This window comes from Bos mutus, chromosome 24 (assembly GCF_027580195.1).
Source record: "Bos mutus isolate GX-2022 chromosome 24, NWIPB_WYAK_1.1, whole genome shotgun sequence".
NCBI lineage: Eukaryota > Metazoa > Chordata > Mammalia > Artiodactyla > Bovidae > Bos > Bos mutus.
This window is the reverse complement of record NC_091640.1, coordinates 4322962-4467140: the sequence shown is the minus strand read 5'-3', so window position 1 is coordinate 4467140 and position 144179 is coordinate 4322962. Positions and strand designations below refer to the sequence as shown.

The 144179-nt window shown below is 46.4% G+C and overlaps 2 protein-coding genes across 6 annotated transcripts; one reads left to right on the top strand and one right to left on the bottom strand.

The window, feature by feature from the left end:
• Positions 1-77996: 77996 nt before the first annotated feature.
• On the bottom strand, positions 77997-115359 carry FBXO15 (F-box protein 15). 5 transcript variants are annotated; one of them, XM_070361959.1, is made up of 11 exons: positions 114603-114715; positions 114431-114477; positions 107877-107987; positions 105969-106073; positions 101856-102098; positions 101223-101432; positions 97592-97718; positions 96459-96541; positions 95381-95523; positions 79527-79651; positions 77997-78375 (listed from the first exon to the last, which is right to left on the bottom strand). In XM_070361959.1, the coding sequence occupies exons 1-11, from the start codon at positions 114693-114695 to the stop codon at positions 78106-78108; spliced, it is 1557 nt and encodes a 518-aa protein (XP_070218060.1). In that variant the 5' UTR covers positions 114696-114715; the 3' UTR covers positions 77997-78105. The 5 variants fall into 5 exon arrangements, with proteins under 5 accessions (XP_070218060.1, XP_070218061.1, XP_070218063.1 ...); XM_070361960.1 differs by lacking the exon at positions 114431-114477 and having other exon boundaries at positions 114603-115359; XM_070361962.1 differs by lacking the exons at positions 114431-114477; positions 114603-114715 and adding an exon at positions 114070-114236.
• Positions 115360-115413: 54 nt separating this feature from the next.
• On the top strand, positions 115414-121128 carry TIMM21 (translocase of inner mitochondrial membrane 21). The gene is made up of 6 exons (XM_005904310.3): positions 115414-116005; positions 117839-117901; positions 118000-118097; positions 120342-120415; positions 120503-120608; positions 120711-121128. Exons 1-6 carry the CDS (start codon positions 115705-115707, stop codon positions 120801-120803), a joined length of 735 nt encoding a protein of 244 aa, XP_005904372.1. The 5' UTR covers positions 115414-115704; the 3' UTR covers positions 120804-121128.
• Positions 121129-144179: the final 23051 nt, after the last annotated feature.

The following is a 144179-nucleotide window of genomic DNA, read 5'->3' as shown; positions in this document are numbered from 1 at the left end:
TGAGCACCAAAGAATTGATGCTTGTGAACTGTGGTGCTGGGGAATACTCTTGAGAGTCCCTTGGACTGCAAGGAGATCCAACCAGACCATCCTAAAGGAAATCAGTCCTGAATATTCATTGGAAGGACTGATGCTGAAACTGAAGCTCCAATAATTTTGCCACCTGATGGGAAGAACTGACTCATTTGAAAAGACTGAAGGCAGGAGGAGAAGGGGGTGACAGAGGATGAGATGGTTGGATGGCATCACCAACTCAATGGACACGAGTTTGAGTAAATTCTGGGAGATGGTGAAAGACAGGGAAGTCTGACATGTTGCAGTCCATGGGGTTGGAAAGAGTCAGACACAACTTAAGTGACTGAATCACAAGGGATAAACAGTGATGTCTGGAGATATTTCTGGCTATCACATCAGGGCAGGTGAACACTAGTGGTTTCTAGTGGACAGAGGCCAAGAAGGTTCCTGGACACCCAGAAACCCACAAGGACCATCTCCCAAAACCAAGAATCATCTGGCCCTGAATGGCAGTGGTGCCAAGATTGAGAAGTATCGCTTTCAAGTGTTTTTTCACAGTAAATGAGGAGTGATTGTTAAACCCCTCTCTCCCCAGATGCTCCTACAGGTTGGGTTTCAGAACAAAGACAGAATTCATCCCTGAGGCCACATTATTCAGTCATTTTAATTCAAGAGGAACACTGAACCTCTGGTGCATGCTCCATGAAGTGGGCAAACCAGAGGTGGATAAGACATGGTGCCTGACCTCCGGAGAGGCATAACCCAGAGGCGGGGAAGGGGGGAGAGCAGCAGGACAGGGGTGTACATCATTATCTGATTCAAAGAGGATGAAGGAGACAAGGTCATAGATCATAAACAGTTTTTCCTATCTCCAGGATTCACTGTCTCCTCTGTTTCCAACCCCTAGACGCTCAGCAGTAGATCAGTCAACATCTGTTGAGTGAATAAATGGAACCGAGCTCCTATATAAGGGTTGGGATTTGAGAAAATGCCTACAGCGGCTTCTTGTTGGAAAGGGCAAGGGCCCTTGCTGCCACCTCATCCAGGGTGGTTTCCAAGGTGCCCCATGACCTGTCTTGGTGTCCCCTAAAGGCAAAAGCAAAACTGTTTAGGGCCTGGCAGATAAAAGAGGTACAAAGGAGAGCTTGGGTTCTCAAGGGGATGCTGGGACAGAGGTCGGGGACCCCTGCTATAAGGTCCCCCCATTTCCTTGGACTGTGGTCTGTGTGATTCTTGGTTATTTCTCCACAGTGGTGAGCTGTTCAACTCTCATAAAAGGGCAGCTAGGAAGGGAGGAGGAACAGAAGGAAGATTGGAGGGGAAGAAGACAGAGACCAGGGCTCCAGGAGAGCATCCACAGTGGGCTCCCCACGTTGGATAGAAGCGGCCTCAGATCAGAAGGGAGGGGACTTCCCTGGCAGCCCAGTGGTTAAGGATCCGCCTTGCAATTCAGAGGACGCGGGTTGGATGCCCGGGCAGGATCCCACATGCCACAGAGCAACTAAGCCCACCCACCACCGCCAGAGACCCTGTGTGCGCAAGGAAAGGTCCCACAGGACTCAATGAAGACCTCATGTGCCACAACTATAACCAGACATAGCCAAGTAAAGACATAATCGTCAGTGATCCTCTGAAGATGGTGGAGGAATAGGACGGGGAGAACACTTTCTCCCCCACAAATTCATCAAAAGAACATTTAAACGCCGAGTAAATTCCACAAAACAACTTCTGAATGCCAGCAGAGGACATCAGGCACCCAGAAAAACAACCCATTGTCTTCGAAAGGAGGTAGGAAAAATATAAAAGACAAAAAAAGAGACAAAAGAGGGAGGGACGGAGCTCTGTTCCGGGAAGGGAGTCTGAAAAAGAGAGAAGTTTCCAAACAGCAGGAAACATTCTCACTGCCGAATCTGTGCCAAGCCTTGGAAGCACAGAGGGCAACATAACAGGGAGGAAAAATAAATAAACAATTAAAACCCGCAGATTACAAGCCCTACAGTAACTCCCCCAGTGGAGAAGCAGCGCAGACGCCTACACACACCACTAGCAAGCGGGGGCTGGGCAGGGAGGCGCAGCGTCGGCTGCATCGCTTAGAGTAAGGATCTGGCCTGAATACCCCGAGCGCTATCTGAGCGAAATAATTTGGGCTAGCAAACCAGACTGTGGGATATCTACCACGCGAAAAGCCAGCCCTAACCTAAGACACCGCCAGGCCCGAGCACGGAACAAAGGACTGAACAGAGATAGCCGGCTGCAGACCATCCCCCTCCGGTGACAAGCAGCCAGAGCCGGAAGGGGACAATCGCAGCCCCAGATCGAATCAGATCAGATCAGTCGCTCAGTCGTGTCCGACTCTTTGCGACCCCATGAATCGCAGCACGCCAGGCCTCCCTGTCCATCACCAACTCCTGGAGTTCATTCAGACTCAGAGAGAAATTATCCACAAAACTTTAAGCAGGCTTCTTTGCTAACTAAAACTTCTTGGGGGTCTGGACGGTCAACATCTGCCTGAGAAGGTGCACTGGTTGTACACCTAGACAACTGAGCGGCAGGGAGGCGATAAGTCGCAGCAACCGCGCTCGCCAAACACCTCATCACCTGAGCTGCTTGGACCAGGGAAGGGCACAAAACTCAGGCCTAACCGAGTCTGCGCCTCTGAGGACTACCCGAGTGCCTGAACCTGAGCAGCTTGGACCGGGGAGGTGCAAGCAGCCCAGGGCCGGCCACGGATGGTTCCTGGTGGAGCAACCTACAGCCTGAGCAGTGTGGGCAGGGAGGCTACACTCGCAGTGAGCAGGGGCAGGCCCAGTTGGCTGAGGCACTGCAAGCACATGCCAGTGTTATTTGTTTGCAGCGTCCCTCCCTCCCCACAGCGCGACTGAACAAGTGAGCCTAAAAAAAAAAAAAAAAAGTGACCACCACCGCCCTCTTTGTGTCAGGGCGGAAATCAGACACTGAAGAGACCAGCAAACAGAAGAAGCTATGACAGAGGGAACGGCCTTGGAAGCTACAGGCAATAGATTAAAACCCTTTGGTTAGTACCGACTACATAGGAAGGGGCCTATAGATCTTGAGAAATATAAGCCGGACCAAGGAACTAGCCGAAAATAAATTGACCCCACAATACCCACACCACCACCAAAGAAAGTCCTAGATATATTTTTACTATCATTCTTTCTTTCTTTTTTTTAATTTTTTTTTAATTTTAAGTCCTCTATTACTCCTTTAATTTTCACTTTTATAACCTACTATTACTTTGCAAAAAAAAAAAAGACCTATTTTTTTAAAAGGCAAACTTCATATATATATATTTTTTATAATTTTGTGACCTTGTTTTTTTTTTCTTTTTCTTTAACATTGTATTTTTGAAATTCCAAACTCTACTCTAGATTTTTAACTTTTGCTTTTTGGTATTTGTTATCAATTTTGTACCTAATTTTCTTTATAATTTTTGACTTTTTTTTTCTTTTTCTCTGTTTCTTTTCCATCTTCTTTTCTTTAACATTGTATTTTTGAAATTCCAAACTCTACTCTAGATTTTTAATTTTTGCTTTTATGCATTTGTTACCAATTTTGTACCTTTAAGAACCCAATCTTCAGGACCCATTTTTTACTAAGGAGTGAGCTTACTGGCTTGACTGCTCTCTCCCCCTTTGGACTCTCCTTTTTCTCCACCAGGTCGCCTGTGTCTCCTCCCTAACCCCTCTCTACTCTACCCAACTCTGTGAATTTCTGTGTGTTCTAGACAGTGGAGAACACTTAGGGAACTGATTACTGGCTGGATCTCTCTCCTTTTCATTCCCCCCTTTTATCCTCCTGGCCACCTCTGTCTCCTTCCTCCTTCTTCTCTTCTCTGTATAACTCCATGAACATCTCTGAGTGGTCCAGTTGTGGAGTGCACATAAGGAAGTGATTACTGGCTAGCCCACTCTCTCCTCTATTGATTCCACCTCATCTCATTCGGGTCACCTCTAACTCCCTCCTCCCTCTTCTCTTCTCTATGTAACGCTGTGAACCTCTCTGGGTGACCCTCATGGTGGAGAAACTTTTCATCTTTAACCTAGATGTTTTATCAATGGTGCTGTATAGAAGGAGAAGTTTTGAAACTACTCTAAAAATAAGACCAATAAAAAAATAAAATAAAAATAAGACCGATAACTGGAAGCAGGAGGCTTAAGTCCAAACCCTGACTCCAGGGAACATTAATTGACAGGAGCTCATCAAACGCCTCCATACCTACACTGACACCAAGCACCACACAAGGGCCAACAAGTTCCAGGGCAAAACATACCAAGCAAATTCTCCAGCAACACAGGAACACAGCCCTGAGCTTCAATATACAGGCTGCCCAAAGTCACCCCAATACCATAAACATCTCATAACTCATTACTGGACACTTCATTGCACTCCAGAGAGAAGAAATACAGCTCCACCCACCAGAACACCGACACAAGATTCCCTAACCAAGAAACCTTGACAAGCCACCTGTACAACCCCACCCACAGCGAGGAAATGCCACAATAAAGAGAACTCCACAAACTGCCAGAATACAGAAAGGACACCCCAAACTCAGCAATTTAAACAAGATGAAGAGACAGAGGAATACCCAGCAGATAAAGGAACAGGACAAATGCCCACCAAACCAAACAAGAGGAAGAGATAGGGAATCCACCTGATAAAGAATTCCGAATAATGGTAGTGAAGTTGATCCAAAATCTTGAAATCAAAATGGAATCACAGATAAATAGCCTGGAGACAAGGATTGAGAAGATGCAAGAAAGGTTTAACAAGGACCTAGAAGAAATAAAAAAGAGTCAATATATAATGGATAATGCAATAAATGAGATCAAAAACACTCTGGAGGCAACAAATAGTAGAATAACAGAGGCAGAAGATAGGATTAGTGAATTAGAAGATAGAATGGTAGAAATAAATGAAACAGAGAGGAAAAAAGAAAAACGAATTAAAAGAAATGAGGACAATCTCAGAGGCCTCCAGGACAATATTAAACACTACAACATTTGAATCATAGGGGTCCCAGAAGAAGACGACGAAAAGAAAGGCCATGAGAAAATACTTGAGGAGATAATAGTTGAAAACTTCCCTAAAATGGGGAAGGAAATAATCACTCAAGTCCAAGAAACCCAGAGAGTCCCAAACAGGATAAACCCAAGGGGAAACACCCCAAGACACATATTAATCAAATTAACAAAGATCAAACACAAAGAACAAATATTAAAAGCAGCAAGGGAAAAACAACCAATAACACACAAGGGAATTCCCATAGGGATAACAGCTGATCTTTCAATAGAAACTCTTCAAGCCAGGAGGGAATGGCAAGACATACTTAAAGTGATAAAAGAAAATAACCTACAGCCCAGATTACTGTACCCAAAAAGGATCTCATTCAAATATGAAGGAGAAATCAAAAGCTTCTCAGACAAGCAAAAGCTGAGAGAATTCAGCACCACCAAACCAGCTCTCCAACAAATGCTAAAGGGTATTCTCTAAACAGGAAACACAAAAAGGGTGTATAAATTCAAACCCAAAACAATAAAGTAAATGGCAACGGGATCATACTTATCAATAATTACCTTAAACGTAAATGGGTTGAATGCCCCAACCAAAAGACAAAGACTGGCTGAATGGATACAAAAACAAGACCCCTACATATGTTGTCTACAAGAGACCCACCTCAAAACAGGGGACACATACAGACTGAAAGTGAAGGGCTGGAAAAAGATTTTCCATGCAAATAGGGACCAAAAGAAAGCAGGAGTAGCAATACTCATATCAGATAAAATAGACTTTAAAACAAAGGCTGTGAAAAGAGACAAAGATGATCACTACATAATGATCAAAGGATCAATCCAAGAAGAAGATATAACAATTATAAATATATATGCACCCAACATGGGAGCGCCGCAATATGTAAGACAAATGCTAACAAGTGTGAAAGGAGAAATTAACAATAACACAATAATAGTGGGAGACTTTAATACCCCACTCACACCTATGGATAGATCAACTAAACAGAAAATTAACAAGGAAACACAAACTTTAAACGATACAATAGACCAGTTAGACCTAATTGATATCTATAGGACATTTCATCCCAAAACAATGAATTTCACCTTTTTCTCAAGCGCACACGGAACCTTCTCCAGGATAGATCACATCCTGGGCCATAAATCTAGCCTTGGTAAATTCAAAAAAATTGAAATCATTCCAAGCATCTTTTCTGACCACAATGCAGTAAGATTAGATCTCAATTGCAGGAGAAAAACTATTAAAAATTCCAACATATGGAGGCTGAACAACACGCTGCTGAATAACCAACAAATCACAGAAGAAATCAAAAAAGAAATCAAAATTTGCATAGAAATGAATGAAAACGAAAACACAACAACCCAAAACCTATGGGACATGGTAAAAGCAGTCCTAAGGGGAAAGTTTATAGCAATACAGGCATACCTCAAGAAACAAGAAAAAAGTCAAATAAATAACCTAACTCTACACCTAAAGCAACCAGAAGAGGAAGAAATGAAGAACCCCAGGGTTAGTAGAAGGAAAGAAATCTTAAAAATTAGGGCAGAAATAAATGCAAAAGAAACAAAAGAGACCATAGCAAAAATCAACAAAGCCAAAAGCTGGTTCTTTGAAAGGATAAATAAAATTGACAAACCATTAGCCAGACTCATCAAAAAACAAAGGGAGAAAAATCAAATCAATAAAATTAGAAAAGAAAATGGAGAGATCACAACAGACAACACAGAAATACAGAGGATCATAAGAGACTACTGTTAGCAACTATATGCCAATAAAATGGACAACGAGGAAGAAATGGACAAATTCTTAGAAAAGTACAACTTTCCAAAACTGGACCAGGAAGAAATAGAAAATCTTAACAGACCCATCACAAGCATGGAAATTGAAACTGTAATCAGAAATCTTCCAGCAAACAAAAGCCCAGGACCAGACAGCTTCACAGCTGAATTCTACCAAAAATTTGGAGAAGAGTTAACACCTATTCTACTCAAACTCTTCCAGAAAATTGCAGAGGAAGGTAAACTTCCAAACTCATTCTATGAGGCCACCATCACCCTAATACCAAAACCTGACAAAGATCCCACAAAAAAAGAAAACTACAGGCCAATATCACTGATGAACATAGATGCAAAAATCCTTAACAAAATTCTAGCAATCAGAATCCAACAACACATTAAAAAGATCATACACCATGACCAAGTGGGCTTTATCCCAGGGATGCAAGGATTCTTCAATATCCGCAAATCAATCAATGTAATACACCACATTAACAAATTGAAAAATAAAAACCATGTGATCATCTCAATAGATGCAGAGAAAGCCTTTGACAAAATTCAATATCCATTTATGATAAAAACTCTCCAGAAAGCAGGAATAGAAGGAACATACCTCAACATAATAAAAGCTATATATGACAAACCCACAGCAAACATTATCCTCAATGGTGAAAAATTGAAAGCATTCCCTCTAAAGTCAGGAACAAGACAAGGGTGCCCACTTTCACCATTACTATTCAACATAGTTTTGGAAGTTTTGGCCACAGCAATCAGAGCAGAAAAAGAAATAAAAGGAATCCAAATTGGAAAAGAAGTAAAACTCTCACTGTTTGCAGATGACATGATCCTCTACATAGAAAACCCTAAAGACTCACCAGAAAATTACTAGAACTAATCAATGAATATAGTAAAGTTGCAGGATATAAAATCAACACACAGAAATCCCTTGCATTCCTATACACTAATAATGAGAAAACAGAAAGAGAAATTAAGGAAACAATTCCATTCACCATTGCAACGAAAAGAATAAAATACTTAGGAATATATCTACCTAAAGAAACTAAAGACCTATATATAGAAAACTATGAAACACTGGTTAAAGAAATCAAAGAGGACACTAATAGATGGAGAAATATACCATGTTCATGGATTGGAAGAATCAATATAGTGAAAATGAGTATACTACCCAAAGCAATTTATAGATTCAATGCAATCCCTATCAAGCTACCAACAGTATTCTTCACAGAGCTAAAACAAATAATTTCACAATTTGTATGGAAATACAAAAAAACTCAAATAGCCAAAGCTATCTTGAGAAAGAAGAATGGAACTGGAGGAATCAACCTACCTGACTTCAGGCTCTATTACAAAGCCACAGTCATCAAGACAGTATGGTACTGGCACCAAGACAGAAATATAGATCAATGGAACAAAATAGAAAGCTCAGAGATAAATCCACGCACATATGGACACCTTATCTTTGACAAAGGAGGCAAGAATATACAATGGATTAAAGACAATCTCTTTAACAAGTGGTGCTGGGAAAACTGGCCAACCACTTGTAAAAGAATGAAACTAGAGCACTTTCTAACACCATACACAAAAATAAACTCAAAATGGATTAAAGATCTAAACGTAAGACCAGAAACTATAAAACTCCTAGAGGAGAACATAGGCAAAACACTCTCTGACATACATCACAGCAGGATCCTCTATGACCCACCTCCTAGAATATTGGAAATAAAAGCAAAAATAAACAAATGGGACCTAATTAAACTTAAAAGCTTCTGCACAACAAAGGAAATTATAAGCAAGGTGAAGACAGCCTTCAGAATGGGAGAAAATAATAGCAAATGAAGCAACTGACAAACAACTAATCTCAAAAATATACAAACAACTCCTACAGCTCAACTCCAGAAAAATAAATGACCCAATCAAAAAATGGGCCAAAGAACCAAATAGAATTTCTCCAAAGAAGACATACAGATGGCTAACAAACACATGAAAAGATGCTCAACATCACTCATTATCAGAGAAATGCAAATCAAAACCACTATGAGGTACCATTTCACGCCAGTCAGAATGGCTGCAATCCAAAAGTCTACAAGCAATAAATGCTGGAGAGGGTGTGGAGAAAAGGGAATGCTCTTACACTGTTGGTGGGAATGCAAACTAGTACAGCCACTATGGAGAACAGTGTGGAGATTCCTTAAAAAACTGGAAATAGAACTGCCTTATGACCCAGCAATCCCACTGCTTGGCATACACACTGAGGAAACCAGAATTGAAAGAGACACGTGTACCCCAATGTTTATCGCAGCACTGTTTATAACAGCCAGGACATGGAAGCAACCTAGATGTCCATCAGCAGATGAATGGATAAGAAAGCAGTGGTACATATACACAATGGAGTATTACTCAGCAATTAAAAAGAACACATTTCAATCAGTTCTAATGAGGTGGATGAAACTGGAGCCTATTATACAGAGTGAAGTAAGCCAGAAAGAAAAACACCAATACAGTATACTAACATATATATATGGAATTTAGAAAGATGGTAACAATAACCGTGTATACGAGACAGCAAAAGAGACACAGATGTATAGAACAGTCTTACGGACTCTGTCGGAGAGGGAGAGGGTGGGATGATTTTGGAGAATGGCATTGAAATATGTATATCATATATGAAACAAGTCACCAGTCCAGGTTCAATGCACGATACTGGATGCTTGGGGCTGGTGCACTGGGATGACCCAGAGGGATGGTATGGGGAGGGAGGAGGGAGGAGGGTTCAGGATGGGGAACACATGTATACCTGTGGTGGATTCATTTCGATATATGGCAAAACCAATACAATATTGTAAAGTTAAAAAATTAAATTAAAAAAAAAAAGACATAATTGTCTTAAGTGCCCAGCACACTAAAAATAAAAATCAGAAGGGAGGCTGAGATGCTGAGGCCTCAAACAAGGTGCCTCAAAAGCCCAGCTTAAGCCGTTTGCTCTTGAGGGAGGACCAGCATCTTTCATCTGGCTTGGAGCAGATGCCACATGCCTGCTGCTGGGTGAATGGTTGACTCAGGGCAGGAAGCAGGGACCGATTTTTCAGTAAACAGGAAAGGACTGATTTTCCAATGAACCAGGAACCAGTATGGGGAAACTTTAATTCTTTTTTCTTAGGTTGGTTAAAATTTTCATCATAAAACATAAAACCATACAATTCCTAGGAGAAAATATAGGTAAGTATTCTGATAAGTATGTAGACAAGTGCATTTTAATTCTGACACAAAAGCTAGAGCCTATAAAGAAAAAGACCGAAAGCTTAAATACCTAAAACATATTTTCAAAAAAGTTAAAGTATAACCCCTTTGCATAAAATCCATATAGTCGAAATTCAAAATGCAAACTGGAAAAAGTTTACAGAAGATATTCTATACAAATGATCGATATGCTTAATGTATTTTTTAGATTAGAAATAAATAATATAGATGGCATCCTAAAAAATCATAGGTAAAGGAAAGAATAAACTAATTGTAAAAGAATTTCCAATGAATATATGAAAAAACATTCCTCACTAGTAAAAAGTACACACCAAAACCAATAAAATGCTATAATTATCTATCAAGTTAGCAAAAAAATATACAGAATACAAATTGTTAGATTTTTTTAAAGCAGTTTAGCAAAGGCATTAATCATATACAACAATTTTGGCCCTAAAATTCCACTTCTAAAAATTCATCCTAGGCAAATTATTGCATAATAAACAAAGAACATAGACAGGGGATATTTATCATGCTGTTTATAGAAAGACAATGCATAAGCAACCTAAACGTCCAACAATTAGCAATTAGTTGAGTAAATTATGAAAAACAGAAGGCATGGATTGCTATTTTTATTCATAATGATCACATTAATGTACAGCCACTGATAGGAAGAGATGTCTATGATCTATTAACTAAGAAGGGCAGAATACAGAAAAGTATTTATAACATGATCCAGTTTTGTTTCTGAATTGATGGTCAGAAAGAGAACTATAAAGCCTGGAATGTCTAGAAACAGGGGTTTTCTCTGATTGGTGGATGGGATACTGAATGAATATTTTTGATTTATCTGAATTTTCTCCAATGAACATTAGTTGTGTAATTTAAGTGCCTAACAGAAAAAAAAAATCTCGATTATAGTGTAAGAGTCCAGCAGATGCAATTAAAGATCCTAAGCACAGATGGAAAGCATCCGGCAGATAAAAACATGTGAACATGTGACTATTACTGGGGTTTCCTATGTAGGAAAGGAAAAAACCTTTTCTCTTCTCCCAGGTTCTTAGCTGGGATCCTTGTGACAATAGACAAATGAACAAGAGAAAATAAGCTGGCATTTATTAGCATCTATCTTTCACATAAACATGGGAGAAACTCTGGGAAGAATAACTCAAATAGGTGGCTAGAACTTGAACTTCTTGACCATCTCAGCTAAATCAAAGAAAGGATGTGAGGGAGGGTGGCCAGGAAACTATGGGAAATGAGGGGGAGGTTTGCTATGCAAGTTAAGGCAGTGTCTCCAGCATGGACCAGAGTCTCTCAGGATTGAGAGACACCCTTCTCTTTCCCGGTGGGCTAGAGTCCATGGGGTCACAAAAAGTCAGATGTAACTGAGCAACAAACACTTCTGTTTCTAGTACAGAGTAGGAGACATCTTTACAAATGGAGATTTCCCTTATAAATACAAATCTTCTCTGTTATTGTTGTTCAGTCACTAAATCAGGTCCTATTCTTTTCAACCCCTTGGACTGCAGCAGGCCAGGCTGCCCTGTCCTTCACTATCTCCTGGAGTTTGCTCAGACTCATGTCATTTGAGCTGATGATGCCATCCAAGCATCTCATCCTCTGCTGCCCCCTTCTCTTCCCTTCAATCAAGAGTAGGGTGTGCACAGGGTCTTTGGTGGTTGGGTCTCCTAAACTTGATGAGCTTCCCTGGCCCCCTTAATCTTGCCTCAGGTGGTTTCCTGGATGCTCCTTCTTTGATTAGTAACTATTCAGATATGCAGATGACACCACCCTTATGGCACAAAGTGAAGAAGAACTAAAGAGCCTCTTGATGAAAGTGAAAGAGGAGAGTGAAAAAGTTGGCTTACAGCTCAACATTCAGAAAACTAAGATCATGGCATCTGGTCCCATCACTTCATGGCAAATAGATAGAGAAACAGTGGAAACAGTGGCTGACTTTATTTTTCTGGGCTCCAAAATCACTGCAGATGGTGACTGCAGCTATGAAATTAAAAGACACTTACTCCTTGGAAGGAAAGTTATGACCAACCTAGACAGCATATTAAAAAGCAGAGACGTTACTTTGCCAACGAAGGTCTGTCTAGTCAAGGTTTTCCAGTGGTCATGTATGGATGTGAGAGTTGGACTATAAAGAAAGCTGAGAGCCGAAGAATTGATGCTTTTGAACTGTGGTGTTGGAGAAGACTCTTGAGAGTCCCTTGGACTGCAAGGAGATCCAACCAGTCCATCCTAAAGGAGATCAGTCCTGGGTGTTCCTTGGAAGGACTGATGTTGAAGCTGAAACTCCAATACTTTGGCCACCTGATGCGAAGAGCTGACTCATTTGAAAAGACCCTGATGCTGGGAAAGATTGAAGGGAGGAGGAGAAGGGAATGACAGAGGATGAGATGGTTGGATGGCATCACCGATTCAATGGACATGGTTTGGGTGGACTCTGGGAGTTGGTGATAGACAGAGAGGCTTGTCATGCTGTGGTTCATGGGGTCAGAAAGAGCCGGACACGACTGAGTGACTGAACTGAACTGATTCTGCCCTTTGGAACTCAGAAAAGGTCATGGAGGCTGGAGTCTCACATACGAAAAATGGGGAACAAAGAGGCCCCTGTGCCCAGGAGCACCCCCAGGGCCCTGTTTGGCATCAGAAGGGAGATCGGGAAACAGGAAAGCTCTTGCACAGGCTCCAAGGAGCCTCCCCTAGAGCTGTATCTCTTTTTCTCTTTTACGTCTATTCAGTTAGAAAACCTGGAGAAGGCAATGGCACCCCACTCCAGTACTCTTGCCTGAAAAATCCCATGGATGGAGGAGCCTGGTGGGCTGCAGTCCATGGGGTCGCAAAGAGTCGGACATGACTGAGCGACTTCACTCTCACTTTTCACTTTCATGCATTGGAGAAGGAAATGGCAACCCACTCCAGTGTTCTTGCCTGGAGAATCCCAGGGACAGGGGAGCCTGGTGGGCTGTCGTCTATGGGGTCGCACAGAGTCGGACACAACTAAAGCGACTTAGCAACAGCAGCAGCAGTCAGAAAACCAGGGGAAAGCAATTTCCATTTCCGAGGATTAACCTGATAACCGGTCAACAGCAGGAACTGAGAACACTGAGCTCTGTGTAGTCTGTTTTCATATTAAATGAGCAAACTGAATTAAAAGTGCAATTTCACATTTAAAGGAGGCTTAAGCCCCTGGCATGATGCTAGTGAGGTGAGGCAGAGCAGGCAGGCCCCTCTTCAGTCCCTACCCTCCCATAGAACTAGAAAAATAAAGCCAGATGCCCTCTCAAAGGAGATGTTTTAACTCAAAGCCATGCCTAATAATAGGCCATGTTTTACTTTTTAAATATCATTGACCTGTGATCTTACGGGTACCAGGGATGCCAACCCCACTTAAAAGCATCAAACATTATAATGATGGGCCCAAGGAACTAAGGAAAATGAATATTAAAAAAAAAAAAAAAAAGCTGACTTCCTGCAACCTGAAATGAAAATATATCTATTAAGCTCCTTGTGGATCAAAACAGTCAATCCTAAAAGAAATCAACCCTGAATATTCACTGAAAGGACTAATGCTGAAGCTCCAATAATTTGGACACCTGATACAAAGAGCTGACTCCTTGGAAAAGACCCTGATGCTGGGAAAGATTGAAGGCAGGAGGAGAAGAAACTGACAGAGGATAAGATGATTGCATGGCATCACCGACTCATTGGACGGGAGATGGTGAAGGACAGGGAAGTCTGCTGTGCTGCAGTCCATGTGGTCACAAAAAGTCGGACATGACTTAGCAACTGAACAACAACAAAAGCACTCGTTTAAGGCATAGTTCCTGCCTTCAAGGAGCTTGCAGTTTTGTCAAACTTATGTAGTTTCAACAGGGAAAGTTGGAGAGATGAGGGAGGTGGGGAGAGAGAAATATCTAAAATCTATACCAGGTATCTGCACCTCCATTACCTCTCCAGTTCTCCAGATCTACCGAAGAACAAACAAACAAAAAGATTAAAAATTCCAACCCTCGTGGACTTCCCTGGTGATACAGTGGTTAAGAATCAGCCTGCCGATTCAGAGGACACAGGTTCGATCCCTGGTCCAGGAAGATTCCGCACGCCGGGGGGGCAACGAAGCCCATGTGCCGCATCTATTGAGCCCATGTTCTGCAACTACTGAACTTGCCGCCTAGAGTCCATGAGCCATAACAAGAGAAGCCGCTGCGAAGAGAAGCCTGTGCATGGCAACTATAGAGTAGCCCCTGCTCCACCGCAAGCAGAGAAAGCGCACTCACAGCAACAAAGACTCAGCCCAGCCAAATACATAAATAAAATATGTTTTAAAGTTCTAACCTTCTAAACTGAAGAACTGCCTTCCTGTGTATTTTATCTTTTCCTGTAAGGAACAACCTTCTACTAATATATTTTGCCCAACCAGGCAGGACAGTGAGTGTATTCAAAATGCACACACACACACACACACACACACACACACATTCTCTAGGCAATATACAAAACTCCAAAAGAGAAATAAGCTATCTGGGCTTAATTTATGTTTTCTTAAATATTTTATTGATGTCCTGTGACTTGTTAAATGCAAATATATGAAGGTGCTCATAGAGGAGGAAATGTTTAGTCCCTAACAACTACGATTTCAGTCTATCATTTACTGCATTTGAATAAACAGAAAAGCCATCTAAACCTTTTGAATTTAATACATTTTAATGGCCCTTTTATATTCTTCCAAAGTGCCTTCATACGTACATAATATAATGAACTACCCACCTGATTCAAATGCTCTCACTGCCTAGTTAGATGTGGAATTTGAGGCAGCATGCCAGCTGGAGAAGAGTAATAGCAGCTGTTGTAAATCCAAATGAATTTTTATAGGAAATGATATGAACTTCACATTGGATAGTTAATTACACTGTTTACTGCACACCTGCAGACTGAGTTTCATGATCTGCCACCTTGATCAGAAATGGAATAAGACATACATGAATCAATCTGGGTGATAGAGGTGTGTCATCTGTATCTAGTTATTGGAAAATTAGTTCAATCGAAACATGGGGCTTCCTGGGTGCCTCAGTGGTTAAGAATCATCCTGCAAAGCAGGAGACACAGGTTTGATCCCTGAGTTGGGAAGATCCCCCTGGAGAAGGAAACTGCAACCCACTTCAGTACTCTTGCCTGGAAAATCACATAGACAGAGGAGCCTGGTGGGCTACAGTCCATGGGGTCATAAGAGTTGGACACGACTTAGTGACTAAACCAGCACCACCAAATAATAAGCTAAAAGGTGGGCTGAAATGGAGACATTCCTTAATCAAGCAGAAGCAACTCCCCAGCAAGAGTGGCTGAAAGCCTCTGAATTCCCCATGCTACCTGGGAGGCTCGGAGAAGGCAATGGCACCCCACTCCAGTACTCTTGCCTGGGAAATCCCATGGATGGAGGAGCCTGGTGGGCTGCAGTCCATGGGGTCGCTGAGAGTCGGACACGACTGAGCAACTTCACTTTCACTTTTCATTTTCATGCATTGGAGAAGGAAATGGCAACCCACTCCAGTGATCTTGCCTGGAGAATCCCAGGGACGGGGGAGCCTGGTGGGCTGCCATCTGTGGGGTCGCACAGAGTCGGACACGACTGACTCAACTTAGCAGCAGCAGAAGCAACAGAATATTGGAGAATGTCTAAAAGGGACCACAGCAACATTTCCTGAAAATGCACCTGACACTTCAGAGATAATTTTAAGAATGTGCTAAAATGTCACAGCCACCTCTCCAGTGGTTCAAGGACATCCTGAAAGAGGCCACGATCCAGGTTAAGGTCCACGTGAAAGCAGACGGTCACTTCTGAGGCTTGAGAATTCCCTCCACCATCATTCTGAGCGTGTACAGTGCAGAAACTCAAGAAAAATAGTGCTGATGGTCCAGAAAGGCATATTTTTGTATCTTCTGAATAATCCTCACAATAACCATGCAATGAGTGTTATTAAGCCCAGTTCAAAATTGTGGAAGCTGAGGCTGGGAGAGAGAGGATGCAACTTTGTCCAGGATGCACATCAGAAAATGCAGAAGACAGTCTTGACCCCAGAACCTGGGCTCAGGTGTCACCCTCCTCTCTCTGGCTCCCGTGATGAAGGAGCCAGATTTCAATGATGTGAGAGCAGCTGCTTTGTCCCTCTCCTGTTTGCCTATTTCTGTCCCCTCTACCCCTGTGCTCAGTTGCTGAGTCGTAGCCAACTCTTTGCGACCCCATGGACCGTAGCCTGCCAGGCTCCTCTGTCCATGGATTTCCCAGGCAAGAATACTGGAGTGGGTTGCCATTTCTGTCTGCAGGGGATCTTCCAGACCCAGGGCTGGAACCTGCGTCTCTTGCATTAGTAGGCAGATTCTTTTCCACTTTGCCATCTGGGAAGCCCCCATACTACTTGATCTTAGCCAAAATGCCTCTAACCTTTAAAAAAAACCTAACTCTAGGCATGTGATCTCTAGACAATTGAAACTGCTAAATTACACTCTCCTGAATCCACACCATGCATGGTCTAAACTGTTGATTCTTTTCCTGGATAAAAAGAAAGCCAGGTCTCCACCTCCATAAGCAATCCTGCAGGCAGATCACTCAGGCAAGATCTCTCTCTGAAGAGACAGCTGGCCAGTCTGGAGCAGTGGAGAAGGAGGCAGAACCTACTCCCCTGCCTCCATGATTCACTGGGGTTCTTTTCCCTCCAGTTTTCCCTTTAAAATTTATCCTGGCTGAGCAGAATCTTTGGAGTTGGTCTCTGGACATGAGTCCACCATCCTCCCAGATTGCTGGCTTTGCTGATTAAAAGAACTTATTTTCTACTGACACTTTTTCTCTCAGTATTGGTATATGAGCAGTGAACAGCCAGCCAAACCTGGATTGGGTTACAAATCCAGATGATAAAATACTGGACCAGAGCATATGGGGACCTTAGATCTTTGAGCCCACTGAGGCTGAGACCATCTGTATCATAAGCCAGAGTCTCAGAACACCAGGGCCTTCCTGGTGGCTCAGACGGTAAAGAACCTGCCTGCAATGCAGGAGACGTGGGTTCGATCCCTGGGTCAGGAAGAACCTCTGCAGAAGGAAATGGCAAACCACTGTTGTATTCTCACAAAGGAAATCCCATGGACAGAGGAGCCTGGCAGGCTACAGTCCATGGGGTCACAGTGAGCACAACTGACCTCAAAGCACAGGGTTCCAGGGGCCTGCCCAGCCAGCAGGATTGCAGTGATGGGCATGGAATCTCATCCCCAGTGAAGTCTTCACAGAATCTCTTAATATCTGCCATCATTTAATACCACTGTTTAATCTCTGATCCATACATTTAAAAGGGAGCGGGAAGGAAGATACAGTTTCCTTTTTTTAATATTAGTAAGTTTGATATTAACAAGTTTTGGAGTGATTTTAGGTTCACAGCAAAATTGAGGAAAAAGCACAGAGAGGTCCCACGTACCACCTGGACCAATGTACATGCACACAGCCCTGCCACCAGCATCCTGCCCAGGGTGGCACACTTGTCACAGTGGATGAGCCACGACCGACACAATACTATCACCCAAGTCTGTAGTTAGCATTAGGGCTCATTCTTTGTGTCAGTGTTCTTTGGGTTTTAACAATATATAATGACAGATAAGGGCTTCCCTCATAGCTTGGTTGGTAAATCACCTGCCTGCAATGCAGGAGACCCGGGTTCTATCTCTGCATCGGGAAGATCCCCTGGAGAAGGAAATGACTACCCACTCCAGCATTCTTGCCTGGAGAATCCCATGGACAGAGGAGCCTAGCGGACTATAGTCCACGGGGTTGTAAAGAGTCGGACACGACTTGTGACTAAACCACCACCAATGGCAGATAAACACTGAGTGTTTGGGAGCAAACAAAGACTGGATTACCAGTTATTTTGAACAAATAACCGACTCCATTATCCACATTTTATTTACACCTCCCCATCTCAGTCCAGAGATAACTGAAAGCAACTGTCCAGATTTTCTAATTCAACTTTTGTGAGTTCTGCTTTTACTTCCCAGTTTGGCACCCTCTGCAGCCTAAGTTTTCAGCGTGATTTTGACGCTTGCTCTTTCAGTGTGTGTCATGCAGGCCTACAACCTGATGATGAAACAAGCACACGAGTAATTTACAGGAGCCAGTTGCCAAGAGGCTGCATGAGTCAGGGCTGAGGTGTTGAAGGGCAGGGCTGGCTGATCACAGCCTGGTGATCCGGCAAGTTCAGAGGTGAAAGGGCGTGTGCATGTGCATGTGAGCATGTGCCTGAGTGTGCCGGGGCTGTGCATGGTTTGATTAGACTCCCTCCATCTGTAGGGACAAGAGACTCAAGTCTGCACTGGGATAGGATTTAGTAGAAAATATGCAGAGCAGTAAGGACCCACAGGTGGACAAGGAGGCCCCTGGGGGAAATGGATTCCGAATGCATCACCCGCCCTCGGCTTGTTTCCAGGTTACTGTGTGGTGTCTCCACTTCTAGGCTCATCTACCCACCTCCCTTTGACCAGATCGATCACCACCCATCCAGGGGCTCCTCAGCCTCAGGCTGGCCTGTGTCCTGCTGCACCAGGGAAGGGGAGATCACCATTCAAATGGGGATGATCCTGGAATGAAGAACCATCCCTTGGGGGCCCATCAGCCTCCTCTGAGAGGCAAAGGATGTCATCTGAACTCTGGGACCCCAACTGAGAGCCACTAAGGATCAAGGTAAGCCTGTCTCTCAGCACCTCTGTGGTCTCCGTCTGCAATGTCCTGCCTGGTTAAAGGTCTTCATCATCTCTGGCCTGAAGTCCAAAGGAGCCAGTGTCGTGGCTTATATTGGGCAGCCACCCCCTCACCAAGCCACTCCAGGAATTGCGAGGCACCAACTGGATCAGGACCTGGGTAGGCAGTGCCATCAGCAGGCCCTGCCTTGGCCCATGTGGTTGGGACCACCCTCCCCATGAAGCCTCTCCTCTGGAGGCTCCAGGCTGAAGGAACCAAGGAAAGAGCAGCAGATCCAAACACTAACCTCATGATCAGCAAATGCCCCAGAATCTGCACCCCTGGGCAGGGACCCCAGAGAACTGCCACAGGGACTCTGCTCCCTGTATCCCAACGATTGTCTCAGAATGAGTCGCAGCAGCCAAACAGTGGAGACAACCCAAGTGTCCATCACACACTAATGGGTAAACAACACACTCTGTCCACACAACAGAAAGTTCTGCAGTCACAAAAAAGAAGGAAGAACTGAAAAATGCAACAAGATGGATGAGCCTTGAAACAATACACCAAGTGACTCAAGCCAGGCATGAGGGTCACTCAGTGCAGGATTCTCAGTTCAGTTCAGTCGCTCCAACTTCAGTTCAGTCGTGTCCAACTCTTTGTGACCCTATGGACTGCAGCACGCCAGGCCTCCCTGTCCATCACCAACTCCGGGAGTTCACTCAGACTCATGTCTATTGAATCAGTGATGCTATTCAACCATCTCATCCTCTGTCATCCCCTTCTTTTCCCTCTTTCAATCTGTCTCAGCATCAGGGTCTTTTCAAATGAGTCAGTTCTTCACATCAGGTGGTCAAAGTATTGGAGTTTCAGCTTCAGCATCAGTCCTTCCAATGAATATTCAGGACTGATTTCCTTTAGGAAGGACTGGTTGGATCTCCTTACAGTCCAAGGGACTCTCAAGATTCTTCTCCAATACCACAGTTCAAAAGCATCAATTCTTTGGTGCTCAGATTTCTTTATGGTCCAACTCTCACATCCATATATGACTACTGGGGAAACCATAGCCTTGACTAGATGGACCTTTGTGGGCAAAGTAATGTCTCTGCTTTTCAATATGCTGTCTAGGTTGGTCATAGCTTTTCTTCCAAGGAGCAAATATCTTTTAATGTGTACGATTCTACTTGTCGAAAAAACTAGAATTGGCAAATTCATGGAGACAGATGTGGACTCGAGGTTACTGTGAAGGCAGCAGGGTGGAGTTGGGGGGCGGGAGTCACTGCTTCCTGGTTAGTGGCTTTCTTTGCAGTGCTAAAAAAAGAGAGTTTTGGAAACAGAGGTACTGGTTGCACAGCAGCGGTGTGAATATAACTGATGCCCCTGTATTATCAATTTAAAATGTTTACAGTGGTGAAATGTCTGCTTTATCATTTTATCACAATAGCAAAGAGAGAGGATGGAAGAACTTGTATGGAGGAGGGGGAAGGAGGCGTCGAGTGGGGCCCAAACACAGACGTTGCAGAGATGCTCTGCAGCCCCAGAGGGTGCCCGGTCTCCCTCCAGCCATAGGTCCGGCTGGACTTCCTGCCCAAGGGCCCTGCTCACAGCGCAGGTCTGAGCAATCGCTTGGTGGAGGCCCTCAGATGCCCAGAGCACCTCAGGGACTCACAAGAGTTTCTGCAAACGCCACATGTAGGCTCCAGCCCCGCACGCCCTGACACTTTCCCACCTGCTCTGACTGATCCCAGCGCAGCGGCACAAACACAGGATGGGTGGTGAGGTTTTTCTGACCCTTTCAGACCCACCCCTCACCCCCCAACCTCTCCATCTGGGGAGAATCCTGTGCCCACACCTCATCCCTTATTCCCAGAACATTGCGGGGCTCCTGGCTTGTAGATGGACCCCACCCAGGGTCCCAGGGAGGGCTGCCCACTGTAAAGAACGACCCGCCTCTTCCTCCCTGACCAGGGCGGGCAGCCGATGCCAGCACCGTGGCCACTGTCCGGGGAGCCCGGCACAGCTCACAATGTGCTTTCCATGCGCACCTCACCTCCACGACCATCAGGGATGCGCGATTCATGGGAGAAGAGGAAACAGGGACTCAGAGAAGTCAGGAGGCCTCCGTCGGAAGAAAACTGAGCTGGGGGAGACCGGGCCTGCCTCCCTCTCCCTGGGGTGTCTGCTCTCTTCCCCGGGCTCTGAGCTCAGCAGTGCCCCCTGCCTGGGTGACTGGGCGAGGGTCCCAGCCGACAATGCCGGCTCATTCCCCACGGATTCGCACACCCTGGCTCCTGGGCATCCCAAAGGCACATGACCCCCGGGAATCCTGCGAAGCTGAGTTTTGTCTCACAAGCAATGATTATGGAGTTCATTAGTGCTACCCTATCCGTCTTCCGCTGTTGGTGTTGATTTTCGGATTCACCCATCACAGAGCATCTGGGCACACATCCAAGACAGATGTGTGCTTAATTACATCCCAAGCCTCCCCACTCTGCATTCACAGGCATGTGTCCCCGAAGCATTAATCAGGCAAACGTCAGGGTGGTCCCGGGGCCCTGGAATCGCAGACAGTGAAAGTGGCTAAACTCCCACAGGTCCCTCCAACTTGGAGAGGTCAGTGTCGGTCAGATACATTCCTCTAAGGCACCTTCAGCGCTGGGAAAACAGCCTGACTCACCGAGACCCTGGGGCACAGAATATACCAAGGTCCACACTACAGTGAGGCTCGCTGGGGCGTTCACCCCAGTCCTGGGGCCTCCTGAGGACACAGTCCCAGTGTAAATCCCCACCTAAGGCTCCGCACCACGCTCCCTGCACCACGCTCCGCTTGTCCCCCGAGGGCAGCAGCAGGAAAGCCCGTCCAGTATCTGTCCACACGCGGGGACAGACTCCTGCCCTCCCCCAGGACCAGGGGCAGGGCACCACCCCACCGCTCCCAAGGGATGACTCCCTCCTGGCAAAAACTCTGGACTCGAATCGTGTCCTAAACAGGGCCACTTTGCCCGCAGCCGGGGGATGTTCGTCAGTGACTGGAGACGTCTGAGGATGTCACAAATGGATGGGCAGCCACGTTGTACGAAGAGTGTGACTTTAGCCCTTGAAACTGACCACTGGCACCAGCGGGGACCACCTCTGCGGGCCTCTGGTCTGAGGACGCAGGCCTGAGCCTGACACTTGGAGCGGGCACAGCCTGGGCCTCCTCCTGCTCCAGATGCCTCTCTCCCACCAAGGCTCTGCCTGGTCTCCTTATCTGACTCCTCCTGCGCCTGACTGCTCCCACGTGCCTGGTCCCATGCCCCACCTCCTCTCCCCGGGAAGGCCTCCAGTTCCGGTCAGTCACTCAGTCCTGTCCGACTCTTTGCAACCCCACGGACTGCAGCACGCCAGGCTTCCCTGTCTATCACCAGCTCCCCCAAGGCCCATCTGGTGGGCGCCCCCACCCCCGCCTGCTGCCAGTGAGCTGTGCGTCCCTTCCTCAGGGCTGTGCGTCCCTTCCTCCGGGCTGTGCCTCCCTTCCTCGGGGTTGCACGTCCCTTCCTCGAGTTGTGCGTCCCTTCCTTGGGCCTGTGGGTCCCTTCCTTGAGCTGCACCTCCCTTCCTCGGGGCTGTGCCTCCCTTCCTCGAGGCTGCGAGTCCCTTCCTTGAGCTGTGCGTCCCTTCCTTGAGCTGTGCGTCCCTTCCTTGGGCCTGTGGGTCCCTTCCTTGAGCTGCGCCTCCCTTCCTCGGGGCTGCGCGTCCCTTCCTTGAGCTGTGCGTCCCTTCCTCGGGGCTGCGTGTCCCTTCCTCGGGGCTGGGCGTCCCTTCCTTGAGCTGTGCGTCCCTTCCTCAGGGCGTGCATCCCTTCCTTGAGCTGTACGTCCCTTTCTCAGGGCTTCGAGTCCCTTCCTCGGGCCTGTGGGTCCCTTCCTTGAGCTGTGCGTCCCTTCCTCGGGGCTGTGCGTCCCTTCCTTGAGCTGTGCGTCCCTTCCTTGGGCCTGTGGGTCCCTTCCTTGAGCTGTGCGTCCCTTCCTCGGGGCTCCCTCAGGCGATGCTCACAAATTTGTTGTCACCTTTACACAGTTTTGCAGCTTCTGCATGGGGTTGTCTGTATTTACAAAAGTCCCCGACCTATTTAATGCTTCTTTGAATCCTCAGGATGAGAGAAGCCAAGGGTTAGGCTCCCATTCAGAATCTGGGCTGCAGGATGCAGCACCTGGCACCTGTCCTGAACCCATGCCGGCCTGGGCATCACCCACAGAGACTCTGGCCACCTGGCACCCGTCCTGAGCCCATGCTGGCCTGGACATTACCCAGAGAGGCTCGGGTACAGCTGGTGGATGAGGGCTCCACCAGGCAAAGAGCTCAGAGCTCTCCTGGCGAGGATGAGCAGCTCAAGCTGGGGACCAGGTGAGTAACAAGAAAGGCAGACTCTGGGCAGAGCTCTTGTCACTAGAGAGGGAAAGTGCCAGTGAGCAGAGGGGAGCCGCGGGGAGAAACCCCAGCGGAGGCGCCAGACCAAGGCTGCTTCACGGCCCACGTGACTTGGCAGTGAGCCAGCTGGAGATCCAGGGAGGTGTCTGGGGGGCGGGACTCTGCCTGGCGGCGCTCCAACCAGACGGAGACACTGCAGGTGAGAAGAGTCCCTGTCGGTGGGGGAGGACAGGCGCTTGCCCAGCTGCCCTCCTTACACTCCTCCCCCTCTTCCTCCTCCTTGCGCTGAACCCTCCTCCCAGGATCCACAGGCAGAAAGGGGTATGTGTGTGTAAGTCACTCAGTCGTGTCCCCATGTCCTCTTTGCATGTCCTTTGCGACCCCGTTCACTGTAGCCCCCCAGGCTCCTCCGTCTATGGGATTTCCGCCGCAAGAATACTGGAGAGGTTTGCCATTTCCTCCTCCAGGGGATCTTCCCAACTCAGGGATCAAGCCTGCGGCTCAGGCATTGGCAGGCAGGTTCTTTACCCCTGAGCCATGCAGGAAGGTACAGTTTGCGCTCATCACACCTCACACCTAAAATTGAAGAGGCAGCAGCCCCCGCCCTCTGACCCCGGTCTTCAAAGTGGAATCTCGAGTATGTCCGGGCAAGACCATCATGACAGTGACGGAAGAGCCCGCAGAACCAGTCACGTCCGAGGGCTCCTGCAGCTGGTGGAACCACCCACTCACTGTACCAGGGGCCCTTATTTTGTCTTCCTGTCCTTGGAATTTATGGCTTCCCAAGTGGTGCTAGAGGTAAAGAACCTGCCTACCAATGCAGGTAGATATAAGAAACGGGTTCGATCCCTGGGTCAGGAAGATCCCCTGGAGAAGGATATGGCAACCCACTCCAGTATTCTTGCCTGGAAAATCCCATGGACAGAGGAGTCTGGCGGGCTACAGTCCATGGGGTCACAAAGAGTTTGGACACAACTGACTTAGCAGGCACACCTTGGAATTTATTCCCACTGATTCTCTCTGCCTCTGCTTCCCAAAGAGCAAATGGGTCTGTGTGTGGACAAACAGTGATTTCTGCACTCCTGGGATGGGATCAGCTCAGGGCCCCAGCTCAGCCTCTGCACAGAGGACCTTCCGCTCTGCAGGTCCTTGCACAGCCCCGCCGTCCACAGAGCGACCAGCCGCAGAGACGTCTGAGAGCCTCGCCCATGGAAAACGTGCATGTGAGCAGAGGATGACATTTGGGAGAGAACAAAATAGCACAACATGTAGGAAGTGGTGAGGGAAGGATTATTTAATCCTTTTCCCCAGTGCTGGCCAGGCTCCAAGAGCAGTAGGCAGAAGACCAGTTTAGAAAAGTGAAAACTCATCTGAATAATGATGAGAGCGAGTGCTGGTGTCAGGAACCAGCCCAGCAAACTCATTTATAGCCTCATAAGTGAGGGAATAATTGAATCTCCCTGTGAAAATGAACATGCTGCATAAAAAGAGATCAAATTGGATTTCTCTCCCCAGGTCATGGAGCAGCAGCTCATATTTATGCTGGATACAGCGGATAAACAATTATGTAATCAAAGGAAAAGATCTCCTAACTTTAAAGCCTTATACAAGCCATTTAATCGCACTCTGTACCTCAGATTCCATTGTAACTCATTCCAGGTTGTGTGGCCTGCCCCTAGTTTTTTCTTAAGTCCTGAAATAATGCTACACCTGAGGCCAGATTCCAAAAGATATATGTTTTTATTAAAAGCAGAAGTGTGGATGGGAGAGGGGTTTGGGGGAGAATGGATACATGTATATGTAAGGCTGGGTCCCTTCACTGTTCACCTAAAACTATCATAAGATTGTTAATTGGCTATACCCCAATACAAAATGTCTTTGGTGTAAAAAAAATAAAATAAAAATTAAATTTAAAAAAAGCAGAAGTAATAAGTTGCCTTCCTTGGGTTTGGCTCTGGGTAGTGAGACCCTGCATTCATTCTTGAAGGAAGACACCCAGGTTTTGTTCCAGGAACAGTCACCTCTGGCAGGAGCATGACCTGGCCACTTGGAAGCACAACCGCAGGGAACACAGTAACTCAAGTCTCCCCCTTTCCAGGGAGACACTCCTGAAGTGCCTTTCCTGAGAGAAATAGGAACGCAGGTGGCTTTGAACTTGGAAGGCACCCAAGGCTGGACAGACAAGGGATCCCCAAGGGTGGCAGGCCAGCATGAGCCTGCAGGGTCAGACTGGTCTCACCATCAGAGTCAGTCTTGCCTTCTCCATGGCTTAGAACAAAAATACTGTTATAGAACTAAGAAAAGCTCACTTGTCTCAGCACACCAGAATCAACTGATAGGTGCTATGTAAATAAAATATGCAGAAATTATCTGCAACAAGGGAAAAAAAGACTCAAGCATCATCATACCGGAAGCAAGAAGATCACAGGGCAAGGGTTTTCTAGGTCTGGCCGCTGGTCCACAAGTCGATCTGTGAAGCCAGACTTTGCTCCCAGGGCAGTATCACGGCAGTGCTGACGCCGCGCTCACTGGGTGGCAGGCAGCAGTGCAAGGACCGACCTGGGCAGCTCCCTCACCCTCGAGCCCCACGCTGGGCGGGGGTCTTCCTCCCTATACCTGGGGGGCAGCCAAGACCCAGAGAGGTTACCTGTCTCAGTCAGCGTCACACAGCTTGTCTGCCAGGGAACCAGGGGCCCAGAGCACATGTCCCTACCACCACTCAGTGAGGACGTCAGTCGCGACTAAGCCAGAAACTGCGAGGCATTTCTCTACCGGCTTCAAAGGCAGGTACTTCTCAATCCCAGTTTACTGATGAGGAGAGTGAGGGTCAGCGGGGTTAGGGGACCACTGACTCCAAGGCCAGGGCATCGGTCACATGTGAGGACTGGGTGGGGGGCACTGAAGCGGACCATTTGCTGTGGTGGAGCTCTGCAGGGGTTTGCACACCTCAGGGTCTGCAGCGAGGGGGCCACTGGGATGCACATGACTCTCTGGGGCTTCCTCAGCCTTAACTGGGCAGTTGTCCCCAGTACAGGCTCCTGCCCCCTGCAGCTTTCTCAGACTTCCAAAATCCTAATCTGCATGAAAACTCGGCCCATTGACACATTCTCTGGGACATCAGTTGTGTGTGCACACATGTGGGTACACATGTGATACATGCATATGCACACACATGTGCATACACCTGGATGCACACACATAGAGCACAAACCCATAGGAGCCCCATTTCAACATTCTTCTCTACTTATCTTTCTGCCAAATTCATGGTTATCCTTCCAGATCCAGAGGTTAGCTCCTCCGTAAGCTTTGCCCTCCTGCACTTTTCCAATCATTTAATAACCTCAGTCTTCTGGATGGCCATAATAATTGGTTAAAACTTCCGTCATGCTTCCTACTACTGATCTGAATGCGTGTGTGTATTCAGATGCTAAACAGATCGATGATAGAGACAGACAGAGAGATAGATATTAACTGGTCTACATTGATAAAATACGTATTTAGATTGGTATAGAGATAAGTATAGAGACGTTAATATTTATATATAAATTTATACATTTATGTATAAATATGTCTACACAGGAACTACTGTTTCTCAGCTCCAGCGCTAACCATGGCACCTTCTATTAGTATTACCTAGTACACCTAGTATTAGTAATACCTAGTATTAATAAACCATGTATTAGGTTTTGAAAATGTTTAGAGAGAGGATGGAAGGACAGATGGAAAGAAAAGAGACAGGGATGGTCCATGGGTGGATAGATGGATGGAGGGAGGGATGGAGCTCAGTCTTAAAAGCACAACTAAGTGTGGCTGCAGTCCTGTGAAAAGAGGGCATAAAATCAAGGAGGAAGGTCTGGGAGGGAGTTTCTTGTCTTGAATTGCACCACAGTCAGAAAGTCAGGGGAGTCAACCTGTGGAGACAGACTGAGCGGGCTTCACCACTGATATCCGTCCACATTTACTGACTACTTACCTTCTGCACGCTTCAGTGTCCTCGTCTGAACCAAGTGGGTTGTAACAGCGCCTCCCTCCTAGGTATTCACTGAGCTGACATGCCCCAGGCCATGAGTACCTCTCTACACCACCCTCCTCGCCAGCTCACGATGGGCACTCCAGCCCAGGCAATGCTGTCTAACACCAGAGTAAATCTTGGGAGAGGTAAAGATGGTCCCCTGACTTTGCAGGGTTTGGTCTGGTGAGGCAGATGCATGTTGACAAGAGTACATAATTGCATGGAAAACCGCAAAGAATAGCACTGAAATACACCCATTACCACATGTGAAATAGATGACCAGTGCGTGTTCGATGCACCGTGCAGGGCACCCAAATCCAGTGCTCTGGGACAAGCCGGAGGAGTGAGGTGGGGAGGGAGGCGGTGGGGGCGCTCAGGATGGACAGGACGCATGTATATTTATGGTCGATTCATGTTGGTGTATGGCAAAAGCCCTCACAATATTGTAAATTATCCTTCAATTAAAATACATAAATAAAATAAAATAAAATACACAAATAATTTTTTTAAAAACGAAAGACTCAGAGCATGCGAGAGTCCACAGCGGTTGACCCACCCTCAGCTGAGAGTCAGAGATTTTCCCAAGGAGGCTGCACACAAGCAGAAACTTGACAACTGTGAAAGCAATCACCAGGGTGAGGAGGGGGTCAGAACTAACAGAGGTGCTGAGAGCTAGGGAGCACCGAGGATGACACCTGGGGACCTGGGGTAACCACCACCACAGCAGGCGAAGCAGGCACAGGGCAGGCACACCTGTGGGGGACTTTTTCCATCAGTGGGAACAGGAAACACCTCAGAAGTTTTATGAAAGGTGCGACTATTTCTCTGCACAGAAGAAGAGATGGAGAAAAAAAATTACCTATGTGGCCTGGATGGGCTTCTCTGGTGGTTCAGCTGGTAAAGAATCCACCTGCAATGTGGGAGACCTGGGTTCAATCCCTGGGTTGGGAAGATCCCCTGGAGAAGAGAAAGCTACCCACTCCAGTATTCTTGGGCTTCCCTTGTGATTTAGCTGGTAAAGAATCTGCCTGCAATGCTGGAGACCTGGGTTCGATCCCTGGGTTGGGAAGATCCCCTGGAGAAGGGAAAGCTACCCACTCCAGTATTCTGGCCTGGAGAAATCCATGGACTGTATAGTCCACGGGGTTGCAGAGTCGGACATGACTAAGCGACTTTCACTTTCACTTTTCACTTTCCTGGTGGTGAAATAAGACTAAATTGGAAATAGATCTAGAGAATCGTTGCCAAAAACCGAAGGATTTTTAAAATGGAGCTTATATTTCATTTAAAACTCCCTAACGAAGAGAAAAATATTAAGGGCTCCCTGTCCCATTCATCAGTCTCTTTGGTGCTTCAAGCCTGGCTCTCGTGTCCATCTGAAGGTCAACGTAACGGACAAGGCCTGCCAATCACCGCACTTCCACCCATCACCTTAACAAGCTGCATCGCGTCCAATTTAGTTTAACTGCTCCAAGGGATCATTTTTCTTTTAGGAACGTCTTGTTTTCATTATTTCAGTCAAATACATCACCTCTTGCTTACTTTGGAGTGATCGTATCTACCAGAATGTCATCAGTTACTGCTTTCAGGATTTTTATGAATATTAGTAAATCCTCGCCATGCTCATTTCTTAACTCAAACACACTTCATTAACCAGGTGTCATCAGCATTTGCCCCATCTCCTGGCTCTACTGTAGGTGAAAGTCAACTATTTATTTGGTTTCTCAGTTAGCCACCTGGGAGCAGGCTGAGGAGGGGATGCCTGGAAACACCTTCCACACCATGACGGTTTCCATTGTCCTGCTGTGTCCTCAACCTCCCTTCATTCCTCACTTTTCCTGCCTTTGAGAATGCCCATGTTTGCTGACTCCAGCAGAGAGAGAACTTCGTAAACTTTAATCCTCTTTCCTAGTTCTTCCTCCCCACACTCCCCTGAAATCACTCCCCACACTGATTCCCCATCAAGCAGCCTCCTCCACAAACATTTTCAGAACAAATGAACACACACAGCAATTTTTTTTTTTTTTTTTTTTTGCCTAGACAGAGCACAGATCCCTAAATAGAAGTAAGAAAATATACTCACTGAAGAACATCAAAACCAAGATACATGACTTATCATGTCAGGCTGGCCACAAAATTGAGAGAAGTAATTTGGCCATAAACAGAAATGATGAATATCTTTTCCAAATGGAAAGGCCCTGACAGCGAGGCTATAAAAATCACATTACTATTGTTACATATTCATGTGATGAGAAATTCATCAGCAAACAGAAGCGTGAGAGGCCATAGATTCTGTACATATGGAGACCATATGCCTCAGGTTTTCTGGGAAAGAAATATTATGTCCTGTGTACCCATACATACAGTCACCCTGGCAGGGCCATGTGTCCCCAATTTCAGCTTAGAAAATACGGCCCCTGGAGCTTATATTACCGCAGACCCCAGGCTGTGTAAAGAGGGTGTGTGCAGTGAGGGAGACACTGGCCATGACCCTGGCTGGTAGGAGAGAGTCCGTCTAGTTATCAGCAGATAATATCTGCTGTAGAGAATCAGCAGAGTGCATATATATGAAGATAGCACTTCTATTTTTTAAATTGTAAAACTATACTTATTTATTTATCTGGGCTGTGCTGGGTCTTCACCACTGCACTCAGGCTTCTCTGTGCACGGCAAGTGTTGCGCACTCACATTGCGATGTGCAGATTTCTCACTGTGGTGACTTCTCTGCGTGCAGAGCATGGGTGCTAAGACTCTCAAGGCTCAGTGGTGGTGGCCCACGGGCTTAACTTCTCCTTGGCATGTGGAGTCTTCCCGGACCAAGGATCGAACCCATGTCCCCTGCTTTGGCAGGCAGATTCTTTTCTTTTTAAATTATTTCTTATAATTGGAGGCTAATTACTTTACAATATCATGGAGAGTCCCTTGGACTGCAAGGAGATCCAACCAGTCCATCCTAAAGGAAATCAATCTTGAATATTCATTCAAAGGACTTATGCTGAAGCTGAAACTCCAATACTTTGGCCACCTGATGCAAAGAACTGACTTCTTGGAAAAGACCCTGATGCTGGGAAAGATTGAAGGCAGGAGGAGAAGGGGACGACAGAGGATGAGATGGTTGGATGGCATCACCAGCTTGATGGGCATGAATTTGAGTAGACTCTGGGAGTTGGTGATGGACAGGGAGGCCTAGAATGCTGCAGTCCATGGCATTGCGAAGAGTCAGACACAACTGAGCCACTGAACTGAACTGATCGTGGTGGCTTTTGTCATACGTTGACATGAATCAGCCCTGGGTGCACACGTGTCCCTCCGTCCCAAAGCCCCCTCTCATCTCTATCCCTATTCCATCCCTCGGGTTGTCCCAGTGCACCAGCTTTGACTGCCCTGTTTCATGCATAGAACTTGGACTGGTCTGGCAGGCAGATTCTTATCCACTGTACCACCAGGGAAATCCAATAGTACATATTTTTAAAAAATTTTTCAACTACAGCAATTCAGGGAAGAAACAATTAGAAGCAATCATAGGCATTCCTCAGGAAAATGTTTTGTAACTTCTCCAAATACCTTTGCACTGAAGGGAAGTCTCGCCCTCCAACTGTGGCATTAGCCATTAAAGGAACAGAAATAGCTAGAGAGTTAGAAACAAAGTTAAGGAACAGCTTCAAGGCTGAATGCTGAGCAATTGCAGGCATGGGCTGTGAGAAGTCACAGGCTGCAATTCTGATGATCCAGGCCAATGTCCAGGAGTGACCTTCTAGCAGGAGGGGAGGAGGAGACTTGAGGCTTTCTGCACGCTGACTTTATCATCAGGACTTCTGATCCCAGCCCCTCCTTGGCTCCCACAGTCTTAGGCATAAAACTACCAGAGTCTTTTGTTGGGGCTCCCTCTACAACAGGAGGACCCCCACATCTGTGCTGATCCACCTGAACTATGACCAGTGCAATGTTTCATGGAGGAAAATAGAACAGGGGCTGTGCTTTCTCTGGGTTAGTCTCTTGCTGGTACCACGGCAGTGAGAGATTAATGTCTCAGCCATAACTTTCATTTGGTTCATGGTCTCCATCGGCTACTCCAACACCAGGCTAAGTCAGGCAACTCAGCTGAGTCAGGCAATGCATTTTAGAGCAGGAGAGGCCCTAGGAAATATATGACAAACTTCTTTGATCCTGGGGCACTTGTGTTACAGGACACCTACCAATAATACTCTTCGTGAAATATGGAATTTCAATATAAACTCTGAGATAAGAAAATGTGACATAACTTGCTGCAGGCCAGCATAAGCCACGTAGAGACACTGGGAGCAATGAAAAAAAAACACACACCAGAGACTCGACGCTCCCAAAACAGCCGTGGCTGTGTAGCTTATGTGACTGGATTCCAAAGGATGCGTTTGCCACCAGGACCACATTAAAGTTAACTGTCCTTGTAGATTACTCTAATCGGCTTCTTTCTGGGGTGCACTGTGAAAGAACTACACAGTTAGTGATGAAGTGTGGCTTCATACTACCTGAAGACACTTGAGTGGTCTGTCCAAAGACCTGATGCCAAGAACTCAGATTCGGGAGTAGACCCAACTTGTTCTAAAGTAGAGTAACTTGTGCCGTGGTAGTCAGTCAGACTGGATCAACCAGTGGCCCCTTTGCAGGATGCGGAGTCGGGGAATCCTCTTTGGGGGATGTGCTGTCTCCTTTAACCACACAGCAGGGCCTTCCCTGGTGGTCCAGTGGTTAGGTATGTGCCTGCCAATGCAAAGAACATGGGTTCGATCCCTGGTCCAGGAAGACTCCACATGCAACAAAGCTCATGTGCCATAACTACTGAAGCTTGCGTGCCTCGAGCCTGTACTCCGAAACAAGAGAAGCCACTGCGATGAGAAGCCCACGCACCACAGTGAAGAGTAGCCCCCTTAGCCCCGACTAGAGAAAGCCTGTTCGCAGCAACAAAGACTCAGTGCAGCCAAAAATAGATAAATAAAATTTTAAAACATCACACAGTGAAACAGCCACAGCGGGGGTGCTGAAGCTCAGTCCGATGTCTGTGGACTGAATCCTCAGCACCCATTACAGTACCAGGATTGGAAGCATCTTAAGTGTAAGTTGCAGGCCCTCCTGACAAAGAATGTGAAGTCTTTGTGAGGACGCACAGCTTTCCAACTAAGCTGTCAGAATACACGGACGGGAAGCAAACTGCAAAGTGCCCGGTGAACAGTGGCATAGGTGTCAGTTTAGGTTTCATCAGGAGCTGAAGCATGTTTCTAAGATAGAGGTTTGTGCCCTCAGGTGTGTGGAGAACAGGAGCCCAAGACACAGGGCAGGAAGGACATGTGAAGTTTTGCCCAGAGACTCTCTCTAAAAGGACATTCCAGTACTATGTCATCGCAGGGGGCGGAGGAGAATCACCAGCTTTCAGGAAAGATCCAAACAGAGTCTCCACACCACAGTGGGGAGTAATTAGAAAAGATGTAAAAGCAACTGAAAAGGTGTCTCTGGTGACAACAGAAGAGAGTCAGGAGCAACCACATAAAAGGCAAGATAAAGTTTATTGAGAGTGCTAAATTCATGGCGAGAAGAGGCGAGGAGCTGCAATGAGCACTTTTAACCAGGCAGCTGCAGGGGGCGTCTGCACTCACCCGCTGAGATGGGAGGAAGGAACGGTTACAAAGCTCCTTTTTTTTTTTATTAAGTGCCTAGTATGTGTCAAGATTTTAATATGCATTAGCTGTTGCTATCATTATTATTATCAGTAGTAATACTGTAAAGAATCTCAGTTGAGCTTATGTTTATCACTTATTTATTCATTTAATAGTGAAGAACTGACTCATTGGAAAAGACCCAATGTTGGGAAAGATTGAAGGCAGGAGGAGAAGGGGACAACAGAGGATGAGATGGTTGTATGGCATCACCGACTTGATGGACATGAGTTGAGCAAGCTCTGGAAGTTGGTGATGGACAGGAAAGCTTGGTGTGCCGCAGTCCATGGCATCACAAAGAGTCAGACATGACTGAGCAACTCAACTGACTGACTAAACAATGTCTATTGTATATAGGGTCCTGTTTTGGGTGCTATGGGGCAGTGGTCCCCAACCATTTTGGCACAGGGACCAGTTTCATGGAAGATGTTTTTTCCACAGAGCAGGGGGAGAGAGGGATGGTCTTGGGATGATTCGAGTGCATTAATTTATTGTGCATCTTATTTCTACTCTTAAAAAAAAAAAAAAAAAAAAAGCTCCTTTTTCCAGACTGCAGGACAAAGAGACCAGCGACTCCTAAAGAGTCACACGGCGAACTGAGGCACCTCGGCCTTAAAGCAGTGTGCTCAGTCGTGTCCGACTCTTTGAGACCCCAGGGACTGTAGCCCGCCAGGCTCCTCTGTCCGTGGGATTCTCCAGGCAAGAATACTGGAGTGGGTCGCCATGCCCTTAAGGAGATCTCCCCAACCAAGAGATCCAACCCAAGTCTCCTGTATCCCCTGCTTTGCAGGCAGATTCTTTACCTGGTGAGCCATCGGGGAAGCTCCCTTAAGTCAATGGATTGAGCTAAATTTTCAGATGGGCTTGAACTTTGGTCTCATGGACCAGCTGAGGGCCTGCTGTGGACAAGCTGAGTGGCTGGTGTTGGCGCAGAAGATGGGAAGCATGCAGTACCATGTCCTTTAAAAACACTCCTGCCATCATTTCAGTAGAATTGGTCATTCCTCTGAGTTCATAAAATTCCTCCAGGCCCAATGTTCCCGGTGATCAGAGACCCAAGAGGGTTCTCTGAAGGGTCCTCCACAACTGGGTCATGGTCCAAATGCAGACACGCCAGGGGAATGAGAAGATAAAACGGGCTCAGCCCGTGGGCTCAGAGTCATGCTCAGCCTTGGCTTTCGGTCCTCAATGCTGAGGGAAGGGGGCACTTTGCTTCCCCGGCTCCTTTCTAGCATGCTCACTGCCTTACCCTCCTCTTTCCCAGGAACCTGAGGGCTACGACTGTAAAGACAAAGGGCTTGAGGTTCTCAAAGGAATTTCACAGAGTCAGGGACAACATGGAACACTCCTCTTCCTCCTCGCTGTCCTCCATCTTCACAGTCAGCCTCTGCAGGTAGCATCCTTCTCACCAGGTATCAGCCCGGCCTCCTCTTCTGCCCCCTTTTATGCTTGTCAGAACCCTGGTAATTACACTGCCAATGCCCCCCCCCCAATAATCTAGGATAATCTCCTCATCTCCAAATCCTTAAACTAATCATATCAGCAAAATGCCTTCTGCTGTGCAAAGTACCAACTGCAGGTCCGGGGCACTTGAAGGGACTTCATTCTCCCTGCAGCACTACATCTCCCGGACCTTCACGTTCACGGGCAAACCTGCCACCCGAGGTTGCCGGGCTGATGGGGAGCAGCCGATGTTCCTCTAACTGGACACCACGGGAGCAGGTTTGGAGCAGAAGAAAGGAGGCAATTCGCTTGCTCTTTAGAACAGAAGAGAGAGCGGAGCTGCTGGTTTTACTGTTACCTCTCGTTTCTGGTGGGAAGAGACCATGGCAGAAGCAAACCCAAGCCCTGCATCATTACTCTGCCCCGAGGTGATTACTCAGCAACAACTTCACAACACACAGGAATTTAACCTCAGGATTCTAATTAATGTTCCTGAGCGAACCTCGCATGGTTAATTCGTCACATAAAATGTTTACTCCCCGAGGCTCTCCTGTTACTTTAACTGTCATGTATAAATTACTTTATTGCAGATTGATCGGTAACTAATTCATGGTCTATGGATTGAGCCAAGGTGATTACCATCAACGTACTTTGTGGCCCTGAAGTTAAGCCCAAGAGCAGTTTTCTGTACAACATTCAGCTTTTACAATCGTGTCAGCCCTGCTGTCTTGTATTTCACAGTCAACAAGCGATGTTTGCCCAGATTGCAAATAATCACCATTTGGCCCCAAAAGTCAGTTTGTAGGACTAACAAATCATAAACAAAGTCTACGTTGTGAATGAAACTCTGAAATCAGGGAGAAAACAATGTCCAGATGACCTTAGCTAAGGCAAAAACCTCCACTGGGTCAGAAAGCCTACATGCCTCCTTAACCCATCAAAGCTGCCACACTGAACCAGTCACACCCCAACCCCACAAATAAGCCAATTTCCAAGGGTGTGGAAGCCACACTCAGAAGTCAGAAGGGCCTAAACTGGAAAGCTGCACACCCATGGGGGCCCACGTCATCTCCATGTTTGCCACCTCCTGCTTGTCACAAAGAAGTTGGCTCCACGTTCCCCATGCATGGAATGGAAGTACAGGCAGGTGACTCGAGAAGGCCTCTGCAGGACTCACTCTGGACCCAATTATCCTAACAGGTCAGTGAGCAGATACACTTCTAGGCTTGGTCTTTACTCAGTGGAGCCCACAACTCGAGTGTCTGATGAACATCTAACGAGGAGATTTTGAGTAGGACTTGGCCCCATACATCCCTGGATACACCGAGCCACTTGGATCTGGAGGGACTCACTGTGCTGTTTGCATCTGGCTCTCCTCCCTCTCTCCCCAAGGGTCCAGGTCCCTGTTCCTGGAATCTCCATGGACCCCATTCATCCTCCTCGGCCCAACTAAGTGACTGGTCTCTGAATCAGTAGGTTTCAGTTCTTTCTCTTTCTCATATAAGAAGCATTCCAGGCATAGTTCAGTGCAGTTCAGTCGCTCAGGTATATCCGACTCTTTGTGACGCCATGGACTGTAGCACGCCAGGCTTCCCTGTCCATCATCAACTCCTGGAGCTTACTCAAACTCATGTCCATCTAGTGATGCCATCCAACCATCTCATCCTCTGTTGTCCCCTTCTCCTCCTGCCTTCAATCTTTCCCAGCATCAGGGTCTTTTCCAAGGAGTCAGTTCTTTGCATCAGGTGGCCAAAGTATTGAAGTTTCAGCTTCAGCATCGGTCCTTCCAATGAATATTCAGGATTGATTTCATTTAGGATGGACTGGTTGGATCTCCTTGCAGTCCAAGGGATTTTCAAAAGAATCTTCTCCAACACCACAGTTCAAAAGCATCAATTCTTCAGCGCTCAGCTTTCTTTATGGTCCAACTCTCACATCTATACAGGACTACTGGAAAAACCATAGCTTTGACTAGATGGACCTTTGTGGGCAAAGTAATGTCTCTGTTTTTTTATATGCTGTCTAGCTTAGTCATATCTTTTCTTCCAAGGAGCAAGCGTCTTTTAATTTCATGGCTGCAGTCACCATCTGCAGTGATTTCACAGCCCAAGAAAATAAAGTCACTCACTGTTTCCATTGTTTCCCCTTCTATTTGCCATGAAGTGATGAGATCAGATGCCATGATCTTAGTGTTCTTGAATATTGCATTTTAAGTCAACTTTTTTACTCTCCTCTTTCGCTTTCATCAAGAGGCTCTTTAGTTCTTCAATTTCTGCCATAAGGATGGTGTCATCCGCATATCTGAGGTTATTGATATTTCTCCCTGAAATCTTGATTCCACCTTGTGTCTCCTCACCCAGCCCAACATTACGCATGATATACTCTGCATATAAGTTAAATAAGCAGGGTGACAATATACAGCCTTGACGTACTCCTTTCCCAATTTGGAACCAGTCTGTTGTTTCATGTCCAGTTCTAACTGTTGCTTCTTGACCTGACCTGCATACAGATTTCTCAGGAGACAGGAAAGATGGTCTAGTATTCCCATCTCTTGAAGAATTTTCCACAGTTTATTGTGATCCACACAGTCAAAGGCTTTGGCATAGTCAACAAAGCAGAAGTAGATGTTTTTCTGGAGCTCTCTTGCTTTTTCAATGATCCAACAGATGTTGGCAATTTGATCTCTGGTTCCTCTGCATGTTCTAAATCCAGCTTGAAAATCTGAAAGTTCATGCTTCATGTACTGTTGAAGCCTGGCTTGGGGAATTTGGAGCATTACTTTGCTAGTGTGTGAGATGAGTTCAATTGTACAGTAGTTCGAACATTTTTTGGCATTGCCTTTCTTTGGGATTGAAATGAAAACTGACCTTTTCCAGTCCTGTGGCCACTACTGAGTTTTCCAAATTTGCTGGCATATTGACTGCAGCACTTTCACAGCATCATCTTTTTGGATTTGAAATAGCTCAACTGGAATTCCATCACCTCCACTAGCTTTGTTCATAATGATGCTTCCTAAGGCCCACTTGACTTCATTTCAGAATGTCTGGCTCTGATCACACCATCGTGGTTATCTGGGTCATTAAGATCTCTTTTGTATAGTATTCTTGCCACCTCTTCTTGGTATCTTAATTAAAAGGTTAATCCTTTCCTGTTTATCCAAGTCCATTCTTTTTTCATTTACAAAAGACTGTTTCTGGGCCATCTCCTCTTCCTAGAATGACTTCCCAGCATCTTCTGATGATATGTTACCAAGAGCAGAGTCCGTGTCTATCTTGCTACCAGCAAGGAGTACAACAGCATTCATCTAGGTGTCATCTGGGAAAACATTGTGAACAGCTTCCAGAAGTAGTTAGAATAGACTCTGCATTGGGTACATAGCCCAGATCTCAGTAATTCAACAGGAGTTTATTTCTCACCCACACAATGCTGAGCAGCCCCAGACATCCCTCCACAAGGCTACTCAGGGACACAAGCTGAATTTCTCTCAACAAGCAGATATTTGCATAGCTACAACAGGGAAAAGAAAGAACCTAGAAAACCCAGACAAGCTCTTGAGTGTCTTTAATGGGGAGACCCCAGTGTCCCGTCTCCTGTGATTCATTGGCCAGAACCAATCATGGGCTGAGAAGTGGAGTCTTCTCTGGACCATAAAGAAGGCTGAGCATTGAAGAATGGACTCTTTTGAACTGTGGTATTACAGAAGACTCTTGAGAGTCCCTCAAACAGCAAGGACATCAAACCACTCAATCCTATTCATTAAATCAACCTGAATATTCTTTGGAAGGACTGCTGCTGAAACCGAAGCTCCAATACTTTGGCCACCTGATGCAAAGAACTGACTCACGGGAAAAGACCCTGATGCTGGGAAATACTGAGAGCAGGAGAAGAGGGGGACCACAGAGGATGAGATGGTTGGATGACATCACTGAGTCAATGGACATGAGTTTGAGAAAACTCTGGGATATAGTGAAGGACTGGTGTCCTTCTCCAATAGGGAAGCCAGGCCTGCTGCAGTCCACGGGGTCGCAAAGAGCTGGATGTGACTGAGTGACTGAACGACAACAGAGAAAGCAGGGCCTCAGTGAGCACTGGCCATCTGCCGCCTTCTAGTAAAAAGGAAAAGAGGTGGTGACCCCAAAGGGAGGGAACCCTGACTCGCCCATGTGTGACCCAAGCTGCTTCTGTGCATGAGTGTGGTGGTCTGAGGTGCCACGAGCAGAGGACACGGAGGGACAGGGAGCCCTCGGTGACAGATGGGCTGAGAGCAGAGCTGGAAGTGAGACAGGAGCCCCCGGGCCAGGCGGATAAAAGGGCCCAGGGTGGAGGAGGGTCCAAGAGCCAGGAAAGCAAGACCTTAACCTTAACTAAAGTCATTTCACTAGGGGCGTTAGAGGTGGGGGTGTTCAGCCCCCAAATACCATCTGCTGACTTAACACTCTTGATTCTGATTAGTTTAACTTCTTAATGTGCTAAATTGCTTCAGTAACGTCCAACTCTTTGTACCCTATAGACTGTAGTCTGCCAGGCTCCTCTGTCTATGGGATTCTCCAGACAAGAATACTGGAGTGGGTTGCCATGCCCTCCTCCAGAGGATCTTCCTAATCCAAGGATTGAACCTGCATCTCTTACATCTCTTGCTTTAGCAGGCAGGTTCTTTACCACTAGCGCCCTTTGGTTATAACTTGCTAATGAAGTGAAGTGAAGGTTGCTCAGTTGTGTCCGATTTTTTGCGACCCCATGCACTTAGTCCATGGCATTCTCCAGGCCAGAATACTGGAGTGGGTAGCCTTTCCCTTCTCCAGGGGGTCTTCCCAACCCAGGGATCGAACCCAACCTTGTCTACTATCACCAGGACTGCAGGCACCTGCCTGTCTGCTGCATATTCCCTGAGGTGCTGGAAGGGGAAGGGCCGCACAGGTGACACTCTCAGAAAGCAGAGTCCAGACCTTTGCTAATAGAGCCATTCCCAGGGGAGCAGGTAGGGGCCCCAGGCCGAGGACTCCACTGAGAATTACAGGAAGGGGGCGCTGCATTTGCCAGCACTTAAAGGGGCGGGGCTGAGTCCCCCTTGCAGCCAACAGGGTGACCTCTCAGCTCACCATGCAGCTGTGCAGAGCGCACCTCCACTCTCCGCACCTCCTGCCCCCAGGGGTCGAGGACAAACAGGAGGGTCCTTGGACAGCCTCCAGGTCCCCAGGGAACAGAACCAGGCCATGGGGGAGGGCAGCCCAGCGAACACAGCACCACGTGGTCCTCCTTCCAACTCATTAGCACCAGGAGTGTCAAAAGCTAGCCGCCCTCTACCTGCTCACGGGTGCGCAGTAAAGCGGGAGTCTCCCTGTCAGCCTGAGGGACTCCTGCTTCCTGGCAGGAACCCTGAAGACTGAGGCAGCTGTGCTGAATCTGAAACTCTAGGCGGGGTGTCAGGAGCCACAACAAGGTTGCCGGGTGCCCTGAGACCAGCCCACGGATGGCGCCTTCTGGCCCAGGTGGCCACCCCGAGTCCATCAGCTCTGCCCAGTGGAGCAGGGGGGTTTGCCCATTTAACAGAGCAGTGACTGTTAATACAAAAATAGCATAAAAAAAATTAAGAACCAGCTGCTACTAAAAAGGCATCTTGTGTGTGTATTGTGGGTTCTGAAGCTGGATGCTCTTGACCTCGGTTCCCCAGCAGACTGAGGTTCCAGAATGTAACGTGCTAGATGAGCCGGAAGGAAATTAACCGCCACACCAAGAGCATGGCCCCTGCCCTCAGGGGGCTCTGCACCCTCCATTCCACCCACAGAATGAGCTTCTATTTATAGATGAGATGAGATGGCTATAAATTCACATTCGTCCACATTCCTAACCAGTAAATGTACCAACAGCTTGCTTATTAAAATCATCTGTCTCTATTTGTGTCAGGATGCATTAGAAGTATAATTAATCTCCCCAGTATTATTTCTCAGGATTTGTCCTAAGAAAGGACGTATCATCATTTCTACCAAGACACAATTTCTTGCACCTTAAATACCTCTCCCTATTCTTCTATGAAGACCATTCTCCAAGCCCAGATCAAATTCCACCTCTTCTCTGAAGCCTTCTCAGACTAGCCCAAGATGGTCTTTTCTCTAAACTGATAACGTGACTTCTCGGGTAATTGAGAATCACCTTCTCATGTGGTTGTATCTGACCATGTCTATAGGAGTATAAAATTCTTCATGCCAAAAGGCATCAAATACATCCATCCATAGTATCCAGATTAATATCACATCATGAGTGGTTGCTATGGATAAAGAACACTTGCAAATCTTTAAGATAAATACAACAAACCCATTAGAATATAATGAGTAGGGTATGTGAAAAAGAAAAGAAACAAATTGCTAATAGATACACTGCTACGCTCACATTCTAATAACATGAAAATGGAAATCAAAACAGTGAAATAGCGCTGGATGCTAATCAGAATGACAAATATTTTTTAATCAAATGCTAAAGAAGATGTGAATAACTGAAATTATAATAAAACTACTTTAGAGATATTAAGTATTTGACCTAACATCTCTCCCTCCCTGCATGTGTATATCTATGTGTGTGTTTCAATAACACTCTTGCATCTTAAGCTGTAAAAAAAAAAAAAAGGAAGGTGCTGTTTTGACCTGAATGGTTGTGTTCCCCCAAAATCCATATTTTGAAACCCTAACCACTAATGTGATGGTATGGTGTGTGTGTTCAGCCACTCAGTCTTGTCCAACTCTTTGTGACCCCATGGGCTGTAGCACAACAGGCTCCTCTGTCCATGGGATTCTCCAGGCAAGAATACTGGAGTAGGTTGCCTTTCCCTTCTCCAGGGGATCTTCTTGACCCAGGGATCAAACCCAAGTCTCTTGGGTCTCCTGCGTTGGCAGGCAGAGTCTTTACTGCTTGAGCCATTGGGAAAGCCCGTGATGGTATTAGGAGAGACAATTAGGTTTAGACTAGGTCATAAGAGTAGCGTCCACCTCCTACTACAACCTCACCCCGGTGCCTTATGAGAACCCAGCAAGAAGGCCAGGAAGAGGGATCTCTGGCCAGAAACCAGCCATGCTGGCACCTCAATCAACTTCAAACCCCTCAAACAGTGAGGAATAAATTCCTGCTGTTTAACCACAGTCCACAGTATTTTGTTACAGCAGCCTGAGCAGACCAGGGCAATAGTGTTGGAAAAAATCATTGCTAAACTCATTCGGAGGACTCTAGGGTCACTGGCAGTTATACGATATTATTAGCAATGACAGGATGGAGCTAGAAAGACTGTCCTAAAGTCTTAGCTTCCAGTTTACCAGCAGTGTGACCTTGAGCAGTTGAGCCCCTTTATTTTACATCTACAGAAAGGAAAGGATTATGGCTATTAAAGGGTAGTTCTTGAAGTTACATAAACATTAGCATTTTTGAAGATGCTAAGGGCAAATTACTCAGTACTTAGTCTCTGTTTTCTTACAGGAAAAACCCTACTTTTATTCAATGTAACTAGACGCTCAGAATACTTCACACACTCAGTTCTAGCCAACAGGCAGAGGTGTGCTGCATGTTCCTGATTGATTTTTCTCCTGAAATAGACACTCCTCGTTTCCTCTTATTCCATCTCTCCTTTCCTCTTCCTCCTTCTCTTTGTCTTTTTCATCTTCTTTCCCTGTCTGGGATGTGGATGTGACAGCAGAGAAAGTGCAGCTATTTCATAACCATGAGGGGTGTGGGGGTCCAGGGCAGATCGCTCCCAAATGTGCATCAGTGGCATACTGATTATTTCAAATTAAAGTGAAAGTGAAGGTCACTCAGTCATGCCCAACTCTTTGTGACCTCATGGACTATAGCCCACCGGGCTCCTCTGTCCATGGGATTCTCCAGGCGAGAACACTGGAATGGGTTGCCATGCCCTCCCCCAGGGGATCTTCACAACCCAGGGATTGAACCCAGATCTCCTGCATTGCAGGTGGCTTCTTTACTGTCTGAGCCACCAGGGAATCCCAAGAATACTGGAGTGGATAGCCTATCCCTTCTCCAGTGGATCTTCCCAACCCAAAGTTAACTTGAAATGCAGTCAGTACAAGAGAGGCAGTTTGACCCTCCTCTGTCCCCTTGAGACCAGGAAATAAATCTTCCTGTGAAGGTGCCTCCCTGCACCAGGAGGCTAAGAAGAAGACCCCTGCCACCAGAGTTTGGGACTTCAGGACCGAGAAGCTTGTACAAACAAACCTTGTTTATACCCCGAGTGGCTCAGCAGTAAAAAGTCCAACAGCAGTGTCAGGAGATGCAGAAGACTCGGGTTTGATCCCCGGGTCAGGAAGATGCCCTGGAAAAGGAAATGGCAACCTGCTCCAGTGTTCTTGCCTGGGAAATCCCTTGGAGAGAGGAGCCTGGCGGGCTCCAATCCATGGAGTCACAAAGAGTCGGACACAACTGAGCACAGAAGCAGAGAGCTAACCAATCACTCTCTTGTGAAAGCTGGCAGAAGAAAAAAGACCCCCCAGGCCAGACAAAGGACTTCATCGCTCACAACAGCCGGAGCTTCACGTTCTCCTTGTCTCCATGTCCCCACAGGTCACCGAGAGACACGGCCAGCCTGAGACAAATGCCTGCATGTAGTGTTTGCATTACAGGAAAGAAACCCAGGGCCCCTCATGTTCTGAACAAGGAGTAAACGCTACAACAGGCAGCAAGCAAGCCAGCCCCCACCCTCGGGGAGCAAGTGGTGGCATGGGGGTGATGCGGGGGTCGCCTCCACCTCCCAGGTGACCAGCTCCAGAAATGGAGCCAGACAATCCTTGCAGCCAGAACCCTGGGCAGGAATGTGTGGGGACACGCAGGACTCTGGACGCTCTCTCAAAGGTACATCATGTTAACATTATCACATTAGATATTCTGTGAACCTCTAGATACCAAGGCCTATCCTGCTGAACTGCAATCATGGGATTCATTGATGGAACTAAGCTGGGAGATGTTAAGATATTGGCCAAAGATGTACACGCCTTCAAGAGTCTGTCAGAGTTATCACCTCCTGCTCACTCAAGCTGAGGACCCAGCTCCTCTCCTGACTCTGAATTATCTGCCCCATCACCAACTTGTGTGACAGCCAAATGCTTGCCTTTCAGAAAAGATGGAGGCGCTTATGCTGAGTCAGACATACTAACTGCTCATGAGGTGCAACTTGCTCGCGGTTGTTTATTAAGAATCTGAGAAAAGGACATGGCACTAAATGTTATTACAGCCGGCATAAAACATCAGTGAAGCTCAGAAATAAAACACAGTGTCAGCTTTCACACCTAGAGCCAAACCCAAGAGAAATCACAGTGCTGGATCATAAGATAAATCCTATAATATTTTCTAATACTTGGCCCCATTAAAACATACAGTATTTTCAAGAAATATTTCCTAAGCCCTATGGAAAAGGCTGAATGGTTCCTGGAAGTGGGGATAAATGAGCTGGGATAAAGCACTGTCTTCTGTTCTTGGACAGATTTTGTTTATGAAAAATAAATTACCTTATTAATGATTAGCACATGGAAGTATGTAAAATGTGTATGGTGACGTAAAATTTTTTCAGAAGTGTTTGGAGCAATATTTAAAGAAATATTATCATGGAAATAAAGCGGTGGATGAGTAGGACACAAATAACAAAGAAATGGAGGACTTTCCTGGGGTTGGTGTAGTGGTTAAGAATCCACCTTCCGGTGCAGGGACTCAGGTTTGATCCCTGGTCTGGAAAATAAAACACTACATGCCTCCAGACTCCTAAACCCATGAGCCACAACTGAGATTTAATGCAGCCAAAAACAAGCCAGCGTGGTGATGACACAGCCCGGTGATGGTATGGCCCAGGCCCCGAGCAACCAGAGACTGGCCTCAGGCAGAACTGAGTTCAAATCCGAGCTCTGCCTCCTCTCTGCAGTGTGACCCTGAGCAATGCACTTACCCCCTCCCAGCCTCAGTTTCTTCATCTGTAAAATGGGGAAACAGTAGGATCCACCTCCAAAGACTTTTATGAGAATAAAATACGACGGCACTGTTGTTTTATAGGCATCATTATGTAGGGGATGACGCAGGAGAAACTTACTCCTTAGCGTTTGGGAAGAAAATTTGTCTCCCTTACATCCGGGCATCAGCTAAAGACAGTCATATAACCTAATCTGCCCCTTTTGATGTTGGCTGCTGGGAGACTGACTTAATGCAATACTTAGCCGCAGTAACCGGGTACAACACACGAGCACACACAGCATTTAGCTTCCTCTGCTTTCCTTATCACTTTGATTTTCTAGTTTAATGGTTTCCCTCAAGTATCACTTTATATCAAATTGCCTCAAACCTTTTTTGGGGAAGCAAATGTAATATAAATATAAATAAATAATATTCATGAGGGAAAGTAACTTCGTGATAATAAAAAATTCAAACTGCTTCTGCAGTGCCTATTTGAAATAATGCAAATCTCACTGAAGTCCTTATTTTAAAAATGCCGTGCAGCTAGCAGCAGGGCCGTGTGACTGTGAACTCGCCTGCGAGCCCTCCCGTCTGCCCCGCCCTCCTCAGGACCGGAGTCCCTCCTCCCCTGGCGTGCTCCTCCTCACTCTGCTCCGTCTGCACTCTGCTGATGTCCTGTTTTGTGGCTTGAAGCACCATTTTCAAATGAGGTTTCTCCAGTCTAAATCACCAAACTTCTTCCCTGGGCTCCAGATTCATACATCCATCTGCATCCTTAACATTCCCACCTGAGATGCTAACAGTCTTTTTAAATCCAGCACAGCTGAAAATGAGCTACTGATCCCCTCTGCCCCACCCCACCCCTGCATAGCCAGCCCAGCCCCTGCGGGCTTCCTCCCCCCGCACGCTGGGCAGCTTCAGTAGCCTGTCTCCCCACGCTCAGGGTCATAGCACCTCTGGTTACACTCCCCTCACAAAGTGAATGACATCTAAACCTCCGACAGTTTCCACCACAAACGCGGAAACGAGAAGCCTCTTGCAGGCCTCTGCAAGTCCCACACAATGAGACACCGCAAGTCTCTAATTTCACCCCTCACTCCGCCTCTTTCTTACTTAGACACCCTTCCCCCACCCCACATCTCTCCCCCTCCCCGTCTCTCTCCCCACCAGCTCTTTCTGTGTCTGGACTTTGCAGTCCAGAAGGTTCTCTCTGGGCTTAGCTGGCTGCCTCGTCCCACCACCTGGACTTGAGCTCAAAAGTTACCCATCTGAGGGATGGGCCCTCTCCTGATCACCCTGAATACTCCCCGAACTGCTGTCTAAGACATCACTTGGCATCTCCCAATACCCTTCCTACTTTGGGGGAAACTCAAGACATCAGCTGTGAAGCTGAGGGTGGGGGACGGAACAGTTCTCTCTCTCCTGCCCCCCAGGAGCCGGAACTTTCTCCCTTGACCTCTGCGGGGCTAGCGACAGGGGCTGGAGGGGGCTACGTGGACTCGCGCATCCAGGGCAGCGAGAGGCCACATGAAGCCCTGCTCCCGCCTGCCCTCCAACCGATTCAGAGCAGCCGGCACAGTCCTTCTCTGTTTCACTTGACGGATTTGTATTGTTTGTTACCGAGGACTGGGGCATACTTACCATTATCAAGGATTATCTTATTTACATGTTTTTACTTATTTATGTGTTTTACATGCTTACTAGGGCTTCCCAGGTGACGCCAGTGGTAAATAATCCACCTGCCAATGCAGGAGACACAAGAGATGCAAGTTTGATGCCTGAGTCTGAAAGATCCCCAGAGAAGGAAATGGCAACCCACCCCAGTATCCTTGCCTGGAAAATTCCAAGGACAGAGGAGCCTGACAGGCTACAGTCCATGGGGTTGCAAAGAGTCGGACACAACTGAGCACACACACGTTTACTATCCCTCTCGCTATCTAAAAGCTAACCCTGTCTTCATCAGTGCGATCCTGATACACAGTAGGGTCTCGGATCCTTGTCAGCTGGTTAGTTGGAATGAGTCCACGGCACTTATGAACAGAGATATTTGGAATTTCATCCACTCCTTTGTAGCCCCTCAGACGCCTATACAGATTTTAAAAAGAAGGACAAAATTTATATCTAAATTCTGGAGAAAATAAGATTTAAAAAAAATTGGAGATAATTTTGAGATGGTAAAGAAACTGATGCCAAGACCAAAAGCTACATGTTTCTGATTCATCCATTTGAATCCAAGCCAAAACTATCTGAAGGGAACCATAAACCCGGCAGCTGGGAAGTGATGTCACATCTCACATGAGGGAGCCATTCACCAGTGGTGTCCACGTGGTCACGCTCTGCAGGGCGCGGGCGAGGCTCTGCCTGCAAGGTCCTTTCTTGGGGCAAATGCCAGGTTCCGTTAAAGCAAGGCTCGCGTGTGCTTCTGTTCCCTGTCACCATCACACACCGAGCAGCACCCGGGGACAATCAGGACCAGGTTGACAGTGAGCCTCCTACACGTTCAGTGATCAAAGGTATCAGGCACGTAGGTCCTGTGGGCCACCTCCTCCAGGACATTCCATTTTGGTGCTCACCCAGGAGATAGTGGCATCCTTTCCTAAGGATGCTTCAATGTCAGGTGAAGTACACTGCCTCCAGGGGACAAATTGGAATGAGAATGACAGAGATTAATTAAACTCTAGGCTCCAAAACTTTGGCCACCTGATGTGAAGAGCCAACTCATTGGAAAAGACCCTGACGCTGGGAAAGATTGAAGGCAGGAGGACAAGAGGGTGACAGAGGATGAGATGGTTGGACGGCATCGACTCAATGGACATGAGTTTGAGTAGCTCCGGGAGATAGTGAAGGACAGGGCAGGCTGTCGTGCTGCAGTCCATGGGGTCACAAACAGTCGGACACGACTTAGCAACTGAACAACAAGAAATTCAAGACTCCATGACGTGGGATAACACACAGCTCTTTCACCAGAACCACAGAGAACCAATGGCTGCAGCACAGAGCTACCGTCAGCATCAGTAAACAGCTACCTGAGAACATGAAAGAAAGGACTCGAGCTCGTCAAGCTCCCCCTACTTCAGGAAACTTTCCAATGGAAGTGGTTGCGTTTTTTAACGTCACAGATTACCTTGAGGGAATATAATGGATGCTGTAGACCCTTACTCCTGAGAAGTGTGCCGCTGACAACCCTGATGGACACTTCTCACAAGGTTAGTGCTTTTGTGGTGCATCTGAAGCAAATGCTGGGGGTCCCCAGAGGTCCTCAGGACCAGTTGAAGAAGCTTAGCAACATTAAAAGAGTCTGAAGGAAGCAGCAGGGGAGGAGGGCGGTGGGGAAGGACCAAGCCAGGATTTAGGAAAGGAAGGTGTGAGAGTCAGAGCGCCCCAGGGTCAGGAAGCATCGTCTCCCCTTCTCCATCTGCCCAGTAGGGCAGGGGGACCCTTTCCCGCACTTTGTCTTCTCCATCTCTAAAATGACAACAGTCGGGATGGCTGAGTCCAGGATCCCTTCCAACCCCCAGATCCAATGACACACTAGAGTCCTGGCTGAAACTTGCCCCTCTGTCAAACCTTCAGCACACTGACAAAGTTCTCTAGGAACAAGAACAACCCCCCCCCCCAAAAAAAGGCACTAAAGTCTCCTACCCTTTTAGGAAAAAAATGAAAATTCCAAAAATAAGGCTTTCCCATAAATAGCGATCTGCCTGTCTCAGTAGGTAGCTGGAGTTGTCACTTGAAAATAAATGCAAAGATTCAATCAAGAAGCTTCATAAATATTCCCTGCTCTGCCTCCCACCACCTCCGTAACACCCTGCGAAGCACTCCATGTGACAGTGAGCCGGTGGGTCTGTCTCCTCACGCCGGGGAGATAATTGCAGGGCTACTAATTGTGCTCCTGGGAATTAAGTGGGGCCAGCAACCTCAACAAGAAACCCTGGCCTAAAACGATTCCAACTCACCTAGGAAACTCCATTTAAGTGGAAACACAAAGCTCTCCAGCTTGTGCGGTAAATCAGAGAAATGGTTCGAGCCACACCTGCTGACAAGGAGTGAGAACCTCCATGCGGAAGCCGATGGCGTTAACTCTGACCTACAGAGTGCCTCCTTGCCCCGAGGAAAAGAGTCCTCTAAAGTCACTTTTTGTGGAGGCTAAAATCTCGGATATCTCCCCCTTCGTGGAAAAGTTTGCACGGATGGCTTTGAACAGCAGGGCAGTCCATACAAGTTAAGTGTGAATATGCTGTTGTTGTTGTTTAGTCACTAAGTCATGTCCGACCCGTTTGCGACCCCATGGACTGTAGCCCTCCAGGCTCCTCTGTCCATGGGATTTCCCAGGCAAGAACACTGGAGTGGGTGGCCATGTCCTCCTCCAGGGGATCTTCCCAACCCAGGGATCGAACCCATGTCTCCTGCTTTCGCAGGCAGATTATTCACCACTGAGCCCCCCAGGAAGCCCCCCAGATGTGAACACACAATCTCTCTTTTTCATTTTTCCTTCTGAGGAAACAAAAACCTAAAATCCAGCAAATAATCATGCTGGTTTGAATGGTGTTGACTTTTATAAAATTAAACTTCAAACACTTTTTACTTTATAAAATGTCTTTAGGCAGCACTTTAATATCACATTGTAATGGGAGTGGCACTCGAGTTTTTCTGATCAGCGGTTTATCTACTTGTCATTTAGTATGTATTTTCACCCCTGGAGAAGGAAATGACAACCCACTCCAGTTTTCTTGCCCGGAAAATTCCATAGACAGAGGAGCCCAGCCTATGAGGTTGCAAGGGTCAGACACAACTTAGCAACTAAACCACCACTGTCATAATAGTAAAAGAAATCCACTGAGAAGTGTCCTCATGTCATGCTTTTCTTCTTTACTAGTGGGTGTTACCTTCAGACCGAGGGTCTAATTATTTCGTCTCCCAGAGGCTCCCACTTCTAAGTCCCACCCCCCACCCTTACCCAGATCTCATCTCACAGCAGGGCTGGTAAGGATCACAGATCCCTCCCATCACTAGGCTTTATTTCCTAGAGAGAGTCCCTCAGAGCTGGCTGCTCACAAAACAATCATTTGTTTCAGGGCTATTAAGGAGCTTCCATTAAAAGAAACGGACCAGGACGGGCATCATTTTTCTAGGATGAAAAGAGGAATTGTCACGAAAGGCAGCCGTCATGGAGCCAGTGGGCAGGTGGAGGGCCAGCTGTCCTCCCAGCTTTTCTCTGCAGAGAAAGCCATTCGTCCTGAAGGCCAAGGTCAAGGCATGCTGGCCTGGGATGCCCTGCATCTGCATCCTGTCCCATGAGCGCAAATCCAGCTGAACCGCCCCTCCCCTCCTCCAGCCGTGCCAGGTGCCTCCCTCACTGAGGCTATGCAGCTCAGCTGAGTGGTGAATTCTTTGGACCACAATTTGGTGCCCATGGGTCAACACCGTGCTGGGCACTACAGACACACAGCTCCCACTGCGTCCAGAGCCCAGATTCTGCAATGAAACGTGTGTCCCATACAACAGAAAACGTCTGATTTATTTATCTTTCTTCTAAGAGCAATTATAAGGGAGCAAAACAAGTTAGAAGGCAGAGGGCTCAGGTCTGGAGGGAATTTATTCAGACTTCATACTCTAAGGATAATAAAAGGCAGTAAATCCTTAAACTAAACAGAGTCAGCGGCAGGGAGCCGCTCAAAATTTATCCTCTTCTAGATTAGCAACGATTCAATCACACCGTGATTTATTTTAAAATACAGCGATTTTCATTACTTCATGTGTTTCAAAACACTCAGTTTAAAACAAAGGACACGATCCTTTCATGTTTTTTTTTCCGACACTAGTTCTTAGATGTTTCTTCACCGCGGCTGAGAAAGAGCTTCCTCGGCTGAAATACAACTACTGCATCCCTAAAGCAAGTACATTTCTTCTTTATTGCACGTATAATGCATGAGAATGTACATGATTTTGCAAACTAAGAACTTTCTGTGAATTTAGGGAGAAAGTAAAGAGCCATCTGCATAGACAAAGCTGAGAGATTGATTCTTGAATGTAGAGCAAACTAGAGAAGTGGGGTACCCCACTTCACCCTGGGGTACACCTAGGCTCCCCTTCACCCTCTCTCGATTTCTCCTCATTTGCAACATCTCTGTGGGCTGACACCATTTTCCAGAAAAGACCTAGGAGGAAGGAAGCGGGAGCCTCAGGTCCTGACAGGTGAGTCCAGGATGGAGCAGGGCCAGGACCAGCAGGGTGAGCAGACAGCTTGGTCCTGCCCCTGTGGCTCCTCCTCCCCAAGCCCTCCCCCCAGGACGCAGTCCTTTCCATGATGTATGGACATGAAGAGCCTTTCCCACCCAGCACAGCTCCAGAGATTCCCATTCAGTGTCGGGTTGCCAGAAAGTTCATTTGGGTTTTTCCCTAAGACCTTGCAGAAAAACCCAAACAGACTTTCAGGCCAACCCAGTATTAATGGACTCATATGCTTTTCCATTTGATAAATATGCAGTGAACAGCCAAGAATTCTCCAGAGGTCTGTGTGCTGTAAATTAAAACAATGGGTAAATGCTAAGTGAAGTTCATGGTGGTCGGTGCACACGAAATGTGGACAGGTGCCTCCACGTGAGGCCATGTGAATGCATTTTTGACATTCAGCTCGGACACATTTGCCTTCTTCCTCTTCCAGGGCCATGGGGCCCACCCCTAAAAGCTGCACATTCAATAAAGCCCCCATAATAAAGCATGTTCAGTAAAGCCACTACTCCACACTCTTTAATTTAGCCCTAATTTATGGTAATTAGGGTAATCACATTCTATTTTTATCAGAACTCCTGGAAAATTCTAAAGGGTTTTCTTAAATATATATTCAGTTCAGTTCAGTTCAGTTCAGTCGCTCAGTCGTGTCCAACTCTTTGTGACCCCATGAATCGCAGCACGCCAGGCCTCCCTGTCCATCACCAACTCCCAGAATTCACTCAGACTCATGTCCATCGAGTCAGTGATGCCATCCAGCCATCTCATCCTCTGTCGTCCCCTTCTCCTCCTGCCCCCAATCCCTCCCAGCATCAGAGTCTTTTCCAATGAGTCAACTCTTCACATAAGGTGGTCAAAGTACTGGAGATTCAGCTTTAACATCATTCCTTCCAAAGAAATCCCAGGGCTGATCTCCTTCAGAATGGACTGGTTGGATCTCCTTGCAGTCCAAGGGACTCTCAAGAGTCTTCTCCAACACCACAGTTCAAAAGCATCAATTCTTCGGCACTCAGAATATATGGTAAAATTATATAGTTCTTATTTTAGAGTGTGAATTCAGTCATTTCTAACAAATCTATGAAGTCCCAAAGTAAAGACCCCTCGTCTTAGTACTGCTCACAAGTAGTGGCCTGGACCCAGGGGGTCCTACCTGCCTGCAATAGTGTAGACTAGAACAAGAGCCAAGGTCATTGTCCTGGGTTTGCTAAAGAATCCACCTGCCAATCCAGGAGACACAAGAGACATGGTTTCCATCCCCAGGTCAGGAAGAGCCTCTGGCGGAGGAAATGGCAATCCACTCCAATATTCTTGCCTGGAAAATCCCATGGCCACAGGCACATGGCAGGTCACAGTCCATGGGATCACAAAGAGTTGGACACGACTAAGTGACTGAGCACACACACATGCACACACACAGCTGAAAAAGGTGGCCCTGAGGCAGAACCCTGGGTAGGAGGATGTATCAGGAAGTGTATGCGATTTCCCCCAAATTGTCCTAAACATTTCCTATGTCCAGAAGCACATACTAAAGGCAAGTATGTCAAGTGACATGTAATATACTAGAAGAGACTTTTCATGCAAAGTTGGATAACTATATATCTGGTTTAAATATAATCCTTCTTAAAGACAGGAAGATGACTAGTGATTCATTAAAATAACTCCCCACGGTAATACATATAAACCATTTCAAACAGAAGCACCCTGTTTTTGCAATGCCCTATAAACACAACCTATGTGCTTTCCTTATAAGCTTCTGTAGCATTTAACAGCTCTTCCTGGTTCTGATATCACCAGCAATAGAAGTGGTAATACTAGTAGTAGAAGTTCCACTTCTAACCTCCAACTCTTTCTCAACTTTTTTGAAGGTCATAGACCTTGTTGAGAATCTTTTGAAAGTCACGGACATCTCCTCAGTGTGGTGGACTGATGTACATATTTTGATTAAATACAAATAAATATTCATAGCCTAATTATAAAATACAAAGAATGACTGCTATGCATTTAATTGTACTCTCTCAAAACTCATATGTTGAAGTCTAATTGCCCCGTTGTCAGAACGTGAACTTATGCACAGAGAGGGTCTTTATAGAAGTGATCAAGCGAAAGTAAGGTCTGCAGAATGGGCCCTAATCCAATTTGACTGATGACCGTATACAAAAGGGAATTTTGCACACAGAAACAGACAAGGGGAGACCAAGGACAGGTGCACAGAGAGAAGACTGTCATCTGTGAGCCAAGGAGACAGACCTGGAATGGACACCTCCCTTGCAGCTCTTGGAAGGAACCAGTCTTACTTGGACTTCTGCCCTCCAAAACTGTGAGACAGTAAATCCCTGTTGTTGAAGCTTCCTGGTCCTTAGCAAATGATACAACAATCTTGTGAGGTTCTTTCATGTTGATATGTGTACCTGCAGTTTGTTTCCATTACTGTCTGAGCACACCAGAGTTTATCTGTCCACTCTGTTGCTGGTGGATTATTTGCAAAGCTTTGCAGTGTTGAATGATGCTGCCATGAACATAGTAATGCATGCATCCCAGTGGTTATGTATATGAGTTTCTCTAGATGCCCAGCACTAGAATTGCTGGATCAAAGGTATATGTTTTTATCCAGGTTGTTTGGAAAGTGAATGGGTCAATTTTTATACTCAGCACCAGTATATAAAGGGCTCCTGCTCCTCAAACTTGCCAAAACTTAATATCATCAGAGTTTTTTTCACTCTTACCAATAAGCCTGGTGTCAGAGTGTATCTCATTAGATGGATATAGAGACAATTTCATTGACTGACTTGCATTTAATATTACTATCATCAGTATTTATGACTTTTATGTATTGACTTTTCAACTCATAAAAAAATCATGTAGTATGATTTAATGTGAATATCTTCTATCTCAAAAGCTGTTTATGAGATGAGCTTAGTTCCAAATGAGAGAGTTTGTTAGCAGCCTCCCCAACACCGTCCACCCTCAGTGACTCCGCAAGATGCTCATCTCCACGTAGAATTCTGCATTCAGGGTAGTGGTCACCATGGCAAAATGCAGGCCTGAGAAGGAGAGCGTGTGGAAAACAAGTGCTATGCTGATGTAATTTTATATCAACATGGTAGATGTCAGTTCACCCTCGTGGCTATAATTTTTTATTATTTTATAATTTGGTACAGTGAGGATTTGGGGGTTTTTTTCTTTATCGTTTTTGATGATGATGAAGTAGAAATTCAGCATAAATAATTTGAGAGAGACAGAGAGCATACAGAAAATATGCATATAAAGCTATAATCACACCATCAGAGAAGACGGCTTTTAAAATTCACATGCAGGGACTTCCTGGTGGCCCAGGGGTTAAGATTCCACCTTCCAATGCAGGGGACGTGGATTTGATCCCTGGTGGGGGAGCTACAATTCTACGTGCCACGTGGGGCAGGACAGTAAGCAGCACTAGAAAACTTGAAGGTGCTAAGTCGCTTCAGTCATGCCCAACTCTTTGCAACACCATGGACTATAGCCCCCCAGGCTACTCTGCCCCTGGGATTCTCCAGGCGAGAATACTGGAGTGGGTTGCCATTTTCTCCTCCAGGGATCTTCCCGACCCAGGAATCGAACCCACATCGTACGTCTCCTGCACTGGCAGGTGGGTTCTTTACCACTAGCGCCACGTGGGAAGCCCTTAGAAAACTTGAATACCTCTATGCAAAAGAAAACAAACAAAAAAAACCAGCAACAACACCTAACCAGACCTTGCACGATATACAAAGATTAACTCAAAATGGATCACAGACCTAAAGGTAAAACCTTAAAAAAACAAATAAATAATAAAATAAAATTCAGGTGTGCATTGAAGTTGATAGCCCCCAAAGGTGGCTGCCATCGATGTCTTTTCATCGTGAGATGCACTCCCGCTCTCCCCACCTCCACTGAGCAATCTGACCTCGTGCCCCACCCTGACCCATGTATCGGGCAGAGGCAGCACTGTGCCAACTTTGGGTCTAGTCTTTAGGAGATCTGGAAGTTTCCACCTTTTTTCCAGGGAGGAGTGAAGCGGTCACCATGTGAAAGCCCCAACCACCTTGGCCCACTGAGATGCTGAGACGCCTCAGCCAGCCCTGTGGAGAGGCCACGCCGGAGAAGCACAGCCCCAGAGCTGCGGGCAGAGGCTTTGGGACCGGAAGCCATGCCCAGCCCCCGCTGGACAGTCACATGAGGGGCCCACCCGACCTCAGCCAACATGGTCACGCTGCAGGTGCCCCACACAGGCACTCCCCGCACACGCGAGTGCGTGCCTGTGAGCGTACTAGACTCTGCATGTGTCTCTAGAAGCATTTCCACTTGCAGTGACTCTCCACGGTCCTTGGTCAGGTGACATTTTCAGTGGCTCCACTCTGTGTCCTCGTGAGGCCACACGTGCTGATCCCAGGCAGGCAGGTGGCTCCCCCATTGTCCCCACTACACCTGCCTTCTAATGAGTGCTCTTGTACATAAATCTATGCATGAATACGTCACCCCATCCTTTGCATGAATTCTGGACATGTAGTGAAAGCCTCCGAGGGTTAAACGTTGTTGATGGTTCTATTCAAATTACCTTGAACAAAAACTGCCCCAACTCCCCTCCCACCAGCAGTGGACAAGGGTGCTGTTCTCCAGGCTTGTGAGCTAAGGATGCCATGTGATTTTTAAATTAGTCTCCTTTGATTTGGCGGATGAGAAATCACCTCCCGCTGTTGTTTTAGTTTGCCTCTCATTATAGAGGATTAGAGCTTTCTTCCTGAGGGTGAGACGCCCGTGGTCACTGCACTCTACTGCCCTGACCACGTGACAGTGTCCTACACAAGGTCGTCTGACAGCCAAGGGCAAATGGAGGCGGCCACGAGGAAAATCGCACGATGGAAGGAACACGTTAATACACGATGACAGGGGTAATTTAAGACTAAGGCCTAAAGAGTCATAATCAATTTTTCTGACAGAAGAATTTCACAATCCATTGATTTAAAATCACATGGATGGATGGACCATGTTTCTAGAGCATTTGTACCTGCCACTTATATTTGCTACCTATGTTTATAGGAAACTGCCACTTCTTGGCAAATCATTAATTGGGAAAATAGCATTTCAACCCGATTAAACTTCTAAAACTTATTTTATGCTATAAACTTTCAGTAATAGGAACTAATTCTCAAATTCCTGAGATAATTGCATCATCTGAAAGCATCTCCATAGTGCCTAGTACATGGTCAATGTTGGTTTCTGTTCTTTGCTATTAAACTCCATGATTGGGTAAAGAGAACACAGAATTCTAAAGTTGCACGGTCAGTCCAAAAAAGAGTTGTAAAATCTTCCAAAGAACCAAAGAGGTAGTTTTTGTCTCCTGTATAATTTAACACAAGTTGGAAAAAAGGAATAGGCACATTTTGAAAAGCATCAAATATGTCAGAAATGGAAGAAAACACTGTATCATCTCTATATTGTAGGTTCTAATGCAGTTTCTGATTATTCTAATAACTCACTTTTATGGAGAGACCAAGTTATTATCAAAGAAAATGATATCCTGTTAATGTCTTACTAATAACAATTACATCTTCAAAAATTGATATATAAGACAGAATTCAATTGGTTCAGAAAGTTACAACTTCAACAGTATCATTTGCTTGGAAGTGTTCTGGTCACAGTATGTCCTTAATTACTGTAATTCTCTTCCTTGTTTGAGTCTGAAATTACACTGCTGATACCGCTTTAGTGACAAAAGCACTTTGAACAGACAGAAAATCTCAGATATGGCTTGTGAGTCTCTTTTGATTGGAAGCTTGTTGACTGCAGCTGCAATATTTCTGAGTTAAGCTATGCTCATAAGTTCTCATTTTCGCTGGAACATTTCAGACTCCGTTGTTTTGATTGCGATATTGTCCACCAGGATGGGCTTGTGATTAATTCACATTATTAAGATGACTAACGCGCCTTTCAGATGGCAGTTGAATACCCACGGCAAGAACAGCCTTGAGAGTGATCTGCCTGCAGATGGAGGGGGAGCGAAGGTTACGTCCTCTTTCCTTCTGTAATTCAGCAGGACTGAACAGGATGCACTTGGCATCTGGCAGGTCATCGTGGTTTCTGGAGGACCCTGCAGTGAATGGCCTGGTGTTCCCAGGAAGAGCAGGTGATGAGGCCTGGACACAGTCAGTCACTGATGGGGTAAACAGTGGAGTCCCAGACAGAAGGAAGTCGAGAGTAAGACTCTCGTATAAATAAACCTGAGATTCCTTCTGAGCCCACTGCATCTTTGGAATCCCACCCACGTACTGAGTTAGGGGGTGGCTCTCGCAGACACTCTGCATTGTGTAAGAGCTGCCACTGACCCAAGTGGACTCACAGAATTATTATTATTTTTTTTTTAATTTTAAGAGTTTGAATTAAAATTTTAAAAAAATCCACCTGGACACAACTGTTCTGGTACCACCTACTTAAGCTCATATAGGGTGGGGTTGGACGAGTCTCACACCCAGAAGCCACTCGCTTGCCAACATCACGAGGGGGCAAGAGCTAACAAGCCTGAAGGAAACCAGGCCAGAGGGAGACCATCAAGCAGAAGCCCCCAGGAAATGAGCTTGTTGGGGGGACAATGGCTCAGAACACTTCCCCAGCATCTCCAAGCCTATACTCAGGAGCTCCAGGACTCTGCTGTATCATTAACTCATTCACCTGGAAACCAGGATGACCATGAGACCCCGAGTACCAAAGCCACAGGCCACCCCTGCCCGTCCCACCGCCATCTCGGGGGCCGTGCTGACAGGCATAGAGAAGCCGAAGAAAGCTTCTCCTCTGTGGCTCTAAAGTGACCCTCCCAAGTCCCTTTGTCAGCTTTGGGTATAACCGAGCTACAGCTTGAATCACAAATCATTTTTTTAAACTGGATGTTCTTTCACCATCTTTAAATATAATTCTTTCTTTGAGTTGCTTATTCCGGATAATGCAAAACCATAAAATCTGGAACCAGAAGATGTGGGCTCAACTCCTGGCTTTATCACTTTCTGTCTCTGTGATGGGAAGTGACTTAATCTCCCTGGATCTCTATCTCCTCCTTTAAAAATAGAGAGGACAGTAATGTCAAGCAACTATTTCCCTTGCTACCTACTTTCCAAAGCCTTTGCCAATTGCCCAAGATGGAATTAGTTTGAGCGGCCCTTGGTTTATTTCTCTGTCATAACAGGAGACCCTGAGATGGCTAATTTCAGGTGTTGATTGGACTGGGACACAGGTACAAAGACAATTAGTCAAACATGATTCTGCCTGTGTCATGAAGATGTTTCTGGATGCAGTGAACATTGGAACCAGAACACTGAGTAAAGTGGATGGTCCTCCCCGTGAGACAGGGCCTCATACAGTCACTGGAGGCCTGTACAGAACGAAGGAGCAACCCTCCACCGACTGCCTGCCTTTGGATTGGAACATTGGTTTTTCCCCAGCCTTTGGACTCGAACTGAAACATCAGCTCTTTCTGGGTCTTGACCCTGGGGATTTGCAGGTCTTGGGCCATCTCCACCTCCATAATCATATGAGTTAATTCTCTATTATATAATCCCTTTTTGTATAAGTGCCTATCCTACCAGTTCTATTTCTCCAGAGAACCCTGACTAATAGACACGGTCTATTATAATTCTCTGTGCATTCTGGTTTTTTCCATCAGCCTGTGAGGGCTTCGAGGGCAGCGACTGTCTCACAATTACAAGCACACAGCACAACCCTGCCCCAGAGCAACTGTTCAGTAAACATCCAATGAATAAATAACTGTCTTTTATGTAAATAAAACAGTCATAAGTACTTTGAAAATGGTACATACAACTCTACACAAAAATTAGATCTTTCTCCATGTCGGTCCCCAAACTCACTCTTCCTGGAGAAAATCAAATCAAACTGAGATTCACTTATTCTAATCTTTTCCATATTCCATTAATCTTGCCTCTTTGATAATGAAGGATCACCTCTTATGGGTGTGGCATTGTTCCAGGCACTGAGGCAAAGGATGCAGACAAGATCCTTGAGAGTCTGTTCTAGTCGGGAGGCGAGAAGCAAACTTTAAACAAGCAAACACATAAGTAAACAAGGTCAGCAGTAATGACCGGACCCCCGAAGCAAGCAATGCAGCCGTCCTGGGTGTAGGGGCCACGTTCTCCTGGACCATCAGCTTCCCGCTAATGAGAACCCTCTTCTGTTTTTCCCAGTATTTCCTGAGCCCAATTTCAGTTCCTTCCACCTCAGAAAGGAGCTTTAAGCAAAGTCTGAATTCATTCAAATTAATTGTTCTAAAACAGAATTTTGATCACATTATTCTCTTGCTTAAAAAGCTGTGTTGGTTTCCCTTTTTCTACAGAAAAATGTCCAAGTGCCTTATTGGCATTTCTCTGCAGTTTGTTCTAAAATCGTCTCATTTTTCCAGCTTGTTTATCTTTGGATTTGCTGCCCAAATTCACTTTCGTGAACACCCCCTCTCTCACCCCCAAGCCACCAGAACACAGTTCTCACTTCCTCTGACCTTCATGTCCACCCGTCAGCAGAGTCCATCATTTAAGATCCAGATAAATGATCTTTGATATCCATTACCTTCCTCATAAATATTAATCCTTTCCCTTCGTGGCTAGAAGAAAACATCTACCCCTCCAAGGCTCATAGCACTTGGTCGAAAAATACCTTATGGCATTTTTCTGGCTTTGCCTGGTATTATCATTTTTAGGGACATCTCACACCCTCCATCTGGATTATTATTTCCTTGGAAGAACAAATTGTTTTATCCAATTATGTTTTTCCCATAGTCCAGTACAAAATAGTGTTCAATAAACATCTGCTGAATAGATGAGTTTGGTGAATAAACAAATGGCCCAGCAAATAAAGATGAAGCAGTCCAAACTTTTTTGTATTTTTCTACTTCAACTGCTGATATTTTATTTATAATAAGTCATATAGATACATGAATCACTCCTTATGGAGTCTGGTAATAAGTAGTCATTGCAGAAGTTCTGAAAGTAAGAATAACTTCTTCTTATCAAGACTGATCATTTTGGTGACAATACAGAAAATTATGTGCTGGGCATAATTATGAGCCATTTCCTACAACAAAAAACTTAAGTAATTTTGAAGTTCTGTTTTACAAAAAAAATTTAAGTTTTTGACTCTGGTCAAAACTTGCACAATTACCAGGTAACACTTCCTGACAATAAGACACCCACGACTCTAAAGGTAGCATCAGGGTTTGAACATCCCTCCAGGTGCCAGGATGTGTAGCCCAGTGGACGGTCAGCATGGTGGTGATGCTGCCTTAGGTCGTGGGGCCCCAGGGGAGCAACCACATGGTCCCCAGGGGACCACAGCCCCACAAGCAACCCTTGACAAGACCCGGAGAACTTCTCAGCTCTCCATCTGCTGCCACACAGGATCATCAACAAGTAAAATACTCAAGGCATAAACTTTTGGGATATTTTGTTTCACAACATAAGATAATTGATGTGTTGCCTACAAGTAAGGAATGAGCTGGGAAAGACTGAAGACAAAAGGAGAAGGGGACAGCAGAGAATGAGATGGTTAGATGGCATCACTGATTCACTGGCTATGAATCTGAGGGAACTCTGGGAGATAGTGAAAGACAGGGGAGCCTGGTGTGTTATAGTCCATGGGGTCACAAAGAGTTGGATGGACATGACTTAGCAACTGAATAACAACAAAGAAATACGCAGAAAAATACATACTTGCATTCATGACACTCTAGTTAAAAGCTGAAAACTAAGTATACATTTGGTAGTATGAATGCGTGTGTGCTCAGTCACTTCAGTAGCGTCCGACTCTTTGCAACTCTATGGACGTAGCCCACCAGGCTCCTCTGGCCATGGGAGTCTCCAGGCAAGAATACTGGAGTGGGTTGGCATTTCCTCCTCCAGGGGATCTTCCCGACCTAGGGATCGTACCTGAGACTCTTACGTCTCCTGCATTGGTAGGCGGGTTCTTTACCGCTAGTGCTATGAATAGATGATCCCAAAAAGGTAAGGAGCATCACCATTTAGGTGAATTAAAGACACAAAAATCACCATCTATTTGACAAAGACAAATGTATATTTAAGGGTAATCAACAAGAATAAGGATCTACTGGGGTGAAAACAGGTGATGAAGGGTAACAGTTTCATAATACAACATGAAGTAATGCGGGTAACAGAACGATGCCTTGGAGTAAAACCCTGAAAGGGGCATGTATGGACCCATTGCAAACCTGTTATCACCTGAGGAATGAGGCTAACCTAACTCTCTGCCAATAGAAACAAAAATGACTGCTTTTTGAGGGATGCTGAACTTAGATTCCTTTGCAATTTAAGTTCTCAATCCACGTTAAAGAAATCAGAACTAGAAACCACAGTTGATGGACTGTGCTGTGGTTTATGCAAGAAACACAACACAGACTTGCAACCTGCACTCAGAGAAGAAACCCGGAGCTTACTCAAACCCATGTCCATCGCGTCAGTGATGCCATCCAACCATCTCATCCTCTGTTGCCCCCTTCTCCTCCCGCCTTCAATCTTTCCCAGCATCAGGGTCTTTTCAAATTAGTCAGCTCTTCGCATCAGGTGGCCAAAGTATTGGAGTTTCAGGTTCTGCATCAGTCCTTCCAGTGAATATTCAGGGCTGATCTCCTTTAGGATGGACTGGTTGGATCTCCTTGCAGTCCAAGGGACTCTCAAGAGTCTTCTCCAACACCACAGTTCAAAAGCATCAATTCTTTAGTGCTCAGCTTTCTTTATGATCCAGCTCTCACATCCATACATGACTATTGGCAAAACCATAGCTTTTCTTCAGTTAACTACCCAAATATCAGATAGCTTCCGGTTATGGGTTTCTTCTGTGCTGGTTATTGTACAGCGTGCAGAATTTGAGGTTTTCAACTGTGTCTTGTCTGTGTGGCGGGATCCGATCTATGCCCTGAAGAAAATGGGAGCTTTAGAATGCATTTTCTTGTCCTTCGCCATTTCCTGGAGTTTGCTCAAACTCATGTCCACTGAGTCAGTGATGCTATCTAAACATCTCATCCTCTGCCGCCCCCTTCTCTCTCCTACAGGCAAAGTGCCAAGGTGGAGGGTAAAAATGCTTTCCTTTGGGGTCTAAAACTCCTTAATCTATACCTTTTGTGGGAATCCTTCCCCCTTGGGTGCCCCTCAAGCCCAGCTCGGCTGACCTCTCTGCCCCTTCTTTTCCCCACACCAATCACCTTGTGGGTCTTACAAATAATGGACATTCTACCTTTCCCATGCTCCTGCTAAAACACGTGATCAAAATAAGGCCACCACCTTTGACTTATCAAATGCTTTTTTATCTTCCCCAAGGCACCTGCCCACTGGCATCCTTGCATTTATTCTTCCCAGGGGCCTTAGGGCCCTCTGAGTCACAGTGAGCAAATAGTGATGAGAACCAAAGGCCATGTCAAAGGAAAAAATGGAGACAGTGGATAATAAAGCTATAAATGCAAAGCTTTGGGACTTCACCATTCAAGACATCTATTGGCTTTTCAAATATTAAATAGCAATTATCTCCTCAACCTGCAATAAGTACAAGAAGGTTAAAAAAAGCTTGCCAAGCTGGTAAAAACAGGCCACTGTATGTTCAGAGGTAACAGCCAGGAACATGCTACCCAGTAAACCAATTCAGGCTGTGGCTGCAAACTAACAATGGATGCATGCATTTGTTCATTAATTACATTTTTATTGGGCATTTACCATGTGCCAGGCACTGTGGTTTATAAGGGCTCCAGGGGGAGGGAAGCTGCTCAAATATCTCATCTGCCTCTCCCCTTCAGCAATGCTCTTCCTCCAATGCTGGACCAAGCCTCCCAGCTGCACCCAGAAACAGATGTGGTAACTGACCCTGCCTGGGGGGAGCCAGCACCCCAATTCTAGCGTCAGCTTATACTGCATTTGCAGTAGGAATGGCTGGTGAATGGGAGAGGGAGCCCTAGGAGCTTCAGAAATCTAGGGGCAGATAGTAGATGTTTTCCAATATTTTCATCTAAGTTCCCATCTTTCTACTGCAGGGTTGTTGTTGTTCAGTTGCTGAGTCGAGTCTGACTCTTCGTGGTCCCATGGACTGCAGCACGCCAGGCTTCCCTGTCTTTCACCATCTCCCGGAATTTGCTCAGACTCACGTCCATTGATTTGGTGATGCCCTCCAAGCATCTCATCCTCTGTCATCCCCTTCTCCTCCTGCCCTCAATCTTGCCCAGCATCAGGGTCTTTTCCAGTGAATCAGCTCTTCTCATCAGGTGGCCAAAGTATTGGAGCTTCAGCGTCAACATCAGTCCTTCCAATGAATATCCAGGGTTGATTTCCTTTAGGATTGATTGATTTGATCTCCTTGCAGTCCAGGGGACTCTCAAGAGTCTTCTCCAGCACAATTCAAAAGCATCAATTCCTCACTGCTCAGCTCTCTTTATGGTCCAACTCTCACATCCGTACATGACTACTGGAAAAACCAGAGCTTTGACGATGCAGACCTGTGTCAGGGAAGTGATGTCTCTGCTTTTTAATATGCTGTCTAGGTTTGTCATAGCTTTCCTTCCAAGGAGCAAGCGTGTTTTAATTGCATGGCTGCAGTCATCGTCCTCAGTGATTTTGGAGCCCAAGAAAATAAGGTCTGTCATTGTTTTCACTTTTTCCCTTTCCAGTAGAGTCCTATTTTCAGAACTCATTTCAAGATTTCTGAACTGATGCAAATGCCCTTGAAATGCATCTCTAACTAGAGCAGCAGGAACTGAGTCATGGTGTGGCACTCACAGCAAGCCCACTGATTCATCGTCACCTAAACTGGCACCTAGTAAGGATGGGCCCCAGGTGGCTCAGGGCAGCTCTTGTCTTCATGAGGTTTTGTAGCTCTTCCCAGTCGTACCTGGAAGTGACAGCAGAGTTCTGAGTGTGAGATCTAAGGACCCAGTCATACACCACTGGTCACCTGCTCACAGCAGGATTACATCTGGTTTTGCATCCATTCTAAAGAACAAGGGACCTAGTGTGGTCTAATATGTGATAATCTCATGTACAGAGCAAAAGACAACACAGCAATCTCATTGTCCTCTTGTTGGACAATCTGTATAAATTTATATCCTCAAACTCAGATCACAGACACCTCCTCAATCCAGTCATTCTATTTGTTATGTTCACATCCTTTATTCAGACTTTCAGGTGTGAGGGATTGGCATGGAAGGGCTGGGGGAGGGGGCTGTCTGAAGGTCAGAGGGGCTGTCTGAGGTCAGAGGTCTGTTCTTTCACAGTGTTCTTCAGAATTTCCAGCTGATGCAGTAAATGAGATTACAGGTGTATGTATATTTACATCTCCCTGCGGGAGATCCAAGAGGGAGGGGATATATGTACATATATAGCTGATTTACTTCATACATAGCTAATGCAACGTTGTAAAGTAGCTATATTCCGATTAAAAACTAATAAATGCATACATATATATCTCTTTATAAAAATAAAAAAACAAAGCCTTCAAACTTTACATAAACTACAATCAGGAAATCACTATGTAGTATGTCTATGAAATATGATATGTCCTTAATAAAGAACAGTAGAGGTCTTAAAATCTAACATACATAGGTGATGGATAATAGATGCATAGATAGATATGGATGGATAGATATGATTATATATATTGATGACAGTTTTAACTGACATATGAAATATTTCAAGCATAGTCACTTGGTCACTTCTTACTATTTTGCCATATTGTCTTTATATCACTGTTTTGTGAAGAATTCTCAGTCCCTTAACCCTTTCCATCCCTCTCTACCCAAATTTAACCACTTATTTGAAGTTTATTATTCTTATACATGTTTTTAATGCCTTAAAAGCATTTTTCTATGAATGCATACTTCCAAAAATATATGCAAGTTGGTTTTAAATGTTTTTAAATGTTATATAAATTGTACCATATTCTCATGCTATGTCTATGAGATTTATTCATGTTCATGCATGTAGCTCTGATTCATTCATTTTAACTGGTGTATTGTGTTATATTTTATGAATATACCCAATATTTTGTTCATTTTCCTATTGATGGACATACAGGATTTTTCCAGTTTTTCCAATGGTGTTATCACAAACAGCACATTATAAATATTAAGGATCTCTCCTTGTGCACTAGTCTCCCTTCCATACATACTGAGAAATGGAGTTGCTAAATTGTTGTTGTTCAGTCACTCAGTCATGTCCAACTCTCTGCGACCCCATGGACTGTAGCACACCAGACCTCCCTGTCCTTCACCATCTCCCGGAGTCCACCCAAGGTCATGTCCACTGAATCAGTGATGCCACCCAACCATCTTGTCCTCTGTCGTCCCCTTCCCCTCCTGCCCTCAATCTTTCCCAGCATTGGGGTCTTTTCTAAGACCCTTAGAATTGCTAAATTATAGAGTCTGAAATATTTAAAATTATGAGAAATGCAAAATTACTTTCCAAAGTGGTTGTATCAACCACCAGCAGACCATATGCGTTTCTAGTCTCCACGTTCTCACCAAGACTTGGAATTGTCAGATCTTTTCATCTCTGCCAACTGGATAGTGTGAGCTGGTACCTCACTTGGGTTTTATTTGAAGTTCCCCGATGATGCAGATCTCCGTTCATGTGTTCAGTGTCGACCTGCAGTCCCTCTCCTGTGACTTTTCTGTCTATAGTGCTTCCCAGGTGGCTCAGTGGTAAAGAATCTGCCTGCCAATGCAGGAGCCGCAGGAGACACAGGTTCCATCCCTGAGTCAGGAAGATCTCCTGGAGGAGGAAATGGCAACCTACTCCAGTATCCCTGCCTGGGAAATCCCATGGACAGAGGAGCCTGGTGGGCTACAGTCTATGGATTTGCAAAGAGTCAGACATCTGTCTATACCCTTTGTTAATTTCTATCAAGTTTCTGGTCTTCAGCTTATTGCTTTGAAGGAGTTTAATATATTAAACATAAATAAAATATTTAAGTATATTTGCTTAAATATATTTACACATTTATATTCAATAAATACTTTAATATATTTATCAGTTATATGCTTCACAAACCTCTCACAGTCTTTGATTTGTCTTCTCATTTTTGCATGAATGGAAGTTTTGCTTACAGACAATTGATTTAATCCTCATTTTCTCCTATGGCTTGTATTTTTTATGTTTTTCATTTAAAATCCATCCCTACACCGAGATTAGATATTCTCTGACGTTTTCATTTCAAATTTGAAAGTTTGCTTATGTCATTGGTCTACTTAGGCTATATTTTTGTGCAGATTGTCTAATTTTAATTCTGATTTTTTGCAAATGGGTATCCTATAGTCCCAGTACCATTTATTGAATAGTCCATATTCCCCACCTGATTTATATGGCTACCTTGCCATTAACTTGTGTCCATTGTGCATTATTTTGCTTCTGTGTTCTCAATTTTGTGTGTTTATAAATCAAGGTTTTGCCCTTGAGCTACTTCCCACACTGTTTTTACTGTAGCTACAAAATAAATCTTCAAAGCATCTCCCGCTACCTGCTTCTTCAGACTTGTCTTCTCCATTCTTAAACTCACAGCTTTCCACATGGCTTTTTAATTAGCTTATAAAGTAAAACTTTTTTTCTTGCAATTAGATTTCAATGGTATTGAATTTATAGATTAACTTATTGAGAACTGACATTATTAAGAGTCAGTCTTTCCATGTATAAAAGTGATAACTCTCTATTTATTTACATTTCTATTGATGTCATTTGAGAGAGTTGTAAGATTTTTCCATAAAGGTCTTACATATCTTTGGTTGGGTGTTTTCCCCAAATACTATATAGCTTGTTTTTATTTGGGTGAATTTAGAGGGCAATTACAATAAAGCATTATTTAATTAAACTTTCTGATTGTTGGTTTTTAAAGGAATTAAATTGATTTTTACACATAGATATTTTTCCAGAAGCCTTAATGAAGTTTCTAATTTTAATAACTCCTCAGTGGGTTAGTGTGGGTTTTTGATGTAGAAAGTCATATCATTTACCAATAACAGTTTGATTACTTCTTTCTGGTCCTTATTCATTGTTTCCCCCTTTTCCAGTCCTACTGGCATGCCTTGGACCTCCACCCAAAGCATTCACACAAAGTTCACAAATGGACAAAAGTAAAGCATTTAGTAATGGATGCTTAGATTATTAAAGAATGAGGACAAATAAGAATGTGATAACCTAAAAGTCAGGACGGTGGTTATCTTTAGGGAAAGAGTGTTTTGATGGGAAAGGCCCTGAGGACTCAGGGGCTGTGGCAATATTGGGTGAAGGTCAGTCATGATTTTGAATTACAGTAATCGTCAATCTGTGCATTTTTCCTTCATGCAATTTCTATATGTGTGCTACAATTTACAATTTTAAAAATGTTTTTAATTGTTTAAGAATGAATTGGACAGCATTCTCTGTCTTCATATGCTCTAGAACATTCTGTTGACAGCTAGTGGTACTCTCTGGCCCTTAAATATAATGTAAAAAAGCAGATTTAAATAGTTTGAACTTTGCTGCTTTTTAAAAAAATATATGGGGTTTTGATTACTGATTGATTTTTCAATGATTACATTCTATTGACATGTTCCATTTCTTATTGAATGAACTTTTGCTATATTTTTCTAAAAACTTCTTTTCTGTTGAACCAGATTAGTTCCTAATGTTCTCATGTTTGTGAGTTTCTGTCATATTGGTACTTCCATCCACTTTTCCATTGCTATTGTTCTCTGTACCTGCCCCTCTGAGGGTGATTTTTATTTTCCTGTTTGTACTTTGTTGTATACTTTTAAAAGTTCTTACCAAAAGTGTGTATTTCTTTTATAATCCATAACAATCTAAAAAGCCTATTTCAATTTGGGGAGGAAAAACAGTCAAACGTTTGAGAATTCTTTCATAATGTGAAAAAGCACCTCACCAAAAAAATCTCTCCCTAATGTACCAGACACCACTGAGCACGCCGCGCATATGAGCTCAGTTGATCTCGTGTGTTGAGCTGCAGAGAAATATCAGTGAAAACATCAAACTCATAGGTCAGCATTTAACTGCCAATTTCTTTGTCACACCTCGCACACCCACAGGCTGTCAGGCTCACAATCTCTTCTTCATCTTCCGCACCATCTGGTATTAATAGACGGTAGGACACTTCTGCGGTGACCGGAGTTGGGGTGCATCAGCTGTGAGGTTCCCAGGTGGTGAAAACAGGACTTACCGCAATGTCCCATAGGAAATTTCATCCCAGTTACATACATCTTCCAGAGAACAGCTGTGGCTGAGGAATTTCACAAAAGCCACATTCCCCCAAAACGAAGCCATTAACTCCTCTGGACATCCATGGCCATAAAACGTGCTGGGAGGGCAGATCTCCAGCACTCATTTGCTTCTAAAAATAACTTGCTTCATCCCATAACAAAGCACTGCTTTTCTAATGGATATTAGCGGTTTAATTGTTTGAGTCAAGCGGGGCGAGGATGGTAATTGCATTCACTTCTACAAATGCTCTTGGACTGGACATTAGTTGACTGCTCTGTGAGGGATGACATCATCATGTATCTTGCCCTTGGCAAACTTTAAAGAAGACTGGAGGCTTCATCAGTTCCTCGTGCCCTGTCTGCGGGCTTTAGGAGGGCGCTCTCCCGGTCAGCATCCTCTTCTAGACGCCACCCTCAAGGTCATTCTGAAGGTGAACCGCAGAGTTGGAACCAGGATACAACACCCTCCACGCCTGCGCCGAGGCCCAGATGGTTCCTGTGAACACTGCAGCCACAGCGCCATCACGATGCTCTCAACTTCCTAAAATGGGACGTTCTCAGCTGCCTTCTGCCTCCCTCGTCCACACGGCTGATGCCTCCCTCTCCAGTTCTCCTGGTTCTGTGGCTGAGGAGGAAGGAGAGAATGACGCGGCAGGCTCAGTGCCATCTGCAGCTGCGTGTTATATATATATATCAGATTTCCGATCCCAAGGTGGGCATCACTGACTTCCTCCCATGGAACAACTTCGCTAAGATTCCAGTTCAGCAAGCGGAGAACAGAGCTAGGAGCCTGGCTTTCATTCCTGGAGAGTTTTTGACTCCCTCATTGAAAGCTGTCCGGGAACTCTCATTCGAACTCTGAGAATTTCAGCCTTATCTTTGAGTTAAATAGATGTGGAAAGGTAAAAACAGAGAAATTACTGTTGAATCATAGACAAATTTTATTCCAGGCTCAAATGCAGTAAATGCTGTAAAGAGACAGGTAAAAAGTTGCACCCGCTCTGTACTAAGTATCTGTTGTGTTGAATGGAACAACTTGGGCGAGGGGGCAGTTTGAACAGAAGCAGCTCTCTCTCCTCTATCACAGCTGTGGCCTCTCCTGTGTTTCTCAGCACTGGACCCTATCGTCCCCCGGACTTTCTCAGGGCACACACCATTGGGTCCACTGGGATTCCTCCACTCACCACCGGGTGATCTGTCAGACTTTACACTGCAGGTGAATCCCTGGTGGCCTTGATCTACAGCTCAGAGCTCTCAGGAAATACTTTGCCAGAAAATTATTCAAGGTGGTGCTAGTGGTAAAGAACCCCCTTGTCCATGCAGGAGACGTAAGAGGTAAAGGTTTGATTCCTGGGTCGGGAGGATCCCTTGGAGAAGGGGATAGCAACCCACTCCAGTATTCTAGTCTGGAGAAGTCGATAGACAGAGGAGCCTGGTGGGCTACAGTCCATGAGGTCACAGAGAGTCAGACACAACTGAGCAGCTAACACTTCCACTTTCCCTCTGTATTCCGTCCAAGGATCCATACTCAAGTCCTGTCATGGGGCCAGGTTTCAGTCCCAAACAGAACATTCAGGGAATAAATTCCTCCATGGCCCAAGCATCCACAGATTGGCGGGGGGACACGCCGCCCACAGAAGTAATGTTCCCTGTTGCGATTAGGTTTTAACATAAATCACAATGACGGAGATGCATGGTTACACTTCCTAATGTAACAACGCCCTTGGGGAATAAATGTGACGGTGACATAAATCCGTGAGATGACATCACGCTGCTCTCTGCCTCCGGAATGAAACGTTTAACCTTTTCCTAATAATACCAGTGTGGAAAGGTTTTCCATTTTTTGTTCTACCCTATGAAACAAAGTTTCACCAGCTGGCAACTTTTTCCTACAGAAAGCTTTGAGAATCTCTTTAAATAGTAGTTATAGGACTCCCCTGGTGGTCTAGTGGTTAAGAATTCGCCCGCCAATGAGGGGACACAGGTTTGATCCCTAGTCTGGGAAAATCCCACTTGCCACGGAGCACCTAAGCCCGTGTGCCCCAACGACCGCAGCCTCTGGCTCTAGAGCCTGTGCGCCACGAGGAGAAGTCGGCACTGCGCAAGCGCATAGTAGCCCCACCCTTCCGCGACTAGGGAAAGCTTGCCTGCAGCAACGAACACCCAGCGCATCCAAAAATAAATAAAACAACAGTTGTTTTTTTTTTTAATTGTTAAAGTAGTTACAAATGTACCATAATCATCTTCTCCTGCAAGAAAAGGGCGTGTCCAGCTGACGATCCGGCATCAGGCCGGCCTGTCGGGGCCGCATGAAGAGCACGTCGTGAACTGAAGCATCAGCTCCGCCACCAAGCTGCTATAGAAACAAACCTCTCTCACCTGACCGTTCGCTCCACTTAAGCAGAATGGAGATCATAGGGGCAAATGAGCAATTTAGCAGTGGAACCGTAGCCAACAGAATCTTATCACATAAAGGATCTCCTTCTGGGAAAATGGGTGGATGGCGTTTGTAAATCTAAGTGGTTCTAGATACCACTTAGTATCTTGTTCCATGACAACTGCAATTTCTTCCGCCCTAACCGGAGGCAAGAGGTCAATGTGCATTGGAAAAGCACAAGAACTAGGGGCTACAGACCTCCACTGGGGTGTAGGCTGTGTGTAGATAAAAGATCAAATAATTTTTATTGCAGGCTCCATAGTCCAGTGACATCAGAATTTAATGGCATGCTGCAGTGAAGAGGTACTCGACACATTAAATCAATACAGAATGTTTTCACCCCATCATTTTAACCCTGAGGGTGTTTAGACGCTATTCACCAATAAAAACATTTCCCTTAGAATTTAGCAACATTAAATGCCATTAAACCAGCATAATCCTTGATCAGCTTTCTAGAGCACGCAAGAAAACTGTGTGCATTTTTTCACTTTCATCAGGAGCAATCCCTTTCCATACATATTTCACTGCACAAATTTAATTTCCTGATTTTTTGAGTCCCTATCAAATTAAACAAATTAACATTTTTTTTTTTTGGCCACTAAGCATTTTCTTACAAGCTCATTATTTCTTCCAAGTCTAATGTTCTTATGTGAAGATTTAGCTACTATCAGTTATATTTTGGGTTTTCTATTTCTACCAAGTCTGAATTTTCCTAATAACATATGCAATCAAAACATCACTGCAGCTGAAATGGTCAAGTCCAGATATTCTGCTTTATTTATGCATACATTATATAAGTAGACTTCCCTTTTTTCTCATGGGCATAATCATCCATGAGTGACTGAAATCCCCTTAGTAGCTCAGATTACTCCTCAGCTTTCTTTGATTGATGCATTGAGACCTGCCTTGGCTTCCCTGTAAAAGCCACCCCGGGAGGACCCAGTGGAAATCAAGCTGACTCTGGGCATCTCTAGAGGGGAGGGGACTATGGCCAATGAGTGACATTTCTCTTCTCTACAGGTACTCAGAGGCAGGCATTGGCATGACACGGGGAGGGATGCTCAGCATGAGTTATCAGGAAAGGGACTACGTTCCCTTGACAATGAGGATCGTGTTTCTAAAAGAGTTCAAAAGGGTGCCTGAGTCCAGTGCCTGTCAGTGACCTCAACACACGGAAATACTGCCCAGGCTGTCTTTTGAAAATAGTGGTTGTCATTGTTGTTGTTTAGTCACTAAGTTGTGTCTGACCCTTTTGTGACCCCATGAACTGTAGCCGGCCAGGCTCCTCTGTCCATGGGATTCCCCAGGCAAGAATACTGGAGTGGGTTGCCATTCCCTTCTCCAGGGAATCTTCCCGACCCAGGGATCAAACCCGAGTCCCCTTCCTTGGCAGGTGGATTCTTTACCACTGAGCCACCAGGGAAGCCCCTCATACTGTCTCCCAGAGCTTTCTTATTTTGCTGTTCACATTTTCATCTACAGTCTAGCAGGGATGTGTTTCTGGGTGTGGTGTAGTGGGTCCACTTTTCTTTCCTCCAGACAGCCACCTAGTCATCCCAGCATCAGCCATTAAAGCCCACTCTTCTCCTCTGCTCTGAGCCACCTGTACCATCAAACTTGTCTCTGAGTTCTGTCTTCTGCTCCGTTTATCCGTTCTTGCCTTGCATCAAAGGGCAGCCTCATACCTCCTGGCTTTACACCAAGCCCTCCTCGTGGTAGAGCAGGCCCTGCCTCCCTGGCTTGTTCACAGTGACTGAGTTACTCTCAGTCTTTCCATTGGTATATACTGGTTTCACTGATTTAAGGCATCAGTTCAGTTCAGTTCATTCAGTTGTGTCCCACTCTTTGCGACCCCATGGACTGCAACACGCCAGGCTTCCCTGTCCATCACCAACTCCTGGAGTTTTCTCAAACTCATGTCCATTGAGTCAGTGATGCCATCCAACCATCTCATCCTCTGTCGTCTCCTTCCCCTCCTGCCTCCAATCTTTCCCAGCATCAGGGTCTTTTCCAATGAGTCAGCTCTTCGCATCAGGTGGCCAAAGTACTGGAGCTTCAGCTTCAGCATCAGTCCTTCCAACATTCAGGACTCATCTCCTTTAGGATGGATTGGTTGGATCCCCTTGCAATCCAAGGGACTCTCAAGAGTCTTCTCCAACACCACAGTTCAAAGGCATCAATTCTTCAGCACTCAGCTTTCTTCAAGGTCCAACTCTCTATCCATACATGACCACTGGAAAAACCATAGCTTTGACTAGACAGACCTTTATTGGCAAAGTAACATCTCTGCTTTTTAATATGCTGTCTAGGTTGGTCATAACTTTTCTTCCACAGCATGAAATGGGTGTACAAAACTCTTTCCAATTTAAATGTCTGCTTCAGGAAAGGCATAACTCTTTTAAACAGCTGTATCCTTGGATTAGGCAGAAATGGCTTCATTATATGTATTTATTTACATGATGCTAACTACCTACCTGATGACATTTTCTCAGGTCTTACATGTCCCCGATGGTCCTTCTGCCTCCCAGAGCCACAGGACACGTGGTATAACATAGAACACGTACACGGCACCAGTTAAGGCACCGGCTCCAGAAAGGGGCGAGTCACGGCTGTGTGTACCTGTGGGTATTTACCCTCTGAGCCTTGGCTCCTTACCGTATGAGGTCATCATCGTACCATCTGCCCCACAGGTTTATTAAAAAGCTACAAGTAAAGCTTGTTGCACAGTGCCTGGCACACAGTAAGCTCCCGCTCTTTAGTGAAAGTTTTTATTATTAATCGTGGTGAATGTCTCAGTTTCTCCCCAGGCAGCATTAAGTCAGGGAGCGAGCACAGGTGTTTCATCTCAAGTCCGCGGACGCTTTCCTGAAGCATACATTTATAATGAATGTATTTCGTACACCCATTTCACTGTGACATACCTCTATGTCAATCAGCAAACACGCACATGTGCCCTCGAGGCAGGTGCCAGGGTAGTTCACTGTGTCCCCCTCCAGGGTGGAGAGAGAAGTCAGAGGGTACTCAGGCCAGTGGTCGGGGCTGAGGCCAGGCCAGTTGAGGAAGACTCTAAGATCTGACGTTTGGAGAGCAATTCCCAGTTTCTACACATTCTTGGAGCAGGCACGCATCCTGCGTGTCCTTTTCCAGAGCAGAGCATCGTGGTACCTGGACCTGAAACAGAGGATGTGTGAGCCTGAGGCCTTCGAGGCCTGGTCCTCACACTCCGCCGGAGGCAGGGCCCCTCTGTAGCCGCCCCGTTAGCCCATCGAGGCCCCAGACCAGCCCGCTCTTCTCCCGACCTCCAGGCTGTGGCAGATGTTCGGCTGAGCCACCTGGACGGCACCTCTGTGCTCACCACCATACCCCAACCATGTTCCTCTGGGCGTGCTCTTTCAGCCCCAGGGGCATCCGCAGCCCAGGACATGCCTAGCAGGAGCTCACAGAAAATCCAGGTGTTATTCCTTGAAGCCCCAGGAGACCACAGACGACGTCCTTTGCTGAAGCTGGATGATGTATTATTCCACAGGCGAAACGCACCCGGTGCGTAGGACCAACACGTGCCTGCAGTTTTTAAAGGCACATTTCTTTACAAACACTGGAAAAACACTTTGTAAACAGTGATCTTCCCATGTAAGCATTTTCTTTCTGCAGCAATTATAATCATTAGACTCATAGAGAGATGTTATTAAGAACAATAGACAACTATCAAGTCACTATAAAATCCATCTTGCCCAAGGTCAGTTGAAGAATTGATGCTTTCAAACTGGTGCCGGGGAAGACTCTTGGGAGTCCCTTGGACAGCAAGGACATCAAATCAGTCAGTCCTAAAGGAAATCAACTCTGAACATTCATTGGAAGGGCTGCTGCTGAAGCTCTAATACTTTGGCCACCTGATGTGAAGAGCTGACTCATTGGGAAAGACCCTGATGCTGGGAAAGATTGAAGGCAGGAGGAGAAAGGGACGAGAGAGGATGAGATGGTTGGATGGCATCACTGACTCAATGGACATGAGTTTGAGCAAACTCAGGGAGATGGTGATGGTCAAGGAAGCAGGCCTGGCGGGCTGCAGTCCACGGGGTCGAAAAGAGTCGGACACGACTGAGTGACTAAACAAGGTCAGATCTCTGGTCTGATTTTGAATCGGACAAAATCTTACACATGGAGTACACTTGAAATAAAAGTATGTCCCTCTGACTGCACGCCCGTGGGAGGTACATTTCTCTGCATGTAACTCACGCTTGCTTCCTTTGCCAACTGCATAGTGAAGAGTTTGCACCTGTTACTTTACTTGAATTGATTGAGCTCCATGAGCCCTGCTTCTTATTCCACTTTGTATTTAAAATATTCCAGCATAATAGATTCTCCTGCTTTACAGACAAAAAGACTTTCTCTCTGACAAGGCAGTATGATTAGTAAATGTTTTTTTTTTTCATGGCTGTTAATGCAATCTCAATGCATATAATACTAAGATGGGCCAGTCCCCAGTAGGGCTAAATTATTTACACCGGGCATTATCTGTGGACATTCACAATGTACATAACTAATACAGGTTTGCATGTTAATCCTTGAGAAATCCACCATCCCCCACGTCCATTTCTAGCCACGATGTAGCGTCTGGCGCGGCAGGCACCTGTAGTGGCAGGGAGGGGGCTCTGAGCAGCCCAGGTGGGGTGAAGAGGCTGCACTCGCAGGGGCAGGGGGCACAGGAGCCCTGGCAGAGTGAAAAGGGTTTCCTCCAGGCAGGGCACCCAGCCACAGCGCAGCAGACCAGCGGGGAGGAGGGGTGCCTGGCGAGGGGAGGGGGCGGAGGGGCCGGGGGGGCCATCAGGAGACTGGGTCCAGGTGTGGCCTTTCCTGGTTCCTCCACTGTGGACTCATCCTATCCTCCAAGACTGTGAGTCCCTCGTTTCTCATCACTCTGTCACCCACAAACTCAGCACCGACGGATGAGTCTTGCTGTGATTTTGCCAAAGAGTGAAGGTGGAAACTGTTTTGAAAACTGAAATTGATAACCCTAGAGACTTGTGTGCAGGCTTGCAGACTGCAGCCTGGGGACGATTCGGCCTGCACCTGCTCAGGTGAATCAAGGCTCTGCAGAACGTGGGCCCCTCCCCTGCAGGCAGCCCGGAGCTGACTTCACGCTCGGTCGCACAGCCGAGTCGATGCAGCAGACACCATATGCTCCACAAATGCCGAAGCCACCACTGAGCCCTTCACAGAGAGTCTGCCAGCCCACCTTAGAGAAAGACTGCACTTGCAAAGCAGCTATGGAATGTCTTATATGGAGCTAGAAAAGGAATCCATATACAGTATAAGCCTGGTCATCACCATCAAAAAAGATTAAATAGAAGGGTTGAAAAGGAAAACCGAGACAGTTACAGAAAGTAGAACCAAGGACTAAGAGACAGAAGGTGGAAAAGATAAGAAACTCAGAGGATCCACCCAGAAAGGATAACAGTAGATTAATAAAAGGAATGGAAAAATAGGATAGAGAAAATGACTGACATTTTTAATGCATAGCTGAAGTGCACAAATTCTTAGATTAAAATGACCCATAATGAAGGATAAAGACCTACTTCAAAACACATTATCTGGAGATTTCAAAACACCAAGCATAAATTTCAAGTTTCCAGAAAGAAGAGAAAAACTACAGACCAGACACAAAGCAAGATCCACCCAAATGGCATTAGATACTCACAACCACAGGATAAATGCTCAAGAAAGATGTCTTCAAAGCTCTAAGAGAAAATATTCTACCTCCTACAATTTGTCCCCAGTTAAACTATCAGATAGTTTTCAGAAATTCATGGACCTCAAATGCATCTCCCGTGGCACTTCCTTCGAGACCTACAGGAAAACCTGCGCCACTGAAGAGAAGATGTGCAGCTGACCCCAGAACAACGTGGGTCTGAACTGGGTGGGTCCACAGACACTTGGGCTTTTTCCCACAGTTACGATTCCGCTGCTCGATCTGAGGTTGGGTGAATCAGCAGATTCTGAGGAAGCCTGGACAGGGAGGGCCAACTTCATACTATACTCCAATTTTCAACTACGTAGAGGGTCCACACAGGCGTTGTTCAAGGCTCAACTTTAAATCAAGAATGAAGACAAGATTCCATGGACAGGATGCACACAGGAGACTTCTCAGGATGAGGGCTGTCCAGGAGGGCTGGACAGAGAAGTTTAGATTGAAGCAAGCAGAGACAGAACTCAGGGGATGAGCCTAGTGGGAAGACACAGTAGAACTTAAGAGAGTTTTTGACATATTTAAGCCTGTATGGGTGGTGGAGGAGGTGGGATACACTGAAAAACTGGCCAACACATGCAACACTGGACAGACCTTTAAGGAAAACTTGAGGCTCATTGAAAACCCATGCAAGTCAACAAAAGAAGGCAATTGCTAATCCAAGAAAAATAAAAGGCTGTAGAAGAGAGAAGCCTCACCAGGAGCAATATTACATAGTAACAAATCACAACAACGGATTTTATGTTGCAGGAATTATCTGGTATGATGCAAGAGGGGAGATGGCTGGTGTAACAGAGATATTGTATCGACCGTAAATCAATAGATGCTAAAATCAACAAAGCCAGAATCAGCTACAGATTTTTACTTAGAAATATGGAGATAAACGAGAAGAAAGAGCTACCCTCAGCTAAACATTCTCTTAGACCCATGAAAGGGCAAGTGGGGGCAAGGGTGAGTCTTCCAGCCTCGCCTGGTGGTGAGCACAAGGCTTTGATGAGACGCCAGGACTGTCAGTGCCTCACCGGCCCCGCCCTCTAACCTTCGCTTCCACCTCTAACTTTCCCTTCCATCGTTAGCTCAGATGGGAAGGACTCGATCACCCGCCAATCCCTGCCTCCAGCAAGCTCCCCCTGCTGGTGGTATGCCCCTCAGAGCAGTTTCCACGGATGTGCAAACAGCTGAGAACGGATGGAGCCTGGTGTGCACTCACGGACCAGCCGGCTGTGATGCACAAAGTTCTGTAACTGTGAGCCCCCACGGTGCTGCCAACATCAAGTACCCGGGGCTCCCTGTTCCATCCTGGTGCTGTCCAGCTGGGGAAAGGAGAGCGGCCCTCTTTCCCCAGCTCGACCTGCTTCCAACGCCACAGACACAGAGCTGCTGTCTGAACAGCACGTGCGCCACACTTCTCTCTTCTAAGGAATGACAATTTCTTCAGATGATTACACTCGCGTCTTTCCTTCTGAAGCAGGTCATTTGTCTATTTTACTTTCCTTTATTGAATACTAATGTGGCTGCTAAATGCCATGAATACAGCACTTTCTAATCCTAATGAATACCATGAAGTTCAGATTTAAATGTGTTTCCTTATTTGGGTTTCTAACCTACAAAGAAAGAATCCTATGTATCCAATATACACACACAGTGATCACATGATCTTTACCCAACACACACACCCCCACACACCCACACACTGACACATACATACAGTGGTCACATGATCTTTACCCAACACACACCCACACACACCACCTTTATAAAGATCAGGTCACATGATCTTTATTCTACACACACACACCCCCCCAAGAGCAAACTTACCAGTTTCCAGTCTCATCCATTTTCTTGCATTTTAAAGTGCAAGGGCAGGAGAAGAGTAAATATTTCCCTTTTTCATTGTATGTGAATTTCCACTGTGATGTGCTACTTCCGTGTTTTTAAAATGTAACTTAATCTTCTATACCTTAACTTTAAAATGACCCAGGAAGCATAACTTATAATGTGAAATAAGAAGATACCGAACAGACCAGTGCTTTATTTTAACTCACGACAAACACCAGGAACAAAACCAGTTAGTCCGATGAAAACAAACAGCAATAATAATTTGCCACCGATTGCTACCGCTTAGTATTGTGTCCCAAACCACTGGTTTACTTTCGCCAACCGCAGGTAGAGGGCCAGGCTGACGATGAAGTACTCCTCCGTCTCCTCGACCCACACCAGCTCCATGTGCAGCCTTCCTTCCGAATCCGAGTAGTCCACACAGTATGCCTCCCCCAAGAAATTGGGGCCGTCAGAGGGCCCGGGGCAGCACCGCACGCACACCGGGGAACTGAAGCACCAGAAGGGCTTCCCGTACTCCTCCAGAAGAGTTAGGTCCATTATAGAGCAACTCTACAAAATAAACACAAACATTCATAAGTGGCAAGCATAAAAATCCCAGTTAGACCTGGGGAGACATGGAGCCTCGTCATGAAGGACTAAGTGAAAGAGGAGGGAGAAGAGGAAAGAGAACAAAATCACAGGAGGCGGGAACGTGCAGAGTGTGCACTTCCTGACCCCTTAAGTCTGCCAGGTTGACAGTCTGCCTTTCCTGGTCCTCAACATCTACTGTGATTTCAACGTTCTCGTACATGTTTCTGTAAGACTCACCTGAACCCATTTTAAAAAGCCAGGCCTGTGCTCCTGAAGAAACGGAACAATATTCTTTTGTGTACGACAGATCTTTGCCGAAGCTTAAATGCCTGTTTACACGTACAATTAACAAAACATCTCATCACAGCAAAGAGCAAGTGGACCAAGGGAGACGCCTTAGTGATAATGAAGTGGTCTCCATGCTCGGCGACAACGCGGCTCTTGCCTCAGTCATCACCCCTCACCCCTGTGACGAGGCTTCCGTGCTCCTAGGCAGCATAAAGCCTAGCTCACTGGGGGCTTCTGCATCCACAGCAGAACCGTCCCATGTAAATCTAGTTCACCCCACAAAATACAGAAGGAGAGGAGTGAGAACCAGGGCGCCCACGGGCACAGGGGTCACCAGAGGAGCCCGACTGTGTGAGAACCACCCTCCTCCGCCACACCAGCCCCCACAGCAAGCCTCCCCGCTGTGCGGCTGGTTTGTGACAGGCAAGCTCCAATTTAACTGTTCAAGGAAAAATCTGTATGGTGGAACAGAACTGCAATATACTTTAAATGGGTGTATGAGTAAGACGTTTTTGAGTAAATGCGACTTGCCTGGTGCAACCTACAGCTCCACTCTTTCCCCATAAAACAAACAGCCAAAGGGCTTCGAGGGAGCTCAGGGGTGCAATCAACACCACTCAGAAACGGTGCTGAGTGCCGCCCACCCACCTCGCTCAGTGGAAAACAAAAGGCGCTCAGTAAGCGCTGGATAAGTCAATCAACTGATGGTCAGCAGTAAGAAGACATGCACAGCTCTTCCGACACCAGAACAATCAATCTAGGACTTTCAAAGCAGCATCACACATACACATCATCAGACACGTTAATTATACAGAGACCGAGTACTTTAAGAAAAAAATTACCTTTATACAGCCATCAAAACTATTAGTTTTCCAAGAAAGGCCAACTTTTCCAATAAGAGGTAAGTGTTCTGTGTTATTTTTAAAACTTATCACAGTGAGCTTCATGTATTCATTTTCAAGGTATCCTGAAAAGATTGAAGATTTTTTAAATTACTATATAGCAACCAATGCAGGACGACAGGTCAAGATTCCTCAGGTCAGCCACTACAAAGAAGCCTCGTGGATCTAAGAGCTGGGTTTGGGGATGGAAGGAAAAGAGAGACCCCGGCGTCTGGCTGAGGCCAGGGCACCACCATCTGCACCTGCATTCCCAAGACAGAGAAATGAGCGTGTCTCACCGGGGAGATGGGGAGACCCCTGGGGTGAACCCAGATAGCACCCTGTCACCATGGAGAGGCCGCTGAGAGGCAGGGGTTCCACTGATCTGATAAAACATAACAGCAAGGAAAGTGGGGAAACAGAGCTGTGGAGCTTAAGAAAACAGGGGCCAGAAAGTGCACAGAAAGGGAAGGAGAGACGTCCAGAGAAAGGAGCCGGGAGGGCAGGTGACCGTGGACGTGGTCAGGGAAGGAGCCCCCACACAGTGTCTCCTCACAAGCGCATAAATGAGCAGAAATCCCGGCCTACGAGGACCAGCGCTGAGACGAGAGCCCGGGCCATGAGGACCAACGCTGGGCGGCCTGCAAGCAGCCTGACCGCCAGGGCCGTCACGGTGGGGCTGCACGCACACCTGGGGGCCTGCGGGGCCGCTGACCCTCCTGCACCCACTGTAACGCGTCCTGCTAAGGCTGCATCAGCCAGGACAGGGTCAAGGGCCTTCACTCGCACGTGAGCTTTCTTCAGAGGCCACACCTGCCCCAGCGTGCGATGTGAGTCACAGGCCAGCAGGGGGAGGAGAGCCAGGAAGAGCACAAGCTCTCTGACCCCACGCCGTTTCATTCACAGGACAAGAGAAAGCCAAAGCTGAGCTGTCATGGGAGCCACAGTCCTGTTCTGAGAACACGGCACAGTGTCCTCACATAGGCGCAACCGAAAGATCGGAAGCAGGACACAGGCTCTGAGCGGGAGTCCCATCGGGCAGTGCCGTTCCAGCTCCACGGGGCAGCCCAGGTCCCTGCTCGCCAGCTTCACCAGCGAGGCCTCGGGGGAGCCGAGGCAACGCCATCCTGCCCAGCAGATGTGGCCCTGCTCAGACCCGTGTCACTGCACAGCCACGCGGGGGACTGCCGGCCTGTCCGCAAGCCACGACAGAAAGGAGACTCCAAGGTACCACAGCCAGCGACAGCTCAGTGACATCCGTCCGAGTTGATAAACATGAAATCTCTCCAGGAAGCGAGGACCGCTGCTCTTCCGTCATCACCAGACATCCTCCCTGTAGACCAGCAATGTGGCTCTTCACAGTCAGCGCTCTCCCCACCGACCCTGGCAACCACTTCCATCTCTGAGACGGAACAAGGGGAAGCTCTCTCTCCATGTAAGCAATCTGCACACAGGACGCAGGTGTGAAGGTGAGTGTACATAAAACGGGTCATGCTTCTGGGTATTTCCTGCACACCAAGCATAAGTTAAGCACTTTGTGCACAGCAGCTTAAAAGAACAGCCTAGAACAGGACTACTAATTAGACACTGTGCTTCTCTGAGCTCATAGTTGAGAAAGCAGAGAGGCGAACAGCGCCCTCTCTGAGGCCACACAGCAGGGAAGCGGCAGAAATACAACCCAGACTGTGTTCTGTGTCTACGACATGTTAGGACAGATTAAAATGGATATGAAATCAGGGAAACAGGATCTCCCATTGGTTTACATACTAGCTGAAAATGTGTAATGTGGATTTAGATTCTCAAGAGGCTTTGTTTTCATTTTACTACCAACAGAGTAGAAAGTATGAATGCACAGACCAGACGTGCTGGGGAACCAGCTGCAGCCCCCCAACCACGGCTGATCCCCTGGGCTCCCTGCCTGCCGCCCCAGCTCTCCTGAGACCAGGGGTAAGTGACCTGGCTCCTGGCAGGGGCGCGTCCCTGCTCGCCTGGGTCAGTGTGAACAGAGGGCGGGGGCAGAGAAGGGAAAGCTGCCTTGACGGGTGGGGACAGGGGCACAGGCAGCACTCTGCGGTCAGCTCCTGGGGTGACAGGGTGATGCTCTCACGGGAGAAGCCACAGTTCTCTGGGGAGACTGTGAGCCAGCACATCCTCATTTAACTCCTGTGATGCTTAAACCATTTGGAATAAACTGTTGTTGGATCCTGTCTAACCTTAACCTGCCAACATATAAAGGCCACCCCCAAAACACAGAGAAATACAACACAAGGCTCACTACCCTTGGCTTCCAGGACATACGCTTACAAGCACGAAATCCAAGAGTCGTAAGGACTTCATTTCAAACCCTGCCCAGGCATTTCCTAGCAGTGTGACCATGGTCAAGCTCCACGCTAATCAAAATGAGATATGAACAGAAAGTACTTTATAAAGCTGTGTGATTAATGGAACTAACAGTAAATAGCAACATTAGAGGATGGGTCCTTATAAATGCCACGCTAAGTACTTTTATGTATTATCTCAACAATAATAATCCATCTAAAGGGTTAAGTCTACTGCCAGCCAGAAAGATGCACCGTGTTCATGGACTGCAAGACTCGAGACTGTCAGGATGTCCATTTACCCAAATTTGATATACAGGCTTAATAATGATAATCCAGCAGGTATTCTCCTAAGCGTTTTATTTTGTGTTGGGGTATAACTGATTAACAAGCCCTGTTCTGACAGTCTCAGGTGAGCAGCAAAGGAATCCAACCACACATACACCATCCAGCATGTATTTAATAACTAATTTATCAATAAAGAGTAAGATTTGACGAGCTGATTCTAAAATTCACATGGCAATGCTAAGGGCCTAAAATAGCCACACAATCTTGAAAAAAAAGAAAAGTAATTGACTTCAAGAATTACTAAAGAGCTAAAGCAATCAAGACAGTGTGGTATTAGTATAAAGATCAATAGATGAATGATGTAGAACAGATGGGTCCAGAAATAGACCAATACTGTTACAAGCAACTGATTTTTTGACAAAAACATCAAAATAATTCAATGAGAAAAGAAAGCCTTTTCACAAATGGTGTAAGAACAACTTTCTATTCATTTGGGAAAATGAAACGAACCTCAACCCTTGCCTCATACTTCATACAAAAATTAATTAAGGATGGTTCACAGACATAAACGATACTCCAGCTGGAAGAAAGAATATCTCCATAACCTGGTGCAGAAGATTGTTTTTAACAGAAAACAATACCATAAAACAAAAAAATAATAAATGAGATTTCATCAAAATGAGAAACTTCTGATCACTAAAATGGTAAATCATCAAGAAAATTTGGAGCTTCCCTGGAAGCTCAGTTGGTAAAGAATTCACCTGTGATGCAGGAGACCACCTGCAATATAGGAGACCCAGGTTCAATCCCTGGGTCGGGAAGATCCCCTGGAAAAGGAAATGGCAACCCACTCCAGTATTCTTGCCTGGAGAATCCCATGGACAGAGGAGCCTGGAGGGCTACAGTCCATAGCGTTATAAAGAGTCGATACCACTGAGCAACTAAACCACCACCACTGAGAAAATGAATAAGCAAGCCACAGCCAGGGAAAAAATATCTGCAAGACATGTATCTGGTAAAGGACTATTACCCAGAATATATAAAAAGCTCTTACAACTGAGGAATAAAGAGACAGAATACACAGACACAAGGATACTCCAAAACAAGACATACAAACGGATAACAAGCACACGAAAAAGTGCTTAACCACTGGCGGCCACCAGGGAGAGACCACCAGTGCCACACACCAGATCCGTGAAAATTTAAAAGACGAATAACATCAATGGTTGCCCAGGATATGGAGCAACCAGAGCACTCAGACACAGATGATGAGAATGTAAAATGGCACAACCACTCTAAAAACTGAAATTTGGTAACTTCTAATACATAAAAATTTCTTATACTTAAAAAAAAAAAATTATCAACTTTCAATCCATAAACCTGCCTTAAGATTCAACTTTTCAGCCCTAGGTATTTAGCCAAGAGAAATAAAAACATATGCCCACAAAAAAGACTTTCATAAAAAATCTACGGTAGCTTTATTCCTAACAGTCCAAACCAGAAAACAACCCAAATTCCTTCTCTAGCAACAGGAAAACAGGTGAGCAAATTCTGGTGTATTTTTTCAATGGAATGCAATTCATCAATGAATAGGAATGACAATCACCCTTGCATCTCAAAAACACAATGCTGAAAGAGTCTGAACGCACGAGGACGTACTGTATGAGCCCGTTTGTATGACGTCCTAGAACAAGCAAGACCAATCTATCGTTAAAAAAGGAAATGCGTATATGGGAGTTCTTGAACTATTTCTGTAATTTTTTCTAAGTTGGAAAGCAGAGGGGAAAGTTACAGAAAATGAGGCACTCAAGCGTTAGCTGTTATCTTGATCACTGTTCCTCCGAAGGCCCCTCTGCGTAAGCACCAGCCCCGCTTTTCCCATCCAACCGTAACTCCGGGCAGGGCCCACTTGAGTCCTCAGAGCTTCCTCGTCCCCCAGTGCCTTAGGGAGCTTACCCGTCACCCCTGCGGCTCACGGCACCCTTCTAACTGCGTTCATCTCTTCCTTTCCTAAACCCCTGTGTGTTAGCCACTCAGTCGTGTCCAGCTCTTTGGAGTGGGTTGCCATTTCCTTTTCCAGGGGATCTTCCCAACCGAGGGACTGAACCCGGCTCTCTAGCACTGCAGGCAGATTCTTTACTGCCTGAGCCTCCAAGAGAGCCCTATACTCTTGAACATTTAAAGATACTGGACTGTTGATCTCTTTCCTAAAATAACCTAGTCTCTGGGAATAAAGGTCATGTGTTCTGTGGCATATTAAGGACACTACTGTCAACAGTTCTCATTTCTCAGCTATGATTAGAGTTCATTTTTTGCATCACAAATAGAACATAGAAAAAGTGGGAAGTAAAGACAGTGGGGAGGAGAGACCAGTGATTTTTTCCTAAAGCAAAGAACACAGAAGGGGCGGGGGGTGGGGTTCAGTTAGATTAGAACGGCCTGAGGCAAGGACAACAGAGCACAGGTTAACTAAACAGATAAACTGAACAAGACAGAACCCTCGATCACCATCTGGAGACCAGCTCAGGAGCACAAATAAATGGAACAGAAGCAACTCTCAGATGTCTGTGCAAGTTTTGGATAAAGAGGGAGGGAGACCCTATAAACCTAGAAATACATGCCACAGAGTATTAACAACTCACAGCTACAGAGACCTGATGCTACAAAGTAGTAATTAGGAACAAGACTCTAATGATCAAACAGAAATGGCACTAATTCTTAAAGTGAGAAAATCTCCTCTCAGCTGTCTAAAGTAAATCTCCCCTGGAATACACATGGCTTTGCTATTTTTCTCAGATAATTATCTTGAGATAATCTTCAGACACATCTGTTATTCCAAACCCCTGATATACATAAAATGTAAATAGTTAAATGCAGTTACAGACCAAGTCCCTGAACATGAAGAAAAAAGTCTGACAGACCCATTGGACATGTATTTGTGATTTTCTCTAAGGAACCTCTGGGCATTCATGAAGTTAGAATCTCAAACAGAAGTAAAGAGGCCAGAAATGCAAAAGAGGAGGAAAAGGGCTCCTGTAAAGGCTTCCCAGGTGGCTCAGTGGTAAAGAATCCACTTGCCAGTGCAGGAGACGTGGGTTCTGTTCCTGGGTCAGGAAGATCCCCTGGAGGAGGAAATGGCAACCCACGCCAGTATTCTTGCCTGGGAAATCCCACGGACAGAGGAGTCAGGTGGGCTACAGTCCATGGGGTTGCAAAGAGTAGTACACAACTGAGTGACTAAACAATAATGAACGCTTTCAGAACCTCAAGGCTCCTCTCCACAGGTCCTGGGTCCCCAGGCTGGGGCAGGCAGGGGGCGGGGGGGCCAGCTTCAGGGGCCACAACCTGTGCGTCTGCAGAGGACCCTCCTGGTTTACTGTCACCATTCTGAACTGAATAATTTTCTCACAAGGAGCCTCGAAGTTCCATTTTACGCTGGGCCCCACAAATCACATCGCCTGTCCCGCTTCAGGGAAAAGACCACTGGCTCCCAATGAGCTATGACGTGAAATGCATGGAGGTCTGTGTTCTCCTGCCGTGTGGACAGCAGTCTGTAGCGCCAATTTGTTCATAACGGGCCACCGAATGTGCAAACCAGGGAAAAGGTAAGCACCACCACTGACGAAGATGCTATACAAATTATCTGCTCTAATTTTTCTAGATAATCACCACCTAGAAAATACTAAACAATTTCTAATGCCTTCCTGTTACCACAAATGTTTAGAGAGGATAATTTGACCTAGAAACACAGAAAGTAATTAGTATCAAGGAACAGAGGAAACAAAAAACTATCTATTTTTGGAATCACAACCAATAAAAATGGGGTGACATACTATATAAGAAACATATCTCAAACAAACCATACAAAATTTAAAGTAGAATTTCTTAAAAAGAGGTTATCTGGGCTAAACAGTTTCTGTTCCTCAAGAGAAGAACAACCCTACTTTTTTGTAAAGTAAAAAGTTTCTCAGGCCCATAACTTCTTTCAGATCCCTCAGTGTTTTCTATTGCACCTTACAGAGTACGGTACTATTTATTATTTAATCAGCATTTTAATGAAAAGCACATCACAAAATCTCCAAAGGATATAAAACAAATCTAGTAACAGTTAACGGAAACATAACCTACGAGTATTCACTCACAATGACACAAAAATGAGTTGAAAAAAGTCAAAGACCTACGTAACAAACATTTCTCCTAAGGACGAGGAAGAAAACTTAAACAGAAGGTCCAGAGCCCTGAATGAAACTGCATCAATCCCTTCCAAATTAATGTACACATCTGATACAAATCTGATCAAAACCCAAATAAGACACTTAAAATCTGGCCAAGTGATTATTTTAAATACATCTAAAAGAATAAATGGATGGAAATAACTGAGACGTTTTCGATAAAAGTTCATTGGTAAGAAACGTTACCCTGGGGGAGGGGACACATTTTCATAACAAAATCCATGAGTAAAGCCTGGACGAACTTCCTGCCTGGTAGAGTCACAGGGAGAGGGGGCCAACCCACAGCAGAGAAGGAGCCCTTGTGGGAAGGCAGGGAACTGCAGGCTGCCTGTGGTCATTCCCAGCCTGGGGATCCAGCCCAGGTCTCCCGCATTGCAGGCGGATTCTTTACCAGCTGAGCCACGAGGGAAGCCCTGGGTTTACAAAAGGAAGGGAAGTAACAGAAAGGGAACATAGGTGAATGTTCGCCTGGCCTTGCCAAGTGGGTACTTTTTATGTGTAAAAATCTTGGAAGCAACAACAAGAAAAAAGGACTGATTATATACAATGAAAGATTTTTTAGTGGGACCCTCCCTGGTGGTCCAGTGGCTAAGAGTCTGCACTCCCAATGCAGGGAGCCAGGATTTGATCCCTGGTGGGGGATCTAGACCCGACATGCTGCAACTCAAGATTCCTCGTGCCGCATTTAAGACCTGACAAAATAAATAAATATTAAGAAAAAAACAACACTTGGGGGTGGGGGCAGGAATCCAAAGCAACATGTACAAAACTTAAAAAGGCAAAAGACAAAATGTTGAAAATATTTGCAACTAAAACTCACATAGATCTAGTAAACATTTAAAATAGTGGAACCAATCAAACACAAACAACTGGAAATTCAGTTAGGAAAGAGATATGAAAACCAGACAGCACTGGTATAGCCCCGTCTCCTGGAACACTCCTCACTTCCTTTCCACCTGACCACATGCCACACACCTGTGGCAGGTGCCACTGCAGCCTGAGCGGCTAGGTGCCCTAAGCAGCGCACCTGACAGCTGCTTCAGCAACCGCCAACTCAGCTACAGTCCACAGGCTTTTTAAAACAGTCAATACACATGGCTTTGCTAATTTTCTCAGATTAATTATCTTCAGATAATCTTTAGACACGCCTGTTATTCCAAACCCTGGATATACATTCAACATTTACGAAGTTAAAACAATCAGATGTCATTGTCACCTCTCAAATTACCAAACATTTTTCAAAATAATGCTCATGATAATAGTGGTATAATCATGGAAAAGGAGACCTAAATGCCCAACAGAAGGAGAATAGGTCAATAAAGCATGATAAGACCCAACAACAGGTTGTCATACAACTTCCCAAGGTCTAATTTTTCAAAGGCTATTTAGTGACATGGGGAAAAAGCAGGCACTGCTCCCACAGTGTGGTCCGCAAATATAAACATAGCTCTAGACTTGACAATGAACCAAAAGAGAAACAAGAGTTGTCCTTGGGTGATTTCTGTTTTTTACAAATGTCCACATATTCAGAATTCTCAAATCCCATAAAAGGAGAAAGCCATTAGTTTTTAAATGCATTTTGTAGCAACTCAAATAAGTGACACTAGCAGCATACTTTGTTATCTAGAAGTTCTTTTCCTCTGCCTCTTTACCATCACTCTCCCTCTCAACACTGATAAAAAGTCTCAACATGCTGTACTGTGCAAAATCTTTTTCCTCCAGCTTCTGAAAATTGGTAATAATTAGCTTGATACTAAGATCAAAAAAATACACATTCTTTCATACTTTGCACTGCTGAACGTGCTCTTTTTCGGGCTCCATTTACACTTCCAAGACACGACTGGACGCTTCCTGTCTGCTCTTCCACTGGGTGAAGTGCGCTCGCATCCTGAGACAGCCTACCCTTAGAAAGCCTGCCAGCCTCTGGCTGAGGTCTGGAGACGGGTTTCAGGAGGATTCCTACCTCACCATTCCTCTCTGACTGAACAGTCTGTACCGACAGCGTGATCCATGCTGAATACTTTTCCTCCTGGGAGTCTGGAATGTGGGTGAGGCTGGCAGAGGGTGCCCACGTGGCCAGCCCCAGTAAGAGCCCTGGGTGCTGAGGCTCCGACATGCTTCTCAGGCAGACAGCACTGGGCAGGTGGATTCGCGACTCGTGTGTAACCGCACGGCCCTGGGAGGGGTTCCTGGGTTTCCCTGGGCACGTTATGACTTCTGTACTTTTGCAGATGTGGGTAGATGGTTGGCACTGGGTCCCCAAGACCCAGAGGACCTACTGGGAAGACTCACAGGACTCAGGGCATAGCTGTCTTAATGGCTAAGATTTATTACCGCGAGAGGATACAGAGCAAAGTCAGAGAAAGAGAAAAACCTCAAGGGTCTGGAGGAAAGAGGTGTGAGCTGCCAAGGTCTTGCCACTCCCTTCTGCAGGCTGCTCAGCGTCCTGCAATTCTAGGACCGTGAGGATAAAACATTACCCTTGACAGGGGCACTGTGCTGTCATCCCCTCCCGCAATGACAGAGCTGGAATTTATTAAATATTCCACCTGAAACCACAAGCGCATTTCTCAAAAACCCAGAGGACACGTGGGTTTGTGCTCTGGTAGAGGGATGACTACTCTGATGGCAACAGCGCCCTCTGCTGGTCCGCATCGCGGAACCACAGGCAGAGGAAACATGCAAGAGAGTCGTGTGAAGCCTTATGGGGAAAACGTCCCTTATGGTGAAAACAGATGAAAGGCGAATTGAATTGCTCCTGTCACAGGCTCCCATTCTTTTACTCAGCCTCCTTCCTGTCCTAACAATCATCTCACCTTCTCAGGGTACGTCAGCGTTCAGGCAGAGAAGGGCCCCCACCTGACACCCTTACAAGCCCATCACCTTGAAAAGACAGAGTCACACAGGAGAAGGCACACCCTAGACACACAACGCTGCAAAGTACAGCATACAGGAGACAGCAGCCCAGGGCTTGAGACCCTGGGCTCCGCGGTCAGCCCGGGGTGCAGCCGGAGGGAGGACCCCAAGCACAAGCTTCAGCCACTCCAGCAGTGACCCAGGAGGGGGCACAGTGCCCAGCCCACAGGCTTGCCGTGAAGACTAACACGGGCACGAAGCGTGCAGCAGGCACCTGTGACGAGCGCCCGCCCAGGTTCTCTGCCACCCTCGTCCTGTCCTCATCACAGTCGAGGGCACAGCTCGGGCATGAGGGACGCACACAGAGCGCAGTCAACAGGACTCGGTGTTCCCCGAGAATGAGAACGAGGCACGGGCAGTCCTCTCCTCTGAACTCCCAGCAGCCCCCGCGACACGGGCCTCAGCCCAACCCCTGGAGAAGAGAGACCGTGTCAGGCAGGGAAAGCGAGATGCGAAGGGCACCCGAGGACCCGGGGCTGGAGCCCCGAAGCGTGAGACCAAGCTCTCTGCCAGCAGCAGCCCCGGGCATGCACGTGGCGCCCTGGGAACAGGTGCGCACGTTAGCAGCCCCTCCACGGTGCGTACCAGGAAAAGGGATGAGATTTCATTCTCTCTTTTAAATAACAGAATCAAGGCAAATGGGTGGATGGACAGAGAAACTACTTTGGGCTCAATGAAAAGCAGAAAAAAAGGCAGGTGGGCTGTTTCTGGGCAGAGCAAATTCAAGCCCAGAATAGATCATTCTTTAGATCACCTTTCAATTCCTTCCAACCTCGAGAGTCCAAGATTCTGGGCATAAAGGGAACTGGAGGAAAAAAAAGAAACGAAAACCTGAAAGTTAAACAATCTAAGCAGTCAACTCAAAAAGCTAAGAAAAGATCAAAATAAAGCCCAAAACAGATGATTTCTAGGAAATTATATAAATCTTAAACTGATTCAAAGTAGAAAACTTGCTTATGACTGAAAACGAAACAAATTTAACACATACAAAACTGAAAACTATAGTTTGAGTTTAAATGGAAAATACTAAAAACCAAGTAACTGAAACTAGTATTTTTAAAATAAGCACATATTAGAGAAGAAGAGCTTGTCTTAGGGACTCTAGGATGTTAACATTCCCATAGAAGATGTATTAATGAAATTTACTGTTAATATTGTAAAGGAGAAGAAATCATACCATCAATAGTTGCCCAAATGTATTTCATAACATTTAATAATTATTCCTGATTTTTGTAAAAAAAAATCCAACAAATCCAAGAATAGAAAGAAACTCAAGAGGACATATAACAAAAACCTAGAAGAAATGTACTTAGTGACAACATATTTTATTAACTTCATTTCCCATTAAGTTGGAAATACTCTCACAAAGAGGAATTTGCCAGTATCTTTCAATATTACATTTGCAATGTACTCTTTGAGCTAGCAATTCTATTTTTAAGAAAGTGTCCCAAAGACAAGCTGACAAAGACATGAAGTGATATGTGAACACGGCTATTCACTTTATATTCACTAAACCACTATCTATAACAGCAAAGGCTGGAAACCACAGAAAAAGACATTAACAAGTGAAAGTCGCTCAGTCATGTCCGATTCTTTGCAAGCCCATGGACTATACAGTCCATGGGATTCTCCAGGCCAGAATACTGGAGTGGGTAGCCTTTCCCTTCTCTAGGAGATCTTCCCAACCCAGGGATAGGACTCAGGTCTTCCACATTGCAGGCAGATTCTTTACCAGCTGAGCCACAAGGGAAGCCCAAGAGTACTAGAGTGGGTAGCCTATCCCTTCTCCAGCAGATCTTCCTGACCCAGGAATTGAACCAGGGTCTCCTGCATTGCAGGTGGATTCTTTACCAACTGAGCTGGTGGGGAAGGAGAAAAAAGAGAAAGACCTGTATCTTATTCTAAAAACTAATCTTCAGAATAAATTATTAATTGGAAAAAATGAAGGAACATCAAAGGGAGTCTAGTATGTCTCATTTTAAAAATTGGGAGAAATATTAATATATTAATATATAGCATTATGTATTCAAAATGAAACATTGAAAGAACAAACTTCAGACTAATATGAAGGATTACCTTTGGAGGGAGGGAAAGAACAGAAGTGAAGAGACAGGGCAGAAGTAAACGTCTCTGAACTACATTGTTTTATAACTTCAACTTTGGACCATACAAATGTGGTATGTAATTTCTTAGTGTAAAAACAGAAGCAAAGCAATCCTGAAAAATAAAAAGTCAACTGAAACAAATCACCCTAATTGTATATCAAGGTGAGAGCATAACCACACAGAGCAGAATTATTTTAGGTGACTTAACTTTTTCTAACGTGATATATATATCTTAAGTACATTAAAAGCCACAAGGAAAATCTTAATTAAAATAACATCTAATGTGTGCTTAGTCACTCAGTCGTGTCCGACTCTTGCAACCCCATAGACTGTAACCTGCCAGGCTCCTCTGTCCGTGGGATTACTCCAGGCAAGAATACTGGAGTGGGCTGCCATTTCCTTCCCCAGGAATCAAACTCCCACCCAGGAATCAAACCCAGGTCTCCAGCATTGCAGGCAGATTCTTTACTGACTGAGCTACAAGGGAAGCCCTAACATGCAATAAGTTATTACTAATAATATCAGTATTTGAGGGGGGGGGGTTGAAATTTTATATATTTTGATGTTGTTTGGAACAAAGACTTTCAGTATAAGAAAAGAAATATAAGTATATAAAAATGATAGGTGAATTAAAAACCCCAAGATCTTTAATTTAAATGAATGTATAATTTATTTCTACATATTATAAAGTCTACAAACCTCATAGCTCTGCCCAGTGAAAACCCCGTCCTTAGGATATAGATTATGATCTCTAAATGCCACAGTCTATAGTGAGAAATAAAAGGAAACAGAAGTCCTGGGAAATGGCCAAGTCCAGGTCTGGGTGGGAAACAGACAACATGAGCTTGAAGCATCTCATCCTGTTGGAACACAAGCAAGTTACCAAAGAGGAAGAGTCATGTCAGAAGAACAGAAGCAGATGACCCATGACAGGACAGTCTGAACATCACAGTAATAAAAACAATGGCTTCAAATGGACTAAAATAAATAACCTCTGTTTTTTCAATCCATGAATTAACAATAATACCTCCCTTGAGAAGGAAATGGCAACCCACTCCAGTATTCTTACCTGGAAAATCCCATGGACAGAGGAGCATGGTGGGCTACCGTCCATGGGGTCACAAAGAGACAGGACTGAGCAACTGAGCATAGAAAACTTATAAGTCATCTTCAAAGACTATTACAGCATAAATTACTACACTGTATGTAAATCAAGAAAGAATCAAGCATGTATCAGGCCTTTCCTGTATTAATTATATTTCATGGTAACTTAATAACTGACAAAAGAAAACCCTTCTTATCAAATGCTAATAATAGATGAAGAAGGAATGATACAATTAAGGAATCACCATTTTATAATCTCTAATAAAATGATGGACCAGGCTTCCCTGGTGGCTTACTCAGTAAAGAATCTGCCTGCAATGCAAGAGACTTACATGCAGGGCAGAAGACCGGGTGGGGAAGATCCCCTGGAAAAGGAAATGGCAACCCACTCCAGTATTCTTGCCTGGAAAATCCCATGGACAGAGGAGCCTGGTGGGCTACAGTACACAGGGTCGCAAGAATGGGACATGACTTAGTGACTAAACCACCAATAAAATAATGGATTTAAGTACTCGTCATCTGGTAAACATTCATGGAGAAATTTACAACAGAAGAAGTGGGATTGTTCTTCTGTTGATGAACCCACCCACCAATGAACCCACTCATTGATGAACCCACTCATCAATCTTTATATTTACACAGATAACTTGAAAGACACAAAATACCAAAGCTCACACAAGAACAGAAAACCTAAACAGACCTACATCTATAAAGGAAATTGACACTGTATCTAAAAACCTTCCCACAAAGCAAGCTCCAGGCCTTGATGGCTTCAAAGGTGAATTCCACCAACCACTTAAGAAAAAAATTCTATCCAAAATCCTAAAAAAAATTCAAGAGTTGGGAATATTTCCCAACTCATTCTATGAGATCAGCAGTGACCTGAGACCAAAACCACAAAAAGACATTACAAAACAGTTAGAAGATATAGCAAAAACAATGGAGGAAATAGTTACTAAAAATCTTAAGAAATGTGCAAAATTAGTATGAAGAAAATTGATACATCCCAAAAAGACATAAAAGTATTTTTGAACAAACTGAAAGACATTCCACATACTTCAGGAGGGGGGCACAAACAAACAACAAAGATGTCAATTCACCCTAGGCTAACAGATACATTCTTCGTAATTGTAATAAAAGTGCCAACAGGCACAGAAAAGCCTAGAAATCTTCTTGAGACAAATGCAAAGATGACTCAGAGAAGAAGAAAGGTATATGAACAGGCAGAGAAGTAGGATCCTGAAGTAGAGCCCACTGACCAAACTGGGGACAATTTTAGCTTTACGAAGAATAATGTCTATAACTGATTATAAATTATTGAGTACATAATAACCCAAGAGTCCAAAGTGACACTAAACAAGAGAGACAGGAGACAGCGCCCTCAAAACCGTTTCTACCATGAGTGAAGTGAGTGAGTGAAGTGGCTCAGTCATGTCCGACTCTTTGAGACCCCATGGACTGCGGCCTAACCAGGTTCCTCCGTCCATGGGATTTTCCAGGCAAGAATACTGGAGTGGGTTGCCATTTCCTTCTCCAGGAGATCTCCCTGACCCAGGGATTGAACCCAGGTCTCCCGCATTGTAGGCAGACGCTTTACCATCTGAGCCACCAGGGAAGATCCAAAGATGTCAATTCACCCTAGGTTAACATATACATTCTTCATAATTGTAATAAAAGTGCCAACACGCACAGAAAAGCCTAGAAATCTTGAGACAAATGCAAAGATGACTCAGAGAATAAGGAAGCAGGTGACAAATACATCAATTTTGTAATCTGCAAATTGGTGGTTAAAAGAGAAAGGATTAAAGCATTTACCCTGCCATTATAGGAAGTCACCCAATTGATGAAGGAAAAGGTTCTCTACAAGAGCTTAGCTAATAACTGCGGATAGAATGACGCAATTTTTAAATCACCGTTTTCTAAACCCCAAAAAGATGATGTAGGCAGGGAGTATTGCTAACATGCTGCTAAGTTGCTCAGTTGTGTCCAACTCTTGGTGACCCCACGGATTGTAGTCCACTAGCCTCCTCTGTCCATGGGATTTTCCAGCCAAGAATCCTGGGAGGGGTTGCTGTTCCCTCCTCCAGGGGATCTTCCTGACCCAGGGATCAAGCCCAAGCCTCTCATGTCTCCTGCACTGGGGGGTGGGTTCTTAGCCACTAGTGCCACCTGGGATGCCCAGGCAGGGAGTATTAATGGATGTCAAATCCAGCAGGTGGAAGAATCTGGGGGAACAGGACATTCAGAAATGAAGTATATAATTTCCCCCTATAAAATATTCTTATAACCAGTGTGAAACTTGAGTCTAAGCAAGTCTCTACATCGAAGTTCAAGTTTACAGGATACAAGGAACGACACCAGGTAAAAACAGTCAGAACCAGGGCAGGTGCCGGCGTCACCCCCACCCCCGGGTGACGCCCCCTGCCTCCCATCCACCGCCGTCTGGCCTCCTTTGCCCTCACCCTGGGCACGCCCCACACTGGGCCTGTGGGGGCATCCACCACATTCACCACACTCCTTTGAGAAGGAAGAAGTCAGGATGGGAGAGGGGGCATGTGGTGAGGCAAAGCACCAGCTGCCAGCGGAAAGGGTGAGCAGAGAATATTCCAGAAGGTAGAGAAGGGGGACGTGATGATGGACCCAGAGCCAGCAACTGCAAGCGGGGCTGGCCCAGAAGCCCCACAGCCCGTGATAAGGGGTCTGCGGGGGGAGAGGGCGTGCAGGGCCAGGAAGGACACGGGTACTGGTCACTCGGGGGGCCTTCCTTAACTCGGGTATAAAAAGTGGTCCCCATGCCTCTTCAGACTTTGAATTTCACACCGAATCAAACACTCAAACTGAGGGAGCTTCACCTTTGCTGGCGGAGAGATTGTGAAAGGAGCCGCAGAGGCAGGACACGCCCCCGCTGTGCATGTCCACGTGGAGCCTGTAGCCGTGCAGTCCACGCTCAGGGCTGTCGTCCGAGACGGGTGTGTGAGGAGGCAACTCGTAGGGGCTGAGGAGCGAAACACACACATGCGCGAATCTGTCAGCCCCAGAGGCAAGAGGCTCCGACAGGAAAGACTCCCTAGAAAATGAACACCCCTTCACAACACCAGCTGCCGCCAGCCCTCTGTGGATTCCCGATAGGGTTCAATACCACTGGCTCAGAAGAAAGGACATGTTCCTTTTCTCTACTTCTATACAAATGGGCAAAAATCGCGTGTTCCCTGGGCACCCCCGGACCACCACGACAGAACATGGCTGGGACCCGCCCCGGACAGCAGCTCTGCTCTGCGTGGTCTTGGCATTTAGAGGGCTGAATGTGCGGCAGGAAGACACGCCAGACAAGAGCAGCAGCTCAGGGACCGCCGGGAGGAGACCCAGAGCTACGATGAACAAGGCTTCATCCAGGAAGAAACAAGTTAGCAGCTAACGCTCCAAACGGAGAAGCACTCAGGAGCTTTCCAGGTCAGTATGTGGGTGCCTTGGCCCCGGGGGGTGAGAGGAGCGGAGAAATGGAAAGCACGGCCCACACGCTGACCTGAGGTCCATTAACAGGCGCGCTGTCCTGACCAAGCACAGCGCATGCCTGGAGCTCAGACCCCAGGGGCCATGGTCTGCCTGCTGTCATGATCGAGCAAGCAGAGCAGCACCAAGAGCGTGCAGGGTCTCAGTGCGCTTGAACCTCATTACTGTGAGGCGCTGCCCTGATCTACAGACCGCATCCCACAAGGCGCGCCAGCCTGAGCCCTAACGAGTGCAGTGGAGGCTACTCGCAGGTAACCCAGTTACTGTTGGCAACAACTGCATACTTGTGCCCGTCAGCTTGTGGCTACTGATTAAAAACACGGTATCTTTGAAGCTATTCTCGGAATGTTAGGACGGTTTCACCTCAGACTCCCTTATGCTGACTGTACAAAACTGCACACACCACACAGCGATACGTACACAGCAGGCGACCCCAGCATGCTCCTCTCCACGAGGCAGTGGAGATGCAGATTTGCCATAACGAACGCCAGCTCCTCCTCCCTCTGCAAAGGCAATTAAAAGAAGACATGTGTCAGCAGAAATATTTTCATTGTTCACAGGGTCACTGTTTCTGATCTCAGCACATGCATCTCACAGAGAGATGTGGTTTCTTACCATCTAAGACCCCGCAGCACTAACTCACCATCACTGCCTGATAAGACGTCACAGTGACGGCAGGACCACAAGGCACCCGAGACGCAGTGCGTGGAACCAGAAGCATTAACACCCCAGCACTCGTGAAGCATCAGAGTGCCCTGTGACATAAGCTGACTGTGAGAACATACACTGTTAATTCCAGGTTGTTTCGAAGGCTTTTCAGAGATGAAGGGAACGCCTGCGAGACCTCCACCATGGGGTCAGCCAGGGTCCTGGCATCTGTGCGGCCAGCCCAGGTGGACCGACTCAGGAGCCCAGAGCAAGCCACATGCGGCCTGGTCCACAGTCGCCGCACGCGGAGGGAGGGTGGGAGGAAGAGCAGAGGCCACGGCAGGACGAGGGGAGAAGCGGTCTGGAGGCTGGCGTGGGGGCCTGGGCGCCGCCTGGTCATCGTGAACACGTGTGAACTGTTCTCACAACCAGCCTGTTCACAGGCCACAGCCACAGGGGCAAGCCGGCCTGGCCACGTGGGGAGGACACTGTCGCCCCTCACTGCCACGACCGCCCAGGGGATGAGGAGGAGCTGGCTGACTGGAAACGGCCCTGGGGAAAGCAAACGCCTGGCGGGCTGCTTCCCCACCATGAACAGAGACACCAGTGAGCCCCCCGGGTGAAACGGGCAGGAAGAAGCTTCCACAGAGGAAGGGCACAAAGGAGCAGCAGGCAGGAGCGTGGACTGCCTGGAGGAGACAGGACATCCTGGGAAATCACAGGGTGACGGGAACCCAGCACATGGGCAGGAAGGGCTCGTGCCGTGGGCGTAAGCAGCAAAGGGACCCCGGGTGGAAACGTGGAGTCGTGAGGGGGCAGCAGGAACCGCACCCTCTGCCCCATGTGCGAGGGGAGCGATGGGGGTGTGGACGGGAGGCGGCGGGGCAGGTGCACGCCGGGCTCACCTTCCAGAGCCCAACCACCAGGCCAGGGGGCAGGCAGAAGACCCGCATCAGCCTGTCACCGCCCACCGCGCTGGACTCGGTCAGCTGGCTCAGCTGGTACTTGGTGATCAGAGAGTGCCATCGGGGTCTTTGAACGTCATGCAAAGAAAGCAGAGAGGAACATGAGCGCTGGCTGGCCCGTGCTGCCAACGCTCTTCAGTGCATCTAGAAAGACTTCTAGGAACCTCTAACCATGCGCAGGTAGCTTGTAGGGAGAGACAACCTGCATAAATAAAAGGCAAACCAGGTAAACCAGAGTTCTCCCCGCCCCTGCCCTCGCTGCAGTGAGCGGCAGCATCGCCCAGGGGCGAGGGGAGGGGCTGTCCTCACAAGCCTGGACACCACCGCCACCAGGAGCAGAGCCTTAAAGTACGGCCCTCAGTAATGCAGATGAAATCCCTTAAATGGCAAAAAAGGAGCAGTCCACTGGGCTACCTGAAAGCAGAATCACCTCTTCAAGTTACTGTCAAGAACAACTCAGAAAGAGTGGAAGTTGTTAACGTCAGAAAATAAATTTAAACCAAAATTACAAGGGTTTTCATGAACGAGATGCAGCGTGAACTCTGTTAGGATTGAGAGTCTGAGAGTAAGTAACTCCCACGTGCAGAACACAGCTCAGCGCTACTGCTCGTGACACAGATCAACAGAAGGAAACCACGCTATCCGTTCACCGCAGCAGACGGAAGTGTCTCTCCTTCCCGGAGGCAATCCGGGAAACCGGGAGGGAGAGGAGCGCGCAGTGGCCAGTTGACACAGCTCAGCTGCCATCAGAGGGAGCTCTCGAAGGAGCGGGGGCCCCTCCAGCACCTAAGGCACATGCCTGCTGGTGATGGGTGTTCAGATGTTCGTTAGGCAGAGCATGTAAAAACCAGGGTGTCCCACTGTGCACTCTGAAAGCAGAGGGGCTGTAAGCGTGGAAACCAGACCCCTCCGTGGCTACCTAACCACCAGAGCCCCTCACCCAGCTTCCTGTGCAAAAAACACAGGTTAGGTGAGTGTGGGTGTGAGGCAACAATCTAAAAATACACCAAGCGCGGGCCGAATACCCTGGGAGAAGCTGAACACCAGGCTGGGGACCGAGTGTAGAGTTAGGAGAACCAGAGCTGAACGCTTAGCTCCAACCCTGCACACCGTCTCAGCGTGACTATACCTGTGTCCCGGGAGACCGCCCCTGCCTTGGAGGGCGGGCGGGCGGGAGATGACAGGAGAGCCCCTCCCTAGAGCGCGCAGCACCCAAGGAGCTCCGGGGCGGCAGCCACTGCGATGAAGTCGCCAACGTGGATGCAAGTGGCCGAGGCTGGGAAAACACCCCGAAAGGAGCCTGACACCCCAGCCCTCAGACCACGACTCCAGACAGGTTTGATAACCACCACAGAGGCCACGCCAGTCCCCACTGGCCTTGGCCTTACAATTCACTCTGACGCAGACACTAAGGCTGACGGTGACCCGACATTTCTCAGAAGTCCGGGAGGCAGAGCATCCCCTGAAGAACAGAGAACACCGGGGACGCAGCATAACACGTCCGACCAGGAAGGCACGTGTTACAGGGATGTGCAAACTGGAACTCACATAAATAAGGCTTTCATTGTTTAAAAACAAAGTCATCATGGAGGAAGCAAAATAAAAATCACTGTGTCTCTCCTTTGCCATCACACAGATGCATACAAGCGTTTGTATTTCTGCACCATGGACACACCTGCTCACAAACCTGCAACAAACGTGTCAAGCAAAACAGATTCCTGAGAAGCACTTTCAGAGTTTGTTCACCACCGCTGATCAAATAAATGCTGGCCGAAGTTCAGTGAGTTTTAATGGAAATAAATTACATTAAATGAATTTTCACAGTGAGTTCTAGCTTTCTGTCACTGTGCAGTATTGGGTATTCCTGACTTGGATGACAATTTCAGGAACATAGTATCTTTGAGTGAGTTTACAGTTCAACACCATCCATTTATGAACGTTCATAAGCGTTTTACTTTGATGCAAACTGTTCTGTCCTCATCCCTATAAACATAATCTCATGATGTGCCAATAAGGTACTGTTCAGTCACACTGGTACAGAGGCTGCAGACTCACTCTCTGAAAACGATTTCACAGTGCATAAAACGTAAACACTGCAGAAGAAAAATCTGGGGTCCACCATGATATCAGGTAGAATTTCAGAGAGTCATGCAAATAAAGATACCACTCCAAAAAAGTAGCTGTTCCCAAAATATCTTCGGTTAATATAGCCAGGGGAAGTGATGCCAATATTTTCCTTCACAGTAGTAAGAATATTTTCGGAATACAATAAAACCTGGACTCACTAGCACTAGGAATACGACACCCCTACGGTCACAGCATGACAACCGGACCAGTGATCACGGGAAGAGCCCTCAGAGAGCCAGCGCCAGAGGCAGGACCACAGAAGAGGGGCTCGGCTACAAACTGCAGAATCGTCTCTACATCCAGGGACACCGGGAAAGAAGAGACTTCTACTGAGCAGAAGGCAGATGCTGCAGTGAGATCCCAACACCTTCCGCGGCAGGGGCTGGGAGAGGAGCCTGTGGTGGGGCTACGGCTCGAAGGGCGGCGACAGCAGTGCACTGAGAGGTCAGAGGGGCTGGGGGCGGGAGAGAAAGCGGCGCCAGAGAAGGCAGCCGCCACCTCTGCATTGCCACACACGTACAGCCAGGAGCTCGGGAAACCACACGTGACAACATCCAGCTTAGAAAAGTCAGCACGACCGAGTTCTTGGGAAAACCAAAAGCCTAAGAATGAGTGTGAACCCAGGGCACAGCTACCTCACCACGGAATAATAATAAGGACTCAATAAGCACCAGCAATAAGACACATAAGACCCGATGTAGGTGCAGCAGTAAGACCCGATGTTCGCACTGGACGGTGAAATTCTGTGCTCTCACAGCAGCCACGCACACTAAACACTGCATCACAGCCAGCCTCACCCCGTCCACAGGTGAGAATGTGGAGACTTGGAACAGCAAGCCGTCTGCACTAGGTGACACGATGGGCGAGTTCAACAGAAAAGCACAGAAAACAGTGACTGTACGATCTAACGCGTAAACCATGATTACTGTATCATTTACTAAAGAAGGAAAATATAATCGTTTTATATGTCTCTGTGTTAAAGTGCTTTTAAAACTAAAAAACTCAGTCAGCCACCTATTATCCAGGCAATTGTCACGAAAAAACCATTCCCTAAGCCATAGACGGGGCTTCCCTGATGGCTCAGTGGAAAAGAACCTTCCTGCCAATGTAAAAGATGCAGGTTCAGTCCCTGAGTCGGCAAGATCCCCTGGAGAAAGAAAAGGCAACCCACTCCAGTATTCTTGCCTGGAACACCCCACAGACAGAGGAGCCTGGGGAACTACAGTCCACGGGATCACAGAGTTGGACACGACTGAGCAACTAAACAACAACAATCAGCTTGTCGATGCGATAAGCCCCTTCTTTTCCTATTCGACAGTAACCCAGAATGAAAGAAAAGGCTTGAAGATGCAATCAGATCAAAACATATCACTGATACTTTTTAACGACGAAAGGCAGGCCAAGTGTCGTTCCACGTGACACGGCCTCGCCCGGCAGCACGCACCTGATCCTGCTGGGGGTTCTGGACTGGCCCATGAACACCGGCGTCACCCCACACAGGTCCAGGGTGGACAGCGTGGCCAGAGGCGGCCAGTCCTTGCCGTACCAGACGACGGTGACCGAGGAGTCGTTGACGGAGAGGTCGGCGTGCTCCATGGTGTACTCTCGCCCATCGGCTGCTCTCAGGATGATCACCCAGCCCAGGCCAGACACTCTGAAGACAGAAGAGTGGGCGAGAAGGTCTGCCTCCTGTCATCTCTAAAGCACCTGGAACCCTAGAAGCCCAAGCTCCTAGCACACACCTGACCCGAGTTTTCAAGCCGTAGCAGCTCTCTCTAGGGACCTGCCCCCTCACGTCACAAACACCTGTGGAACTGCTGCTCTGTGCCAGGAGCCAGTGACACACAGATGAAGACGGCCAAGGCTCTGCCCGTTCAGCAGGGCCCTGAATCTCCCGCTTCATTAGAGCCGACTGCCAGGCCTCACAAAACCTTTGGACCATACGTATGGGGTGGGAAAATACCATTCATTTTACAGGTACACAAAACCAGAAAACATCCAACAGTCCCTCCCCGTGTAAGCTGTGCGTGGGACCTGTATGCACAGTACTTGGGGCTCAGGCTAACGCGAGGCCTACCTAAGGGCTTCCTTGGTCTTCATCGGGAGGCCTGTGTGGGGGTGCAGAGGTTTGAGAACCCGCGCTAGAGCCGCCTTTACAGACGCTATCTGTTTTGTAAGATACTCTTTCTTCCAATATCCAGCTTCTTTATCCCCCGCTGACAGTAAGTTCACAGACAAGTCTGTCTTCTCTGCCGGATCAACTCTCCAATGAGATCTTCTAGGTGAAAAGGCAGTTGAGTAGATTCTGATCCAAATAAAACTGGGGGAGGAGAGGAAACAAACGCGTTAACGAAGAGACACTGCCATGCACCTGCGACGAATGTTAGAGAACAATCACGCAACAGCTTTACGTGATTTAACAGCTAGTCAAGTAACTGTTTCAAGCTAAACGTTCACAGCTGTTAAGTGTCGACATGAAGGTTAGCGTTTTAGATTCACCAGCCCTAGAGACACACACTAACGGGAAAAGCGTGCTTCCCAGGGCCGAGGGAGACGAGCGGTCTCGCGTTACCCTGGTGTCATCCCAAATAAGAGCTGCCCTCTCACACCAATAATCGAACAGGCCTAACACAGGAGAGAGCAAGAAGGGTGCACAGTGTGACTTCCTAGCTTATATCATGCGTGTCTTTGAAAAGATCAGAAAGCAGTTTTATGCATACACACACATGTACACACACAGAGAGAGAAACGCTGATGGTGACTGACACGTTTCTGATTTTTTAACAATGAACGTGGACTGCTTGCACAAAGAGGAAAAACTGAAGACGGTTAATAACACCTAACAGCAGCTAACATTTCAGAGCACTAGCCCTGAGCACACTTCAGCACTTCGCAGGCACTCACTCACTTCACCCTTCCAGCAAACCCAGGAGGTGGCGGCTACGACTGTCCCCACTGCACAGACGATGTGACTGAGGCCCAGCTGCAAGGTGCCCGGCCCAGGTCTGTGTTCACTGGTGACAGAACCACCACCGAATCCTCACAGCCTCAACCCCTGCCTGTCCCTGACTCTCAGCAGCACGGAGACATAGGCGCCAACAATCATATCCACACCCAGAGCACCCACCAGCCGGGGCGCTGGAATTCCAACACCACTCTGACCCAGAGGAGGCAAAGGGCCGGGCGTCACAGGAGTGGAGCAGTGTTATGGGCTAAGCCCGGGATTCCCCTCACCAAAACTCTCCATCAGGAAGGAAAGGCACTCAGGAGGGAAACTAAGGCAGGAGTTAACAGGGTTTCCTGGTATGAAGGGCGAAATTTACATAATTATTGACTAATTCCTGTCTTATTTCTAATGAATGCAAAAAAGGATGATCTGCAGGAGGCCTGGGAGGCAAGACTTCTGGAGGGGAAGGTCTGGAGGGGTCAGCCTTTTCAGACAGCATAGTAAGAGCGATCCTCCAACACTCTCACTACAGGACTTCCCAGCAAACAAGCCAGCAGTCAGACCCCTACCCACTACCAACATCGCTTTCTAGAATGAGTTTTTCTAGTCATTTCTCCCCTCACAAAATCATTTCACTCCAAGGTTTCTGTCTTCATGTTTCAGCTCAAAATTTTACAGGCTTTCGTACATGGACTAACAGATACAAAATAATGATCAGTTGAGAACATCCAGGTAATCTGAGCTCTTTCAGCAAAATCCCTTGAGAAGATGCTTGCTTCTGAAAACTCCCTTTGCATAAATGCCTGTTCGTGCTTTCTTCTGATTTACTCAGGTCACTCCACTTCAGTGTTCTTCTACTTCAACAAGATCTCCACTGAACCCCAAACTTCCCACCCCCGCACCACAGGAACTGCGGCTCGTTCTATTTTCCACAAGCTCCAGCGCCCACAAACTACAGAAGATAGGCCTGGGGAGGGGCGTGAGGGGCAGGGCAGTGACGTCACACCCTCGGCTGGTCACAGGTACCACCCTACACTTTAACACACATTATCTCACTTAATTCACCATCAGTGGAGCCTCAAGAGAATAAAAAACATCCTACACAATTAAAATATTCAATACTACGTATATTGTTCCACTTCACTATTTATAAAACACAAAGGTCAAGCTTAAGAGGCTTTTAGACAGTCCCTAAACCCAAAAACATTCATTTCTTGATCACAAAATGCCCAACCTGGTTAAAAAGCTAGAGCAGACTGAAGGGCAAGAGCTATCTGACTATGAGCCATGCACAGAAGAATTCCATCAGGTTGGTCAGGAAATGGGGCCAATTTTACGTTCTGATAAACAGTGTTTCCCAGAGGACTGGAGAGAGCCAGGTTCAGCCCTATCCAGGCTTCCCTGTGACCCCCCCACCACCACTGCAGAGCCCAGGGCTCATGCCGAGGGCTGCCCCATGCAGGTGGGGGGGACAGCGCCCCAGACAACAGGGGCAAAGGGAGACCCCACCCTCCTGACGCATCTCCCCGTAAGTCAACAGTGTAACTTGTCACGGGATGGCTCCTGTCTTCTCTTCAAACAAGGCTCAGAAAGTACCACCAACTTCTCAGGAACATTCATGGTTTACCTATTCACTTGTTAACATGAAGTTGTTTAATGAAGTCTGGCTGTGAAATCAGACTGTAACCCTTAAGAATACAATTCAACTTATCCCACTAAGACTCTCCTCCATAAAGAGAACAAACACGAGGGTAACTTCAGAAGAAGCTCAGATTTTTACAGCACAACCACTTCCAAGAAAGTGGGATGGACAGATAACCAACAACAGAAGTGCAAAGAATCTAACCACAGCTGAGGCTCCCAGGCTGCTGAGAGCCCAGGGCCTGCACCCCGTGGGCCTTGGACCGAGGGGACAGAGCCTAAGAAACTTACGGCTTAGTACTTAGCAGCAGTAGCAGCAGCACTTTATCTGAATAGTCTCAGTTCTGTCCTTGAATTAAGTAAGAACTCCCAAGAAGCTACAGCTCTGGTCATTTAGTCAACCCCTTCCTTGAAATACGCCTCACTGCTCTTTGCTTCAGTGAATGTCTTCATCTCTGAGGGTCACTAAGGGAGAGACACACAAAACTTGCTTTCCATTCATTCTCGAGCTATCTCAGGAACTGACACTACACATATATACTGACACAGACACGTATTTTCTCATACAGGAAATATGTTTTTTAAGTTAACAGATAAAAAAACCACCCTGACCAACCAGAGAATGACATGTGTCCCCTTCTTATTATGAGAATGTGGCTGGAAAGATTTTTAACACAGATTCTAGAACACAGAATTTAAATCTGCAGAAATGTACACCAGGGATCCGATACTTTTTTCGCCTTCCCGCTGGCTCTGATGCAGCTGTTGTGGGCCCCGCCCTGAGGAGCGCTGTGCAGCTGTGTCTACATACCACAGCCCTCCCCTGTCCCTCTCCACCCCCTCACCGAGTAAACCACTCCTGAAATCCACATTCCCCTCCGTCATGCTCTCTGCCCTGGTTGACATGGGGTTTCTGTGTGGGACCTTCTGATGTTGAAGAGAGAGGGGCGTCACAGCCAAGACCCCACGACGATTGCCAGAAGCTGAGCGGAGCCCACTTCTCACCCTCGAGACAACGTTCTGAGCCGCCTACAGAGATCACAGCAACAGCACAGAAGAAGGGGTTTCACCCCTCTTCCCACGGACCCCCCCGCCACCAGCCCTGGGGCTCTGCGGGCCTCTTCCCCGGGGCAGAGGCTCCCTGGGCACGCTCTGTCCTCCCTGCCCTCCCCTCACGCCCCTGCACCAACCACGTCCCACGGCAGGCGGGTTTCGGGGAGCCCCTCCCTTGTCTTCCTGCGGGGTCTGCTCCACAAGGCCCAGCAGGGCGGGTCAGGGCAGGTCCCACGGCGGTGCTGCGGGCTGTGGGGAAGCCTGCCCACCTCTGGGGGAGAGCGAGTCCTCCCAGACAACAGACCTGACGCCACTTTCTCCAACAGCTTCATTGAGAACAAGCGGGACCTTTTCCAGTTCACGCAGAGAGTATCCCTTTCCTAAAACGCGGAAGGGCAAACCTTTGAAAACTTCACCCGGGAGACATACATCTGAAACAAACTCTCGAAATTCTTCTACATTCTCAAAAATGGCTCAGAAGCTCTCGCTAGTTTTCACAACTTCCATCAAAATGCCACTGGACACGCCAGCAACGTGCAGTCTCCTTACTTGTCGTTGGCCAGGTGATAGAAGCGCCTGTTCACGCACCCGGCGCACAGCAGGGCCGCCGCATCCAGGTAGGACAGGATCTTCAGCAGGACCTCTGAGGGCAAACTGGGGGCGTGGGGAGGAGAGGAGTCAGAGCAGCTTCCAGAAAACACCTGGCCATTCATCTGCCAATGCAAGTGGCCCTTTCTGTGCAAGAGTCCCAGGGCTCCCATCTTGGCTCTGCCGGTGTCTCTCCCTCTCCCCTCGATGAGCAGCAGGGACACGGGCAGAGACGCAAACGAGGCAATGTCAGAAAGCAGACGGTGTCGCACCTCTGAGCGTAAAGGCCCACACGGAGAACAAGGCCCGCCCCTCCCCTGGGCCTTCGGGCTGCCTCCCTCGCCCCCGGCCCCAGCACCCGGCTCCGGCGGCACGTGCAGGCCCCCCGCCCACTGCCCCACTGCGCTGCCCCTGTCTGGAGGCTCTTCCCCAGGCCCTGTCGTCTCCGTGTTCAGTTCTCAGCTTAAATGTCAGCTCCTCAAGAGACGTCTTGCCTGACCATCCTGCCCTACTAATCCGGATTAAAGAGTCCATTTGCTTTCTGGACAGCACATACCCCAATTTATAATCCACTCCTTGTTTCAATCTGGGTCCTCCACAGGACTGGAAGCCTCATGAGAACACATGTGAGTGGCTCACCAACTGCCTCCTTCCCCAAGCAGAGCGTTTGGTTCAGAGAAGGCCCTCGGGTATCCATGGACAGATCAGCTAAAGCGATATTTGTTCTAGTTCTCCTATCAGATTATTGTATGACGAGTCTATTCCCAGAGAAGAATAAGAAGACAACTCTTGAGAGTGCCTTGGATAACAACATGACACCAGTCAATCCTAAAGGAAATCAATCCTGAATTGGAAGGACTGATGCTGAAGCTCCAATACTTTGGCTGCCTAATGCAAAGAGCCTACTCGTTGGAAAAGACCCTGATGCTGGGAAAGATTGAAGGCAGGAGGAGAAGGGGATGACAGAGGATGAGATGGTTGGATGGCATCACCAACTCAATGGACATGAGTTTGAGCAAATTCCAGGAGATAGTGAAGGACATGGAGACTGGCGTGCTGCAGTTCATGGGACTGCAAAGAATCAGACATGACTGAGTGAATTAACAACGACAAAATTCCCAGAGTGAATGGTTAGGGTTAAAGTTTAAATTCATGTCCTTAATTAAATCTTTCTTTTTTGGCTTTTCCTTTCTTTTTAAAAACATAGTACAAGTGTGGACACTGTTACCTGAGCTAGTTATGATGCAATGTTAAAAGTCCAAAACTTGAACTCAGGCTTTATGTACGAATCCACGTTCTGTAGCACGTGGACTAGGTGAGCCCGCTCCCCGCCCTGTAAGATGGCCCCGGTGGTGCCGACTTTCCAGGACTGCACACAACACTGAGCACACAGCCGCTGCTCCAGAGATGTTAGTGCGGTGCGAAGCAAAATATTTTTGTCACTTTCTACAGATCTTGTTGTTCAGGGTCACAGAACGGAACCTGACGTGACAGAAAAGGGTGTCCCAAATCCTGAAAGCCAAGTAGGTCAGAGACCTCCTGAGCTCTCCAAAGGACACAATTTAATCTTCTTTCTCCTTTCTCAAGGGTCTTTATCAAGTGGAAAGTGAATAATTGTGAAGAACATTTTTTAAAAAGGAAAATTAAATGCACTTGTCACTTCTACAAGTTCGGCTTCATGAAACTAGTCTGACGATGACGGTGACAGGCTGTGATGACTCATGGCCAGCTCTCCACGCTGTACATTCTCCCCACACACGTCTATTCTTAGAGAGCTCAAAATAGCAACCTGGTGTATCCGGCACTAAACTTTCTCTAATAACGCGGCCCTTGCAGCCCTGAGCTGCGGCAGAGCACCTCACCCCTTACCTGTCCAGGGACGCAGAGCAGCCTGTGCTGGGCCTTCTGCAGACCTTGTCCTGCCGGGCACGGCGACTCAGGGCAGCGGGGCCTGCAGGCAACATGGCTCCTGGCCTCGTTCTGAAAGCAGACGTGGAAAATACTAATTACAAAGGTGAACTGTCCGTTCCCCTCTGCAAAACAGAAAGGATTCATACACTCCAAAGACAACTCGCTGTGAAACTTCGTCTACAGAAGGCAGGGGGGTGGGGGGGCAGTTAGACATTCAGTGTTCTGAGCAAACCTGAAGGCTGGGCTGACTCTGCTGCATCTTATAAACCATCAGCAAACCAAAAGGTGCTACAGAAAGAACTTAGTGGAAACAGTGAAGCAATTATCCTTGAATAAAAAATCAATACATTAAAAAAAAGAGTACTGAATGAAAACAAAAAGGGAAGATAAAATATGTCAACTGTCCAGTTTAAATAACACAATAGAAAAACAGTAAAGTTAACATCAGTTCAGTTCAGTCGCTCAGTCACGTCCAACTCTTTGCGACCCCATGAATTGCAGCACGTCTCAGTAGGGTTTAAAATAAAAAACACTTTAATTCCTGAACTGGATCTGGCACCATCTTCAGGTTTGCCCATCTTGGAGGGCTAACGAGCGGTTCCAGTTCCGGCTCCGGCAGTCACAGCTACAGGAGGACCAAACACCCACCTGCTAAAATCAATGTTCACTACAGTCACCCCTCAAGACAAGCCGTTCTCAACAGCAGCTGGGCAGGGACCTGAGATGCCCAGAAAGCCAGCAAGTGCACACCTCCCGGTGGACACGCTGCTTCTGCTGGGGCAATATGGAACCTGCTTCCTTACCTGCCCTCCACACACCTGACCCCCACCCCCCTGCCACACAGACACAGCGATCACTGACCCTCCCAGCCAGCACACCATTTCAGAATCAACCAGAACCTAGAGCACGCAGTATCCACATGCTTGGCTCACCAACCCTATGGCTCTGAGGATACACTCTGTTCACCACTGGTTTAATCACCCCATCCCATTTTTCCTACCAGATATACGTGATGACTGGGGGGCAAAGGGAGGGTACCCCAAGAACTTGGAAGTCAGGGCAATAGTCTCTCTGGGAGCAGAAGAATGAAGTCCACATGGACAGATCTAGATGAAGGATGGCCCTGACCGTGAGCACAGCCTGATCTCAGGAGGCTTGGGGATGGTGCTGCCCACAGACTTGGCATCCCCTGGTGCCTGCCGTGGAGACACACATGCCAGGATGGACATGCCAGCAAGCGCTCAAACAGCCTGATGATCCCCCAGGTGCTTCCGAGCAGCCAGAGCACAAGTTTCTCTTCCCTTGCTAGATTTTTCTCTTCACAAACGAGCATACTGGCTGGCACATGGCAGGCCCTCAGGAAACACTGTGACCCTCTGTGTGCTGGCATCTCAACCCAGGAGAGGCAGAGTACCGTCCAGTTCCTGCTGCCCCTCCATCCCGGCTTCATGCAGCAGAAGGCACTCAGGTGCTCTTCATCTTACCTGACTTCCTGGCCAAGTGCAGAGACGCAGAGTGGGACAGGGCAGGGCGAGATGCTCGTTTGGAAAGCTCTGCAATGCCCTCTCCCCCTTTAGTCAGAGAATCCCTCCTGGGCAGTAATTTTTATACTTCTACTGACATTTTTGTTTAAGCAAAGATTTCCATAGCCAACAAGCTTCAATTCCACTGATCTTGCTATACTGGCAACCAGAGGTAAAAGACAATTTCCTAATTGTCTTAATTTCCTAGGGCTGCCTTAACAAAGTGGGCTTCCCAGGTGGCTCAGAGGCAAAGATCTGCCTGCCATGTAGATGTCGTTTCGACCCCTGAATTGGGAAGATCCTCTGGTGAAGGAAGTGGCAACCACCCCACCCCCACCCCCAGTATTCTTGCCTGGGAAATCCCACGGACAGAAGAGCCTGGCAGGCCACAGTCCAGGGCGGGTCGTAGAGTCAGAAGAGACCGCGCAAACGTGCCTTACAGTACCTTGATCCAGGGTGGCTTCAAACAACAGAAACGCGTTGTCTCACAGACCTAGGGGCCAAACAGGAAAACCAAGGTGCGGGGAGGGCCATGCTCCCTCCCCAGGCTCCAGGACCTACTCGTCCCCGTCTCTTCCAGCTTCTGAGGGCGCTGACAGTCCTCCGTGCTCTCTGACTTGTGGCAGCTAAGCTAACCACAACCTCTGCTCCCTCCTGACAAGGCAGCCTTCCCTTGGTGTGTGTGTCTTCCTACACGGCAGCAGTTGCGTTCAGTTTAGGACCCACTCTGATCCAGCATGACCTCATCCTAGCTAATGACATCCGCAGAGACCCTAATTCCAAATAGAGGCCGATCCTTAGGTTCTGGGTAGACAAGAACTTGGGAAGAATGGGAGAAGGGGGCACAATACACAATTCAACACTACACACACAGTTTTTTAAAGCATTCCTTATTTTAAGCAGCTAACCAATCCTGCAAACTCTAGATAACCTGTGCTTCTTATACAAAGAAAATATCTTAAGGAGACAAAGGTTTCTGAGCTTACTTAAGCTTTGAAGGATTTTTTTTACTCTTCCATTTAGTAACAATATCTATCCAGTCCTGAATGGGTTACCTTTAGACCCCTACACAAGTGTGCCCAGAAGTCTGTGAGTCTGTACACAGGTAGACACTATTGACTGATGACTGAGGAGCGTCTCTCACAGATAAATGCTATTTTATAACTTAAACAAATACTGCTGTGGCTGATCAAATACAAATTTGTTTAGAAGCATTAGTAAATTGATAACAGCTTTTTGCCATTATGTATTTCTTCAATCAAAAGATGAAAAAAAATCAAAACGATCACCCTAGGCCTTTCCAAGGAAACCGAAGAAAAGTAAATTAATAGATCTATCCATCAGTTTCAATCTAGCAAAGTGGCAAAGACCAAATAAACGATGACAAGGGTGGCCTGGCTGCAGATGGGCAGGCATTCTCCTTCACTAGTGTGAGCACAGATTGGTGCCAAGGGCAGGGAAAGTCAAGTCCTAGTATATACTGAGATCCTTCAAAGGCAGGTATTTTTTTAAGCCAAGAACTTCAGGTCTAGAAATATATCCCAAGGCAAAAAAAAAAAAAAGAACCCAAAGGGTTCACTCAGGAACATGCATCTCAAAGTTGCCTACACTGGGAAAAGTACTAGAAACAGTATTTGGTTGTTGCTGTTAGTCGTTAAGTCGTGTGCAACTCTTTTGTGACCCACCAGGCTCCTCTGTCCATGGAATTCTCCAGGTAAAAATACTGGAGTGGGTCGCCATTCCTTTCTCCAGGGGATCTTCCTGACCCCGGGATCAAACCCGAATCTCCTGGACTGGCAGGTGGGTTCTTCACCGCTGAGCCACCAGGGAAGAAGCCCCTGGAAACAGTACAGGATCAGCTCTTTCCCATGGCCTCCATAAAGTAAGCAACATTCAGCCAGTTAAAATGGACAGTTGCAACACAGGTGGAAGTGTTTGCATAAAAACAAGTTCACAGCGTCTGCACGGCCTGCTTCCTCACCTCCTACATGCAGTGTGTACCTGCTTAGTTGCTCAGTCGCGTCTGACTCTCAAACATCACCGTCTCACCGAGGTCTTCCGGCCGTGCCCTCTAAACTCCAATCTGCACTTTACACACACATGGTGCTCCCCCCATTTTTTTCCTTAGCACGCATCACCAGACACCATCGCCCACCGCACTGGTGGAAGGGCTGTGCTGGCAGGGCTTCTGCATGAGGTCTGCTCGCTGCCTATTCTTCAGCACCCACAACACCCCCAGCATGAAGAAGGCATTCAGTAAATATTTTCTAAATTAATAACACATTGATCTAAAATGCACATTCTATCAGCATACATTACAAAATCTTATGTTTGTATTTCTCTCTTCAGAGGAAAAAACCAAACACACACACACACAAAAAGAAAAGCAGTCTGCCAGGAAAGATAACAAGGTATTAACTGATAATACATCTGATTCACAAGATTAGGGGATTATAGAGTTTTTGGTGGTGCTTGTTTTTAAATAGAACTTGGAAGACTGGAGAGAACACAGTGTACTCTCTAATACTTCCTGTGTACTGAAAATGTAATGAATTGTAAGGGAGGGTTGTTGTTCTCATCTCAAAACTAAGAACCCCACACACAAGAAGGTCTGGGAGCACAGCTATCACAGCAAAAAACATCCTTTCAGCTGGAGCCTTCATTCTCAAAGCCCCCAAGCATTCTGGGCTCCAGGTCCTCTGAGCACACCCTGCAGAAACCTCAAAACTTCTTTAACATTGTTCCCCAAAACTGTTACACTAGTGTTCCAGGTCAAGAGGGAATTCCCGGCCCACTAGCTCATATCTGTTGGAAAAGTACAGCCTATTTATTTGTTCCTGTTTTGTTTTTCCATGATTAAACTAGATCTCCTGAGCCCCTCATTGCCAGAGCAGAAGACTGAGGCTCTAGTGAGGTAATTAAGTGACGACTGTGTCACCATACATCTTATCGTTTTGGACTTTGGCACCATTGAGAGCACATCTGCATTTCTCCATAAAATAAACTAACTGCACATTCTTCAGGGCTACACAGTTCACCAACAGGAAGTCCCATGCATGACATGAAGCTCTGTATGGCTACAAAGTTAAGCAGTGCGTATTAAGCTTTATAACTAGTAAGATGACATTTAGTTTAAAACCGATTTTTTTTTCAAGTGACAAACTTTACCTGATTGCTTTGAATTAAGTTCAGTATTTTAAAAACCTACTTTCTGGGCCTGATTCTTAATATCTGATAAATCAAAGAAATTAGACCAAGCAGAAATTACGCCAACTTGACAGCTTTCTGTGATATTCTTACAGTTTAAGATATTTATTTATACAAATTCATATTTTGTGTTAAAAAGATCTAAACATATTAAACACTTTGTGTGATTCTTTGTTAAAATCTAATTTTTTCTGCCTCCAGACATTAAAAATAACCACTTACTTAGACTACAACCATTCTTAAGATCTGACTTTTCTTGACCAAGAAGAATTTATATACCACCAAATCACAGACTGCCATGCACACTTCCATGCCAGGCATAATTACAGGCATTCTAATTACATCATTTCAACAAGTTCACTCAACTTACAAAGTAATAGAAGATTCATCATGTAACAATCATCCTGCTTCCCACTAACAGAACCTTATATATAAAGACTAATTTTAGTAACAGTGGCAAATTGATTTAAAGTTCAATCTTCCTACTTTAAATTCCTGTCTTTCTTTCCTACATAATAGAAATTTTGCAGGCATTGTCGCCATTTTGTCACGAGGCTTGTGATATGTACAGCGTTTACAGCTATTCTCAAGAACCAACTATCACTGTAGTACCTAGCGAGGGGGGCCCTGCTTCTGAAACTAGGGTAAACGGGGTAATGGATCCCAGCAGGATGGACACGGGACACAGTCCTGGAGATTCAGGGGGAAAAAAATATACCTTAAGTAGTTGAGCTGGTAAGTAGTAGTCGTGTAGTGTTAGTCACTGCTTAGTAACAGAATCCTTTTCTATGCTTAAACACAGACATCTGGTTTATTAGAAGGCATAATATGGCAGACTTTCTATATCCATAAATCGAGATCTACAAGCAAAAAGAGAGTCTTCAAGAATGCAAACGGTCCTTAGCACTATTCCTCCACCTTGCAATCTAACTGGGAAGACCAGTCCAGAGCTGGGAATAGCTCAGGATGAAAGAAAGGGATATAATAAGACATGAAGACAGCACCAGGGATACTTCCTCTGACACCTGGGCCACTCACTCTGTGAAGTGGGCCACTGTCCTTGGAGTTAAGCTGAAGTTCCTTTTGGAAAGCAGTTGCCGCCTCCTGCGCCCTACCCCTTCCCGATCTCACTCCTCCAATCTCCTTCTGTGACTGCAGAAGAGGACCACCCTTCAGGCGCAGGGTACCCCAAGAGAACTGGAGCAAAGACGAGCCCCCTGTCACCAGAACAACAACAACAACACACATACACACACCCTCCTCCGCTTGGACAGGAAGACCGCAGAAGAGAATCAGGGAGCGAGCACCGAGGGGTGTCTGTCTATTAACAGAAGGCATCCCCCCAGGGTCTGCTCAGAAACGCAAACCTGGCCCTGATGGCGGAGGTGCAGCTCCCAGACCAACCTGCCTAACAGCGTTACCTGGTTAGGGGCTGAGTCCTCCGTTCCTGAACTGGGTGCAGGAGAGAAAATTGATTATGTTTTGATAAGTAGAATCGACTTTTATAAAGTCATAAAAAAGACAAAAACCCGGCCCCAGAATTAGGAAATAACTTCGGGAACACGCTTTGGAGGGGAGCCGTGCCGGCTACCCGGAGCGGGAGCGCGGAGATTCGCACCTGCCCCCGCAGGTGGGCGCGTCCACGCGGCGGCTCTCCGCGAGGGCTGCTCCAGGTGTAGGGCCTCGCACGCCCCCGTAGCCCCAAGGCCCACTAACTGAATGAACCGAGGAGACAGAATATTCCAGGGAAGCTCCTCGACTTGAACCGTGACTTGGGCTTACCCCAGGCTTCCAAGTTTTAGACACTGCCTCTCTCCGTCCTTCCAGACCTTTCCCGCGCAAACAGATCGGAATCAATGAAAAGAAAGAGAAAGGGAGGCGGGGGAGTGAGGGGCTAATCCCGTCGGGGCTCCCGGGAGCCCGCCCCCACGCCACCCCACCCCCGGAGAGTCACCTGAACCCTGCGCGCCCCGCGGCAGCCCCGGGGCTCGCGAAAGCTGAGCCAAAGCAGCCAAGCGGCGGGGGCCGCGCCAAAAGGCATTGCCATTGCAGCTGCAGGAGCCGGCCGCGTCCGATCGCCATGGATACCCAGCGCCGACGCTCCTCCTCCGGGCCGTCGCACCACCCCGGGCCACGCCCCCTCGACGCTGACGCGTGCGCAGAGTTACTGTGGGGGGCGGGGCCGAGGACAACTCCGCCTGTCAGCCGGCTTCGGCACCGACGCCGACGTCGAGGACGCCTGGCGGCGGCGAGAACACAACTTGGACTTTGTGCTCCCACGGGGGCTGAGGCGGCTTCGCCCTCCCCACCTGCTGGCTCTGGGGTAGTCTGGGCTGCTTCCTGCCCGACTGTTTAAGAACACCAAACGAAAAGGCTACATCGTCTGCCCAGAGGCAACAGCAGGGCCACATTTAGACCGAGAATTCCCCAGTTGGCACGGCCCCTTCTAGAGGGACATCGGGATAGACGGTTTGTAACCGCGAACTTGGTTTTTGCAGGTTCCTGAAGTACGCAGCGCCAGGGGCTCCCATCCCGCCCGCCACCAACAAAGCCCCGCCTTTCTGTCAGACCGAGCCGCGCGGCGTTCGCGCAGGGGCGTCCGCGCAGGGGCGTGTGGGAGACCTCACGGCATCGGCGCGCGCCCCGGCTGCCTTGCACTGTGGGAGATGTAGTCTTTGAGCGTCCCGCGCCGCGGCAGTTCCGGGAGGAGTGCCGCCCTCGAACTACCACTCCCAGAACTCCTAGCGGTCTTCCAGGTCCCTTTGCAAGGGGCCTGCCGGACATCAGGTGAATGTCAGCAGAGAAAGGAATCCAAGTATTTTCAGTCCAGTGAAAGGAGAGCCGAAGGGAAGGGAAAGTGGGCGTCAGCTCCTTTCGGGAGACGTTCTGTCTTGATTGACGCAGTTGGAGCTAACGTTTTTGCCGAGCACACCCGTGCAGCGTCACCGGTGTGCGCGCGAGCGCTGGAGCCCGCGTCCGGCCGGGTGTGTGGCAGGTCGCGAAGGTCTCCTCTTCACAGCTGGAGTCTTCCCTGAGCCGGGCGGCCTTCCGGGAGCATGATCTGCACTCTCCTGAGAGCTGTGCGGTGCACGGAGAGGCTGCATGGGTGCCCCGGGAAGCCATGGTTTCTGCCACACTCTGTGCCTCACAGAGCTTGCTCGCAGACTGAGCCCAGGTGGAGATGGGGGCTGCAAGAGCAGAACACGACGGCGCGACCTAGGTGTATTTGGGGAGTCACCCAGAGATCCATTTGGACGCAAGTACGGAGCCCCCAGAGCGCGAAGGAGGACGGCAGCAAGCAAGTGTCTGTGCACAGGAGTCAGGGCGGGGAAACCGTCCTCTCAACGTCACAGAAAGGTAAAGGGGATTCCGTGTAGCGATCAGTCTCAGCAAACGTGACGGGAGCTGCCAGTGCCCTTTATATAAGTTCAGAACCGAGAATAAGCGGTACACGCAAATTAAAAGGTAGAACCGTTGAAGGCAGTTCAGAAGCAGAGAAGATAGGCCTACAATTTTCTTCCCAGATTTGAGAACTCACATTTGACGCTTGATTTTGATGCAACTTTGCTGAATTATGCCTGTAAGATTTTTCTCAACTTTTATTAGTTTGGTGTGGAGAGAGCTTATAAAACCGTTGTTTAATGTTTTGTAACAGACAAGTAGATTTCCCAGGTGTTACTTCATCTCATTTGAATTTCACCGTTTACTTTTTCAGACAGGACTCAGTAGTATGTATAAGGCTAATTTCCCCGGTTTCGCACAACTAAAAATTGAGTGTGAGTATTTCTAATCTCAGTTTCCTAATAGCCATGCCAGTACCTCTTGGGACAACCACACCTGTCTTTAGCCTCTAAGAATAGCGCTGTCTTTGACATATGGCCCTTAGATGCAGTGCTGTTTTTTATTTACTATTTTGATCAGTGGGAGGCAGTTTTAGAGGCTTCCATTGGACTTTACTCATTATGGTATGGTGGGCAATGCACCTCAAAGGACCTAGTTTAGGGACTGTTGTTGCTGATGACTGAGTATAGCCGTTCCAGTTATAGTTTGAAAATCAGGGAAATGACCATCTGGTAAGTCCACGCAGCTGTGACCCTCTTACATGCCAGGCTCTTTATTACATAGCCACCACAGGTACTTAACAGAGGGACCGTAGAGACTCCTTAGGTTATTGATGTCAGCTTAGACACTGTCCAGTGGACCTTGAAGTGTCCCCTTTTCCAGCATAGGGTCACCAAGTTAATGGCCGAGGGGCTCTGGTGAAGGACCAGGGGAATCTTATACTTGCGCAAGTGCCTCCTGATGGAGTTGGCCTTCCTTCGGTAAATGAATGCCAGGAGTGAAGAGCGGTTCAGGTCCAGAAACCGAGCTGTTCGTTGTCACGACTGTTCCCACCTGGCTTCAGTGCTGGGCCATCCCCAGGGCTGTCAGAGCACCTTGTGAGCAGTGTTTTCCAGGCCCTCCTTCGGGACAGCCGGCTTTGGTGTCTGACATCCACTCGAGCACACCCACAGTTCGCTGTGGCAGTGCTGTCATTTTTACTTCACTTAATGTGGACCCCGCTCGCTCCATCTTTCCAGGCACGAGCCGAGCTGTGCACCAGCTCCCAGGCTGCTTGTCAGACTTCAGTGTTTGATCGGAGAGTGCTGATCAGTCAGCTCCCATTCGTCCCGGTCTGTATTTTGCGCCCCTTCCCATCTCCCTTGGGATATAGCTGGCTCTGCTGGTGGGGCCTCCAGCCACTTCAGGGCTGGGGTGGCCCGTTTCCTCCTTCCTTCCAGTTACGTTGTACCCTGGCCAGAACACGTGTCTTGCAAGGTGGAAGCCCCCACCAGGTCTTCGAGCAGGAGGAAGAGCTAGCCTTTAACAGGGAGGCATGAGCTGCCACTTCATGTGGGAGGCTTCAGAGGAACTGGATCAAAGGATTTCCTAATCTTAGACAGTAAGGAGGCATTAAGATCAAGTACCTAAAGTACCAACTCCTCAGCCCTGCTCCCAGAGTCGGCTGTGGTTCTTTGCAAATAACTCTTCAGGTGATTCCAATGCGCAGATTTGACAGCAGCTGCTCCAGAACACACGCTGACCCCTCCCATGTCCCAAACCCACATCTCACCTGCTAGACATCCTGAAGCCAAGAGTATCCAGCTCATGTCCGGCACACATGTAACCAGGGGTGTTTTCTCTTTACAGTGAAAGAAGCCGGAAGAGATTTTACCTACTTAATAGTGGTGCTTATTGGAATCAGCATTACAGGTTGAAATCACAGCAAGTATAAACCTCCTGAATGTCTTTTTTACTTTCCATTTGTCTCGTTCTTGTTTTGCTAGATCTCCTTTTTCTGTGATTTTCAGGTGGCTTGTTTTACACGATCTTCAGAGAACTTTTTTCTTCATCTAGTCCGAATAAGATATATGGGAAAGCCCTAGAAAAGTGCAGATCACATCCCGAGGTTAGTCTTCAAGGCTGAGTTATACAGACTCCGACAATAGGAAGGAAAAAACGTTGGGGTGACCGGGGGAGTGGTGGGTAGAAGTCACATAGTGGTTCCAAGACTGGTGAAATTTATGTAATAAATCGGAATGGTTAGGTTTTGATTATGTTATTAGCTCCTTGTTCGCTACTTGAAATACTTTGATTTATGGGCAGCACCCAGAGGTCCATACAGGGACATTTCAATTCTAATTGTAAAAGCTTAGACTATATCAGCATGTTAAACTCATGCAGTAAGGGTCCAGTCTTTTTAAAAACCTGATCCATGACCTCATGATCATAGTGGGAATTGTTGGAGCTTACTGAGAGCATAGTGCACACCACACACTCTGCCCAGGCTCTAAGCGCTCAGTCTCTATCCTGCGTGCAGAAGAACACTGACATTTAAAGAGAGTAAATTAACAAAGCTAAGATGACCAAGCCAGTAAGAGGGAGAAAGTGAATGTGTTAGTCTCTTAGTCGTGTCTGACTCCTTGCGACCCCATGGACTGTACCCTGCCAGGCTCCTCTGTCCAGGGGATTCTCCAGGCAAGAATCCTAGAGTGGGTTGCCATGCCCTCCTCCAGGGGATCTTCCTGACTCAGGGATCAAGCCCTGGGTCTCCCACATTTGTAGGCAGATTCTTTACCTTCTGAGCCAGGGTGGAAGCCTGGTAAGAGGGAGAGCCAGAACCTAGTCCAAGTTTGTCTGATTCCAGATCTTATGTCTTAAGCACAGCCTGCCTGAACCACACCCCAGGAGTAGGCAGGCGCAGAAAAACCGTGTTGATTTTTTTTTTTAAAGGATCCCATCGAGAAGGAAGTTTTCCATAGGGCTTTCCAGTCACAGAGAGAAAGCCAGTGTAGCCTGTGAAGGCCCAGATTTCTTACTCCCTGGGTGCAAAGCTTCGGCATTGAAAAATCTAATTCATTTAAAGCTTAATTCTTGTACTTTGAAAGAATATGGCATATAGCATCATAAATCGCAGGGCTGTTTCTCATATAGACCAAGGACTAATAACAAAGAGACGGTCCCTGGGGAGAGCGGGAAGGTTTCGAACCTGCAGACGCTGTCAGCATAAGTCCTGTCAGCATCCATCCCCTGCCCTGGGTTTCCCTGGACACCGCCTCCATATGCTCCATCAGTGTCTAGTCCTGTCGGGACAGAAGCCTCGGGAGCTAACGGTCTCTGACGTCTTTCCTTCGTACTGAACTTGGGCGATCTGAGAGCTGTGGGGAGATGCCACTCTGAGTGAAACTCAGCAGGGAATAAGGAAGTTCCCATTGTAGTTCCTGGGAAACCTAATTCTACCTGAAAAGATACGCTTTACACACTCCAATGATAAATATGACCAGTCACGTAGTTAAATGTTGGAAGAGATGAAGAGTTGCTGCGTTGTTCACAAGCTAGCCGTTCAGTGATCCTCAGCATTTGGAACAAAAGAGAACTTCCCTGAATAAACGCGGAGTGGGATGTTTTCAAGCTCATAACTTAATTTGCTGCCTGAACGAGCTCTACAAAGAATAATTAAACTTTAACAACTTGATTTTGTCAGCACTTATTAGGGGCCTGTTCTTTGCCAGGCACTGTGACTGACTGAAAAACAGAAAATTCTAATGTTCTGATACTGACATGTTTAATCTATTATAGTGAGTTATTTGAAGAATTGTCCCATTTGTTTCATAGTTACTATTGTTACATAGTTCTTTAATATGTCTCATCTTACCTATTACTTCTTTTTCTTTATGTCTGAAAATTCTGATACTGAAGACACTCAGCAAACAAACTAAATATTTCCAGAGTTGAAGCAATATTTGTTTTACTTTCATATCAAATTTGTATTTTATGAAAATATTCCAAAGTATTTGCATTTTCAGTTCAGTGAAAATTTCATTTCCACTTCATTGAGTTTTCCCATTAGGAATAATGGTTTCCTACCCCTCGATCTGGTTTGCTTTAAATAGGGTCATTTGTTTTTATATGTGTGTTTAGTGACTAAAGTATCATTTTGCTCTCATAAGTTTTAGTATCAGACACCATTGGGTAAATGTTGCTAAAAATGTTCAGTGGACATTAATTAGAGTGAACTCTGGGAGATAATGAAGGGCAGGGGAACCTGGCATGCTGCAGTTCGTGGGGTCGCTTGGTTTGTCAGAAAATATTTTTCCAGGAAGCTTTAAAAAACCATAACCCTGACGGAGCAGGCCTGGTCTGTGTGCTCTAGGTCATCAGTGTCTTCGGCGAGCCCGTCAAAGGCTACGGGGAGGTGACACGGCGAGGCCGAAGGCAGCACGTTAGGTATCGGATCAGCCGGGATCCGGGGGGCTGGTGGGAGAGGCTTAAGTGAAAGGAAGTCAGGCTTGTGTTATTTCATTTTCTTGACAGCTTTATTGAATACAAGAAAGATGGGCTGAAACACATGCGAGTGAAGTTCTACATCCAGGGCTCGGAGCCTGGGAAGCAGGGAACCGTGCACCTTGAAGTGAAGGAGGTGAGCCGTGTGGGGTAGGGGTCCCGAACCCGGACTCACGGGAAGTGCCGAGGGGAAAGCACGGCCTTGATGCTGTTTCGTTTGTTTTTGTTTTTTTTCCAGAACCCAGAAAGTGGTGAATATGAATTTCGGTATATATTTGTAGAACTTGAACCCTATTCTAGAACTATTGTCGTTGAAGATAATCGATCCTGAGACAATCAGAAGAACAAGCAAGCTTGTGTTTCCTGATGAGTGTGGCAGGCTCTGATCATCACAGCCCTCCGCCAGCCTCTGTTTTGAATAAAACAGGAGGGAGTAAAACTCATAAAAGTGAAGGCTACTGGGTAGTTGTTACATTTAGACAAACTGAATTAGAGATTTTCTCGTAGAGTGAAAGATCATGAAATAGAGCATACTTTATGTTAAATCTTTGCATTAATGGTCAGAGTTTCTGCTGTACTTAACATCTTTTATGATAAATTTTTGTTATTAACAGTTTTACACCATGTAATAAAATAAAGTTCAGTATTCAATGCTTTTTTATGTTGTATAAAATCTGTGAAATAAAGTTGAAACTAATAAGATGTTCAATTGAGAAAGGAGTACATGAAGGCTGTATATTATCACCTTGCTTATTTAACTTATATGCAGAGTACATCATGCGAAGTCCTGGACTGGATGAAGCACAAGCTGGAATCAAGATTGCTGGGAGAAATATCAGTAACCTCAGATATGCAGATGACACCACCCTTATGGCAGAAAGTAAAGAGAAACTAAAGAGCCTGTTGATGGAACTGAAGGAGGAGAATGAAAAAGCTGGCTTAAAATTCAACATTCAAAAAATTAAGATCGTGACATCCAGTCCCCTCACTTCATGGCAAATAGATGGGGAAACAATGGAAACAGTGAGAGGCTTTATTTTCTTGGGCTCCAAAATCAGTGCAGATGGTGACTGCAGCCATGAAATTAAAAGATGCATGCTCTTTGAAAGAAGCTATGACAAACTTAGACAGCATATTAAAAAGCAAAGACATTACTTCACCCACAAAGGTCCATCTAGTGAAAGCTATTGTTTTTTCCAGGAGTCATGTATGGATGTGAGCGTTGGACCATAAAGAAAGTGAGCACCGAAGAACTGATGCTTTTGAACTGTGGTGTCGGAGAAGACTCTTGAGAGTCCCTTGGACTGCTAGGAAATCCAACCAGTCCATCCTAAAGGAAATCAGTGCCGAATAATCATTGGAAGGACCAATGCTGAAGCTGAAGCTCCAATATTTTGGCCTGATGAGAAGAACTGACTTATTGGAAAAGACCTGATGCTGGGAAAGACTGAAGGCGAGAGGAGAAGGGGACAACAGAGGATGAGATGGTTAGATGGCATCACCGACTCGATGGACATGAGTTTGAGCAAGCTCTGAGAGTTGGTGATGGACAGGGAAGCCTGGCATGTCGCAGTCCATGGGGTTTCAAAGAGACATGACTGAGCGACTGAACTGAATAAAAAGATGCCCAAAGCAGCTTCTTTTCATCTATTTTGGAATCAGACTCGAGATGAACATTTGAAAATATTTGAGAACTAACCATTTTAAGATGTTTTATCTGTGTTTTGCTACCAAACATTCTCAGGTACTTGGAATTTTCTTAATCAGGCCTCTCATATTCCTTTCCTGGCAAAGCAGTCATGGAAGCTTCCACTTAGGTAGGATTTGTCCTTGCCTCAGTGGCATTTTCAAAAGTCTTCTATGAGAGTTGGGGTCACAAGGCATTGTTTTTGCCCTGAAGTTATTGACCATGCATTTATAGCACACCAAGAGGTACACATCAGTCTTTTGCAGCCCCAGTCACACACCTGTGCAGCCAAAAGTACCACCTGCCAGATGCGGTCTCATTAAGTCCTCACATTCACGTGGGGCCGGCTGGCTAGATGGGGGACGTGGGGCTCTACTGTTCTTTACTGTTACTGGAAACCAGAAACAGGCATTCTCATTCATGCATTCAACCTTACAGTACCTTTTAAGGTATCATTTTCATTTTTGTACCTTCAGTTCTTAGCATATCTGGAAGATAGTAGGTTTTCAAAAGTTGTATTAAATCCAAGCCTTAGAAGCATCTAGACATACTTCTAAAACACAGCATAGTTCTCAGAAGCTGACTTTAAAAGCTGCTGAAGTCGTAGCGTGCCGGCTCTAAGAAATAGAAGACTGAAAATTATAGATGCAGTATTGTCACAGCTGAAAGCATTCATGGATTAGTAAAACAAAATCACAACCAAAATAATGTGCATCTAATGCCTCTGGAAGGTTGAAACTTCTGTAGGAGCAGGCTTGGAAAAAGGAAAACATGAATACTGCTCTTCAGAATACATACACACACACACACACACACACACACATACATCAGCAAAAGATGGTTTTGCAGCAAAAGAACAACCAGCTTGTAAAAAGACTTCATATGCAACAACAACAAAAAAACCCAGGTCTCCCACACTGCAGGCAGATTTTTTACCAGCTGAGCCACAAGAGAAGCCCAAGAATACTGGAGTGGGTAGCCTATACCTTCTCCAGTGGATCTTCCCAACCCAGGAATCGAACCAGGATCTCCTGCATTGAGGTGGATTCTTTACCAAGTTGTCAGGGAAGTCCTATGTAACAAAATGCAAAGAAAAAAATTAATATTTTGATCATACAGATAGTGGAAGCACAGTTAATGCTTTGATACATGTCTATTGATTTGACCAAAGAGTTTTGTGCACTTTTGGAAAAAAAGAATTTTTTCATGGTAAAATATTTCTTTGCAGTGAAAATGGTGTGACTATTTTGGTGGCTCAGACAGTAAAGAATCCACCGGCAGTGCAAGAGACCTGGGTTCAATCCCTGGGTGGGGAAGATACCCTGGAGGAGAGCATGGCTATCCACTCCAGTATTCTTGCCTGGAGAATCCCCATGAACAGAGGAGCCTGGTGGGCTACAGTCCATGGGGTGGCAGAGTCGGACACGACTGAGTGACTAACACATTTACTCACAAACTCCCAACATAAACAGCTCAGAATAACCATTTGCATTAACCAGATACTCTGGGTCTGTCTTTTCAACATGAGGCATCTGATGCTGCGGCAGTCAGTGATATACACAGAGCTTCTAAGAAAGGTGCCCCCCACTTCCCCTGACACCCCAAGGACCTGCTGAGGCATCTGCTCCTCTTCCACTAAATCCTGTTTCCAGATGCCCCACCCAACCTAGGAAAGGATTAGTCAGTGCTTCTGTTTACAGTCATCATTACTAAGATCTCTGGTAAGTTGCAAAATGCCTCTCCTCTTCTTCCTGTCCTTTCCCCTTTTCATAGAATTTATAGGGAACTTTTGTTAAAAACAGTTAACAGCAATGCAAAGACCTCATTAGATATTTTGCATGTATCCATTCCATGGATTGAAGATCTAAGGAATTTTCAAAATAGTACTAAAAGGAAGCATGCCAAAGTGAAATATTAGTTGAAATGGTCAAATTCATCAGCTATAGAGATCCTGGCTTTATTTCTGGCAACTAGTATCCATCGGGGCATGTATTGCACACTTAATATTTGGTACATGTGGCAGCATCACAGGCTTCCCTGGTGGCTCAGTGGTAAAGAATCCGCCTGCAATGCAGGAGAGGTGGTTTCAGTCCTGGGTCGGGAAGATCCCCTGCAGAAGGAAACGGCAACCCATTCCAGTATTCTTGCCTGGAGAATCCCATGATCAAGTCACAGGCAGAAGACAGAAAAGCAGTGGAGGAAGAGAAGAACCAAGTGACTTGGCAGCAATGACACTCCAGTCCAGGGGAGCCTCAGTGATGAGAACTCGTTATCCACATTCACCGACTGTTCCTGCCACGTGCAAACGGAGACACGGGGATGTTCATCTATTTAAGCAAAGTTGTCACCATTGTCTCAGAGAGGAGGAAACGCTACCAAACAAACATGTGCTCTGTGGGGCCGGCAGATTCCTGCTTACAGAGGAGACGAAGGCCTGTGTGTTGATTTCTCAAGGAACCAAAGAGGCTCAGACAATGAAGACCAAGCTGTTCATTTTTTCCAAGAAGCTGCTGTGTGTGATGGGCTGCCTGCGGAAGCTCCCAGTTTTGCTTAGGAGCAATTCAGATAAAAACCATCAAGCTTTTAAGCTAAATGTCATGGTCATTAATAGCTACTTGTATCTAACCTATAGTTATGTAAAGTGGATGAAATACATCAAAATATTTCATTTTTCAAGTAGTTTTGAATAACTGGATTGCAACAGGTTTATTCTTTTTCATGTCAGTTATAAAATGTTCATTTCTGTCTTTTATCAAGCATGACGGCATCATCGTTAGTATTATTATTAATATACTGGTTTAGTTTATTTGGTTCAGATGGTAAAGAATCTGCCTGCAATGCAGGAGACCCAAGTTCCATCCCTGGGTTGGAAAGATCCCCTGGAGAAGGAAATAGCAACTCACTCCAATATTCTTACGTGGAAAATCCCAGGAACAGAGGAGCCTGGTGGGCTACAGTCCGTGGGGTCGCAGAGTCGGACACGACAAACAGTATCATTTTATTTCAAATTTATGCAACCAGGACATGCCGGAACATATGCTAAGCTTCTCATGAGTGATGCCACCTAGCAGCCACCTTGCTTGCAGGGCTCACCATACCGTCTGACTGTGGGGAGGAGTGCAGCCTGTGGCTTGACTGCTTCCAGTCCTTGAAGTGGTCTTGATTTGGTTGCTGTGGCTGCAGGCCTGAGCTGCCAGCACCCCTCCTCTGTCTGCAGAGGCCGCCTGCAGAGTTCTAGAGACAGGAGTAGAGGTTGGGAATCCCAGGGCAGGGGCACACAGGGGCCACTCGCTCCAGTACCCAGGCATCTTTGCCCAGAAGCTCAGTCCCCAGGGGAACAGTGGGATGCGGTCTCTCCCACTTAAATCCATCACAGCTCAGCTTCCCTTCGGGGAGCTGCCCGTGAGAACGGGGTCCTTTGTCCGAAGGACACAGCTCTGGGAGCTGCCTCAGTCCTTGAGGGTTTGCTTGCAAACATAGCTCTCTGTCCCGCCACCCCAGAGATTAGGCGCTTATTTACTGCAGGCACCTGGAGTTCTGTGCAAACTTCTCACGCCCAGAGAAATGTTATCTGGTGTAAGAAATAATAACAGGGAGCCATTCCCATGCTCTCAAGATTTCTTGTGACTGTTGTAAGATGTATAGGCCAACCAAGAAAAAAAAGTCAACTGTCTTGTCTTTCTCACACTCTTCTGTATAAATATGAGATGCTGAATAAAGTTGGTGTCAGACTGCGTCCCTTCGTGGTGACGTGTCTGAACCTCTCGACCCCATCTTTGTAGTCTCTTGCTTTAGTTTCTTTCTTAGCCCCGCCGTGCACGTTCTCGGGACCTGATCGACTTTGCCGGCTGGCACCGGCAGATGGCGCCTGAACAGGGACTTGAGAATCGGAGCGCGACGACGGCCGCTGCCCACCAAGATTGAGGTAAGTAAAGAGGAATTCCTAATTAATTAAAGTAAAGGGCAGGGAGGGTGATTGTCGAGAGTAATACATCATGGGACAATGCAATAGCCGCCAGTTATTTGTACATATGTTGAAAACTATGTTAAAAGGTAGGGGAATTCATGTAAATAAGTTACAGCTAGAGAAGTTTTTACTTTTTATAGAAGAGGTTTGTCCTTGGTTTCCAGAGGAAGGAACAGTTAGTCTGGAAATTTGGAAAAAAGTAAGAAAACAATTGCAGACATATTATTCCTTACATGGTCCCAATCGTGTTCCTGTGGATGCTTTTTCTTTGTGGACTCTCATTAGAGACTGTCTGGATCCTGAACATGAGGGACATAAAATTCAAACGGCTCTCAGGGATTCCACGGACCCGAAGCTGCAGAGCCTTCTGCCCCTCCACCTGAGCCGCTTTATGCTGTGCCTGAGGGAACAGCTTGTAAGGCTGGAGGGAGTGATGATGTGTTAAGCTCTGATGAACAGGAAGAGTTAAATGAACAAGCGGCTCAGTACCATAGAGAGGATATGCCTTGGGAAATGATGGTTAACATGCAATCCCCCTCGGGAAAAGGGAAATTAAAGCATTCAGGGCTTTCTGAAGAACAGCTGGAGAATTTAATTCAGAAGATTGTTATAGCAGTAAAAAAGATGCATAGGGAGACTCCCACTCCAGCCAGCCTGCGCCTCCAGCATATCCTCCCTCGGTTCTTGCTGGACTCGATCCACCTCCGCCTTTCATAGAACCACGAGAGCTTATATCTATCCCTGCTTCTTTGCTCGGTGAAAACATAAAAATTAAAAGTGAGATATTATTATCTCCTCTTCAACAAGCGATTAAGCGAGCTAATGAAAAAGGAGAACATATTTCCGGGTTTTCAGGAATCTATCCAGTGTTTGAAAATGCTCAACAGCAGAGGTATTATGAGCCGCTGCCCTTTAAACAACTGAAAGAGCTAAAAATGGCTTGTGCACAATACAGCCCGACTGCGCCGTTTACTCAGGCTATTATAGAGGCTTTAGGAAATCAGAATCTGCCACCTAATGATTGGAAACAGGTTGCTCGAGCTTGTTTATCTGGAAGAGATTATTTACTATGGAAATCTGAGTTTGCTGAGCAATGTGGGATCACAGCCGATATCAATCGGCGACAAAGGACTGAACACCACTTATGAAATGATGGTGGGAGAGGGAGAATATCGAGACACTAACAGTCAACTTGATTATTTGCCTGGAGCCTACCCTCAGATTAGTGCTGCGGCTCTACAAACATGGAAAAAGCTTCCAAATTCTGATAAAAAGACTGAAGATTTATCTAAAATTCGCCAGGGGCCAGATGAGCCATATTAGGATTTTGTTGCCCGCCTGCTTGAGGCAATTGGTAAAATGATAAGAGATGAGCAGGCGGGAATGGTGTTGGCTAAATTGGGTTATTGCCTTAGCTGGTTTTAGTGGATGGCTTGATAATCATTATCCCTCAGATAAAATTTTGCAATTTGCTCATTATCACCAATTTCTCTTCCCAAAAATCGTTGTTTCTCAGCCCCTTGCCGACGCCCTAACTGTATTTACTGATGGCTCTTCTAATGGAATAGCTAGTTTGATTATACAGGACAATACTACCACCTGGCGTACTAATTGTAAGTCTGCTCAAGAAGTAGAACTATTTGCCGTTTTTCAGGCTCTATTACAAATTTCTGCTCCATTTAATTAATATTCTGACAGTCAATATATCATAAGAGCCTTAAACACTATTGAGACTGTTCCATTTATTGGTACCCTGAATTCTACTATCCAAACTCTTTTTCATGATATACAACATTTAATTTGTTCCAGAGTTAATAAATGCTATTTTGGTCATATTCGTGCTCACTCTGGGCTTCCTGGACCTTTAGCACGAGGCAATGCTTTGGCTGATGAAGCTACACGTATGATATTTCCTTCATTGGAACAAATGGCAAAAACTTCCCACAGCTTACACCATCAAAACAGCAATAGCTTAAGACTTCAATTTGGCATTACTCGAGAAGCTGCCAGACAGATTGTTAAGCAATGTCAAACATGTCCTCAATTTTTTGGCATCCCCCATTATGGAGTTAATCCTCGAGGATTGTTGCCAAACAATATATGGCAAATGGATGTTATCCATATTCCTGAATTTGGTAAACAAAAATTTGTTCATGTTACTATTGACACCTTCTCCGGCTTTTTACATGCCTCTCTACAATCCGGAGAAGCTAGCAAACATTGTATAGCTCATTGCATTAAATGTTTTGCTGTTATGGGAACCCCTAAAACCATAAAAACAGACAATTGTCCAGGATACACTGGAAAAAATTTTCAATTATTTTGCACACAATTGTCTATCTCACATAAAACAGGTATCCCTTATAATCCTCAAGGTCAAGGAATCATTGAACGGGCACATCAAACTCTCAAACATCAATTGCAAAAACTAAAGAAGGGGGAATTATATCCCAATACCCCCTCCAACTCTCTAAACCATGCTTTATTTGTTCTAAATTTTTTACAATTGGATATAAGTGGCCGTTCAGCAACACAGCGATTTTGGAACTTTGATGCACAAACAATAAGACCTAAAGTCTTTTGGAAAGACCCACTTGTGGAAAAATGGTATGGACCAGATCCAGTACTAATCTGGGGACGAGGGCATGTTTGTGTTTTCCTACAGGATGCCGAAGCGCCACGCTGGTTGCCGGAAAGGTTGGTACGCACAGCGGAGACAATCTCTAGCAAACCAGATGAGGAGATTGACGATTCAAGAGCATAATGAATTACCATCTCGGCAACAACTTCAGGCATTGATGCGAGAGGCACAGAATCGTGTTGCTGTGCAGGGCGATTCGATATCGCCTTTAAGCTTCCTAATAACCTTATTAATTATCTTAAATCAGATTAATACTGCACATTCTGAAGAATATTCAAGTGCTTACTGGGCTTGTTTTCCCGACCCTCCCCTTCTCCAACCGGTGGGCTGGGAGGGTCAGTCTATTCCCATATACACTAATGATACTGTGGCTTTGGGTGGTTTTTCAGATAAACATGTTATTCCTAATCAAGTTAATTTCTCTTATCATGGAGTGTTTGATCGCTTACCTATTTGTCTGTCTAGATATTTTAATTCAACAGAATGTCTTTTTGTTGGGGAGTCCGGATATGCTGATTATGACAATGGTTGGAGCCTGTATATTCCTGGAGTAACAAAAGAGTCTGGAATTCCTCAATGTCGTAATGGAACTGGTCCTTTAGATATTCCTTTCTGCGACTTTGGAACAAGGGGAAGAGTCACTGCTGCACCATGGAAACTGTGTCGAGATGGAACTGCTACGGTTTATAACATATTTGGGACAAATGAGTCATTGTGGGACTGGTCTCCAGACTCGGCCCGAAACCCTGGAGCTCAAGATAATAGGAACTTTGCATCCCATATTTGGAATTTGGGCGGCTTTAAAGTGTTCCAAACAGAAATCTGGAAACTAGCTGCCGCCCTTTGATGTGAGGGTTCCTACCTTCAGGTGGGATCAAAAGTGAGACATGGTTATTTGTGGAATCTCACCATGAGATACCCTCGTGCATGTGTGCCTCACCCTTATGCTTTGCTAGTAGGATCTGTAAAAATACAACCTGGTTACTGAAATTATAATGTAACTTGTAACAATTGTACCTTAACTAACTGCGTCAGGGGAATTACTAATCAAACTAGGGTTTTAGTCTTAAGACAGCCTGCTTTTGTTATGGTTCCTATAAAGATTAATGGGTCTTGGTATGATGAAAGGGGACTTGAACTTTGGAGAGAAGTAGAGGGTGCTTTAATGCGTTATCGCAGGGGAATAGGGTTAATAATTCTGGGATTTGTAGCTTTGGTAACTCTTATTGCTCCCTTGATTACTGCAGCCCTGTCCTTGGCACAATCAGTACAAACTGCAACTTTTGCTAATAATCTGGCACAAAATGCATCCGTTGCCCTGGGGACTCAAGAAGATATTGACAAAAAGCTAGAGGATCGATTGAATGCCCTTTATGATGTTGTAAAATTTTTAGGTGAAGAGGTTCAAAGTATAAAGTTGATATTACGAGTACAATGTCATGCTGATTTTTGATAGATCTGTGTTACTCCCAAAAAATATAATGGTAGTATAACTGCTCGGGATAAGGTGAAAGCTCATTTAGAAGGTATTTGGCATAATGAAAATATTTCCTTAGATTTGCTGCATCTACATCAGGAAATAATGAACATTGAAAATGGACCCAGACCTGATTTGGATGTTGCAAAAAGAGCTGAGTCTTTTGTTAAAGAACTTTTTCGAAATGTACCTACTGTCAATAGTATTTGGTACTTTGGAGCAGCCATGGGAGGACTATTCTTAATAATTTTAACTGTTTTATTTCTTGCACCTTGTTTAATTTAAAAACTGATTGATTATCTATGGATCATAAAGGCTTCCATCTATGGAAATGGTCTGCGGTTAAAGGAACATAAGCGTGCGCCTATATAAAAAGAAAGGGGGAGATGCGGGGAGCTGCCCGTGAGAACGGGGTCCTTTGTCCGAAGGACACAGCTCTGGGAGCTGCCTCAGTCCTTGAGGGTTTGCTTGCAAACATAGCTCTCTGTCCCGCCACCCCAGAGATTAGGCGCTTATTTACTGCAGGCACCTGGAGTTCTGTGCAAACTTCTCACGCCCAGAGAAATGTTATCTGGTGTAAGAAATAATAACAGGGAGCCATTCCCATGCTCTCAAGATTTCTTGTGACTGTTTGTAAGATGTATAGGCCAACCAAGAAAAAAAAGTCAACTGTCTTGTCTTTCTCACGCTCTTCTGTATAAATATGAGATGCTGAATAAAGTTGGTGTCAGACTGCGTCCCTTCGTGGTGACGTGTCTGAACCTCTCGACCCCATCTTTGTAGTCTCTTGCTTTAGTTTCTTTCTTAGCCCCACCGTGCACGTTCTCGGGACCTGATCGACTTTGCCGGCTGGCACCGGCACTTCCCCACACTCTTCGGCTCAGTGTGTTCCCTTCTCTCCATCACTCTCTGACTCTCCACCCCTCTTCTCTCTCCAGTCCCCACCTCACTCCTCCAGCTCCTCATCTTCTCCCTATTAGCTCCTTAATAGACTGTAACGGAGACTTACAAATGTCTGTGTTCCTTCTTCCTGATTTAAATCAGGCCAGGTGGATATTGGGCTTTCCTTGGTGGCTCAGATGGTAAAAAATCCGCCTGCAATGCAGGAGACCCAGGTTCGATCCCTGGGTCAGGAAAATCCCCTGGAGAAGGAAATAGCAGCTCACTCCAGTATTCTTGACTGGAGAATCCCATGGACAGAAGAGCCTGGAGGACTCTGGTCCATGGGGTCGTGAAGAGTCAGACACCACTGAGCAATTAACACACACAAATACACACACACACATAGATGGCTCTCTGGGTCTCTGGAACGGAAGATGGGAGGATGAGTCTTATCAGTTGAGTACCCAACTAGGGAGCACCATTTAACCCATCACAGGGCCCAAGAATCTGTCATTCTTAATGGACTCATAGTCAAGTAACACGGATAAATCGGGAACGATGGGCCAGGGGAAAGCCCACCGTTGATTCTCACTGCTTAGCAAGCTTGTCACTGAGTTTCCTGTATGTGCAGGTGTCTCTCTAACCAGACCATCTTCTTTCTTGGGACAGAGCCTTAGCAGGGCTCAGTACACACACACCCATGAACACTGATGGCCCTGAGAGATGCTGCCTCGGGTTGCACTCACACAGCTATTTCTCCAGAACTCAAATGTCTCGTCCTGGCCCCTCCCCAGCCACATGTCCCAGGGCTCCGCTCCCACCTGCTAACAGGACATCTGCAGTCATTTAATAGACACCGGCTCACAGATGGCGGCTCAGTTTGGGAAGGACGATTAACCTGCAGCAGAGGTCAATTATCTGACTGTTCCTGGTGAGAGCAAAGAAGGTCGCCTGGAATGCAACTTCTGTCGGGCTCCCCGCGTGCCCAGAGAGAAGCAGCAGAGCCTTGTCCTCCAGCCTCCAGCCGAGCCTTCCCTGTGCTCCAGGCGCTGGAGGAGCCCTTCAGAGCCAAGTGTCCACGAGGACCAGGGAGCAGGCTGTAACTGACAAGCTGGCCCCCAAACCCTGACTTCAGTAGAGCTCTTTTTTTCCCTGAAAATCCTAAAACCACAGATGATATTCCTCCATAATTTCAGTGCCCTATAACCCAGCTGATCAGACATTAGAGAGCCATGTTTAGGAATAAGCAAAGGGATTTAACAGATTATGGCCACAGTCACCCAGCTGTCCGGTTGAAACGGCAGTGAGTTGCTTGAGTTCGATAGTTCAGGTCTTTGTCCACCTTAATGCCTTTTACAGAAGTTACCATGAAGTCCTCGTGACAGGATTGCCAGAGGGACACCCTGCAGTGATTTTTCGACTTACCTGCAGGGGACTTTAGAAATACCCTTTGGCACTCTATGGAAATTGTGACATTATAAAGCAGTATTCAAAGAAATGAACAATACGTGACAATTTGTAGGAGAACAGCCTTCAGATCTGAGCACATTTGCAGAACGAGAAGGAATATAGGACTGTTTAATGTGCTTAAAGGGTTTACGTTAATTAGATTCTGTATCTTGGTCAGAATATTTTACAGAGGGAAAAAGAAATAAACCCTTAGCTCTGGAGCATTTTTAATATGCTGTTCGAATACCTTGTTCGAAATTACATTGAGCAGAACTATTTGGAGAAGTGTTTGAGTTGGGTCTGTTTTAAAACCTTGTCATTGAGTTCAACTACATTTTCAACTTAGGTTCTGGATTTATCCCTGAAAAGGAGAAATGGTTTCTTTGTGCTGTGAAATCTTCCCTCACCAACTATACTCTGCACAGAGCATTTTCTTTTACCATTATAAATATCTTCTCCCACTGGCCTTGTTCATTATTAGGATTTTACTTGTAGGAGTCCGGTTTGGTCCTGGCCTGGGATTGTCTTCACAGCTGAGAGGGTGTCAGTAGCCACTCAAGGAGTCAGGGAGATGGGTCCCTGATCTCATGCTCCCACTCAGCCACTGGACCAGGAGCGCTGAGGCGTCCGGCTGGCAGGAGAAGAAAAGATGCTCCTCCAGGCGGCTTTTGGCTGCAAAAACATTGTAGAAATCACCTATCAGACAAGCCATATTTCCACCCTTCAGGGAGAGGAGTCTGGGAAATCTTGACAGTGCTGTGAAAATCAAGATCATGTTAAACTATGAGTGGGAAATCTGTAAATGTCTTACACTCAAGTATCCAGGGGCACAGCTGTTGAGCTACAGAGACCCGTAAATGGAATCCTTGTTCTGCCCCTGACATGGCTGAGTCACATGGACAGTCTCACTTGACCTCTCTGAGTGTTGATGCATCTGCTGGCGACATGGAGACCAAGGAGTGTGAGGGTCAGAGGTGAACATGCACGTCCAGCTGAGTATGAGGCTGGAACACAGGAGGCTTGTGAGCAAGGTTGCCGTCACCACTTTGTCTACTTGCCTTTGTTCAAAAACAGCGATCCACACTGAGACTAGAAGTTCTGAAATTAAAGCCACATTTTTCAATACAGTGGAAATGTGTGACCACAAGAATCCAGTTTTATTTTCCAGGAACAGTCTGTCATATGTAACCCAAGTATGCAGGGTCGAAATGCAAAAGCATGGGACTTGCCTGGTGGTCCAATGGTTAAGTCTTTGCCCTTCCAATGCAGGGGGCACGGGTCAGCCCCTGGTCAGGGACTAAGATCCCACATGAGACATGGCCAGAAAAGAAAACAAAATGTACCCATAAACAAGAACTAATGGCCAAAAATTACCTAGAAAAGGAAGAATGTCAAGTTAATAAAACTAATTTTTTTTTTAATGCAAAGGAACAACACAGAAATGAGAAACTGGGAAAAATCAACACAGTGTATTTTTAAACAAAAGTATTTTAAACAAAACTACCGCAATAGCGTATTTTTAAAGAAAAATATGCCTTTCATCCCCCTTCTACTTTACCAAATGCCACTAAAAAAAACTATCTTTTTTTCTTAAATGACCTTCCCTCAAGGTACTGATAGCTACCGTCCTGGTTTTTAAATACTTGGAGAGCAGCAAAAATTATAACTATTTCAATCGAAGATGTGAGCAATATAATGACTTACAATAATATATAGCACCTCCAAGCTACCTCATAATTTACCCAAAGGGAATATACCTTAAAAGGAAAGGATCTAATATTCCAAACCAATTACCCTCCAATTAAAAATAAATAAATTTTTCAAGAAGGAAAAGATATCCCATAATTTCCTTCTCCAGTTAGCATATGATCAGGCATGTTGCTTCCCTTTCATTGCCATAAATTCTCAAACTGTTGCAGCATAGGTCACCCTAAGAATTTTAGCATAAGAATAAAGATGTGTCTGACACAGTGGGGGAGCTGGGAGGGGGACTAGGGATAGTGAAAATGAGTCCATACTGGACGGGCCAGACTTCAGAGTCTGGCATACTGGGATGCAGGACAGGCAGCTGAGCCCGCTGGACTTCTGCACAGCTCAGGACTGGAGACCAGAACCATACGTATGCCATGCCCGTGCATCCTCCAAGTGTCCGAGGAGCCACGAGATGGGAGCAAACATCACCAATTGCTCAGGGCGGAACTGTGGGCGAAGAGCAAGGGTCGCTAACCCCACCCTCTCCTGATCTTCCCTCTGTGGGTGTCTGTGTCCTGACCTCCTCTACATGTAAGGACCCCATGTTGAATTAGGGCTCACCCTTATGACCTCATTTTAACTTACCTCTTTCCCTAATGGCTCTTAATCTGCCTGCCAACGCAGGAGATGTGGGTTTGATCCCTGGGTTGGGATGATCTCCTGGAGAAGGAAATGGCAACCCAATCCAGCATTCTTGCCTGGGAAATTCCATGTACAGAGGAGCCTGGCGGGCTACAGTCCATGGGGTCATGAAAGAGTTAGACACGACTTAGCAAGATCCTGTCTTCAAACACAGTCATGTTCTGAGGTCCTGAGGGCTAGGATTTCAACATACGAATTTGTGTGTGTGTGTTCAGTTGCTCAGTTGTGTCCGACTCTTTGTGACCCGATGAGCCCGCCAGGCTCCTCTGTCCAAGGAATTTTCCAGGCAAGAATACTGGAGTGGGTTGCTGTTTCCTACTCCAGGGGATCTTCCTGACCCAGGGATCGAACCTGAGTCTTTTGCGTCTCCTGCACTGGCAGGTGGATTCTTTGCCACTGCGCCATCTGGGAAGCCCCAACATGAATCTGGGGGGACATAATTCAGCACATTAAAGTAGGAGAATATCCTTATTTGTAGGAAATATGCACTAAAGGATGTGGAAGTAATGTGACAACATGTCAGCAGCTTATTCTTAGATGGTGTAGAAAAAAAAAAAGAGTTCTTTGTACTGCACATATTTACCACTTTTCCATAAGTTGGAGGCTCCCAAAAAGCTGTTAAAGAAAAATAGTCCAAGAGGAGAATTTTAAATGTTGTTAATAGGTAGGTGAGCCTGCCACCATGAATGAAATGATGCTGCAGCTCTTTGAAACCTCAGCTCTGAATTTATCCAAGTCCTTTCCTCCTATCCTTTACCAAGATGGATAGCTAAGAATGCTTAGCAAAGCATTCTTCGGATAACCCATTACCAACTGTTGGCGTGAATTCTTAATACTCTGCAAGAAAATGATCCTGGAAAGTATAAAATATTTACAGCCTGCTGTCTGCTCTGCCTCACTTGAGGAAAATTCTCATCTGTACACAAATGTTCTTCAGCTTTGGGGAACAGATGGTGGAGAGTAATAAGTCTGAAAAATTAGAAGCAGGAGCAGAGCTCGGTACCCAGCCGGGGAAGCTGAGCCCCGTGGGGAACAAGTGTCTGGATGTTCTTGAGACAAAGAACCTGAACGCGTGCATCGCAGAATTTGTCCATCAGATCCTGTCCCTTTCTCCTCTTAATTTCGTATACATCTCCCTCTGTCCCCTAGGAACATGTTGTCCGGCACACTAGCACGCCCTCAGGCCACTGCACAGGATGTCACAGCAAGGCGTCATTAATTCCCTCTCCTGTGCAGGGCAGGTGACCTTGATAGAGACCACACCTGCTTTCCCTCACAGGCGTGGACCCTCTGACACACCCCCTTTCTTCACTCCCCTCTGCTTTCCCGGGAATTGCCAGCAGCCCCTACGTTAATGCCTACTCCCTCTTACTGACTTTAGGTCTGTCTGACCTAATCACAATATTGTATCATCACTGAAATAGGCTCTCAAGGGAGTCCACCATCACATAACCAGCTTTGTTTGGGCTCGTTCACCTAGGCAATGCTACCAAACAAGGACACACCTGTATTTCGTAAACAGACGTGGACCCAAAAGGATAGCCACTTGTGCACTCATGCACCAAACCCCCTACTTTTAAAGACCCCTGAAAATCAAACATACCCTGTTGCGTTCACAGTACTGTTTGGTGCCTTTGATGTTAACTTTTCTTTCCTGAGTGTCATTACAAGTTCGCAGACCTTCAAAATTGTATCTTACTCAAATTAAGGATGCTGTTTTCTTTGTGATGCTCAGATTGTTGCAGGGAGATGAGCAGAAAGCCCTTTGTGCTAGCTCCTTTGTCCTGATGTCATTGAGATCCCGTGTTTGGAGAGGATTACCTTGCCAGGAGCGGTGGTGGAGTGGCTATGATATTAGAGCCACCATATGGATACTGAGTGTACGCATGGGATTCGGAGGTGGGCGGGGGATGTGCAGAACTGATGCTCCTGCTGCCCTCCCTAGGCCACATTTTATGATGAAACTGGAGAAAATATTTATTTTCAAGGTCATACTTTTCAATTAATTTAACTTTATCACTTACCATTGAATTGGACTGAATATTGAATTAAATATTTTAATTGTTTCTAGTTTATTTCTTCTAAAACCTACCTCTTTTAATTTTTAAACCTCTCTCCAAAACTATAATCATGCCTCCTTCTTCCTAATAAACTTCTTGCATCTCACTAACCCCCATTCGGTAGTCAGTTCATTGACTCTTCCATTCAAAAGCCCATCATACTTCTGTTTGTGGAATTGGGACCTGAAACCCAAGCACAGGAGCATAGGCCATAGGGTTCAAGTCACAGGCCAGTGCAGGTGGGGAGTGTTCAGGAGAACTGAGCTTCCTAACTTCCCTCAGGCCCTCCACCAGGGGTCTAGTCACCGTGGCTGCCACCACAGAATAGAGCTCCAGGGTCGTTTGTCTAAAGTTGCCATCCTGAGAACCTCTTGGGCCATCTTGACTTGGGACAATGCACAACATATTTTCTGCCTTAGAGAAATCCAGCAAAGTAAGAGTCTTTGCTTTGGTTTCCAGAAAGCCAGTAGAAAGTTTCACCGCTCCTGTGTTTTAATAAAGGGAAACATCTTTAAATGAAAATTTTAAATGCTTGGACAGAACCCCTGGGTAGTAACTCCGGGTAACAGCCCAAGCGTCCTGTCTGCCCAACTACTTGTTCAACGGCCTCCTGGCATGTTTACGGTTTGCCTCCTTATTGTCTAGGGAGTCCCCAGTATGTGTTTATTGAGTAAAACTTAAGTGGTTGCAATCCTGATTCATACCGACACAGCTTCTGGCAAGTCAAACATTTAGGGCTGGGCTCCCTAAATTCCATGTCATATATTATTTTCCACTGTTAGATCCACTCCTGAGTTTGTGTCTGTATCAAACTCCTTCCTGTAAATAGAGATTTACCCTAAAGGGATACGCTTGGATTCAAATAGTCATTATTCATTGAGCCTAAGGAGTTTAACATTTTCAGTGTGGTTGTAATTGAATCTGTAACATTACTCAAGCATTTTCCTAAAACTTAACAACTTCCAAAATGTAAACAACTTGTTTATTGTCCTTCTGAGTATGCCATTAACTCTGCTCAGAAATATGCTGTGGTTCCAAATTGCTTCTCAAAGACCCATCTCCCCCCTCTATCTCATACTTTCGGAATTCCCTACAGTCCACAACATCCTGTCTCAAGAGTCGGCTACAATCAAGTCACTATATTCACAACCATCTTTTGCTGTCTTTTCCACCCCACCTACCATAACTTCAACCTGATTGATTATTTATTGAGAGATAATAAGTGAATCATCAAGGAAAACATATGCCCCAAGGTCAAACACAACAAAGGATGAGGTTGAATTTACTACCGTCCAGTTCCTGTCCATTTTGTGTGTGTGCACACATAGTCATGTGCGATTCTTTGTGACCCAATGGACTGTAGCCCACCAGGCTCCTCTGTACATGGGACTTTCCAGGTAAGAATACTGGAGCAGCTGGCCATTTCCTCCTTCAGGGGATCTTCCCAACCCAGGAAACGAACCTGTGTCTTCTGCATCGCAGGTAGATTCTTTACAGAGTGCCAGCAGGGAAGCTCTCCTTATCCATTACTATTGACAAATTTCACAAAATATTGGGAAGTAGAAAAACAGGTAAACTATATGAAGCTAATTATTATATCCTGGAGACTTTGAGTTCCTAATTAGTTTGATTAACTTTTTAAACCTCCCATTGGGTTCAACAATTTGATTTATATAATTTACATAGCCTGATTTTATGTTTTTTTAACTGTTATTATTGAAAAAAGTAGTATTCCAAATTAACCTTTTTAATTGAAGAAGGGTCTCTTTCCCTTTCTTGCAAATATGCTTTGTGGGCTGGGCAGGGTCAGAGGCTGAAACACAGAGCGTCGGGGGCTATGGGACTGGGTAAGCCGAGGCGGCTTGTTGGCTGAAATTGCACGCAGGCTTCTAAGAACGCACACAGTACTGTTAACTTAGCTTTTAACAGGCACATGAAATACATTGAAGCCTTATTTTCTTTAGCTTTGCACACACAGACACATGGGGATAGCAAAGAAAAAGCAACAGCTGTTCATTAAATATTACATGTCTGCATCAGGCATGGTATTCTATGCCAAATTTGTATGTAATAAAAGCAGGGGGGGAAAGCAAGAGAATAAAAAGCTTTTAATTTTTCAGGCACTTTGAATATCCTGCTGCCCTGAGAGACACATAAAATATACATGAGGATCCAGAGCCAGGGTCCCCAAACTGGGGGAGGCACGGGGTGGGGGGAGCGGGGAGAGAACAGAGCATACGGCACTGACGCACGCAGTCTGCCGAAGGACGCCGGGTGTCCAGATGGGCGGTGCTTGCCAGCCGCAACTGCTGCGCATCCTTTCTGTGTAAACGCCAGTGCACGTGTCTTCTTGCTCTCTTTGTGGCTTCCCTGGTGGTGTTAGTGGTAAAGAACCCACCTGCTAATGCAGGAGAGGTAAGAGACACAGTTTCGATCCCTGGGTCGGGAAGATCCCCTGGAGGAGGAAATGGCAACTCACTCCAATATTCTTGCCTGGAAAAGCCCATGGACAGAGGAGCCTGGCGGGTTACAGTCAGTCCACAGGTTGCAAAGAATGGAGCACAACTGAAATAACTAAGCCCGCATGTCTTTTCGCTCTCTTTATTGTTCCTGTTTTGCCCCTTATTTTTCTATCCTGTTACTGGGGGTTGGCAGCTTGTCATTTGGGGACCATTCCCAGCTTCTAGGGGCCACTCCCATCCCCAGTCTCCTGGTTCCCGCCCTCCATCCTCAAAGCCAGCAAGATGGGCCATGCCCCTCTCACACCTCGAACGAAACTCTCCTCCATCCTCCCTTTCCTCCATTCCAACCCAGCCAGCAATGAGGCTTCACTTTTAAGGACTCACATGATGAACGTTGCCCAATGTCAGGCACCCAGTAAGTAGCAGCACCGGGTTTGAAACCCAGCTATCTCACTATGGAGGCTGGGCCCTTAACCACTCGTAGAGGGAAGGTGTTAGTCGCTCAGTCGTGTCTGACTCCTTATGACCCTATGGACCTGTAGCCCACCAGGCTTCTCTGTCCATGGGATTCTCCAGGCAAGAATGCTGGAGTGGGTTACCATTCCCTTCTCCAGGGGATCTTTCCAACAGAGGCATCGAACCCAGATCTCCTGCATTGCCAGCAGTTTCTTTACCATTTCAGCCACCAGGGAAGCTCCTGTTTCCTAATAAAAATAAATAAAAACAGCAAAGAGAAATCAGCACTGTGCCAGCCACACTGGAGACCAAAGTGGAGAGAAAAGTCAGTTCTGCTGATCCTGTCTTTACCCAAAACACCGATAGTTTTGCTTATCATGGATAATTTGTATTTGCTTTGACTTTTAATATATTTCACAGAAATGTTATTTACCGTGATCTCTGGCTCTCCCAGCCCCGCCCCAAAGCTGTGTCCGAGGTGAGGGGCTCCCTCTCCTCGCCTGCCTCCCCGGGTCCTCAGGGGAAAGAGCACACTGCTGGTTCACCCAGGGAGAAGCCAGTTCTGACCCCCTGTTGGAACTGTTTGACTTGCTTTTTCATTGCTGCTGCTGCTGCTGCTGCTGCTAAGTCACTTCAGTCGTGTCCGACTCTGTACGACCGCATGGACGGCAGCCCACCAGGCTCCCCCATCCCTGGGATTCTCCAGGCAAGAACACTGGAGTGGGTTGCCATTTCCTCCTCCAATGCATGAAAGTGAAAAGTGAAAGTGAAGTCGCTCAGTCGTGTCCAACTCTTCGAAACCCCATGGACTGCAGCCCACCAGGCTCCTTGGTCCATGGGATTTTCCAGGCAAGAGTACGGAGTGGGGTGCCATTGCCTTCTCCGTTTTCGTTGCTGCTCTTATTGTAATCATACATGATGGCCGGCCTCAGCGAACCCTGCCTCTCTGCCTTACTGTTCAGCTAAAGTGTCTTTGTTCAGAAGCCTGTCCACCTGTGGATGGCAGGCAGGAAGGAACACATCCCGCCGCCTGAGTTTTGCCATTCTAGGAGATATCCACAAGATTGATGGCCTTTCTGCTTTGTTTCCTCACCTTCCTCCCATCTCTGATCCATAAGGGAACCTGGCACTCAGACCCAGGTGAGATGGTTATGTTCAGACATTAGTCTGTCATCTTCTCGATCAGCCAGTTCTCCAAATAAAGTCATATTCCTTGCCTCAACACCTGGTCTCCCAGCGAGCAGAGTGAGCTTGGCCTCAGTAACATGCTGATTGCACTGCGTGTGAATCTAGGCACACAAGCGTGGACTTAAAAGATATTCACAACCGAAAAGTTGAGAGGTTTTTTGTGTGTGTGTGTGTGTGTGTGTGTTTTGCTGGGAATTTTTAGGACTTAAGCCCAAGAAGCAGCATCTCAAGTGACCCTGGGAGAACCGCTCTGAGGAGACGAGAGGGGAAAGCCAGGTTATATAGTTTTGCAGCAAAGGGCAGGTTCAGTTCAGTTCAGTTCAGTCGCTCAGTCATGTCTGACTCTTTGAGACCCCATGGACTGCGGCACGCCAGGCCTCCCTGTCCATCACCAACTCCCAGAGCTTACTCAGACTCATGTCCATTGAGTCAGTAATGCCATTCAACCATCTCATCCTCTGTCGTCCCCTTCTCCTCCTGCCTTTAATCTTTCCCAGCATCAGGGTCTTTTCCAAGGAGTCAGTTCTTCACATCAGGTGGCCAAAGTATTGGAGCGTTAGCTTCAGCATCAGTCCTTCCCATGAACGTTCAGGGCAGGTAGTCAGAACATCAAAAGATTATTGTTAACTAAAGAAAACCAAATGTCTGAAGCTAAGGAATTTAGACTTTTCTGTGTATGGGAAGATGCAAGAGTCCGGGCTCTCTGAAATCAGTCCTTTGAGATGCACCTCAGCTACCTGGGGCAGAATCCTGTGTTCTCAAGTCCTGAGTCTCCCAGGGCTCACCTTAGGGGAGGGGCTGCAGTCTGATGGCTGCTAGAGGGCAGGTATTCCTTCCTTCCAGAGTGCCCTCAGGGCTCACCAGCTCATCATTAGTTGTGGCTGGAACAATGATGACTCATACGGCAGGAAATATTCCATTTCCACAAGCAACTTCCCCAGACCCAGAATTATAAGCCGCTTAAAAATAATGACCCCCACATGATAGAAAATGGAAAATGAACCAAAAACTGTTCATAATAAGCAGACACACACAGAGTAGTAAATCTTATCTTTATCGTTCTGTCAATCCAGAGGAGAGAAGTGTCATCAGGTAAAGACGACAGGACTACTTCTCCTCACTGGTGTGGGCTGCACTTTTCCGAAAGCGGCCCCAAGCTGTTCAGAATTTCATTTGCTCAGAAGAGGGAACTCTGGTTTTTGCTTCCCCGGCATCTAAGGCTCTGCGTGCTCTGTTTCTTTGTTTTGTAAACAGAGCAAGAGTATTAAGAAGCCTGTATGAAAGGCCAAGTTACTGTCTGAGGTGATCACACCGTGCCTGCTGCAAACGTCTCTCTCTCCATCTCTCCTGTCCTTCTCGCCCATGTGTCCTGGGAACGGCCATCTTGAGGAATGTTTCCCGAGCTTTAACCCTCTGGAGCCACTAGAGGGCAACAGACACCCACCAAAATGAATCAGGGTCATGAACTACAATAAACTGATAATTACAAAGGCATGCTTTTAAGACAACCATTTTTAGATTGTTTTTAAAGAGTTTGTTCTTTTAGTATTCGTTTTATATATATTATTCTTTGCGATCCCATGGACTGTAGTCTACCAGGCTTCTCTGTCCATGGGATTTTCCAAGCAAGAGTACTGGAGTGGGTTGCCATTTCCTCCTCCAGGCGATCTTCCTGACCCAGGGATCGACACCAGGTCTCCTGTATTGTAGGCAGACGCTTTACCCTCTGAGCCACCAGGGAAGCCCTAAGATTCCCCTATGTATGCTAAGTCACTTCAGTTGTGTCCGACTCTGTGTGACCCCATAGACAGCAGCCCACCAGGCTCCCCCGTCCATGGGATTCTCCAGGCAAGAACACTGGAGTGGGTTGCCATTTCCTTCTCCAATGCATGAAAGTGAAAAGAGAAAATGAAGTCACTCCGTCGTGTCCGACTCTTAGCAACCCCATGGACTGCAGCCTACCAAGCTCCTCCGTCCATGGGATTTTCCAGACAAGAGTACTGGAGTGGGGTGCCATTGCTTTCTCCAAGATTCCCCTAGGAAGTTCAATTAAATGTAAGTAAAAAGCCGACTCATTGGAAAAGACCCTGATGCTGGGAAAGATTGAAGGCAGAAAGAGAAGGGGACGACAGAAGATGAGATGGTTGGATAGCAGCACCAACTCAATGGACATGAGTTTAAGCAAACTCCAAGAGACAGTGAAGGACAGGAAAGCCTGGCATACTACAGTCCATGGGGTCGCAAAGAGTCGGACACAACTGGACAACAACAAAAAGCTATTTACACAGTCTCCAAGTGCTCAACAAATGTTTAAACGCTGTGTATGCATTCTGTAAGAGTCTGTGCTGGACAGTGAAATCACAAAATTGAGCAAGATTCAGTCCTTGTCTCTGAGAGCAGACAGATTCGAAGCATAAATAATTCACTACAGCATTGGATGGTGAGCGTCAGGGTAGACCCAGGATAAGGCAGTGCAGATGAGGGAGGTCAGTGTTTTGTAGGTATGTGTGTGTTGGGGGCAGGGGGAGGGGAGTCAGCTAAAGACAGGAGCACAGAGGGAACATGACCAATGACCCCCATGAAAGCAAAGTGCGTGCATTTCCTGTGCAAAGTGGGGCGAGCTATACATTACAGCGTTTATCACCTGAGAGTTAGAGGGTCTGTAATCACCCCTGCACTCTACCAAAGAGGCTTGTTCATCATCAGACTTATCAGAGTAAACACACAAACAAACAACAAACCAGGGTCATCCCCAAGACCTGACCGCATCAGAAATCTAAAAGGACCTGCCAAGCACCGTAAGAAATGGACCTTTTTGAAACCCTTTAAAAGACATTCTTAATTTTAAAGAAAGCATAAAAACAAAACATATTTTCTCCGAAAGCCATGTTTTTCTCTAAAAACCTCCCTCCCCTCCCACTTTGAGAAGCCAGAGGAATCCAAATCCGGTGGGTGTTAAGCTGGGTCCTTGTGGTGAAGGGGGGAGGCTTTCTCCTCTCTTTGGACTAATGAGGAGGTAACTGATAAGTCATTGAACAAATAAA

What these genes read in the sequence shown, in the direction of transcription:
- FBXO15 (XM_070361959.1), bottom strand. Translation starts at nt 114,695, where the DNA reads ATGGCAATGCCTTTTGGCGCGGCCCCCGCCGCTTGGCTGCTTTGGCTC. An exon ending in CTAAAACTTGGAAGCCTGGG is followed by an intron (nt 107,988 to 114,430) that starts GTAAGCCCAAGT and finishes GTCTGCTTTCAG; the next exon opens with AACGAGGCCAGGAGCCATGT. An exon ending in AGAACCCCCAGCAGGATCAG is followed by an intron (nt 97,719 to 101,222) that starts GTGCGTGCTGCC and finishes TGACGTTCAAAG; the next exon opens with ACCCCGATGGCACTCTCTGA.
- TIMM21 (XM_005904310.3), top strand. Translation starts at nt 115,705, where the DNA reads ATGATCTGCACTCTCCTGAGAGCTGTGCGGTGCACGGAGAGGCTGCAT. An exon ending in TATTGGAATCAGCATTACAG is followed by an intron (nt 117,902 to 117,999) that starts GTTGAAATCACA and finishes TGTGATTTTCAG; the next exon opens with GTGGCTTGTTTTACACGATC. An exon ending in GGCCGAAGGCAGCACGTTAG is followed by an intron (nt 120,416 to 120,502) that starts GTATCGGATCAG and finishes TTTTCTTGACAG; the next exon opens with CTTTATTGAATACAAGAAAG.